Source organism: Lygodium microphyllum, chromosome 3 (genome assembly GCF_053477565.2).
Source record: "Lygodium microphyllum isolate KBCC chromosome 3, Lygodium_microphyllum_v1.1.10, whole genome shotgun sequence".
Classification (NCBI taxonomy): domain Eukaryota; kingdom Viridiplantae; phylum Streptophyta; class Polypodiopsida; order Schizaeales; family Lygodiaceae; genus Lygodium; species Lygodium microphyllum.
The window spans coordinates 77154724-77298902 of NC_141137.1; the positions used below are offsets into that span (position 1 = coordinate 77154724).

At 42.3% G+C, this 144179-nt stretch overlaps 1 protein-coding gene across 4 annotated transcripts; it reads left to right on the forward strand.

Moving 5' to 3' along the window:
* The first annotated feature begins 10713 nt into the window (after positions 1-10713).
* Positions 10714-110608, forward strand: LOC148038528 (protein EMSY-LIKE 1-like). Of its 4 annotated transcripts, none has more exons than XM_087675435.1 (10): positions 10714-10859; positions 28898-29094; positions 29455-29564; positions 29810-29996; positions 30098-30274; positions 61361-61429; positions 61520-61789; positions 86215-86277; positions 86449-86515; positions 109985-110608. In XM_087675435.1, the coding sequence occupies exons 1-10, from the start codon at positions 10784-10786 to the stop codon at positions 110152-110154; spliced, it is 1386 nt and encodes a 461-aa protein (XP_087531561.1). In that variant the 5' UTR covers positions 10714-10783; the 3' UTR covers positions 110155-110608. The 4 variants fall into 4 exon arrangements, with proteins under 4 accessions (XP_087531561.1, XP_087531563.1, XP_087531562.1 ...); XM_087675437.1 differs by having other exon boundaries at positions 86449-86552; positions 109985-110116; XM_087675436.1 differs by lacking the exon at positions 86215-86277.
* The last annotated feature ends 33571 nt before the right edge of the window (positions 110609-144179 follow it).

Here is a 144179-nt window from a genome sequence, read left to right on the forward strand (position 1 = left end):
TGCGCTCCATAATGGACTGTGGTATCATGGCAAGGTTCGAGCAAGAGAGCCGGCAACGAGCAACGGATCCAAACACGGTTGTAGATGAGATGGAGTATTTTGGGAACTTGCAAAGTATTATTACGGTGGATTACCATAGCTTGTCCATGATACTATTTGATGTGCAGTGGTTCAAAGTGGTACTTGGAGGAGCTGGAGCAACAGTTTGACGAGGTCCATCTGGATTTCTCAAAATAGATTCCCAAAAAAATGGATGGATTTGCGCGACACCTTTGTGTTGCCGGCCCATTGTGAACATGTGCATGGACTCATTTGTTTGTTAATTGTATTACGACATGGTACATGTCACAATGGTTTAAACTCTCTTGTACATATTTGTGAACATGTAATCTTCTATCCAAACCCCCAACAACCTCGATGCTGGTATGTTCTACCTTCAACTCCCCGAAGTGCGAGAGTATATGATCAAAGCGATGTTCCGAGCATAGATGAAGACAATATGCAAATAGAGGGGTCGATATTGCAAGGGGTGGAGGCCACCGAAAGCTTGGAGCCAGCATCAGTTAACAATGATGGAAATATAGGAGTCCAAGAATTCTTTGAGAACGAGGTGGACTCGTCCTTTTGTGGCGACACGTCTATCGACCTTCCAGTGTATACGGAGTTGTGTCAGGAGATTGACATGGGACCATAAGATACTTCATACTTGGAGCATCCACTTACTCAATTCGTTGACCAATCGCTCATAAGGGTACATAAGATATACATTTTAAGTGAGATCTGTTTTTAAGGATTTATATTACTGTGCTTTGTATTATTTAAATTGATTATTCTAACATCATTTTTTATCTATACAGGTGATATTTTCAGGATGAGTCGAGGGATGAGCGATGAGGAGTTACAAGATATCTTCACACGCATGTCTCCAGACCAGATCGCGAGATTCAGAGATATGGCAGACCAGGAGTTGTCTCGGTCTTCGTCAGGGCGCTCTGCTAGATCTACTTCAGTGCGATCGGATGCTTCAGCTTCGAGCAGACGAGCTTGAGACTCCAGACTTGGGCCAGAGGGAAGGAGTGCTTCAGGGTCAAGGGGATGCTGCAGAGATACGAAGGTTGTGAGCCCGCGGTCGACACGGGATACAGGTGCGACTCCTCGCTCTCGTGGCAGTTCCAGGGAGCGTGGCTCAGGCTCAGATGGATGCTGTGGAGGCACGGACGCGGTGTCTCCGTCTCGTCGTTCAGCTGGAGTTGCGTCACCTCCAGGATTTGTCACATCTGTGGGGACGTCTACTCCAGTTACTCCAGGTTTTGCTTAGCCGTCAGTAGGTGGCACCCCTATGGGTGCCATTCCAAGAGATATTACCCTAGTCGGTATACCGGATGCACAGGGGTCTCCTGGATATGCCCAGGAGCATGGACGCAGATGGGAGAGAACCAATCTTAGGCAGACCCTAGGGGGATATGCATATCTAGTCGATGATAGGTCAGGAGCCATCATCATGAATGATGAGGGGAGGAGGGTGATGGCTCGCATGAGAGAGTTGTGCCAACAAGTTTTTTGGCACAACATCTTAGATCATTGGAAGAACATACCGGAGGGGAGCAAGGACTACATAGTAGCATCCTTGCATAAGGAGTTCTCGGTTCCAGCCTCAGTAGATAGATTTTCTACGGGCTGGATGATGGATTGTATGCGTGCATATATGTCAAACAGACGATTCGACACACGTAAGGCAATCAAGAGTGGGGCTACAAAGCCCGAGTGGTTAGACACGAATGGCTGGCGCCGACTGAGGGAGGATGCTACAGATTCTCCAGGACGTTGGAGTCAGCAGCGCGAGGCAACGGGGGCACGACTCAAGGCCGGAGTGGTCCATCATCTTGGGAGTGGCGGCAACAGGACATATTTGGAGGACTTTGTAAGTTTTTCTTTTGTTTTGCTTATTTATTTTTTTGCAATATCCTTTGTACTGACAATCATGTTTCTAACAGTTAGCATTTTGTTTTCTTTGCAGCACTCCATTACAAATCGTGATCCGACCGGCCTTGAGACTCTATTTGCAGAGAGGCATGGTCTCACTTTGATTGTATAGACGCGGCGGCCCTGTAAGTCACTTATCTTTCTTGTCCGTAGTTACCATGTTAAATTAGAATGCATTATTGTATAGTGGACTGATGTGTTGTTGTTTCTTTTTTTGCAGAGTCCGTTCAATGCTCCTTTGCGGCGGGACAAGCTTTCGGAGGGCAAGGATATGTAGCTCGCCCTTAGATCCCTGGAGCTCACACACCTTTATTTTTTGGTCGCTTGATCTGTGTAGACAATTTCTATGTATTAGTGATATCTTGTCATGATTGTACCAATCGCTTATTATGCAATCATGTGTTTATTTCATGTATCAGTGTTATGATTTCAATATACTTTGTTTTTGTTTGCACGAGCATTGTACACAGTGCAGAAACTATTTTGTATGGCTCAAATAAAGCACATAGTGCTATATGTGCTGCCCTGCCACAAATTTTTTTTCCCTGTTACCGTCGTTATTAGCGTCGCAAATTTACTGCTCGCGTCGTTATTTTCATCGCAAACCGTCGGTATTGGCATCGGTATCAGCGTCGCATACCGACGCCAATACCGACATTGATAGCGACAGTGATACCGACTGTTCTATGGCGTCACCAATAATGACACTTTTTGCGACGACGGGGGTAAATTTTGTTATTTACATTTTCGTCGCTTTTAATGTCGGTATAAGGCCTATATCTTGTAGTGTAAATTAAACCATACCAAGCAAACCTCTCTCTCTCTCTCTCTCTTCCAAAACACATATATAAACTAAAACAAAAAAATAAACTAACCCTAAGCTACATCCATCTATAACACACAATCTAAAGTAACTAAGGAGCTTATCTAAGGTAAAGCCTACTAACTAACTAACCCATAACACATATATAAACTAAAACAAAAAACAAACTAACCCTAAACTAACACACAATCTAAAGTAACTAAGCAGCTAATCTAAGGTAAAACCTACTAACTAACTAACCCATAACACATATATAAACTAAAACAAAAAAACTAACTAACCCTAAACTATATCTAAAGTAACTAACACACAATCTAAAGTAACTACTAACTTAGTATTTAACTTATCTAATCAACTAACTAAATAAACTAACTAAACTAAATAACCACAAACAATCAAAACTAACTAAATAACTAACTAAACTAAATAAGCAACCAAAACTAACTAAACTAACTAACCACAAACAAACTAAACTAAACTCTCTCTCTCTCTCACTCAAGTAAACTAACCAATCAATCTAACTAAACTATTCGATAGATAATAAACAAAAATAATTTAAACTAATGTAAACTAACTTATCTAATCAACTAACTAAATAAACTAACTAAACTAAATAACCACAGACAACCAAAACTAACTAAATAACTAAATAAAATAACTAAATAACTAACTAAATAACTAACTAAATAAACTAACTAAACTAAATAAACAACCAAAACTAACTAAACTAACTAACCACAAACTAACTAAACTAATCTCTCTCTCTCTCTCTCTCTCTCTCTCTCTCTCTCTCTCTCTCTCTCTCTCTCTCTCTCTCTCTCTCTCTCTCTCTCTCTCTCTCTCTCTCTCATAAACTAACCAATCAATCTAACTAAACTATTCGATAGATAATAAACAAAAATAATTTAAACTAATTTAAACTAACTAATCTAATAAGCGAATGTATCTAACCAAACTAACTAACAATAAAAAATTTACTAGTAAACCAACAAAACTAACAACCTATTTAACTAACTAACTTACTATTTAAACCAATAAATACATCAAAACAAATTTACAACCTGAGAGAGAGAGAGAGAGAGAGAGAGAGAGAGAGAGAGAGAGAGAGAGAGATCACCGACTTGAATATTGGCTAGACAACCAATCCTCACAAACAAACTGCACCAAATAAACCAAAATACCAATAAATTAAACCATACCAAGCAAACCAACCTCTCTCTCTCTCTCTCTCTCTCTCTCTCTCTCTCTCTCTCTCTCTTCCATAACACATATATAAACTAAAACAAAAAAGCAATCTAACCCTAAGCTATATCCATATATAACACACAATCTAAAGTAACTAAGCAACTAATCTAAGGTAAAACCTACTAACTAACTAACCCATAACACATATATAAACTAAAACAAAAAAACAAACTAATCCTAAACTAGCACACAATCTAAAGTAACTACTAACTTACTATTTAACTTATCTAATCAACTAACTAAACTAAATAACCACAAACAACCAAAACTAGCTAAATAAACTAAATAACTAACTAAATAAACTAACTAAACTAACTAATCACAAACAACCAAAACTAAACACACACACACACACACACACACACACACTCTCTCTCTCTCTCTCTCTCTCTCTCTCTCTCTCTCTCTCTCTCTCTCTCTCTCTCTCAAGTAACTAACACATATATAAACTAAAACAAAAAAAAACTAAAACAAATAAACACACACAATCTAAAGTAACTAAGCAACTTACTATTTAACTTATCTAAACTAACTTACTATTTAACTTATCTAATCAACTAACTAAATAAACTAAATTAAACAACCAAAACTAACTAAATGAACTAAATAAAGTAACTAAACTAACTAAACTAAACTCTCTCTCTCTCTCTCTCTCTCTCTCTCTCTCTCTCTCTCTCTCAGTGCAGCAGAGTGAGAGAGAGAGCAGAGGTGGCAGTCACAGGTGGCACGTCAACAATCTCCAGCATGTCACAGGTAGCACAGGCGCCCGGAAGAAAGCAGGTAGCCAAGAGGAAGCAGGCATGTACTTTGCCTTGCAGAAGTCATATCTCGCCCGGATATCTCTCTCTCTCTCTGATGACATACATGAGAGAGAGAGAGAAGTCATATCGTGTGTGTGTGTGTGTGTGTGTGTGTGTGTGTGTGTGTGTGTGTGTGTGTGTGTGTGTGTGTGTATCTCTCTCTCTCTCTCTCTCTCACAGCAAATTTGTGACTCGATAGGCTACCTTAATATAAACAGCTCTTTGTGTCTATAGACTTGCAGAGCGACAGAAGTTACCATGAATCTGCAGGAGTAGGAGCTAGAGTGTGTGGAGCTACTCCGCTCTTGAGTGCAAGCAAGTGCTGATCCAGGATGGCTGGTAATAATCTCTCTCTCTCTCTCTCTCTCTCTCTCTCTCTCTCTGTGACGTCTGTCATCAGATATATATATATATATATATATATATATATATATATATATATATATATATATATATATATATATATATATATATACGATATGACAGGTAGAATGGAGAGGACTGACCTGCAGTATTCCAGCGCAGTGGAGAGGACTGACGTCTGCAGTGTTCCAACGCAGTAGAGAGAGAGAGAGAGAGAGAACACAAAAACGCCCAGAGAGAGAGAGAGAGAGAGAGAGAGAGGACTGACCTACTGCCTGCTACCTGCTGCATGCTTGCTTGTTGGCCTGCCTCCTTCTATCTCCTATCCGTGAGAGTGAGAGTGAGAGTGAGAGTGAGAGTGAGAGTGAGAGTGAGAGGAGAAGAGAAGGTGGTGGAAGGAGACCACGTTTCCTTCTTTCTGCCCCCAATCATGTGACATAAATGGTCACTTACCTTTCCTTCTATACCCAATCATGTGACATAAATGGTCACTTTGGTTTGGTTTGGGAGCTAGGTTCGAGAGCATTGTGGTGCTTCGACACTTTCTCGAACATGTAGCTCAAATAATAATATAGTATAGATATTTCATATATTCTCTACCCAAATCAATTAATGAGAAGAAACATATTTTTATCTTAATAGGATATTTAACCACATGATATGAGGTCAATGCATTATTAGACATAACAACTTATTCACTAGGAAACTTATAATCATTCAACATACTTGCACAGAACTCTCATCTCAAGGATAAGAAGTCAAATCAAAGTGATTAAAAATAATATACTAATGTTTGGAGTAAGCATATCTTTTTACCCTCTTATGATCCCCAAACGAACCGACTAAGAGACCTCTAAACAAAACACCTAAACAAATGATTTCAATGTGTGTCCACCTCTTACGACAAAATTGAGAGGGGATCCTTCCTTATGTGCTTTATTCATATAGATGCTCAATCAAAGTTATTCCATTTATGGGTCTATATGATCATGGTCCAGATTATCCCTTGAAAATTCCTCTAAAAAATATGCAACCACTTGGTATTTACGGTAGAAAAAGACATGACGCTTAATGAGAACCACAATCTAAATACACAAAGGATAGATTAAGCTAAACAAAAACAATTTTTATGACAATGATAGGGTACACTAAGAGTACAAAATCAAAGATAAAGTATTGATCTATTTTCTTCATAAAAACAGAAAATCAAACAAGTCATTACAACATGGGTGGACTATTTCATATATGATCACCAATAACTAGGAATTGACATGTATGCAATAAAAGGAAAGGAAAAAATTACTCATAACAACTATACATGTAAGTAGAAGAAAAGAGATCACATGCCAAATTCTTGAGAAAATTGATGAATAGCAAAGGAAATAACTTGGAAGTAGACATGAAACAAAGAGCTTTGAAATCCTATTGCCAAAAGCAATAATCAATCCTAAAGAAAAGCACAAATTGTATTGCCAAAGAGAGAGACAAATTTGGCAATGTATAAGTAGTTCATTCAAACAATCCTAGACTTTGACAATCCTAGGATTTGAAGATTTCAATAATCTTTGTAATTTATACCATTCCTAACAGGAGTAGGTGTGATGTTCCCACAAACACCCTCAAATGGCAACCTAATTGGTTAGGTATGTTGGGTGCATGCATGTCGTTCTACTATCCGATACTCAATGGGGCAGCTTGGGGGTAACTTTAGTTGATGTGTGAAGCTCATCCTTGTCGTTCTACTATCCAATACTCAATGGGGCAGCTTGGGGGGGTAACTTTAGTTGATGTGTGGAGCTCATCCTTGTAAAAAGGTGAAAAACAGCTTTGACCCATTGAATAAACTTTGCCATATGACAACTTAAAAAATGCATTACAAAAAAACATTGCTCACATGGGTCCACACAAAGTGGACCGATGCAGTATCATTGGTGGCCAATGGCCAAATTATAGCTTGCCAAGCAGGTGGGCCCCTCAAAGATTTTGCAAGGGGGCTACATGTGTCCCCCCAAGCAAAACCTTTCACATATAGAGAGTGAAGACCTTGTTTTATAAATGTTTCTACCAAGATGTTTTTTTCTCAATGCGAGACAATAATATTAAATCATCAAAGTAAATATCCATAAGCATATGCAATATGCATTAGGGAGTAGCTAGTTTATATGGAAGTTCAATAATGAAGTGTCCTTTGGAAAGAATGATGTAGTCTCTTTAATGGGCAAGTCAAGGGAGTTGAAGGACTCTATCAGTAATCTTACAACTAGATTTGGGAAAGCCCATTGGATTTTCAATGTGTTTATTTGTACAATGATGTTAAAGGTGGATTCACATACATATCATTGTCGGTGCCGCTGATGCAATGTTTGCAAACTAAAATGAAATGAAATGATATATTAATGTCTACAAAAGGCCAAAATGCCCTATGCTCGACCTATGAGACCATGAGTTACAATCATGTTTATGATGGTACAACTATTTGGGCAAAATATGTAGCATAAAGCAAAATAAGAAAGGAAATTAACTATGGCTATGTGTAAAACATAAACCTCTATCTAGTAAAAATGAGCTCTAGATTGTACAATCTCATGTGGGTATGGAGGGCTTGGCTCTAACCCGAGCAATAATCCCCTGTATCTGCCTATGAAGTTGTCATGTCGTTGGTGTTTGTGTTGAGACCTAGGACGTATAGATCAACTAAGCTGAATGGCTTGATCAATCAATGCTCCTTGTTTGTGTGTAGACTGTGGTGCTGAGAAAGTCTCTCATGTGGACTGGGGCTGTAATTGTACTAAAGTCTCCTACATCTCCTTTGCAAAGATGTTTGTGAGCTACCTTAGTAAAGGGCCTTGGTGTCTTGGAGTAGATGTACTCCTGAGGCACATGTCATCAAGCCATTGTATCTCAAGGAGAAAGAGGCCAAGGCATCGCTAATCAGTAAAATCCATGACTCTAGATAGTGGTCCAAATCTATATTTGTCTCTAAAGAGACAGTGGAAACAACCACAGATCTCATAAGATGCTAGGTAGGGGCAGATATAATGCTCCTTTGTCTATGGCTCTCAGTGACATATTTGGCATATGTACTCCTCTATTGGGATAGATCTATATCTGCAAATCTCAATCTCTAGTTGATGTGAGGAGGTGTGCAACTGGCCAATAGCATATTTGATTCCATAGGAAAGGTGGGTGTCCATGTATTTCATGCGAATAATAAATCCATCATCTATAGTATGAAGGAAATGCTCGTGGTAGAAAGTCATCTCTGTCCCTAGCTCCTGCCTTGGCATCAACCATGTCCACCTGATATCCAACCAGGTAAGATCCATCTTGATGATCTTGTGAATCTCTAACCTGCTCAAATCAAGAGATGGTGCATCAAGGGAGTACTAGAAAGGGGTGTAACTTGTCTATGCTAAAGCCATATAGCTCAAACTAGGCTAACATTTTTGCATACCGATATGAAGTATCACCCTCTCTTTCAAGCTGTTTAGAGGACTCAAGAACCAACCGTACATATATGTGTTTGGGTAAGTTCCATAGGCTATGTATATATGTGACCAATTGGGTGAGGGCCTCTACCACAATCTATGTAGCTGCTAGCTTAGCTCTGATGATCTCTAGGTGCCGAAAGGCCCCCAAGTGTTTGTACTTTGCCCATAGCCCTCTCATACAGTGCCAAAATACTCTAATTGGGCTCACAGAGAGAGAGAGAGTGGAAAAAAGAAGAGAGAGAGAACAAATGCATAGAGCAAGAGGGGTGAGCAAAAAAAGAAGAGAAAAAATGTGAGAGGGAAAATTTTTTGAGGGAGAGCAAATATGGAGAGAGAGAGAGAGAGAGAGAGAGAGAGAGAGAGAGAGAGAGAGAGAGAGAGAGAGAGAGAGAGAGAGAGAGAAAACCCTTTAGATAAGTTTTTGAACGTATATGAAGAGAGAGATGAACGCACACTCAAAATATTGACGTGAAGAGCCCAGGATCTTGCTTCTATATTATTTTTGTTGTAGGTTTGGAAAGCCCCAAACCTCCAGAGGGCTTCTCGAATCAACCCCTCTTTCCAAACCTCCTTTTTTCAATCAAAACCCCCTCCGCTCTCTTTCCCTCTTTAATCTCTTCTTTTCTTTTCCCCTCTCTTTTTTCATTAAAAGCCTCTCCCCCCTCCCAATTTTTAAATTAAAACCTCCTCCCCTCTCTATCACTTATAATCTCTCTCTTTCTTTTTTCCCTCCCCTTTTGAATTAAATTCCTCCACCCTCCCTCCCCTCTCTCTCATGTGTAGGGCCCAGATAAAAAGTTTCTCTCTCTCTCTCTCTAAGTTAGATTAAACTTTTTAAGTAAATATTTTTGTCTTATTATTATATTATTTTTGTTGTAAGTTCGGAAAGTCCCGAACGTGTAGAGGACTTCTCGAACCTAACCCCTTTTCCAAACCTCCCTTTTTTAATTAAACCCCCCTCCCCTCCCCTCTTTCTCTCGTGTAATCTCTATTTTTCTATTCTCCCTTTCTTTTTTCATTAAAAGCCCCTTTCCCCTCCCCGCTCCCCTTCTGTTTAAAATTAAAACCTCATTCCCTCTCTCTCACTTATAATCTCTCTCTTTCTTTTTCCTCTCTCCTTTTTAATTAAATTTCTCCCCCCTTCCCCCCTCTCTCTCATATGTAGGGTCTAGGATCAAAAGTTTCTTTCTCTCTCTCAGATCTCTCTCTTTTTAAGTTGGATAAAATTTTTTAATTAAAAATTTTTATTTTACTATTATATTATTTTTGTTGTAGGTTCGAAAAACCCTGAACCTCTAGAGAGATTCTCGAACCTATCCTCTTTTTCAAACCTCACTTTTTCAATTAAAACCCCCTCTCCTCCCTTCTTTCTCATGTGCAATCTCTCCTTTTTTCCGGTTCTCTTTTTTCATTAAAAGCCCCATTCTCCCTCTCCACCCCCCTTTTTTTAAATTAAAACCCCCTTCCCTCTCTCTCACTTATAATTTATCTATTTCTTTTCCCTCTCCCCTTTTTAATTAAATTCTTCCCCCCTCTGTCTCTCTCATGTGTAGGGCCTAGGTTTTCTCTCTATCTCTCTCTCTCTCTCCAGAAAAAAACTTTTGATTTAAAAAGAAGTTTGATTTCTCAGATTGAGAGAGAGAGAGAGAGAGAGAGAGAAGAAAAAGAAGAATAAAGAAGAAAAAGAGAGAGAAAAACAATTTAAAAAAGAATGAAGAGAGAGAGAAGAAGAAGAAAAAAGGAAAAAAGAAGAGAAGGAGAGAGAAGGAAAAGAGAAGAGAGGGGGAGAGCAAAAAGGAGAGAGAGAGTAAGATTAAAAACAAAGAGTGAAAAGAGGAGAGAGAAATGTATTGTTGAATATTGTATGACAACTTCGCTTTATTGCATGGCAACTTCTTTCGCGAAGCAACCTAGCATTCTGTGCACGCACGGAACGCTAGTAGTTTATAAAGGGGAAGGTGAGGGTTAAAAGCATCCTCATAGAAACACTTATAAGATAGTGTAGTATTATAAAGGGGGAAGGGGGTTACTGTAGCGTGGCGATATAAATAGTGGACGTAAGACAGCGACCTCAATCGATGCTTGTAAGTTGCAACAGCAGCAGCTGCCCGTCACCCTCCCTCATCATGGAATACCAGCGTTCGGACCACAGCGGTGTGTGTTCTCTCTCCGCTGCATCTGATTATTCAACATCCGTAGGTTGCAAAGATCCTCCCGCTAGTACCTGTTGTCTGTTCTTTCTCCATTTGTTGCTGCTGCTCATGGCACCGAGGCCTCGTGTCTGAGATAGGAAGCACCGTACATGTAGCCTCATTCAGTGTCCCTTCCGTCTGTTTGACGCCTTGTATCGTGTTGGTCGCCTTGTTGTATCATATTGGTCACCGCTGCTCATTTAAAAGCACGCCATGTCGCGCATCATTTAAAAGCAAGGATTGTGTTTCTGGCGGGGATCTAATGAAACATTGAGAGAAGAGATGAGCAGAAAGATGATCTTATGGTTTCTGTTTTGAAAACAGAAGTTCTGCCAAATAGCTTCAAACAATTTGAGGGACAGAGATGATCACATTGGCACACACATTAGTGTCAAACCAAACAAGGCTAACACTTTATCGAAAGAATAGCAGGGAATAGTGGTAGCCACTATGATTATCTGTTGCGCGTGCGCGCGCACACACATGAAATGGTCAATTTAATGAGCAAGAGAAGTATGCCTGCTGTAAAACTGATGCATGTGGCCATTTACCAGTACCCAATGTTACTTGGAAGTTTTGCTCAGCCCAGTTTTGTGCACAGCCCCTGCTCCCGCCCGCCTCCCCTGTGCCAAAAGAGTAAGACAAAAAATCAACCACCCTTTTTTCCTATCAGATGCGTAGGGTTGCTCTTGTTGGCTGTCAACAGAGCAGCAGTTTCATTATTGGCCAGCTCAGAGTATAGGTGCCTTTGTGTTGGACATTATGGCTAAGTTACCAAGAAAGAAAAACCATTTTCAAATGATCCTGAGATAGACTAGTGCGGTATATTGCACAGAAACCCGTTCCATATTGGTTTACAAAAAATTTCATACATGAACATTTCGTAGATACAAAACACATTTTATGGTATTTTAAGAAAGAAAAGAAACTTGACTTTCTACAAGCAAAAAGGTCAAGGGCCTGAGTGCTTAAAAATCATGAAAAGACATAGCTTTTGTTCAATCATGTAATATGGTAGAATTACCATAGTTTTATATGTTTACATTACATATAACACACATTTATTAACAATCTCTATAAAAGTCTTAGCACTACTGCCTTTAGCCTTATAAATTTGTTCTGATTGTGTGTCCTCTTGTGAGATCATATTTGTTTGTTGATTTGTGCGGCGTTGTTTATGCCTATTTTGAGAATAATGCAACATAGTTCACCAAGAGCAATTGAAGGCAATGTGTCCCACTTATTGCAAGACATAGAGGGCATATAGTGGTTGCTAAAGAGAATAGCAAAGATCTAGATTATAAGAGTCTCAAGCTAAAAAGACTTCTTAAAACTTACATTATCAAATGTCGCCTGATTATGCCTTCACAGATCTCTTTTCTTAGAACTTGGCAAGCTAGAATAAGAGAGACTTTTCTAGATTGTTTACAGTGGTTGACAAGGGTAGGACATGTTCAAAGAAATGAAACTTGAAAATCCACTCAATAGTTTTCAAATTTTCCACAATGATGACCAACAAAATTTAGCCTTTTTATTTTGAACATTAAGGTTTGCAGTTTTGAGGCTTTCCCATGTTGTTTGGATACCTTTGCATGTTGTTGGTTTGTGGTTTCGAAATTGAAAGATTTGTTAGATGGAATGGGGTTTAGGACAGCCAAGTCCTATTTATAGGACTCAAGGCCCTATTGTGCACATTCATTGTGTGATCACCATTGTTGGACTCTTGGTCCATTGGCCAATGTATCCGTATATTGTGATGGTGTGGGCTGGTGGTATGGGATGCCAACCCTTGGATGTGGTTGTGACCCAGAGTGCTACTAGCTTCCAATCTAGGGAGTGGTCCCGTTTGGCTCTATGGCTAGGAGGTGAGTCTAATGACTAGTTCCTTTCTTGGCGAGTTTAGCTTGTGTTGTGTCTCATGTGTAGGTTGGATCCTAAGGGGATGTTTCATTGGTATCTAAGGATACTTAATAACCATTGTGACCAATGCTAACAACGCCCATTCGAATCTCCAAGGATGTAATCCTAGACATTTAGATGGGTGTATATCCTTGGACATCCGGATGGGCTCTAGCAGCATTGGTCACGGTGGTTACGAAGTGACTTAGTGCGAATGCACTAAGGACACTTTGGGTTTAGGGTAGCGGAGTCCTATTTATAGAACTTAAGGCTCGATCGTGCACATTCATTGTGTGATCACTACTTTTGGACTCTTGGCCCATTGGTCAATGCATCTGTATATTGATATGGTATGGGCTAGTGGTATGGGATGCCAACCCTTGGGATACGGGTGCTTGGAGTATTGGTAGCTCATAGGGCCCAAGCTTTTGGAGAGCCTGTTTGTCTCTATGATTGGAAGGTGATTTTGATGTCGTGTCCCTTTCATGGTGAGTTTAGCTTATGTCATGTCGTGTGTGCTAGTTGGATCCTAGGGAGACATTTCATTAGTATCAAAGCGTCAACCTACAATTAGACACGAGATTTGATGACATGCACAAAATAACTTTTGCTCACGGAACCGTGATGATTTACGCTTGACAAATATGCCCTTATTTCATTAAGGGTGGTATGGGATACTGTTGGCAGAAGGGGCATACATAGGAGGCATGTGTTGCGAGTGATGGGTATGAATGTGCTCTATGTTTCTTGGTGGTATTTGTGCTCGTTTTTTGTGTTGGGGTGGCACTTGTGTGCAAGGATTTTTGGTGGTTATGATCGAAGTCTGAGGAGTTGCCACTCCAGGGCTATGGTAGACCGACGCCAGAAGTTGATACCTCGTGGCCCAGATAAGCATTAGAAATCTAATTGATAGTAATTTTAAATGTTAGTGTTATAATTAATTTTAATGGTTATGCAATATTAAATGTTAGTTTGACTTTAATATATAATGTTTATGTTAGTGTTATAATTAATTTTAATGCTAACATTGGGTTTATTATTAGGGTAAATTTTATTATTTATGTGTAGGGAAGTCATGGACAGAGAAAGAGGCTATGTTCAATGGAATAGTCGTGGAGAGAGAAGTGATTTTGGAGAGAGAGAGAGAGAGAGAGAGAGAGAGAGAGAGAGAGAGAGAGAGAGAGAGAGAGAGAGAGGGTGGGGGGGGCAACTCATCTCCAAGCCATTGTCTCTAGGTTGTCTTTGGCTGGATGGGGAGATGTAGTCATCTCTATACTAAATGGGACCCAACTTTATCAAGAGAATTTTGGTCTAAGCTTTGAAAGTGGATGATTACTTTTACCTTGTAGAGTTTAATGCACTGCCTATAGGACATGAGGAGATAGCTTATGGGAGATTTATTCAAGATCTGAATAGGTTTTTCTAGGTTCAGAATTGATCTTTAAAATAGTATGAATACCCATTTTTAAGTTCTAATAACTTAATGGGAATTTGGGTGGCACAAAGCACATTGAGGTTTAGTACCATTATGTTTGGGAGTGGATCACAGATTCCGAGTTATCTGTGGCTTATTGTCCCAGGGAGGACAACACAATGGATCTCTTCATGAAGCTTTTGCCGAAGGCTTCCATATTTCATCACATGAGGCTGTTGGCCCTCCAAAAACTCCTAGCCTCGAGGATCCGAGAGGGGATGTTAGCTTGCCTATTGGAGATAATGGTGAAACTTTCTTATAGTGTAAACCATTTCTAACATTCCTGTTGATGGTGGAATAATTCATTTCTACCTTGATGAGCTAGCCGACTAGCAAAGCTCATGGGAAAATCCATATTATGCTCATCAAACTAGCATAACACTGCACTAATAGCAATTTTAGAGGGGCTGATATGTACAATCAGATGTTATGGTCCAATCGAGGTGCCTTTCTTGTGTGTTTCCTAGGTTTTTAGTCATTCTGCTGCCCTTGTTACACTGCAACTGCCACTTCAACATTTGTATTGCCATGTCATCATTTTTGCAGTCTGCCTGTGCAGTTGGACTGCATTTACTGCAGTCGGCAGGATTTTGTTGGCAGGTCGGCCCATTTTTGCCCATTTTTGGGCCCCAGATCTTGGTTGGCCAATTTAGCATATTTTTGGGCCCCAGATCTTGGTTGTTGATTCGCACACTCCGTCTTCAGCATACTGCTCCATCTCTGGTGCTGCTGCCATCATCATTCTCAGCTTGATCTGGTGCCCTCATGGATGCCTTGGGCTGTGTGCAGGGACTAATCCGTCCACATTGTTGTATTCAGCATTCATCTTAAGTTAGTGCAGATTACATCCTTCTTCTGCTTGCTGCTCTCACTTCCTCTCTCTCTATGTTGGTGTCCTTTTGTTGCACACTCTCACAAAAGTCCCAAAGGATTGTGATTCAATGACTACTGGCAAGTGCTATAAATTATCTTCGAGGTATTATGGTCCTTTCTAGATTCCCAGGAAAATAAGTAGTTTATCTTATAAACTAGATTTACCTTTGGAAATCTGAGTTCACCGTGTGTCCCACGTGAGTTATTTGGAAGAACGGCTGGAGCAAGGTGAAATGGTTGTCCCAATTGAGGAAGTCTTGTAGCTTGAGGATATTGTGATTATGTTCCACTCGAATCCGAATCGATTATCGACCTTAGGACTAAACAATGCCAACGAACTGTTTATCCTAAGTATTTGGTCAAGTGAAAAAATTGCCTTGAGGCAGAGGCTACGTAGGAGTCGGGATGCTCATTGAAGAGTCATTTTTCTCACTTTGTTATTGCTAAGGAAAACAATCATTGATAAGGAGAGAAGTGTTATGTTCTTGGACATCTGGATGGGTGCTAGTAGCATTGGTCACAGTGGTTATGAAGTGATTTAGTGCGAATGCACTAAGGAATGCACTAAGGGCACTTTGGGGTTAGGGAAGTTGAGTCCTATTTATAGGATTCAAGGCCCTATTTTGCATATTCATTGTATAATCTCGAGTCTTGGACTCTTGGCTTGTTGATTGATGCATCTATACATGGGGATGATATGGGGCACCAATCCTTGGGATGCAATTGTGACCTGGAGTGTTGCTAGCTCCCAAGCTCGAGGGTGAGCCTGTTTGGCTCTATGGTTGGGAGGTGAGTCTGATGTCCAGTCCCTTTCATGGTGAATTTGGCTTGTGTTGTGTCTCGTGTGTAGGTTGGATCCTAGAGGGATGTTTCAATGGCTGTCCCCTTTGTGAAGAAATACCCTAATGCAGAAACATAAATGAAAGTGTATGACAAAGCATAAATACAACATAACATAGTTAGGGTTAGGGTTGCTTAGAGACGATGAACACAGTGGAATCTGAATGAATGATTGAATATACAATGCTCATGTAGTAAACAAACCGTGTAGGAATGAAAATTGTACCCCGCACTCTTATGTCTCATGGACTGAGGCAAAGGTGTTGAATGAGAGAGTGTGTTGTACTCTTGACAGATCCCAAAACGCAGCAAAGGCAACCTCTTGATGTTGGACAGCAGCAAATGCACTAGTGTGTGGTGTTGGATTAGTGTCAAACAGAAAGAGGAGAGAGAAAATTGCAAACACAGATTTTGCTTATAATGTGGCAGCAGTCAGCACAATAAATGTAGGTAGTAGATGACATGGCAGCAACAACAGATTGATGGCGACAGCTGGAAAGTGGTTGATGATGGCTGGGCGGCAACTGAGGCCTACAAATTCAACAATATGCGGATGTGGACAGGTTGTACGATAGCAATGCAGCAATCAGGAGTAGTCGCCTAGTTGGAAATAGTGTGAATCAGCAAGGAGGTTGGAAATAGGTGCTAGATTGATGTAGATAGCAATCGACAGCTTCGGTTGAGATATCCTCTACAAATAGTGTGTGGTCAGGGAAGCTAGAGAGCTTGAAACTTGCAAAAACAAGATTGAGCTAAATGGAGGGAAGCATTGTGAAGAAATGCTCTAAACACAAAAAGCACAAAATCAATCATACAACAAAGCATAAATTGATAACAAGGAACACAATTAGGGTTAGGGTAACTCAAAGACAGTGAACACAATGAATAATGAAGTGAATGACTATTGAATATACAATGCTCATGTAACAAACACACTATGCAATGAATATTGAACCTCGATTTCTCGTATCTCTGGGATCAAGGCAGAAGTCATGAGCTAGAGAGTGTGTCGTACTTCGAAATGGATTCCGAAACGTAGTAAGGCAGTCTCTGTATGTTGAACACTAGTAAATGTAGCAAAAAAAGACTAGATTTGATGCAGACAGGTAGTAGGAGAGAGAATATGCAGCAAACGAAAATTGTAGAGGACAGAGAAAACTTGGCAACTGTGTACAACATGCAAACACAAGCTGATTGATGTTGGGCGAAAGTGGAAATTGATGGCGATAGTGCATATATTGATGACAACTATTGGAGGAGAGAGAATGACTGCAAATGCAAGCACGATAATGATGGCAACAACTTCTATTGATGGCGACTAGATGCAGATGATGGTGACAATGTGTAAAAGGTCATGACAACAGCAAACGCAGGCTTTTAGATGATGGTGACAGCTCCAAGAGGTAGATGACAGGTGGAAGAGGCTAGAATTTAGGCGCCAGATGGATGTTGACTGCGATGGGAAGCTCTAATTGTGATGTTATTCTAAATGGGGTGTAAGCAGTAGAGATACAACTCTTAAAATGTACAAAAACGAGGGCTGCATACCTATTTATAGAAAGTTTGGGGCACCCAAAGTAGGGTTTGGCATGTGGAATATAGTAACTCTCTAGGATCATATTTCTTTTTAAAATAATAAGGTTTCTTCAATAATTAAGCATGTTTTGGGGCTTTTTAAGTCGGGCTAATGCATTTTTAGCTCAATAAGCATGTCTATGTGTAGAAAGTTTGGGAACCTTGTACCGCACATCATTTTAAAACTCTCTCGAATCACGCACCATTTTTTAGGATTTTCATTAATTAAACATTTTGGGGGTTGTTTAAGTGGCTAATTCAATATGTAATGCTTGTGTTAGCTCAACACCCCGTCCATGTCTGATGCTTGCAATACTAATCTACTAAGTGAAGAGCATACTCTTGCTATGACACAAAAATACTAACCCCAGATCAAACTACCTCCATCCCCCAAAAAAAGACAAAAATCCGAGGTTTGTTATCTCAAAAGGCCCAAAGTAAGCATGGAAAGGTGTCATACCAAGCATGGCCGATATAGGGGATTGATTAAGGATGTGGACAACAATAGTCACTACTTTGGCCTATAGACATTGAGGTGTCTGGTGATGCTCCATTACAGTCTATACCATATCGATCACATTGTGATTGTTTTTCTTCAATATGCCATTCTCCTAAGGTGTGTCCGTGTTGGCAAACTTTGGGTGAATGCCATGATCTGCACAATGGCTAGCTCGTTGGAGACAAACTCCCCTCATTTGTTGAAGCACAGAGTCTTGAGTTTTTTTGCCAGACTTGTTCTCCTCGAAGACCAACCAACCCTTAAAGTGTGAGAATGCTTTTGACTTCAGCTCTAACAAATATGCCTAGTCATCCTACTAAAATCATCAACAAAATTAGCATAAAGTTTAAACTCTCTTAAGGGACTCTATCTGTATTGGTCCACACAAGTCAGTCGAAACAAGCTCCAAAGGTTGCTTAGCCCTATGCAAAGTCTTGTTAGGAATCATATCTCTATGCAAGAGACATGGCGGATGGCTCACCCAATCTTTAGCAATCCATGCACAAGTTGACCACGAGCTGCCTTCCGAAGGTAGTTGTATTTTGTTGTTGAGAGTGCGCTGCAGCAGGAGAAGTATATAGGTGAGTGAGAGTGACAGAGAGAGAGAGAGAGAGTACAATATGATTTGGGTGTACCAATAATGTGTTGGTACACAAAGAATAAAATGTATTTATACTTGGGGCACGTAAAGGTGCATTCACATGTACAACATAATAATACATGTGTACGATACTCGGAGGTAAATAAAAGACCTTTACATCCCAACAACCTCCCACTTAAAGTTCCGAAGCAAACCTTTAACCAACTCCTACTAGTCGTATGCAATGCTCATGCTGAGCCTTGCTTAGACTTTTAGTGAGAATATCTGCAGGGTTGTCCTGTGTTTTGATCTCGGTCAATGTGATTAGACCATCTTCCAAAATCTGTTTGATAAAGTGATATCGCACATCTATATGCTTTGTGTGTGAATGATACATGGCATTCTTAGCCATATACACAGCACTCTAGCTATCACATTCCAACACTAGAGTACTCATAGACATATTGAGATCCTGTGCAAGTGTGCTCAATCATATAGCTTCCTTAGAAGCTTTAGTAGCTGATATGTATTCAGCTTTAGTAGTACTTAGTGCTACGATGTTCTGCAACCTGGAGCACCAAGAAACGGCCCCACTAGTACAACTGTAAAGACATACCCACTAGTGGACCTTCGAGAGTCCAAGTCACCTGCCATGTCTGCATCACAATAACCCTGTAGACTAAGTGCACCTTGCCCATAGTAAATACACTTTCTTTGTGTACCCTTTAGATATCGAAGAATACACTTGATAGCCTCCCAACGTGTTTTGCCAGGATTTGACATAAACTTGCTGATAACTCCCACTGCATGAGCAATGTCTGGACGAGTAGCGACCATAGCATACATAAGAGAGCCACAAGTTGATGCATAAGGAACTTCCTTTATAGCATTGGCTTCCATGTCATCTTGTGGGCTGCTAGCTTTACTAAGCTTAAGATATGGAGGTAAGGGCACCCCAAGAGGCTTAACTTCAGCCATGTTAAATCTGTCGAGTACCTTTTCAATGTACTTTTCTTGAGATAAGAACAACAATTTTTGTGTTCTATCCTTGCGAATCCTCATGCCCAATATATGCCCTGCATTTCCCAAATCTTTCATGGAGAAAGATGATTTCAGCTAATCTTTGAGAGCATCCAAGCTAGTCTTTCTTTTCCTAGCTAGCAACATATCATCCACATATAAAACAAGTATGATGGGTTTGCCATCTATATCTTTTTTCATGTACAAACAATGATCTGCATGGTTGCGTGCAAACCCATGAGAGAGCATAAAAGTGTTAAAATTTTTGTATTACTGCCGTAGTGCTTGCTTCAGCCCATACAAGCTGCGTTTTAGTTTACACACCAACTGCTCTTTTCCAGGAACTACAAAGCCCTCGGGCTGTTTCATGTAGATTTCCTCATCAATGTCACCATGTAGAAAATTTGTTTTCACATCCATTTGGTACAACTCTAAATCCAATACAGCAGTGAGAGAAAAATACACCCGTAGAGTGGTCATATTCACAATAGGTGAGAAGGCCTCTTAGAAGTTAATCCCTTCCTCTTGTGCATGCCCTTTGGCAAGTAGTCTTGCCTTGTACTTGGGTTTCCCATCAATTGTCTTTACTTTGTAAATCCATTTGTTTGGAAGAGGCTTTCTTCCTTTGGGCAACGACACAAGATCCCAAGTATCATTAGCATACAAAGATTTAATCTCTTCCTGCATAGCTAGCTCCCACTCACTGCTAAATTTGCATGACTTCGCCTCTTTATATATAAGAGGCTCACCCTCATCTATAAGCATCACATAGTGCAAAGAGGGGTCATACCTATGTGGCTGCCTTCTTAAGCGTGTAGACCTGCGTACCCAATGATCTACATTCTCAGGAATCGGTTCTACATCAAGAGGTATGTTATTTTCAGCATTTATTGGCTGCTGTAAGCTATTTTCAGCATGTTTTATGCTGTACAGCACCTTCATTTTCATTTCCAGCACTTGCATTTTCATAATCAGCAAGTCTATCATGCCCGTCCATGACCTCCTTGTACTTCTATTTGCTGTCTATCATCATGTGGCTCAAAAATAACCGGTTGATCATCAGTTTCAGCTTGTGGTACAACATCATGAGGCTCATTATTTGAAGAAATAGGTGGCTGCAAATTCTGAAATTTGACCTTATTCATGTCTTCATCAGAGGCTAAAGTATTTTTTAGCAACTTTGCCTCATTAAACACAACATTACGGTTGCGAACAATTTTCTTGGACTGTGGTAGCCACATTGTATAGCCAAATTCACCCTCATCACTATAGCCTATGAAAATGCCTTTGGTGGATTTCGGGTCAAGTTTACTTCTCAACTCATCTCTAACATGCACAAAAGCATTACAACCGAATATCCATAAATGGTCATATGAGGCCGATTTGCCAGACCAAACCTCCTTAGGGATGCCATTATTTAAGGACCCGTTTGGAGAGCGGTTGCAAATGTGAACCGCGGTTTTAAGTGCCTCTCCCCAAAATTCATGAGGGAGATTAGTAATGGACAGCGTGCACCGAACTCTTTCACATAAAGTCCTATTGTATCTTTCAACCACCCCATTTGAAAAAGGGCTGTAAGCTTCCTCTTGATTCCATGCAAGTCACAAAAAGACTTAAACTAAGTAGATGTGAACTCACCCCCATTATTAGTTCTCAAGCATTTCAGCTTTCTACCTGTTTGAGTGGTCACAAATGCATAAAAAGTTTTAAAAACAGCAAACACTTTACTTTTATTTTTCAACAGATAAACCCAAATCTTCCTAGAACAATCATCAATAAAAGAGATAAAATATGCAGCACCACCCAACGATTTCACGGGCATGCTACATACATCAAAATGCACCAAGTCCAAGACATTCGACTTACGGGAGACACCAGAGTAAAATGAAATTTTCATTTGCTTTCCAAATTGATAGTCATTATAAAAATCAAGTTTAGAGTCTTTTCCATCAACCCTCTTCAAAGAGTAAGGGCATCAAGTCCTTTCTAGCTCATATGGCCTAATCTCTTGTGTCACAACTCCAAATGACAGCCAATTTTAGCAACTGCAAGAAACTTGCCATTCAAAGCTTTATAGTGCACACAATACAAAGTGCCCTTTTTGGTTCCTTTTGCAATTAGCATGGAACCCTTTTTCAATTTCCACAAATCACCACCAAATAGTGTAGTGTAACCATGCAAGTCAAGTTGTCCAAGAGATAGTAAACTTTTCTTGATGCTAGGCGCATATTTGATATCTTTCAACACAAGCTCTTGGCCATTATCCAAAGAAAAGTGTATAGTGTCTATCCCATCAATGCTATAAGCATGGTTATTTCCAAGATATACTTTTCCATAACTGCCTGCATTGAACATAGCAAAACACTCCAAGCAAGGAGTTACCGTAACATGGAAAGAGGTACCAGAGTCTACAATCCAAGTTTGAGTGACACCATCATCAACTGACAAAAGTGTATCAATCACATCAGCCTTGGTAATATACATATCTTGCATGTGACATACAAAGGCATCATAATCTAGTGCACATAGTACATCAACCTTTGTATCTGAGAGATCATCTATGACTACACTAAAGGCCACATTGGCCTTTTCCTTGCCTTTGCCTGCCTCAGATACATTTGTCTTATCCTCTTTCTTCTTTTTGTCTCCTGCATTTTTCTCTCTCTTGTTGCTTCTTGTAGTACTAGCAATTGGGTTTCTTGTGGTTCTTCCGACCACACTGATAGCAAGTAACATCACTCTTTTCCTTTCTTTTGCTCTTGCTTTTGCTTCTCTCCAGCATTTGCATTTTTCTTTTCAGCCCTGCCTCTAACATTGTAAGCTGAGTTGCTGTCTTCTTCACTAGACTTACGTCTAATTTCTTCATTCAAGATTGAACCCCTCACACCATCATATGAGAGATTGGGGTTATTACTGAGAGAAATCACCAAGGTCTCCCAGGAATCAGATAGTGTCATGATCAGAAAAATCATTCTCAACTTATCATCAAAATCCAAATTAGCATCCTTGAGCTGATTTAAAATACCAGTAAATGCACTCAAGTGCTCAACTGTAGGCTTGGACTCATCCAGCCGCATATTCACCAACTTGCTCATTAAATACACGTGATTAACAGGTGTGGTGATCTCATAGGTAGTCTTCAACTTCTCCCATATTGCATGACCAGTATCTAAGCCCTCAATGTCTATCAAAATGTTATCAGTGACACCCATCTTTATATAAGCCACAGCCTTTTTGTTGACTCTGGCCCAAACTGCATTAGACATTTGTGCGGGTTTATCTTCCTGCAAAGCATCCTCATAATCCTTTAAGAACAATATGCCCTACATATGGTCTCTCCAAAGGTCAAAACTCTGACCATCAAACCGTTTGATTTCCATCAAACCGTTTGATTTCCATCAAACTCTTAATGTTAAAACTGGAAGAAGTTGTAGCCATTTTTATCACAAACACAAGTGTAAATGCACTGAACTGCAAGAGCACAAGCTGAACCAGCAAATACACTGTTCTTCTTGCCTAACCAGCAATAAATCTCTGCTTTGTACATAAACCAGCCACCACAGGGCCAAATACTGCAAAAATTTTCCAAAATCTGCACAAAATCCCAAATTTCCAAGTCTAGCAGTGCGTAAATGTTTGCCAATTTGACCCAACTGAGCAAAATTTCATCAATACATGAAGAGCCCCAATTTTTAAGGTCCAATTTCAAGAGATTTTACTTGAATGAGAAAAATTCCAACAAATTTGGCAAAATCCCTAATTTAACTGAGATCAATATGCACTGTGTCTGCAATTTCTGACACAAATGTCACTGCCAAGCATAAACAACTTCAAATTTGGGAAAAGCCCCAAATTTCCCGAAGTAGATTTGCGCAGATTTGAAAATTGTGCTTCCACGCACGAACCCTTGTCAGAGCAAGGGGATATGAGAGATTGAAAGAATTTCCAATTAAAGAAAAAATGGGGGAGGAGGGGGGGGGGCGTTGACCCGCTGTCACGTTTAACGGTTCGTCACCTGCGCGCACCGTCAGCCCGTGCAGTCTGCGTCAGCTCAGCTGCCCGTCCACCGTGCGTGCGCCTCCCCGCTAGGACTCTGTTACCCAGTCGCGATGGCCCGCCATGCGAGCCTGCACACTGGTCCCCGACGCCTGGTCCTCGCGAGTAGTCTTCTTCTTGGCTACCTGCGCTGGTCTTCTTCACGACCCATTCATTGGCTGCTTGCGTATCGCTTGTCAGTCTGCAGCCGTGTCGTTGGTCCCATCAGGTCACACTTGACTTGTCGAGTAGTCTGTGCTGTCAGCTGGTCTGATCTCAGGAAGCATGCACAACTTGTGCTTTGATATCAGTTGTTGTTGAGAGTGCGCTGCAGTAGAAGTGTGCAGGTGAGTGAGAGAGAGAGAAGAGTATAGCCAGTGAATGTTTCCACCGTAAAAGAGCACAACAGATGCAGAACGGTAACCACTAGAATCAGTTCATAAAGCCTCAGGAGAAACATGGAAACCCCAAGAGCATAAGAAATCCTAGGATTGACCAATCTTGCTCGTCTAGGCCTGAGCCCCCAGCTATGCTAAAGCCTAGGCAAACTCCGAGAACCTTGCATGAGATAGCAACCGAGCAAGCCCTCGTTGAACATAGAAATGTCGCAGAATGTTTAACCGAGTTGGATGCTAAGCTCAAAGTGTTCGCACGTATCTATGTCCTGGCAAACATGGGCGCATTCCCTAAAGAGTAGCTTGAAGAATACTTGCCATTTCCCTTATCTTGGGAAGAGCAAGAACATCTTAACAAGCACTATAACATGCTCCTGTATGAACGCATGCGACTCATCTCTGACAAGGAAGTCGACGAACTACGCTTAACTGTCACATTCAATGAGGTGCTCTGCCAACCAAATCTCTTAGAGATAGAGCAACTAAAGCGACTATCAGAGGGTCGGAGTCAATTTGAACAATGATGGTGTGAAAACCGCATTGTAATGGCCAAACTAGGAGCCTAGATCATGACGGTCTCAGAGGAGCGATTGGCCAAATGGCGATCTCAAAGAGACCCAACCTATGTGGCACCAACTTCCTTTCGAGTGCTGACTGCCATTCGGGGTAAGGACTTAGCTAAAACTAGCCAAGAGAACTCTCTGTCTGATAAGGTTCTCACGAAGAAGGAATTACATGTTGCCAGTAGACTCGAACAAGGTTCCATGCTACTCGATGTTGCAAAATAGCTATTGTTATTGAGTAAGCTGCCACGAGTACTAGATGCATATGCCACGCTCCAGTACAATCCGGAGTTCTACAATTGGTTTTTACCCACACGAAGTGACATGGTTTCATGAACATGTACATAAATAAACAACGTGTTTTGTGACTGTGTAAATAATACCAAAAGAAGCAAAGGCCAACACATCCCATGAGCCATGATGACCAAGTGCAGATGATACACATCAAGTCAAAACTAAGGGTTTCAGGTTGGCGATGTCTTGTTTAGCTGGACATTTTCATTATGGTTGAAGCATGTGACTTGCATGTGCTCTCACGCCTTTCCAAGTGAATGCAGAATGACACAGGTCAATGTCTGAAAGAGAAGAAGATGCTTCTGCTACTATCAACAACTTTGATAGATTGTTCTAAAAGAATTTTTATTGTATCTTTCATATGATTTTCCCATAGTGGATCTCTATGTTTCCCTTAGTGGATTTGCTTTGTAAAAACCCTTGCCAAAGATGTAAAGTTTCAAGCTTTAACTTGAGTAGGCTGCCTATGAGCTAGTCTTCTGGGCCATGTCACCATGTAGGGGAGGCAAAAGCCAGCAAGTGTAGGAACTCATCTTTTGAGAGGGGGCATTGAGAAATGACAAATGATGTATACTCTAGGAAGAGATGTCCTGAATCCCATAAGCACAGTGGTGCAAAGTGCTACCTACCCAGCTACTATAAAGCACTGTACTTGACTATCACTTTCATATGGAATGAATACAATATCATGATGCTTTGTACTTTCACTTAGTATCTTTGTCATTGTCAGTCCATTACACAAGATTATCTTTATGAGTCCAAGCTTCCATCTTGGAACATGATTCACTTGTGTAACAGTTGGTCTCTCTTTGTCTATATCAACATGAGTCTTGTCTTCATCTTCCATCCTCCATAGCTCTTTCCATGCTCTAGATTTGCACTTTTCACATGTCTACCTTGAAGCAACGAAGGCAGAATAGAATGTACTAAATCAGGATAGTAACTACAAAAGAAGAGTTATCCTTTGAGGTAGTCATCTTCCATGCATTTCAAATGCTGAAGCTTATTGACATGATCCCGCATGGAAGAAATCTTGGACAGGCTCAACATCCCCATCTGTGCCTCTATAAATATCTATTTCATAACGATCATCTGATTGTACAACTAGTCTAATTCTAGCCAAGAGCAACTATCAAATGCCCAATGTGATCTTTAATGGTTGGAGTTGCAAGAGAGAGAGGAAAGAGTGAATGTGGGTCTTTAGTTTATACAAATGTCCTTGTACCTTGACCAACTTAGCTTTCTCTTATCAGTAGAAATCTTGGAGGCATCACAAGTTGTAGGACAGTCTATAGCCTCAGTCACGGGCTCTGCTAAATCATTTGACTCCAGTATGGCAAGCATCATTAACCACCAAATCCGGTAATTCTTCGCATCAAGCTTGTGATAAGAAGGAAGAGCCGATAACATGGCAACCTTACAGTTCTAGCTTGAAACTCCATGTCGATGTTGGAAGACATTTTCACTTGAATAACTTGCACAAAAACAAGGGTAGCCTCCTGTGACTTTGCAAATGGTGCATGCTAGGGCTTCCTTTGCTTGTTCCAAACCTGTTTCAATTTCCGGAAGGGATGAAAACTTAAAATCTGCTCCAAAAGGCTGAAAACACAGCCTTTTGTAGTTCACAAACATCAAAAGTATACAAAAACAGTAACTTTTCTCCTTTCCTACATTGCACCTATTCACCTCAGCCTTTTAATGCTGAAAACACAAAATTTTGTTACGCCAAAATCTCCCGTTCAGGTCTGTGCCCATCATCAATTAGTCCTTTAATGTTGCTTTGATATCGTGTCAGAGTGCAACGATTGCGGACATAGCAGCCAGAAATGGCAGAAACGTTTAGTAATGAAACGCCAGAAATGTGTTTCGTAAGTTTCTTTCAAGAGGGAGTAAAATAAGAAACGCGGGTTTTTTTATATAGGGATTTTTAATAGTTTTGACTAGGGAAAGAGATTCTAAAACTCTATGGAACTCTCTCTTAAACAAAGAATGGCCAATTGAGCTTGAGTGATAATAGAGTCAATTGAGAATAATACGTTACATATCCATGATCCATTATTGACTCGTCACTTATGTCAACGTTGGTCTTTGGAAAGCTATACTATAGTTTAGAACTCAAACATTATGATTCATACATATCATGCAAAGAAAATTGAAATTAACATGTGAATAGCCTATCTACAATATGGACCGAGTCAAGTTGTAAAATCATGATTCTCATTTCAAAACAAACTAACAAACTAACAAAATGTCAAAATTGAGAATGAATCATAATATATTATAAATAACTCATAAATGAGACCAAAGTTATATGATATTCAACTCAAAAGACAATAATAGATACTAGATTGACAAAGTCCAATAACTAAACAAAGTCACAAAAAAATTAGTTTCTCATCCAAAATCTTGAGCCCTCATGAGCCATTACACATCATCATCATCATCATGTTTAACATTGCCTAATAATTTTTGTAAAAAAAACATGTTTTGGGTTCCAATTCACCCAAAAAAAAAGACCCACGTTTTTTACTCTCAGAAACATTTCATAAGTTTAAAATTCAAAGAAATGTGTTTCTTAGCTGCTATGATTGGAGAAGAGTATAACTGGGCTGAAAGAAAATGAACATGAGAGAAGAGGGGAAGAGAAAAGAGATAGTAGAACACAGAAATCTGCAGTAGATGAATACTAAAATGAAGAAGGCAGATGTATACACGAGTGTTGAATGTATCTCCATGAGGCGATCTCTCTCACCACTTGAAAAACCAAGTGAATGATGACCAGGGCAGGATGCCTATAAATAGGTAAGAAAAATAACAATAAAATAATCAGGTCAGCCAGTAAAAACTGGCCGACTGCTGCACCAAAGCAGTCCCTGAATAAAATAATGCTTAAAAAGCATGCTGCTCACTAAAGTGTGGCTGCCATGTGGCATCCTGCACAGCCTGTCTAGCTTTCCTGATTGCTTGGTAAAGCTGGAAATGACCTGCAGACTGCATTGAACTGTCTGACCTGAAAAATAGGAAATGCGTAAATGTGCCTGAGAGTACTAGCTGTACAACAGTAAACTGCCAATGCCTGTCCAGGGGATGAATAAATCTCTAACACTGGTTGCAATAGGTAGGTAACAACATGGGCTGACTGGGCGACAGCCTTTGAATGGTGAAAACCTGCAAAATTCAGATGGGCAGGCCTCTTATTAGGTGGCAGCTGGGTGGCAGGTCCAGCTGTGTGGGCAGCAGCTCTAGGCAGCTCCAAGATAGGCAGCAACAGTTTCAGTAGGACAAAATCCACTAGGTGTCTGAGGGACAAGACCTGATGGAAAGCGTGAACTGAGAGTGATTGGCAGATCAGGTTGCCCACAACATGTCCTTATAGGTAGTTTTGGGCACGTTTCCTTCTATGCATAGATAAATCCTTTTAACATAAGTAAAGCTTTTTGGGGCTGTTTTTAAGGAGCAAAATTAGGCATGGATGCATTGGGATTCAATGCTAATGCAAGCCTTGATTTTGGTGGCTTGCATATGGGCGCCCAAGCCCTAATTCACATGCGGCTTTTTCTGGAGTGTTGTCCCACCTTTTAAAGGAGGGTGCATGGCCCTGTTCATTGTCCTGTGTTTGCTGATTCTTGGTGTGTGGAGAGGGAGCTTGTGGCATTTGTGGGCTGGTGCTCAACTGTTGTACTGTTTGATATTCATAGATGATTTCTGTTCCCATTTACATTCTCTTTTGTTCTGCTGTCTTTTATTGCTCTTCTAACACCGTAAAGGATCTGGGCTCAGTCATAGTGGCATTTTAAATCATGTGTCAATTGTTACTGTTTCAACTGCTGAAACTTTTGAAATGTTTCAGTTGAAACTTCATGGGCAAAAAAGTGTTGAGATTTCTTCTAATTGAGATTTATTTGCCATCATCCTGTGTTTACATGAGAAAGAAGGGAATTATACTGTTGCAGGAAGAATGGATGACGATTTTCAACCTTATCAATCTGCTTCATCTTTCGGAGGGCCAAGGGGTATTGGGAATGGGAAGGAAAGTAGTGGAGCAGGCTTTGCTCGCTCCAATTCAGAACAAATGGTTTACAGGTTGGAGCAAGATGCATATGTAGCTGTTCTTCGAGCCTTCAAGGCACAAGCTAAAGATCTTACTTGGGTAAAGCTGGTTTTGAAACATCTGGTTTCTGGCTTTTAATTACTTGACTCTTGAATATTTGTTTGGTGTTGTAGTCTAGGTTTGCAAGTAAGGAATTGTTATGTCATGTAAGCCGAAAGATGGTTGTTCCTGATGTTGTGGAAATCTTTAAAGAGAATATTTTAAATGGATTGATGCCCATGGGATTATATTGATCCTCTTGCTCAGAGATCTGTTTTTAAGTAGTGATTAGTATCCAATGAGGATGAAGTAGACTTCTTTTGAATGGGGTACAATAACTGTGCTGTTTTGAATTTTTTCTTCTAATTTCTGGGAGCATCGCATTCAAAAATTATGGTTGTGATTCTTCATATTGTGCAGGCAAAGATACAGGTTATCTCTAGCTTACGGAAAGAATTAAATATTTCTCATGACCAGCATGCAGAGTTTGTGACGAGGATTAAGCCGTATGGTTTGTCTCAACAATACAGGTTTTGCATGCCTTTTATGCACTTTCTTGGCTGGCAAGCTCTCTGTTTGAATGCAAAGATGTCTTCTAATTTGCACATTTATGTTCTAGGCATAAAGCAGAGCATTATCTTTAATGGCGTATTTAATAAACAGTTGTCAATAAGAGTGTCTTTCATGCTTATTCTCTTTCCAGTAGTTCAAAGATAGTCTTATTTTGTTGTGGTTCCTGATATTCTTTGAAATGTTCATGTCATTTTTTTAAAAGGGATGAGGAGGTCGGTTCGATTTCTGCTCGAAGTTTCATACCAGTCCCAGATTCAGCTGTTGGTGATTCTTGCGAAAGGCAAAAAGATGCTTATGGTTTACAATCATTCCCTTTTGCATCCTTAGATCCAAGTCTTTCTGGACAGCGGCCACAGCCTGGTAGAGGGAAAGGCAAAAAAAGCGAAGGGGTATTCATCTATCTTGTTTGCAACCAGCTTTCTGCGCAAGTGGTAGTTCAGATGCCATTACTTTTGTGGTGATACTTTCTTCTTTGGAAAGGGATTAACAGGCAAGGCAGCTGGCGACATCAGCAGCTTCAACTGTAAATGTGTATTCAGTTGGTCCACCTGCTGTTGAAAACTCTGCACGAGGAGTAGATCTTACTATTGGAAGACGAGTGAAAATAAGATGGCCTGCAGATCATACATTCTATGAAGCTGTAATAACACAGTATGACTCTTCCCGTGTAAGTGTCCCAGCTTGATATTGCACATTTCAAGTGGTACTACCTTATGACAATTAACTGTAATACAAGTGTTTTGGGGAGAACTAGGCCCAAGTGAAGATTATTGACTCATAATTCCGTAGGTCTCTGGTTGTAGTTGCAGCAGGATTGTGAATCTTCATAGGGTTAACATTAGCATGTTTTATATTTTTTGAACCACACGAAATAAACATTGCATGGCCAGAAGCAAAAGAATCTAAAGCTTAGTTCTTTTTGTGGGATTGGATGTTGCATGCCAAACTACTTCTGGTAAGGCAGCTCCTGTTTTGGATCAAGTTGTAACTTTGGCTGTGGAAAAGTCTTGTAATGCTGAAGATCTGATTTATGCACTCAAAACAGTAGGTAAATTGAAGTCTATTATGTAGGATGGTCTCAAAGCTGAATTCTTTCAACATTTTGCATTTGGAAGATTTTTTGTTGCTCATCATTATAAAAGACCATGGTCAAGCGACCAGCATCTTACTTCAATGTGGCATATGCAACGAAACCAAAGTATATCGGTGTTTGATGTCATCTCATCAGGAAAGTAAAAAGTAACATCCCAGGCTAAGACTAGTATGTGCAAATCTAAGAAACGTGTGTACAAGTTGTCACCAAAATGAGACATGGGTTTAACGATTTAATTAAAGTGGACTCTAATTCTAGTACCCCTAGCTCTTGGCACGGTGACCATTGTACTAGTACTGAAGGATTTGACACTGGGATATGCAATAGACAAGTGTATAGATTATGTGCAACAAGGAAAGAGCAAAAGGAATAAGGTGCAATATGAATCTTTCATTAAATTGAAAGTTTGTATCTTAGAATTGAGTTACATTAAAAGTTTCACCCAGTAAGTAGTGTATTACATAAGTTATAAAGCAGACCTTGAGTTTAAGTTTGGTCCAATGATTGAGCAACTCGCTTATGACTAATGACCAAGTTATTAATTAGTCCTTAATAAAAAACGATATTGGATTGAGGAGTAGCTGGTTACTTATGTAGAAAGCTGATCTTGGCTTTTGGGATCTTGTTCTCTCTCACTTTTTCGAGACAACCAATTTTTTTTTTTTGCTATAGAAGTTGTAGTTTTCAGCCATGGAACATAAGTCAATAGTATGTATGGAGTCGGGAGAGTAGCCAATCTTGTTCTCTCTGCATGGGAAATCCATCGAGTGGCTTTGTAACTCCATTTATAGCAAAGTATTCTACTGTTTTTGACCTAATTCTTAGAAAAACAAGTTACTACAGTACTATGGGTTGAAATTCTCTCGCCCTTTGAGATCTCAAGCCTAGCTTACTTTTCGAACAACTTTGTTGCTAAGAATGGGATTTTCTTATAGTTTCATTTCGAGAAAACTTTCTGTTTGCGAGAGGAATAGTGTGTGATTGCATGGGGGTTATGCATGATAGTTGCCTAGACGAATGCTTTGTGAAATTGGGCTCAAATGTTGATTGTCATTTTTAGGGTTTGGTAGAATAAATTGTACATGTGTATTTTTGAAGACCCTACAATTGGTTGGAGGCCAACATTAAAGGTGATAAAGTTCGTTGTGAACTTGCGGATCGATTGTGTTGTGTGAAATCTCAGAAATACAATCATTCTATTGCAAGAAATGCATGGAAAATGAGAGAAATGCAAGGCTAGCTAATGGAATGCATATTGCACGGATTAGAGTCATTGCCCTTTGTTTTCGAGCATCAATTGAATGTTTGTTTGTTGTGGCACGAATGTGGATCTGAATTGTAGGTCTAAATTCACTTAGTTTGACAGTGAATTGAGTGTCCAAAGATTAGGGAAAAATACTAGGATTGATGCATGAACAAGGTTGAGGCTTTGTAAAGTAGATTGGATTCGTTTGGAACTTAGATTTGCATGTATTACACATTGTTTGTAGCGGTATAGCAATGTTGGACAAGATTTGCACCACCTCGAATGTCACTTTTGAGAGTCAATTGAACTTGGAAAAACATGCATTCAAATGCATTACGGTTGTTAGAGTGTGAATAGATAGATTTGTTATGCATTTGGTCAAGGTTGGTGAGAGCAAGTGAGGATACTATGCTAGAGACAAGTTTGGGTTGATTCAAGAGTGAAGCACATGGAAATCACTGGCATCAAGAGAATGCTAGTTTGTGACAACAAGTCACTTGTGATTCACATGAGCTTTGAATAATTATAAAGGTATACTGAAAGGGGTGCAAAACTTTGGGGCCTATTGTGCTAGAGTATTCTAGCTCTCTTGTTTAGTGAGTCCTTTTTTAATTTACTGAGTTATTTCATTCGTGTAAGTTAGTTTATGATCACTATTCTTTAGATTATTTCCGAAGGCTAGTTTTAGCAGTGGAGTCACCTTGTCTACTATCCGCATTTTTGTCCCCTTGTAGGAACTATCTATTTCATCAATGCTGTCTTCTCTATCATATCCATGTATATGACCTTTGCTTGTGTGCACTTTTGGAAGAATGGTGATGGGCTCTCCCAAATCTACGAAAGGGACAAACCTGCTTAATTGTGCTGATAAAAACATTTGTATCTAGGATAAATTTTTTTTCAAACTCTGGAGCAAGTTTCTCCCTATCCCATCTAGGGGGGAGACCACTTATCCTTATTTCTCTCTCATTACTTTCAATCCTCTCATTTTTCTTGATTATTAACATATCCTCTTCACAAAAATACGTTGAATCAAATGAATTTACTTTTTGTACGTGGTTGGTCAATTTTGCTTGCAATGACTCTATTATGGGCTCTTCCTTGGCTTTTTGTTCCTTCTTCATACTTTCTAGTTGTTCTTATAATTGTTTGATATGCTCTTTCTTGATCATTGTGGAGAACTAGATTCCCATAGTCTTGATTGGCCAATCCTTTAGCAACCTGAAAGGCCTTTCATTCCATAGGTCAATGTAATGTTAAAGGGTGTAGTTTTTACAGGTGGGTCAGCCTAGGCTAGTAGAATTGTATGGCTGAGAATGCCAACTCATGCCCCTGTGTCGACAATTTTTTTTCGAGTTGTGTTGCCCAATAGAAGGATAGGGAGAATTGTGTGTATCTTTGGTCCTTCCTAGAAGGTGCTGACTTGTAAAGTTTTTGACATGGGGTTTAGGGTTAGGTTGTGAACTTTTTTCATCTCCTGCACAATAGGTAAGACTTTCACGTGAAGGCTTTGCTGTTGTTAGGGGGACCAAAGGTGTCCGGAGGTTGAGTGTTGTAGCAAAGATTTTTTCTTTTTTTCTATTTGTACTGCTAAGGCATAGGGGGAAGTTATGTGAGTAGGTCCCCAAGGGGTTTTCCTTTCCCCACTTCGATCTGTATTGCACAACCCTACAAGGGTGTGGGATTGCAGGGTTGCAGGTAGGGGTGGGGTAGGATGGCTTGTAGGTAGGCTCGGGGCTGTGAAGTGATACTAGAGTTTGCACGTGAGAGAACACAAAATGTATGAACACAACTAGAATACTTAGATGAGCGTAAAAACATAAAAACACAAATAGAGAAGAAAGAGAATCATGAAGTGAATGAATAAATGCTGTAAATGAATGACAGTGTGCACACGATGCTGTAAATGAATACAACTAGAATACTTAGACGAGTGCAAAAACATAAAAACACAAATAGAGAAGAAAGAGAACTATGAAGTGAATGAATGAATGCTGTAAATGAATGATACTGTGCACAAGATGCTCGAAGCATAGTAGTGGAAGTAGTTGGAGATTGATGCCCAATGGAGATGGATCTTGAGGGTTGTGACCACTAGTTGGAGCTGAAATGATGCTGAAGTGGAAGGACCGTAGGCTTGAAACCAAAATGCAACAGTTTTTGGAGCTGGAATTGGTAAACGTAGCAATGTAATTGCCAGAAGATGATGCCAGCTGATCATTGGCAGCAAGATGGAGCTGAATGATAGTTGTAGGATGATGGTATGATGCAGGGTGGCCTGCAAGATTAGTAAATGTAGGCAACATGGGCAACAAACAAGGTGACGGATGATAACATTAGCAGTATGCAACAAAATGAAGCTTGGAAGAGGGTGCTAGGTGGCTGGTGGCAGCTGGCAGCTGGAATCAGGTCGCTTTGGTGGTGATGATGACGCAGCAGTGGTCGCGAGTGCTGGACAACCACTACATGGTGTGGGCGGATGATTGAAATTTGTAAAATAGGGATGAATTGAGTGGCTAGGCAGCCTCCGATCTATAGATATGGATCCTCCCAAAGTTTGGGTGTTTGCTTATGGGTCACAAACTTTGGTAAAATTTGAGTTTTGGGGAAGTTTTAATGAGCTAATGAAGATTTAATGTGCAAGGCATCTTTTTTAGCTTAATAGGGGTAGGATTATAGGCAAGGGTGGGGTGGGACACGACAGGGTGGGCCCGGTTGTTATGTAAGCAGAGGCAAGGTGAGGCAAGAAATTATGCAAGTATGGGTGGGGCGAGATAGCAAGCAGGTAGGGGTGGGGCGGGATGGTTTGTAGGTAGAGGTGGGGTAGGGCTAAAGATAGGGACATTATGTAGGTGGGGGCCGAGCGGGGCTATAGGCAAGGGCGGGCGGGGCAAGGTGTGCGCATGCGTGCACACACACACACACATACACACAGAGGTATCACAAAAGGCCAACTCGCTCTATGAGGCTATAATTGATACATTTGAAGTTCAAAAAATTGTCATGTAACCTAAAAGGAAACATCTAACTAGAAAAAAAAAAACCTAGAAATACTAAACAAAGCACTAGAGATCTAATTCAACGTGGAACTGATATAAGGATCGATATTTATTATTATCCCAAGATCTCTCTCATAGGTCAGTCGAACATGGATAGGCTGAAGTGTTGAGTTAGGGTTGCTTGATAATGTGCCAATATTGTCTAGATTCTTCGATAGCGCCTCAAGCAGGGATGTGGACTAGTGGGCATGGGTGGTGTGGTCTGCATCTGTCGGTGGCTTTGTCTAGGGTGACTCCCTATGGCGGAACCAAAGATCAGTTTGGGGTATGCTTTGAGTTATTAGGTGTAGCCACAACTTTGAAGAAGTCACCAAGAATTGTGCTATTGTGAATCCCAAGATATCTCTCTTGAGACTGTAAGAGGTTATCTCTATGTTGACACAACTCTAAAAGGACGAGTCTGAGGTTTTGCTGATTTAGGAAGTTCATTACCTTGGATAGTAGTTCAAATCCCTCTCGAAACAAACAGTGAAAGTACCCTTTGATCTCATAGTACATTGGGCACTTGCATATGTAGTGCTTCTCAGTCTATGGCTCAAGCTAACAAAGCTGGCCCTTTGTGGGAAGGGGATTTGCTTCCTTCATCTAGTAGTGATTGCTTTGTTGTAGCTCTTCTTCTATGGTAAGAGACTTGATCCCCAAATAGGACCTCCATATGAGTGCTAGGGTAACCAATGTATAGAAGCACCAAAGCCTTGTCCGGGGCTGTGGAATTGTATATGTGCACATTGGTTCTTCATGGCTCCTAATGCTACATAGCCTCGGGTCAATCTATCCTCAATTGCTCTCCTCATAGTGAATCTCGGTTGTGCGAAAGTAATTCCCAAATAGACATATATTTGGACTTGCTCCACTATCTACCCATCATATGTAAGCTGAGATATTGATCATGTCATCTACTAGGTGGAGATGTTAAACACCATGACCTTGGGCTTCCCAAGGTTCATTGTGAGGTCTCTCTCTTGGCAAAAGGCATGTAGTGTATCTAGGTGGTGCTGTAGCCTACAACCCCTTTGGGGTATCTAAGATAAGTATAATATCATTTGCATATAGTAAAAGAGGTATTAATACTCCTCAAAGGCAGGTTCCATCTTCTCCCAATCTATGATAGTTGGATATCTCATCAATATATAGGTTGAAGAGAGTGGATAAAGGGGGGAAACCTTGCTTCACTCCAAGTGCTGATGATATCCTTTGACACCCCTCATAGAACTTAGACATATCCAATGATTGACTCATATAATGCCAGGACACCCCATTGAATCTTAGTAAGGATCCCCAACTCATGTAGTCTTTGCACCCTCTCTTGAATCGTGCATATCTACACCTCCAATTTTGGTAGATCTTTGTCCATTTGCTCAACTCATGCTCTAGTATGGATCCATAAAGCTTGGCTAAAATGTGGCCAACCATGACTATTTTATAGTTCGTGGGAACAATAGGATCTCCAACTTTCAAGATTGGTATTATAGTGTTAGTTGACCAATTGGCAGGAAAGCCTTCTATTATGAGGATGCGAAATTTTGATACTTTGCTTAGCATTTGATTAAGTTATCAATCAAATGTGCTAATGTGAGGTTAACATGTGATGTGCAAGTTAGTTATTTAACAATGGCTGGCAAATGACCCTAGGATGTCAATGGGCGTCAAAGGAAAAAGTTGTAATAAGTTATCCAAGGCATGTACTATGTGGTACTTGGTGTTGGATTTTGATCTAGAAGATTTTATTAGCCATTAGTATTAGTGGATATTAGAAACTAGGCATTAGTTAATGTAAATTCAGGGGCTAATAAATGCTTGGGAATACTTGGATGACAAATTGGTCTAGCCAATTTAATTGTTGGTTGGTTAGATTATTTTTTTGGGTACAAAAATTATTATTAAATTTCAGAGTTTATATTCTCAAAATTAATTTAATGGGTTGGAATATGCTGAAAATTGAGTTTAGAAGGTCACCACTTGCCAAAACTTCCCCATGCAAGTTTGGCAAAGCCGAATGGGGATTGAAGGGAGAAGAAAATCTCATTTTTGCATTTTGGAGCGGTTGGGAAGAGGTGTTGGGCTTCTATGCGTGCCTTTGGAACCATTTCCTAGCCATTGGAGACCATTTTGGTAAAGAGAACTACATATTCTTGACCAGGGGAAGCTGATGATTGCAGCGGTTGATGCACTTCCTTTTGAAGATTACAAGCTTTGATGCTCCCTTTGTTATTGATGAATCCCTTTGGGGCTAAAAAACCAGGTCACCAGCTCATTTTCACTGAGTTCTTGTGACAAATCTTTGAATTTTCTCTCTCTACAGCATTCTCCCTCTTTCTCTAGCCATTTTTTAGCTTTGCTCCAAGTTTTACAGCAATCCAGCCATTAGAGGTGGAGACACTGATGAATCTTTGTCTAAATTATAGTAGAAATTAGGGTTTGACAACCACCTCTCGGGGAGGGTACCCAGATTTGATAGCTTTGGACTTCAATTTTCAGAGATGAAATTAGAGTATTTTAGGAGGATTTAAGAAACCAACCGGCTTGAATTTGGGGCTAATTTATTTTCCAAGGAGCATGGGTGAAGGCCAATCCCCTAGCAAATCAAGGGGAAAATTGAGTTGAAGGCTTACTAGAATTCATGACAACAAGAGACACTTGGGTTAGTGGAGGAGATTGAAGAATCTCAGTTGTACTCCATCCATTTGTAATACAAGTTAAAGGGATAGTACAAGGAGAGCTAGTTTTGGTGTCAACAGGTTGTCTATTCTTCAAGATTAAGTGGTAACATTTTTATTTTCAGTATATGTGAATTTTATGCTTGTTGTAATTGCTGATTAATCAAGTCATTATCACTCTTTGAGAAGAAAGGTTGGTTTTATGGTTCCATTGTCGGGTTACCCTTGACTTGGTAGGCCAGATTCACTTGATTTAAGGTTAAAAGCTTTGCTCTAGTGTTGAAATTATATTCAGCTCAGCATTACAGCAATAATGTCTTCGGATAGTGAGATGGCATCAAGCAGGGATGATGCCTCTCAAATTTCAATATGAAGATTCACAAAGTATTGGGGGAAATGCAATACTTGATCTTGGACAAGGAAGGCACATAGCATGGGAAGCAAGATGAAAATGTTGGTTTAGATCGAAATGTGGGTCATTCTAGGCCTCTAGAAGTTGATGATTTGTAAAAGGGAGCGGAATTTGATGACTAGTTTAAAGATCACTTGAGGATAGTAGCTGAAATACTTGTGCAATTGACAAAAGATCCTTAGTTTATGCACTTTTTGTACCCCTTAAAGAGGGTAGCAAAGTTGAGAAGAGGAAATCGTCTTCAAGGAGCTTTGGCCCTTGGGACAACAAGATGCACATAAGGAAGAGTCAACACAGTAGCATGATGTGCCAAATGTGGATAGTGAGCATAAGGAAATGATGCTAGTGGGGCAATTGATGTATATGCAAGCCTAACTTGAAAGGGCCAATCCAATGTTTTTTGGATAGCAAGGCATGCATGCTAATGTGGGTCACCTGCAGTACTTTGGTGGTGGTTCCGTTTTCCAAGCAATGGCTGATAATTCTTTAGCCATGGGGATGCAAGGACCGAATGTATTTGGTATGCAGCCACCTATACATGGTATTTAAGGCCTAATGTATCCAGCTATGGCAAGTGGAATGGAAAAACCCAATGTATAGCAATGTTGGCATAATGCCATGGTACAAAGTGGCAAGTTTTGCAATGCATATATGCAGCCCAGAGTGTTTGGGACTCATGGTATTAATGCTGGTCATGCAAATTCTCCATATAGTGTTGGTCATGAGGAAAAATGCAGCTACTAATGCATGCAATGTATGGGAAAATGTGTCTCGATATGACTGCTAGTATGCAAATTCCTGTGCATAGTCACATTGCAATAGTCCAAAGTATGCAAACAAGAATGTTTTTTAATGCATCTAGGATTCCTAGCATGTTAGCTACACATGAGGGGCTCATTAACTAGGTGCAATGTTGCATATTAGTTAAGTTGAAATTGTAGCAATGTGAAAGTATGAAGGATCACAATGCTCAAGAGGAAAAAAGGTCTAGAACCTAGTGAGTTTTTGGGGCATGAAGAGTTGAAGTATCCATGTCCTTCTTGGTGAAGTTTTAGTATTGGTTTACCTATTGATGGATGCTAAGTGGATGGAAGAGACTTGGCAAACCCCTCTTAGTTGTTATACCTTTACCTTGAGGCTTTTCGGTTATATCCGATGGCTCAGTTAGGCTTAGTAGAGTAGGGTTTAGAGCATTGCTACCTCAAGGGGAAGGTAGTACTTCCACTCCTCTTGTGATAGACAAATCTTGTGTATAGTGGATTTCGGATATATTTAGTATATATCCAGAATATTGTGCTGATAGTATGTCTGCCATGAGGTCACTATTCAATGTACTAGTCACTGTGGTTTGGTATGGTTTCCACTACAACTTTGAAAGTATACATTTGCATCGGTATGCATCAGTGAATAATCATCATAGATTGATTATCATTTGTTGCTTTTTACTGGATGATTAAGTTCTTTGTGGTATTCAGCTGGTTTGTGGATAGCAGTGTGTTTTATGAATGCCATTGATAGTTCAGCTATGTTTTATGATTAGTTTATGCCTTGCTATGGTTTTTTGGCCAGAACCATTGTGATATGCTATTGAGAGATGCATTCTATGGGTGGAAGTTTTGGATTATTTATGAGTCTTATGTTTTCTTTATACTGGCTGGAAATTTTCAGCAAGTGATTCGCTTTAGCATGGTTAAACAACAATGGCTAATGTTGCTTAGACTATGATGCATTTTGGGAAATTCTAGTATAGTATGCTTTGCTTTGGCACATTGTAGTGCAATCCAAGATGATTGCAAGGATTTCAAGGGGGTGGTGTATCACAAGGATGTGAAATTTTGATGCTTTGCTTAACATTTGATTAAGTTGTTAATCAAATGTGCAAATGTGAGTTGCACATGTGATGTACAAGTTAGTTATTTCACAATGACAGACCAAGGACCTTGAGATGCCAATATACGTCGAAGGCAAAAGTTGTAATAAGTTATCCTTGGCAAGTATAGGTGGTACTTGGTGTTAGATTTCAGTCTAGAAGATTTTAGTAGCCATTAATATCAATGGTTACAGTAGAAACTACACATTAATTAAATAATTAATACCAGTTTAGGGGCTAATAAATGTTCAAAATACTAGGATGACAAATTGGCCTAGAAATTTAGTTGTTGGTTGTTCGATTATTTTTTTGGGCACACAAATAACTATTAAATCAATTTTTAGAAATTATATTCTAAAAATCAATTCAATGGGTTGGATAATGTTGGAAATTGAGTTTAGAAGGTTGCCACTTGGTGGAACATGCCCATGCAAGTTTAGGAAAGTTGGATTGGGACTGAAGGGAGATTCCTTTTGATTTTTGCATTTTGGAGCTAATAAGAGGAGGTATTGGAGTGTTGCTGTTTGCTTTTGGGGCCATTTCCTAGCCATTGGAGATCATTTTGGTGAAGTTGACTACATTTTCTTGACCTGGGGAAGATTGCAATTGTGGTTGATGCACTTTCTCCTGAAGATTATAGCCTCTGATGCTTCCTCTGCTATTCGTAAATCCATTCGGGGTTGGAAAACCGGGACAACTCCTCAATTTCACCAAATTCTCGTGACAAATCTTTGAACTCTCTCTCCCTGTAATATTCTCTCTTTCTCTAGCCATTTTCTAGGCTTTACCCCAAGTTTTACAACAATTTAGCATTGGAGATGGAGATTTTGGTAAATATTTGTTGTAAATGTTAATTTACAGTAGAAATTAAGGTTTGATAGCCACCTTGGAAAGGTGGCCAGGCTTGAAGGCTTCGGACTTGAATTTTTAAAGCTGAAATTAGTGTATTTTGGGAGGATTCAAGAGGCCAACCAACTAGCATTGAATTTGGGGCTAATTTATTTTCCAAGGAGTACGAGTGAGGGCCAATTGTAAAAAATAATAGGTATGCTGTGATACCATGTCAAAATAAGCGACAGTGCAGAGAGACAGTAGGGTTTGTGGGGACTAACATAGAGTGTGTACGGAAAACACTAAGAGATAAGAGAAACTCAGAAACACAAGAATAACATGGTGATGATGCACTGAATCATGCTATGAGGAGAGAAGCTAATACAGCGGAGTCGAAAGCTCAAAAGATAATTGCACTGTCTTGTTTGAATTAGGTGGTAGCACCTATCGAAAATATGCACAGTGAAGGGAGCGAAATGTAGTCCTCCGGGCAGTGGGCTATTGAAGTTATCTCATTGAAAGGCGAAGGACAGCTATTGAGGGAGCAAACCGCAGTTTTCTAATACTATTGGAGATGTGGAAGATGATCACCAGCCATCGAGGGAGTGAACTGCAGTCCTTTGACATCGGGGAGTGACTTGGGCAGCAAAATGCAAATCCCAGAGTGTCAGAGCTGTCAAAAGCAGGGAGAGAAGCTCAGATGCTGACGCCAAATGATGGAGGATGAGCCGGGTTGCAAAAATGTAGGTCCCAACAGCCTCTGTGAGAGACGAGTGATGCCAGGTGATGGAGGAGGAGCTAGGTTGCAAAAATGTAGATCCTAGTAGTCCCTATGATAGACGAGTGATACTAGGTGATGGAGGAGCCAAGGTTCAAAAATGCAAGTCCAAGCAGCCCTTATGATAGACGAGTGACACCAAGTGATGGAGGAGAAGCCAGGCTACAAAAACACAGGTCCTAGTAGCCCTTGTGATAGACGAGTGATGAAATCATTGATGCTTGGTGATGTAGACTATCGCTAGAGGCTAGGATGCTGACACCAAGTTGGAGATGATGACGGCAAGCAAGGAGAAGACCTTTAGACTGAAAAACGTAGGTGAAGGTGGGGCCTGAAGGAGAAGGGTGTTGATGCCAAGCAGAGCATGGTGACGCTAAGTGGAAGATGCTCTAAATGTAAGGCCTAATGCTGGAACAGGGCGCTTGAAGCAGAAGAAGAAGAGTGAAGGCAACCACGAGCCATGAACCGCAATGTCCCCTTGAAGGGGTGTGAGGGTAGTGCAAGGGACTGGTGAGAGAATGGAAGTGGTGGTGGTGACCAAAGAAGGTGGTCAAGAGTGACTGAAGAGAGAGAGAGAAGAATAAATGAAGTGACTGCTTATTTATAGGCATAAGTTGTCTAGGGTGGCGCACCAGTGTGTGAGTGTCCACTAAAAAAGTAGTCAAAATGTGGACACTAGCCCTTTTTGGGGATGCCAGTTTGAAACACAATGAAATGTGTGAATTGAAGAAGTGGTTTATCAACACCTCCTCTCAGGCCCAAAAAGGGATAAAGAAAGACGAGCGAAGAGAGATATGATGAAGAAGAAGAGGATCTCGGAGATCCAAGATTTCCACCTGAGAGGCAACTTGTAGTAACGAATACTAGACGAGATGAACTGTAGAACCTGACTCCACCTCGGAAGAGAAGCCACTAGCTCCGTAACTCCATGCTAGAAGGAATTCAAAGGTCTCATCACCAAGTCGCGACTAAACCTCCAAGGCCTTGATCTAAGTAGTCATTGAAGATCCTTGGTATCAGGAGGAGAAATGAGTGCTGGAGGACAACCATCCCAAAAGTGTAAATGGAGGGTGATGAACTTTAGGATGAGAAGGTGCCCCCTCTGAAGCTGAAGAAGTAGAAGCCCCTTTTTAGGGCAAAGAGAGTACATCCCCCTCTTAAGCCCCATCTACGAGAGAGGAAATCTAAAAACTCATGGATCACGGACTCCGAATCATTTGATGATGAAGTGTAGCCAATCATACCGAAGAAGGTATTTGGGATGTCCCACTCTGAGAGATGGCCTCTCGAACTTGAGTAGTCAAGAGTGGGGAAAGGTGAGGCTCTTAGGCTGAGCCAAGTATAGGCAATAGTCATTGTCTCTTATTTAGTGGAGCGAACGCCAAAGCCGAAGTAATAGAAGGTGTTGAACAATTGGTGTCTCTCGAAGGAGCGGATTGTTGAGGGGATGGTATCCAACAATCATTGTCTCTTGAGGGAGTGAACTGCAAAACCGCGGGTTATTGAGGTGGCATTCCTAAAACCCTAGAAGAAGTAGAAACAACCTCCATAGCACATTACACTCATGAGAAGCCCGTGGTACCAGTTAATCCTCTTGTGAATCAAAAGGGCTTAGTGCACATTAGATGCATCTTATTGCCTTGAGCATAAAAATTTGAAAGTCAGTGCAGAATAAACTCTGTGGCCTAGAAGGGAGAGATGGCACGAGTGCCTAGGTTAGATGTAGGGAGCAAAGGTCCATAGCGTGGCAAGTATTGATGAGGGTTTCGGTGATACCAAAAGAGGAGCACCCAGTGGCCTGTCCATCTGCCTAGGAAGAAGTCATAGCATCGAAGTGTCGATCTGTAAAAGGGTGGGTGGATGGGAGAGAAAAAGAAATGTATCTTTGTCTCTTGGTGATGTAGCAGAAATGAAGGGGGAAATTAGTAGATGATGCCAAACCTGCAACTCGTCTTTGCTTTTCTCTAATGAACATGATCTTTAGCTCTTTGAGCTCTTGCGCTCTAATACCATTTCAAAAATAATAGGTATGCTCTAATACCATGTCAAAATAAGTGATAGTGCAAAGAGATAGTAGGGTTTGCAAGGAGCAACACAGAGTGTGTACGGCAAACATTGAGAGAGAATAGAAACTCAGAAACACAAGAACAAAGTGATGATACATTGAATCATGCTATGAGAAGAAAAGCTGATACAATAGAGCCGAAGCTCAGAAGATAACTTTATTGTTCTATCTGAATCAGACGGTAGTACCTGTGCAAAATCTGCATAGTGAAGGGAGTGAAACACAATCCTAGGGGCAGTGGGCTATTGAAGTAATCACTGAAAGGTGAAGGACAACCATTGAGGGAGCAAACCGCAGTTCTCTAATGTTGTCAAAGATGTGGAAGATTGTTGAGGGAGCAAACGGGCTGTAAAACGCAAATCTCAGAGTGTCGGAGCTGTCAAATGCAGGGAGAACAACCCAGATGTTGACACTAGGTGGATAATGATGGTGTTGGATGATGGAGGTTGAGCCGGGCTGCAAACACACAAGCCCAAGCAGGCCTCTATGAGAGATTAGTGACGCCAGGTGGTGGAGGAGCCAAATTGCAAAAACGCAAGTCCCAGCCCCTATGATAGATGAGGGATGCTGGGTGATGCAGGAGCCAGGTTGCTAAAACGCAAGTCTGAGCAGCCCTTGTGATAAACAAGTGATGTTGGGTGATGGAGGAGAACCCAGGCTGCAAAAACACAGGTCCTAACAGCCCTCATGATAGACGAGTGATGAAATCACTGGCGCTCGGTGATATAGATTGATTGTCGCCAGCGGCTAGGATGTTGATGCCAAGCTGGAGGTGATGATGCCAGGCAAGGAGAAGATCTCTAGATTGAAAAACGTAGGTGAAGGTGGAGCTTGAAGGAGAAGGGCGCTGAGGTTAGGTGGAAGATGCTCCAAATGCAAGGCTTGATGTTGGAACAAGGCGTCTGAAGGAGAAGAGGAAGGGTGAAGGCAACCATGAGCCACAAACCGCAATGTGCTCCTGAAGGGGTGTGAGGGCAGTGGAAGGGGTTGATGAGAGAAGGGAAGTGGTGGTGGTGACCAAAGAAGGTGGTCAAGAATGACTAAAGAGAGAGAGAAGAATGAATGAAGTGACTGCTTATTTATAGGCATAAGCTGTCTAGGGTGGTGCACCACCTTGTGGGCATCCACCTTAAAAGTGGCCTAAATGTGGACACCAACCCTTTTTGGGGATGTCAATGTGAAATCCTAAAGGAAGTGTGTGAGTTGAAGAAGTGGTTTGTCAACACCAATCCCTTTGCAAATGAAGGGTTAAATTGATTGGAGGGCTTGCTGGTCATTTGTGACAACAAGAGGCACTTGGATTAGTGGAAGGTGAAAAATCTCAGTTGTGTTGCATCCATTTGCAATACAAGTTAAAAAAATACTGTAGAGGGTGCTAGTTTTGGGCCAATAGGTTGTCAATGACAATTGTTGTTATTGTTGATTAATCAGGTCATTGCCACCCTCTCTAAGAATGAAGGCTGATTTCACCTTTAGAAAGGATGCTATTGAATTGGTTGGTTAGGAGTGGGGACAACATGTCTTTGGTATACAAGAGGTGCTCTACTGCCAGTCCATTGTGGTCCTATGCTTGACCATTTTGGAGTTTGTCAATGGTATCTCCAATCATAGTTATGTTGAAGAAGGTTGGGGAGGTGGGTCTACTCTTTGGCGGTTGAGGGAGAGAAGGCTATCTAGGCACCTAGTAGAGTGAGGTAGCATGTGTGTCATGTTCTTAGAGAGTTAGTGTCACCAGGTGGTGATACCTTTTTGCAGTTGCTTTCCTTATTTACTTATATAAATATTTTATTTTATTTTTCTTTAGTTGTTGTTGCTTTTTAACCCCAAAGTTCTCTTGGATTAAGCTGGGATCTTTACAAGGCCAGAAGAGGCAGCCATTGTTGGGACAAATTGAACTAATGGTTTGTCCCAGCCTTAGGACCGGTTCCATATTGAATGGGCATTGAAGAATAGAATGCCAGTGGTTTGGGACTGTGTGCTTAGCCACTAGAGATGGTGCAGGACAATGAGCCTGGCCAAGACAAAAGATGCACATGTGAGAATGCTCATGGAATAAAAGTCATCGTAACTGAGCCACATTACACTTTTTGATGTGGTTTCAATGATAAAAGTTGCTTAGAACAACTTGAGGAATGTAGGGGTCACCATCCCTAAAATTTAAGGAGTTACTATTTTTGGATTCTAGAATCTGTTCGTGTCATTATCTTCGTTTTTGCATGAGGATTAATTCTTTCATCTATGCCGATGTCAAATTTTGCACCGATCATGGAGAATTATAGACCGGAAGGTTTAAACGGGAAAATTATTACATGTATGCCATGTGGCACAAATTCCCAAAAGAGAGAGAGAGAGAACATTAAAAAAAACGTAATAGACTAGAGGGACAGATCTGAGAGTGAAGTTTTGAGGAGCTAAGGGCAGATTGCTGCAAGTCCATTAGCTTTGGAGAGTACTTTTTCGTCTCTGACTCATGTATGGAAGTAGAGCTTGCTCCCTTTGGTCAACTCTCTCTCTATTCTCAAAGGAAATACTCTGCATGATGGGCTGATTCCATCAAAGGTACATTTTTGTGTTTTCTTTGCATTTCTGCTGAGGCAAGAGCCTCACTATCCAGGTTCAGGAGCAGCTATTGGTTTCTCCAATGTAGGAACTAAAGAAAGTGATGACCATGCCACACAGGAACAAGGTTTTTCAGCTCTGATTTAGTGCTGTTTATGGGACTGTTTTACTGCTAGAATGATGCTAGGGTAAAAGGGATGTTGTTCTGGGAACACTGGACAGTAAAAACAGTAGATACAGAGTTCTCCAGACTGCAATTCTGCACATGAATCATCGAGTTATGGTCACAGAAAATGCTTTCCTAAAAGGGTTGTTGTTTTGGATATGCTGGACATTAAGAACAGTAAATATAGAGTACTGCAGACTGCAATTTTGCACAAGAATCATTGAGTTATGGTCATAGAAAATGCTTTCCTAAAAGGGATGTTGTTTTGGATATGCTAGACAGTAAAAATAGTGAATACAGAGTTGTGCAGACTGCAATTCCGCACATGAATCATTGAGTTATGGTCACAGAAAATGCTTTCCTAAAAGGGATGTTGTTTTGGTCATGCTGTACTGTCCTTATGCAGCTAGGATTTACTCAGAAAACATGAAAACCAACTGTTCACAGGTCATATATTTTGGAACATTTCATTTTTGTAACTTTCCATCTTTTAATTAATAAAGAAATACCGAGAGGGGCACCGGTCTTCGGGGCTAATCTGGTATTGAGCGAGGGAGTGAGGTCTCTGTTTGTGTGTGTGAAAAGACAAGGTGTTAATTGAAGGAACTACCGCTTTATGTGTGTCATAGACCAGTTTCAGTTAGATTGAATATAAAAGTGTGAGATCTAAGAACAAGTGGTAGGGCTCGAATATGTAGGCTAAGCTATGTGCCCAACCCATTGACACTTATATAATTCTAGATGTTGTAAAGGATGCTCACAACTAAACACACACTCTTACACAATAAGGTGTGTTCACACACAGGGATATGGAGATCACCTCTTGGCTCTAAGAGGTGCACATGGACTAGCTATTCTTAATGGCCTGGCTCAACGCCCAAGATTGGATGCTCTCACATGCTTTCCACATAAGCATGCATCTAGATGGCTGAGAGGAGACCCCTCTACAGGACCTACACAGAGGCTTGAAGTGAGCACAATAGACTCCTTATCTCTCATCCCACATATACAATCTCTTACCATCTCCCCATGTCCCATTGCAAGAGCTGTAGATCATGTCTAACTTCATTTCAACATCACATGCTATTGATATGATTTGACCCCACTATGGAGGCACTCTTAGCAGTTTTCCATGTATCACATTATGAAAGAGGTGAGAAGTGGCTACTCTGACCATCTGCATTTGGCTTTGTAAGACATGGATCCATACATATCCTTGGAGGAGTTCACAACATAGCTTGCTTCCACACTCCATATGTTGGCTACCATGTATTTTCCTCGTACGTGTGTAACCTCTCTAAGTAAGTATGTCCCATAGAATAGTATGATAAGGAATGGCCATAGCCACAAGGGGTGGGACAGACCCTTGGGATGTTGGGACACCGTCCTCGTAACGGTTCCATGACGAGATGCATCACTTATAGAAGTGACATCATGTTAATATTTGTCACAAAGTGACAGAACGGGGATGCAAAATGTGATGGGATGCTTGTTTGTGACGGATTCAGGATAGCATTTGTGACGCACACATCATCATCTTCCATGGATCCATGATGGGACACGTCACTTACAAAAGTGATGTCACTGTTGGGGGTAAAGGCGCCTCCACCTAGCCGCCCGTGTATTACTACATTGATAGTACTCGCCACTGCACACTGCAGCTAGCGGGCGCCTGTCAAAGTCACTTATTCTTTATTCTTTTAGTGACAGTTTGAACAAAGAAAGGCCTAGCCACACATTGTGGTTGGGAGTTCCCACTTTTGAGTCTCTCTTTCTCTTAGCTCTTGCTCTCCATCCGCCATAGCTCTCACTGCCAAGCTTCTTCCTCCTGGGTTCCACTTCCCTTTCAACTGGTATCAGAGCAAAGGCATTGGAGCTTGCCTGGCATTCTCTTTAGCCCGGATTTGAAGAGCTTCAACCCGAGCTTCAATGGCAGCCATGGCACCTTCATTTGCAGGTATGCTTTGATCTCCCGTCTCCTCCCTGAGCTTCCGGACCTTCATCGGCTTCTTCTCGAGTTGCATTGGAGCCCCCTCGACATTGCCAAGTGCCCTCGAGGACTGTTGAAGACCCCCCCAGTCCCCAGGAACAACCAGCACAATTTTTGGTGCATTTTTAGGGGGCTCGGTTGACCTGCTCCTGGCATTTCCCTGCTCTTCCTCGGCTTTCCAGCGCTCTTGGCAACCTTCCTGATCATTGTTGGACTCCCCGACATTAGTGCTTGGCTCTGGTGATCGATTCGAGTGCTTTTCTCTTCAGTTCTTGCTGTATACACAGTCCCAGGACTGTCAAAACAGGGCATCACTTGCCATTTATTGTTTGATGCTTCTTGGCATTGCCCGTTTGATGCCTATTGATGCTCGATGATGCCTGGATGTTATGGGATGCTATGTCTATACTTTGGGACTGATTTGGAGCAGATTTGAGCACCATTTGAGCTTCATTTAATAGTAAATTGCTTGTTGTAATACAATGGACTGAAGCTCATTTACTTGGTGTATGCATTGGTTTATGGATACGGGATGCTTACTGGAGGTTTGAATGACCATACCGATGTATTTGGAGGTTGTCAAATGCTTCTACTTGGTTCCGCAATGCTTTTGAGCTTGGATTAGGCTCCAACTTGGTCGTTCTTCACTGGCATTTGGCTTCAGTTGGCATGCTTTGGACCAGTCTATGCCTATTGTCATTGCTTGACATTTAGGCTTCTTGCATTTATGCTTTGGTCAGATATGGATGCCACTTGGTTTGCCCATGCTTGACAGTTACTTGGAGCTTCGTCTTTAGATGTATTTTAGCATTTTGGATCTATTGGGCATTACATTTGGTTGTCAGTTACAGTTACATCCTCTTTGAATGCTTTTAGGCTTATGCTTTATGGGTCTGAGATAGCTTGGGATTTATGCTCCGGATGTACCCTACTGGGATTTGACATGTCTAATGCTATATATTCGATGTATTAGAGTGTCGCTTGCTCTCTTTGCATTTGACTTCACTTCCACACAGAGTCTTATTTACACTTGAGCTTGAGCTTGTGGGACAGTTACATGCATTTGCTCTCTTGAGAGCTTTATGTCTGTAGTTAGTCTATAGTGGACTGATTTGATACGCCTATTAGGGCCGGCACCTATCCTGTCACAGGTTTGTCAGTTTTGTATGCATCTTGGATGGTTGTGCATTGAGCTTCTTGCTCTATTAGTTGTGCTTGTGCTTGGTCTCTTCTCTTACCCCGAGACCCATTACATGCATTACTTCTAGACCTATGAGATGTCTCTTTCCTGATAGGTTATTGGTTTGACAGTTCTTGGTACCTTCTTGCCCCTTGACACTCACTTTTGGATGTATCTTGCTACCTGACAGTTGCAGTGACATATGTATCAGTGATTGCTTCATTTTGGGACAGTTTTACATACTGCTGTCATTTGTTACAGCAACCTGAAATCTGCAGATTTTGAGCACTCCTATGAGGGTAATGCTTACTATTTGATGTTATCTTGGTCATATTTGGTGGACAGGTGCTTCTCTTGGTGATATCCACTCTTTCAGCCAGTTTTAGCAATGGTTTTAGTGTGTTTTCTGCTAATTACAGCAACCTACAATTTTGCTTTTTTGCATTGATTTGGGATAGTATGGCTGGTCATCTAAAAGACACATCTCTCTTTAACATTGCCAAGTTGGATGGTACCAACTATGGGTATTGGAAGTCCCAAATATGGCAGGTTTTGGTGTAGAAGTTGCAGATTAAACCCTTGTGTTTCAAGGGTGTCAAACCTGAGGATATGGATGATGATGTTTGGATGGAAGTTGATGAGCTATACAAGTCTACCATTATTTTGTGACTCTCAGAAGAGGTCCAACCATCATATGTTGTTGAAGATGAGAATCAGAGTGCATGGGATTTATTCAAGAGCTCTATGCGCAAATAGAGTCCTGCGTCACAGATGTATTGGCTGAAGCAATTAATGGACCTTCGCATGAAGGAGGAAACCTCCCTTTCATCTCATTTCAGTCAGTTTCATGCTATCATGAAGAGTCTGTTGTCACAAGGTATTGAGTTCAAAGACAACATGCATTCGTTGTTTTTGCTTGGCACCTTACCTGAATCTTGGGATGTCTTCCGTACTGCCATATGCACAAACAAGCTTGATGGGCTGAAAATCAAAGATGTTGAGAGTGCTTTATTGATTGAGGAAATCAACATGAGAAACAATGATGCTTCTCGCTCTTCACATGCATTGACTATTAGAGGTGGCAGACATGGCAGGCATGATAATGATCATGAGGGCAGGGACTCTTAGAAGTCTAGGTCCAAGTCACGTGGTCGCAGTAAGTCCCGTGGACGGAAGTCAGATCTTATCTGTCATTATTGTGGGAAAGCAGGACATATTAGGTCGAAGTGCCATAAAATATGCGATGATAAGCGCAAGGAAAAGGAAAAAGAAAAAGTGCAGGAAAAGTCTTCTGAGCGCAGTATTGTATCTGCAAAGTCCAGTGTGAAGATAGAAGAGGTTAATGTCATGTAGGTCACTGGTTCAGATGATGATTGCATACTTGCAGCTTCTTCATGTGATGCCTTACAGGCTTCTGAGATACATTCTATATATGCGCAGTGCTGGCTCTTGGATTCGGGTGTGTCCTTTCATGTGACATCCTGTTGAGATTGGTTTCATATCTATCATACCATGTCTAGTTCTGTGCGTCTTGGTGATGACAGGTTTCTTGACATTGTGGGCATTGGAGATGTTAGGCTGCAGTTTCCTTCTGGCAGTTCTTTTGTTTTGCATGATGTACGCCATGTACCTGCATTGACTCACAACCTTATGTCAGCTAGTCAGCTTGATGATGCAGGGTATTTTGTGTCTTTTGGAGACTCTGCATGGAAGATTACTCGTGGCAGGCTTGTGCTTGCAAGAGGTGCTAAGTCTGGCAGCCTCTATCCCTTACTTGTATCTGGAGCTACATTGGATCATATTTTGTCTGTGGGTTCTATTCCACATGTATCTCTTTGGCACGCTCGTTTAGGGCATATGTCTCTTAAAGGAATGAAAATGCTCCGTACTTTGTAGTATCTTTCGTCTTTTGAGTCTTCGCATTTTGATTCTTGTGATCATTGTTTATATGGCATGCAGACTAGAAATACACATAAAAAGTCTGGTAAGAAACACATGGGTGAGCCCTTGGCTCTTGTGCACTCAGATGTATGTGGGTCCATGCCCTGTCACTCACTTGGTGGGGCAAAGTACTTTGTTACTTTCATAGATGATTACTTACGTAAAGTTTGGGCTTATCCCATAAAGTAAAAATCCGATGTCTTAGACACATTTCAGCGTTGGCTTGCATTGGCAGAGAACCAATCTGGGAAAAGTCTAAAATGCCTAAGGTCAAATAATGGAGGTGAGTATGTATCACGTGCTTTTGAGTAGTTTTGTGACGAGCGGGGTATTAAGCGTCAGTTGATCGCCCAATATACCCCTCCCCAGAATGGTATGGCTGAACGCATGAATAGGACCATTCAAGAAAGGGTCCATAGCATGCTTAGCCAGGCTTGCTTACTGCAGCACTTTTGGGCTGAGGCAGTTACTATTGCAGTGCATCTCATTAACAGGTCGCCTAGTAGTAGCATTGACTTTTAGGTTGCAGAGGAGGTATGGGCAGGAAAGCCCCCCTCTTATGATCATTTGCGTATCTTTGGATGTGAGGCATTCTGCCATGTGCCCAAGGACAAACGCAATAAGCTGGATCCTAAAAGTGTCAAATGCATTTTCATTGGCTATGGAGATGCAAGAGAGATGGGTTACCGTCTATGGGATCCGCAGGCGCGGAAAGTGATCCGCAGCCATGATGTCATCTTTCATGAGGACAAAATGCATATGCAGCCTGAGAAAGTGGTAGAGGTACGCAGAGTTATCTTTCAGGAGGAGCCCCCTGCTCCCGTTCAGTCCGCTCCATGGCCAGCTAGACAGCGTGCAGCATCACTTGATGCTCATTGGCCCAGATGTTAGACATGCTGATGTTAGATAGGATGTCGGTCAGGCAGCAGAGCCTGGGTTGAGGCGCTCTACTAGAGATAGACGACCTCTTGACCATTTTGCACCCTCTATGGATTATGTACTGGTTACAGATGCAGGAGAGCCTCTCACTTATGATGAGGCTATGCACAGGGGTGATAGTCACTCTTGGGAGAGGGCTACGCAGTCTGAGCTTGACTCATTGCATAAGAATCAGACTTGGGATTTAGTTTCCTTGCCTCAGGGTAAGAAGGCTTTGCCATACAAGTGGGTGTACAAGCTGAAAAGTACCCCTGGATACCCCAAGCCGACATACAAGGCTCAATTGGTTGCTAAGGGTTTTAAGCAGGAGCATGGTGTTGACTTTGATGAAGTTTTTTCTCCTATAGTTAAGATGAACACCCTACGCTTAGTCTTGGCCTTGGTTGCATAGCTTGACTTGTACTTGTACCAGATGGATGTCAAGACGGCTTTTTTACATGGAGACTTGTATGATGAGATTTACATGAAGCAGCCTAAGGGCTTTGTAGACCCTGGCAATGAATACCTAGTGTGTAAGCTAAAGAAGAGTCTATATGGCTTGAAGCAGACACCTAGGGAATGATACCATAAGTTTGATGCATTCATGCAGTCATAGGGCTACAGCCGCAGTGCTATGGATCCGTGCTTGTACACGAAGAAAGCCCGTGACGGTTCTTTACTGATTTTGGTACTCTATGTGGATGACATGCTTTTAGCAGGGACAACTCATGAGGAGCTAGATGCTCTTAAGGCTTAGCTTAAGAAGAGCTTTGAGATGAAAGATTTGGGACAGGCCTCTCATATATTTGGTATGCGCATTACACGCAATCGATCTCAGGGAGCACTCTATCTATCACAGAGGGAGTACATTCATAAAGTCCTTGAGCGCTTCCGCATGCAGGATGTTAAGCCTATTGGCTGTCCATTACCTTCTCATGTGAAGGTTTCACAGGCTGATTGTCCGCAGACAAATGAGCAAAGGGCCGAGATGGCTAAGATTCCCTATGCATCTGCCGTGGGCAGTCTTATGTATGCCATGATAGCCACCCGTCCAGATATAGCTTTTGCAGTTGGGGTTGAGGCACGTTATATGGCTACACCTGGTAAGAAATATTGGGATGCCGTAAAGGGTATCATGAGGTACTTGAAGGGCACAACAGATATGTATCTTTGTTATGGCAGTGAGGATACAGGAGTCGTGGGATACATTGGCTCTGATTATGCAGGACATGCAAATAGTAGGAAGTCCACTTCTGGCTATGTGTTCACTTATGCTGGAGGGGCTATCTCTTGGATGTCTAGGGCGGAGAAGTGTACGGTCCTTTTTACTACAGAGGCCGAGTATATTGCAACCACAGAGGCTTGCAAGGAGGTTATTTGGTTAGGCCATTTGATTGCTGACCTTGGTATGACAGATGCTATGCCTACACTGCATTCGGATTCTGTGAGTGCCATTCAATTGGCCAAGAATCCGGTCTTTCATGTGAAGACGAACCATGTTGAGGTGAGGTATCACTTTATTCGCGAGGTTGTTGAGGACAGGTTTGTTGACCTTGTCAAGATTCCGACTGAGCAGAATCCTGCAGACTTGCTCACAAAGAGCCTCACTACCGAGTGCTTTGCCTTCCTCAAGAGATTGATGGGCATTGGATGAGATGATATCTTTTTCCTCATCCTGTTGTACATGTGTACATGTTCTACTGTCTTTTCTTTTTTCTCTCTCATTGGGGAAGATTCGCCTTTAAGTGGGAGGTTGTTGGGGGTAAAGGCGCCTCCGCCTAGCTGCTCGTGTATTACTACACTGACAGTACCCGCTACTGCACACTGCAGCTGGCGGGTGCCTGTCACAGTCATTTATTCTTTATTCTTTTAGTGACAGTTTGAATAAAGGAAGGCCCGGCCACACATTGTGGTTGTTGGGAGTTCCCACTTTTGAGTCTCTCTCTCTCTTGGCTCTTGCTCTCCATCCGCCATCGCTCTCACCGCTAAGCTTCTTCCTCCTGGGTTCCACTTCCCTTTCAGTCACTTTAACATCTGTCACAAAGTGATAGAACGGGGACACAAAATGTGACGGGATGCTTGTTTGTGATGGATCCGGGATGGCATTTGTGACGGACACCTCATCATTATCATCATCATCATCACCATCTTTCCCCTTCTCACTTTTGTCATCATCTTCATAATCCATATCCTCTTCCTTATCGTCTTGCTCTTCTTTAGTAGTCCCTTCCATGGTTCTTTTCAAGGCTGGCAAGGCCTTGTCTATTGAGACTGTTTTAGAACTGTTTGAGGGGAAAACTGCTCAGCCTAATCTCGTGATAGGGATGGGGACGGTGACGGTGATGGTCCCTTTTGAGGCTGGCAAGGTGTCATCTATTGAGATTATTTCAGAACTGTTCGAGTGTTGTGGCCTTGTCTATTGTGACTGTTTCAAGCCCCTCGAACAGCTAGGGCCTTGTCTATTGAGACTGTTTCAAGGCACTTTGAGAGTTGATGTTTTTTGGGTGGCTTTTGAGTATTGTAGCCTATTCCACTAATTCTTGGAAATAATACTTTGCATATTGCAAGAAGTTGATTCCAAGCTTGGCTGCAGTTGTTAAAGTTACACCTTTTGTATGCTACTTTGATGATTGAATATTCTGAATTTCAAAGTCAAGGCAAAAAAATTGTTAATCCTTTAAACATATTTTGAATTTTAAAATGCCGTTCCGGTCCCCTATTTTTGGCCATCCCTGTCCCGTCCCTATCCCCCTCACCATCTCCATCCCCCATCACTTGTGACTATGGGAATGCCCCAAAACTCCTACTCCCCTGTAGTAGGAAGAAGCACAAGGGACCTATACATATGGCCATGCATGTATGATCTTTCAGCACCTAATGTGAAGGGAGAAGAGGACATACCTGGCCAAGTTAGAGCATGAGTTTTATCAACTATTCTTGAGTTAGGACAGCAAGGTGGCATGAAAGGCATTTCAAGAGCCCGGAGCATAGAGTCTCGAGCCCCAGTAACTTCAGTTTGAGTATGTGCAAGAGTACTCTCTCTCTCTCTCCTCCATGCAGTTCCATACGCCATAGCTTGTTGGTGCATCTTTGCAAAGCTTTATACCTAATAGTGGTATTAGAGCAAATGATTTGATTTGTCCCTGTGCAGTGAAGAAGCAGCCTGCGTACACATCGCTTGACCTGCTGTTCATAATACAACAGTTGCAGCAAGTGAGGATGAAGCTGAAGCTTGGAGGAGGAGGAGGAGGCTACTCAGTCTTAAAGAAGACGAAGAAGAAAAAGTTTATGTGTCCACCTGTGCTAACTGTCCCGCCTGTTTGGGCTGCCGTCTGAGTGCCGCCAAGAAGTTTCACCTCTGGATGTGCTGCCTGGCGACCATCTCCCTGCTTGTGACTAATGCCTGCCATGTGGTGCTGCCTGCTGGTGACTGCATTGCTCCTTGACTGATGTGCTGATCCTTGATTTGACAGGACATCTGACTCCTTGCTCCACATGGCATACTTTCTTGTGTTTGTCCGCTTCTTGCTCATCGCACTCAACTGCCACAGTGTGCCAAGCCTTTCAGCTTGTTGTTTCATCATTGTCATCTTTGCTGGGCACCGACAGCTCCTGTTTGCCATGATATCCAACCCAGCCCGCCAAAAAGTGCCCACAGCCCAGCCATGTGCATTGATTTGTTAGATTATCTACTGGCCCATCATTGACCACATAAGCCCAAAATTAAAGTTTAATTAGCTAAAGTTAAAACGTTGGATTCGTAGGGGGTTGTTCACATGCAGATTGGGGGTGTTCGAATTTGAGCTCGAATTCTCCATTTTCTGCCAGCGAAATTTGGAGCTTTTCACATTGATGCCCACCGCCATCAAATCAAAGCCTCCATTGAAGCCAAAAAGACCGCTTGTGGTCATTGCCTTCAACATCAAGCGGAAAATGACTTGCCAAGTGTCCACTACTTGGCAATGCCGTTGTAAGTGATTGAGATTGATCATTATGTCCTCGACATTGACATGGAAGGGGGATTTTACTCCCATAAAAAAGTTTTAAAAGTAAAAAATTAATATTAAAAACATAAAAAATATTTAATAAATTAGGTTAAAAACTAAGTGATCGGAATTAGACATTGGCCATGTGCACTCATGCACTAAGATGTTTTTGTCACTTACTAAGAATAAATTGGGGTCCTTTGCTCAGATTTTAAATCCAAAATGAGTTGTATTTGTTTTCATTTCCTTTCCTTCCAATTCACAAAGGAGTTATATTTTGGGGGGTTTAACCACTTTAAGAAAGATCTTTGAGTTAATCTCGAAACCTATACCCACGTATTCGACCTCTGGTCATCTGCCTAGTGTCTCTAAGTCACGTTGGCTTTTGATCAGTCTTTGATTCATGCACACACACCTTTGAACCGCATCCTACTTTGGGTCCTAAGCTTTTTGGTAGACCATGCCATGACCATCTTTATGTTTTTGTGGGAGAAAGTAGCTAGCTATGGAGGAGAGAGAAACAAGAGAATAGACAATGGAATGGTAGAATGTGTGAACTAAACAAGAGTGTACTTGTTTGCTAAACTGAAAAGATAGATGAAAATACAACTTAGGTTTAGGTCTAAGGTTAACCTAACCACACTTCCACCAACTAACTAGAGTTAGGTTTATTTACCATAGAGTAGCAACATCAGACATCTCACTACCATCATGCATGGTCAGTTTCAGTCCTGGCTTCATCAAAGTGCCCATGCATGGTGGTTATAGTCTTGCATGTTGAACATATGGAAAAGCTTGTCCACACATTGTGATTGTGACATGATGATACCATGCTGATTTTGGGTGAATTAAATCCCCAAATAATAGTGTAAGCAACTATGGACTAGAGCCATCATGCATCTTGTAATCTTGCAATGTTGTACTTGTAACTTTTCGTAAGTTATACAATTACCTATTACACACACATACACACACACACACACACACACACACAGAGAGAGAGAGAGAGAGAGAGAGAGAGAGAGAGAGAGAGAGAGAGAGAGTTTATGAAAAAAAAGAGAGAGAGAGAGAGAGCTCTTTGTGACTTGCATTGAATGGCTGAAAGGTAGGGTCCGATCTCTTCAGGAAGAGGAATATGCAAAATACAAACAGTTAGCCAGAGCAGAAGCTTTACAGAATAACAACTCTCAAACTCATCAAATTTTTGCTCGTCTGCATCAAAAATATGCCCGGGAAAATATTGTGCACTAGGATGGGTAGGGTGATATGGTGACTGATCCTGCCTACATTATTCGGATGACTGTTGACTTTATAGGGCCTTGTTGGGTCCGCAAGAGATTCTTTCAGATGCTGTTCTCTCTGCTCGAATATACGTTTGTGACCTGGTTAGTAATCAAGTCAAACCAGAATGGGTGAATTTAATGGAGGCCGATATTTTTGAAGATGAAGTGGAAGAAGTGCTGTCTCACTTGCCTCGAAGGAAAAGTCCAAGCTGGGATGGGCTTCCTAATGAGCTGTTTTCAGCCCATGTGCAACTGCTTAAGGACCCATTAACTCGATTGTGTCAGCAAGGGTGGAACTTTGGTATGATGCCTTTAGATTGGAAGATTATTGTCATCAGGTTGTTGCCCAAGGTTCCCTCTCTGACCTCTTTGAAACAATGGAGACCCATTTCAGTTATAGGATCGTTATATAAAATCTTCTCCAAAATTATTGTCAATAGATTGCAGAAAGTATTTCCGCACCTCATTCATCCATGTCAATACGATTTCATGAAAGGTTGGAATATAATGTACAACATTTTGAATGTGCAGTTGGGAATTGATTACGCCAAAGCTTCTAGCCAGCAGGTTGTTATGCTTCAGCTAGATATTCAGAAGGCATTTGATCATGTTAGTTGGTCATTTTTGTGGCAATTAATGTCTACAATGGGTTTTGGGCCCTGTATGATTTCTTTGGTTGATACCATCAGCTAGGGTGCTGTGGCCCATATTGCTCTCAATGGAGGGATTACAGAGGAAATTGCCTTATCTCCGTCTCTTTGGCAAGGCTGTCCTCTCAGCCGTTGTTTGCTTTGGTAACTCACCCAATGCTCTCATTATTGGATAAGTTGGCAGCTCAAGGTGAGATAGTTGGCTTATCTCTTCTTCCTGGTGGTGATTAGCTGGTGGGCCAATCTTTGGTAGATGATTCTTTCATGTTCCTTAAGGCGGATCGTATTACTGTCAATTGGGCAATGGTGTCCTGGAATCTTTTTGCTTTGGCATTGGGTCTTCACATTAATACTCAGAAATCCACCCTTCTCTCTTGTACAAAGAATGATATGCAGGCCTTGGAATGGAATGGAATTGTGATCCCAAGGGGCAATATAACCAAACACTTGGGATATCCTATTGTTGTGGAGGTTGCTCCTTGTCCTTGCTAGATTGGATGGCATCCCGAATTCATGGCAGGTTCATGTATTGGAAATCTTAGAGTTGGTCTCTACATGTCAGGCTAAAAGTGGCTCAATGTATTATGATCAGTATGATTTTGTTCTTTGTGCCATTGTTGCCTTGGACTAAGAAGTCCCTTTTGGATTTGGTCCAGCCTATCAGATTTATGTTGTGGAAAAAGAAAGGCAATCGTTTGGGGCAGGTATGGATCTCCTGGCAGCATGTGACCTCTCCGAAAAGGATGGGGGGTGCAGCTTTGTTGGATGTTAATTTGCATATGGCCGCTTTGAGGCTATCCCTTTTGCAGAGTCTATGTATTCAGTGTCATCCTTGTTCAGATATTGCCAAATTCTTCATAGTAAAGACTGGCATCTCTCATGGTAGCATAGTTATTCATGCTTCCTGGTGGCATCTGCTTAATTCTACGAGGCCCATAAAGGTCTCCCAATCTTTTCTCCTTTCTCATTTGATTGCTTCTTGGCAGGGGATGCTTCATTTTGCAGTTTGGCATCCTCCGAATATTCGTAAGGAGGAAAATTCACTACAAGGAGAAATAATGGCTTCCTCAAGGTTGTTGGATTGGCCACAAAAAGATTTGTAGCGAGACAAGTTTAATCGGATGGCTAGGTTAGGGTTGAAGACAGTCCGTGATGGTGTTATTCCTGGGCAGCCCCGCCTTTATTCTTTTAGACGTATTCATTAGTACTTTAGGGTGCCTCATGGATACAGGGACATTTGGTCGTCCATACAGGATAGTCTTGAGAGGTTCTCTCCTTTGCATGTGTTACATCCATTGGATCCATGGAGTGACTGGATGTTTGTGCTTCCTGATGACTTTGAGAAAAGGTCAGCTAATTAGATATATCATCAGATGGTGGAAGCTAAGAGATGGATCACGGGGAAGGTTAATAAGTTTTGGCATCTCATGGATAGCAAAAAGAAGTGGCGGGAAAGATTTATCTAGCTTTGGAAGTCTAAGGTTCCGTATCAGGGTAAAGTGTTCATGTGGAGGCTGCTCATTGGGGGTCTTCCAACAGTAGAAGTGCTCTGTGCCCGAAAGATCTTTGCAGGTCGTCGTGTTTTCTGTACTACATGTGATGAGACATTGCTTCACCTCTTTGTCTCTTACCCTATTGCGCAACACATCTAGAATTTCATTTCCCGTGTGTGGTTCTCAGTGACTCAGCACCGCATACCAGTTCGTTCATGGATTATGGGAAATATGTCGTTCCTGCCTATTCTGTTTCCATAGATGGACAGCCCTGTGGCATATATGGCGTACTCGCAGTGCCTTTATTTTTGATTCAGCATCGGGCATCCATGGGCATGTGGCCTGTGTGCGTGGATTGGTGTTATGGAAAATCTCTTCTATGATGTCAGCTGACCTGGTTCTTCCAGATATTGCTGCTCCGTGGCTGGCGATTGTTTGCTCTACTCCAGCTGTTCCTTCTGCGTGATTTATTAGAATTGGTCATGTAATAGGTTGTTTTGGTTGTTTTGAGAGCTTGCAGGCCTCATGTAAATATTCTACAGAGAGAGTGTGAGAGAGATAGAATATGCTGACCTGATGGTCTGATGTAATAAAATGTAAGAGATATAGAGAGAATGTTGACCTGATGGTTTGATGTAAATATTTACTACTTAATTCAATTACCTTTACGAAAAAAAAAGAGAGAGAGTGCTCCCTGGCTGGCGATTGTTCGCTCTACTCCAGCTACTCCTTCTGTGTGATCTATTAGTATTGTTCATGTAATAGGTTGTTCTGGTTGTTTTGAGAGCCTGCAGGCCTCATGTAAATATTAGTTACAGAGAGAATGAGAGAGACAGAGTATGCTGACCTGATGGTCTGATAAATTAAGAGATACAAAGAGAATGTTGACCTGATGGTCTGATGTAAATATTCACTACCTAATTCAATTATCTTCATGAAAAAAAAAAGGGAGAGAGTAGAGGCCAAAATGGCCTATGAGACGAAAATGGTGAGTATGACTCATCCATGATGTCTCATCGTGGATGAACAAAGACAAAAGAAGACTAAAAAAAGACAAAGTTGAGGCGACTGCCTAGTTGGCACTATGGTGATGAAGCACATACGACACTCTTTGGGGTAATTTTCACCTTAGTACAAGGTGAACTATTGATTCCTGCATGTTAATGTCACTTTTTTCATTCTAAGGAATGCTATTTTTTATTTATTGATTGCTTGGTATTCTTTGGTAAGCAAATTCTTTCCATTGTACAATCCCCAGCAACAAAGTCTACGGCCTGCTCTCTTATGTAAAGTAGACTTTTGTATTTCCATGCACTTCCAAACCTTTGATTTGACCTAAGGTATGGTAGTGTTAAATGTTGTTGCTCCATGGTAGTTTTTCACTCCTTTTGCAGTCTCCCTTAGTGTATCACAATAGAAATCAAAGAAAATGTTTGCTCGTGTGTTTGCTCACACCTACGTCAATGATGTTGAAGTAGCTGAAATCTGCCAATTTAGCCCTTTCTGAAATTCAGAGTTCTTCATTTGTTCAAGAGGTTTGAAGCTGGACTGATACAGAATGTTGTCCATGCTGCAGGGTCTATATGCTGTTGTTTATGATTTCAACAGTGAAAATCTAACTCGGGAATGGGTCAATTTGGAGGAGGTAGTACTCAAATGGGTACCTTAAATGATGGAAAAGTTTTAAACCACTTCATTGTAAAGTCAGACTTCTGTATTGCATTATGTTTTGCAGCTGCCACCAGAAGATTTGTTAATTGTGGACGCTCCTCTTGTTTCTATTGCGGTTATAGAATCTACTCTATTAGGCAATTTTGCAAAGGGACAGGTGCAGCCTGCTGGAAGAGGCACTAAAACAGGAGTGGGTGGAAATGCCACTAGAGAACTCAAAAAGTTCATTGAGAAGCCTAACATAACACCACAAGTCTTTAAAGATTCCAGAGCTGAACGTTATCCTAATTTGAGGGCATTGGAATGGAATTCACTTGATGCACTCATCAAGGAGGTGAGTACATCTTCTGTAATCTGGTCCTTCGTCAATGTTTTGAGCTTATGCATACAAGACTATTTGTCATGGGTGCCCCCAGAAGACCTCAATATGCCACAAATGCATCTTTATTCACTTTTCTCCATATTGGAAAATTGGATGTGGCTTCCAGTAGTCAGTTTAATACTTTTTGCATAATCTATTTGGTCATCTGCTTCAGGGCATATTTCTGTAAGGAAATGTTACGAGCAAACAAAAGAAACACAAAATTTATGACACAAGATAAACAGACTTTTGATGAATGCTCAATGAAGATGGAGGTGTATAGAAGTGATGAATGATACAAGGGGCCTTGGACCTCCCTGTCTCAAGAATTGGGGCAAAGGTGAGCTGAGAGTGGTATTGGAGATGCCGAGAACAAGTATGAGAGTGTGACATGCTCGAGATGGATCCCAAAATGCAGCAATAGTCCACCACAAATGATGACGACAATGTGGGTAGAAGTAGAAGGAGCGAAACACAATTCTTTGGGTGATTAGATATCAGTGTAGACTTGAAGCAGGAAAAACTTTAATCTTGGACGATGGATAGTGTGTTGGCCCTAAAATTGGCACCCCTTGCGGTATTTCTTTAACTTTTATTGGAGTATATCTAGAAAGTCCTTGAGTGGTTTCATATGCAGGATGGTAAGCCTATTGGTTGTCCTCTATTTTCTCATATGAATGTTAGTCAGACCGATTGTCTACAGTTTGATGAGCACAAGGCTTAGATGGGCCAAGATCCCTTATGCATCCATAGTGGGCAGTTTAATATATGCCATGATAGCCACTTGTCCTGATATAGCATTTGCAATGGGAGTTGTGGCATGCTATATGGCTACACTTGGAAGTTAGCATTGGGATGCCATGGAAGTGCAACTGAGATCCTTTGACCTCCTCCACTAATCCAAGTGCCACTTATTATCAAATGTGGTGAGCAAGCCTCCAAACAAACTTGTCCCTTTGTTTGCTCGGGGATTGGCCTTCACCTTGCTCCTTGAACGACAAATTCAGGTCTAAATTTGATATTGGTTGGCTAGCCTCTTGAATCTCCCTAAAATTTCTTAATTTGAGTTGCTAGAATTTAGGTTTTAGACCCTCAATTTTGAGCATGCATCTTGAGGTGGCTTCAAACCCTAATTTCTGCTATAAATTAGGGTTTACAGCGGAGATTTTCCAATATCTTCACCTTTGGTGATTGCTGGAAAGTGTTGAGGGGGATTGAAAAATGGCTATAGGATGAGAGAGAATGTCAAAGAGAGAGGAATTTCAGACTTTCATCACAAGAAAATGGAAGAGATTAGTTGATCCCCTATCTAAATAGCCATGAAAGCTCTCCATTGATGGAACAAATTGAGTACAATATTATTTGACTGAAATAGTCCTCAAACTGCTGTCACCTATTGTTGTAGTCTTTTCAGGGCATGTCACTAGCTCTTGGAGGGTCTCTTATTGGAAGGACATCGCCTGTCAAGTGTTATAGCAGCTATGGCAACCTTCTCTGTGTCTTTCAGCTTGCAGTAGGCAAGCCCGACCCCCCCCCGCGCCTTCTCTCTCTCTCACTCTCATAGCCTCAAAAACATCTTTCCAAATTGCATGGGCAAGTTTTGTCAATTGGTAGCCTTTCAATCGCATTTTCTAGCATTATCCAACTTATTAGATTAATTTTCATAATAGTAATTTTGAAAATTAATGTAATAATTCCACTTTTTTATCTTTAATTGCATTTGAATTCGAATACAAGGGGATTTCTTCAATCACCTTCGCAATCCAAATGCCCCTTGCTATCAATAATGGCCAGCACATCTTCAAATTGATTTTCCCCTTGATTTGTTGTTTGGGCAATTGGCCTTCCATCTTTTTCTTCGGAAATGAACATTTCCCTAAACTCAAATATTGTTGGTTCCTCACTTGAATCTTGTTGAGAATGAATTCTCAGCCCTGAATATTCAAGTCTTGAGGTTTCCATCTCTTGGCATGCTTGCTGAGTTGCTGTCAACCCTAATTTTTGCTATAAATTAGGGTTTATAGCAAAGAAAAATACAAATTTTTAGCCTACAAGGATTAGAATGTTGAGATCTTTAGAGTAAGGCTCGGAAATGGCTGGAGATTGAGAGAGAATAATGAATAGAGAAAATTTGGACTTCCATCGCAAGAAAATGAAAGAAATCAGTTGCCTTGTCTAGACAGCCCATGAGAGGTGTCCCTATTGATGGAACACACCAAATATGATGTTTGTTAGGCTGAAACAACTCTTAAACTGTTATCACCTACTACTGTAGTCTCTTCAAGGCATGTCACAAGCTCATGGAGGGTCTCTTGTTGGTTGGAAATGGCTTGTCAACTATTGTAGCAACTATGACAACCCTCTCTCTATCTCTCTCAGCTTGCACAAGGGTGGAATAATCCTCTCTCTCTCTCTCTCCCAGCCTCAAAAACGTCTTTCCCACTTGCATGGGTAAGTTTTGCCAAGGAGCAGCCTTCTAATTTAATTTTCTACTATTATTCAACTTATTAAATTAATTTTTAGAATAATAATTATTCTAGTGCCTAGAAAAATAATTACACCAACCAATAATTAAATTGGCTAGACCAATTTATCTCCCAAGTGTCCTTGAGCAATTATTGACCCTTAGGCTATGCTTAGTCTCTAATGTCCTTGAGCAATTATTGACCCTTAGGCTATGCTTAGTCTCTAATGTTACCACTTACACCAGGTATCAACTAGTACTTGTTATACATAACTTATTACAAATTTTGCTTTTGGTATCAATTGATATTTCAGGATTGTGGGTTCTACACTGTGAAATAATTAACTTGCACCTCACATGTGCAAGCATGGTTGTTAGGCACAAAAAGTACGTTATTGTATAGTATGATAAAATATGGTGCTAAATGGTACCTTGAGATTCTTTAAGGTACAGTGCGGTAAAAGTACGTTACTCTATTCTAAAAGCAACTTAAAATCCAATTCTTTTTCACAAAATAAGATAGAGAATTACAATAATCATTTCCATTTAATAAACGCGAGTTTCGTGCCTGTCGCGTCATGAATGCTGCCCCCGCCCCCGCCTGTACCATCACGCCACGCCCCTGCCTGATCCTGGCTGCAGCCCGCCTGCACCCGACCTGCCGCCCTGCCTACTACCCCCCCCCCCCCCCCCCCCCCCCCCGGACTTGCGCCCGCCAGCCCCTGCCCCCACTTGCCCGGCCTGTTGTTCTTGTGTTTATCCCACTTACCCCCGCCCCGCCTGTCCCCTTACCAATCTCCCGCCTCTTATCCTTCCCCCCGGTCAGGCCAGGCTCTGCCATCCACCCTCGTCCTCACCCGCCCTACCCTCTCGCGCACTGCTCCACCTCCTCTGCCTTGAGGCATGGCCCTGTCAAGCAGACACACCACCTGCATTGAAAATAGCAATTCCCCCTCCCTCCCCCCCTCCCTTGTTGCTCCCTTCCTTTGCAGCAACTTCCCCCTCCGGTAGCACAACAGTGTGATAGGTAGGTTCTCAGCAGAGACGCACAATGGAAACCTCTGGTCAGACACCGGTGCATTCTGCGAGTGCCCCCCCCAGTCAAACACCTTGCGCGTTGTCCTCTCTGAGGAACAACTCTTAGATTTCTGGGTCACAGAGCTAGAGCTTAAAGAAACAATGATATTTGGTTAGGTAGTTGGACACTTCCCTTTCAGGACCTAGCTTCGGGATTGGCTTCACTTCACACTGCGCATCGGCACAACGCAGATCGTGGAGGCGGTCCTAATGGGTCAAGGGATCTTCATGGTACGACTCACCTCGAGAGATGCAACCGGTGAACTACTGGCCAATTCACCCTATGCTTCCACGAAGGAGGTCATCTACATGGTTTCCTGGTACAGTGGTTTCATAGTGGAGGCATTCGCGCTCCACAATAGGTTCCTTAGACACTCAGTCACCCTACTCTTCCCCGGACTGGCGATAGAGTATCGCCAGTTAGTGGAAGACTTTGGATGGCTCTTCGGCATTGTCCTTCCCGCCTCTTTTGCGGACGTAGTGATAGCCGCAGGAGTCCCAAAGATACGGGTGGCAGTGAAGGAGACAAAGAATATACCATAGTTTCTAGAGATTGAGGCAGGCGGTCACTCTTTTAGGCAGCATGTTAATGTGACTGGGCAGCCAGGGTAGTGCTTGCGTTGCCATGACTTTGGGCATCGGGTAGCAGAGTGCACGCGCTTCGGAGCGAAGACAGCATCGCCAAGAGGCCCGTAGGTGGATGCGGATGGCTTTACACAGGTCCAGAGACAATAGAGAGGGAGACGGTAGGGGTGGCCATAGTCGCAGCCCCTCAGACACAGCCACGGCAGTAGGGTGCAGGAGGGCGAGTGTCGCCCCTCCGGTAGAGCACCACGTGCCCCCCCTCCTCGCCCCACCCGACAAGACCACAGGCCCGCACATCCACCCCCCACGGAGGTGTCATAGGCCACCCCACCTATGGGCCCACACCCCCCATACCCTTCCCCCCTCCTCCCCACGGCCCCCTCTCCGACCCTAGCCCATAGTGTTTCCCCCCCCCCCCCCCCCCCATCCGCCTCGTGCATTCGACCACCCCCCCATCTCTCCATCCTTCCCCTCCCCATCATCCACCCCGCGACCACCCCCCTAATCCCCACCCAATACAGGTGTTTCAAGAGATCGAGGCAGGCACTTACTCTTTCAAGCAGGAGGTTATTGTGATTAGGCAGCCAGGGCATTGCCTGTGTTGCCATGACTTTGGGCATTAGGCAGCACAGTGCACGCGCTTCAGAGCTCAGGCGGCATTGTTGACAGGCCCATAGGTGGATGTGGATGGCTTTACACGGGTCCAGAGAAAACAGAGAGGGAGACGGCAAGGGGGGCCACAATCAGTCTCTCAGACACAACCACGGCAGTAGGGTGTAGGAGGGCGAGTATCGCCCCCCGGCAGAGCACCATGCGGCCCCTCTCTCCTCGCCCCATTTGGCAGGACCATAGGCCCACACATCCACCTCCCATGGAGGCATCACAGGCCACCCCACCTGTGGGTCCACACCCCCCACAGCCCCCCCCAACACCGCCCCCCCCCCCCCCCCCCCCCCCTGTGGCCCCTCCCCTCCTCCCCACGACCCCCTCCCCGACCCTAGCCCACAGTCCCCCCTTCCCCTCCCCCCCCCCCTCTAGAGCTACCGGTGCCCCCTTCCCCCCCTCCCCCCCCCCCCCCCCACCCGTCCCCCCCACCCGTCCCTCCCATTCGTGCCCCCCCCCCCCCCACCCATCCCCCCCCATTCGTCCCTCCCTCCCCTTCCCCCACAAGCCTGCAGAAGGGGAGGAGCCCCATACGTCGACATCCTCCACTCACCGGCAGTCAGCCCCCCCCCCCCCCCCCCCCAACACACACACACACACACACACACACACACACACATACACACAGAGCCACTAGCTCATCTGTCCATGCCGCTCGTCACAATTTCCCGAGACAGGCACAGTTGGTACCATAGGAGTTTTTTCGCTGTGGGTCGTGGTCTTACTTGAGAGAGTTGCGGAGCGCGGAGAGTTTCCACTACCTCTGGAGGTGGGAATCTTCATGGTTCGCAAGTCAAGGGGCAGCAAGGTCCATCTACTAGCACCACCAAATGGACCAAACTATACCTTCTTTCTTCAGACCTCTTACATCGGAGACTAGACGATGACACAAATAGAGGAGGAGGTGAAGAGCCAGGTGGCAGACCACATCTCCTAGTGGATGGGAGAAGGTGGACTGGTACTTTTCTCCTAGCAGTGGCTAGGATGTATGATGGACATTAACTGGTGGACTAGGGGCGAGGTTTCACATGTGAGCATTATCTTTCGAGCCCCTGTGCAGTAGAGAGCTCCAATGGATGTGATCGAGTGGCCCCTGGCATAGGCGGCCTGCTTCTACTAGTATACAGAGTCTTGTCTCTTAGTCTGGTTGATAGATGCCCTGGTGGTATCACTAGGCGTATCCATCACCCCCATGGTCTGTCGAGGGCTACCATGGGGGCTTGGAGTTCACCATCCAAGCCGGTAGCGAAGCATATCGGCATGCCTCATAGCTCCTCTTCTTCATTAGCAACTTCCACACTGAACAGAGACACATGTTTCCCTATGAGTTTACATCTTGCATCTTGGAATGTGAATAGCCTCCACTATAGTGGAGCACGTGGTTTCAGGAAGGTGATTGTTCAGCAGGAGCTACAGCCTGCCCTTGCTAGATGGATCGACATCTTACTTCTATAGGAGTGCAAGCTCACTCCCACCCAAGCCCAGCGGGTAGGGAAGGTACTTCTGGGCAGTTTACACACTTACTGGGATCACGCCATCGGTGCCCACAGTAGGAGTGGAGGCACATGCACCTCTATTGGCCCGAGTCTCACCGCCTGTGTATGAGACCATGGGACGATAATGGTAGGGAGGGTTCTATGGATCAGATTGGATATTGGGGACTCGTGCCTTGGAGTCCTCAATGTCGATGCCCCTACTGAGGTTAGGACACGCAGCAGGTTCTGGGTGGAGATCGCAGTAGGACTCCCAGAGGTGGACTCCTAGATTATTGGATGAAACTTCAACAACTTGGAGGCCTTAGGGGACCAGCAGGGCAGAGGCGGAAACTACCAAGGCATGGCTGGGGAGGAGCAAGAGGCATAGGTGGTCTTTCTATTGGCAGTAGGAGCACGCGATGCTTGGAGAGACCCAGCTTTCCACAGGAGGGAGAGGTCATTGGATTTCTCTTGGGGATACAGGCGGCTAGGTGGAGTCCTGTTGGAGTGGTTGGATAGGTTCTATGTGGGAGAGTGGGGATGCTCTTGCAGAGGCCAGGTAGGGCAGTTGGCAGGCACCACTTTGTCCGATCACTGCTTGGTTCTCTTGACACTGGATCCCCCACCATCTGCCCTGGACACACGATCCTCTCGGATTCCTGACTTGATCTATAGGAGGGAGAAGGGGAAGAGACAGATTGAGCAGATTTGGACTAGAGAGTGGGGCAGAGGGACCGGATTGCAGAGGAGGTGGTAGAGGTCATAACTGAGTCAAGTAGTATCTGCCAGGAGGCAGCTGTACAGGCCAAGCAGCAGAGCTGGGAGGAGGAGAGAGCACTCCGACGGGACCTAGCAGCCACGCAGAGATTACTACAGGAGGCACCGAGGGACCCCATCCTCCATGCACAGGAGGTGCGCGCCTGAGCAGCCATTACCAGCCTAGAGGACAGGCGCTCGGAGGTTCCATTCCACACCTCAACAGCCTTCTGGGTGCGGAAGGGAGACATGATGTGCAGGAGTTTTTCTAGGTTCACCAGCCCCGCACCTCAGGAGAGAAAATATGCAGTCTTCGAGATCAGTATGGAAGGACTCGTTCTAGCCTAGACGAGGTGATGGAAATTGCCACCGACTACTACAAACGCCTTTTCCAGTAGGAGACAACCTCACCTAGAGGATAGTGATCTAGATAGCAGGTCTGGGATCACATCCCGTCCCTCGTCACAGAGGAGATGAGACGCTCCCTCCTAGCCCCCTTCACAAAGAAGAAACTAGAGGAGGCTTTCCATGCACAAGACAGGCAGAAATGCCCGAGAGAGGATGGCCTCTCTAAGGCCTTCTTCACTACCTATTGGGAGGTGGTGAAGGATCCCTTACTGCTAGCCTTCCAAGAGATTTTCACTTCAGGATAGATGCCAGGGATTCTTTCGGTAGGTCTTATCAGTCTCCTCCCCACCAAAGGGAGAGACCACTTGGAGCTATCCCAGTGGAGACCGATCACCTTAATCTCAGTGGCCTATAAGGCACTAGCAAAGATGATTGGTGGGTGACTCCGCCCTGTGCTTCCAGTCATCTTTCATGACACACAGACAGGCTTTGTCCAGGATAGGAGCATCCTAGACAATGTCTTCACCTTCTTTGAGGCAATAGAGTGGGCCTAGCACAGTGGTCAGGGACTGGCTGTACTACTCTTGGACTTTGAGAAAGCCTATGATAGGGTGGATTAGGACTTCTTAGAGGGCACCATGGTGAGGTTGGGCTTTTGCCAGGCATGGATCCGTGGGGTCTCCGCACTTTACAGATCAAGGACCAGCAGGGTTCTCATAGGTGGTAGGCGAGGGGAGGAGTTTCGGCTGGAGAGATCGGTCTGGTAGGGCTACCCCCTGGCCTCCTATGTGTTTTTACTCTTTGCACAGGCGATGTCTCACTTCCTCAGGTCACGTGTGAGCGGGTTATGCGGCCTCCGACTACCAGTGAGAGAGGAGACGCAGAGCTGTTAGACTCGAGTATGCAGATGATACAACACTCTACATAGAGGACGATGAGTTGATGCTGGAGAGAGTGAGACTGGCTCTCGAGGTGTTCTGTACTGTAGTGGGAGTGAAATCAACTGGCGAAAGTCTGTTGGTTTCCTTACAGACCCGGACTCTAGCACGGAGTGGGGCGTCCACTTGGGATTTAGATGGGCGTGCAAAGGGCAGCAGACCGTCCGTTACCTAGTGTTCTAGGTGGGACTTGACATCACTCCTGTGCCCAGCAGTTTCTTCTAGTCCTTGACTCTATTCGGAGGAGGCTGACCTACTGGAGTACTACTTGCCTTGCCCTAGCAGGTCGAGCCCTGGTGGTTAACGAGGTCCTCCTAGCGACGGCTTGGTACATCGCCTTGTGTTGGTGCTTCTCCTTGTCTTGTGTAGTTCAGCTTCGCTGCCTAGTGCGGAACTTCCTTTGGGCCGGGTGAGACAGTTCTAGGGATTCCCGGGCCAAGGTGGCGTGGGTGACCATCATTAGGCATCGGTCAAAGGGAGGGCTTGGGATCATAGACCCAGAGTATCAGAGTATGGCCCTCTTGGGCAAGCTAGTAGTCCGTGGCCTCACACCAGGAGGGCAAACCTGGAAGGTCCTATTGCAAGAGGGTCTCCAGGATTGTGGACCGAGGCTTGGCGGTGATCGGAGGCTGTCCCTGAGATGGATCTTCACGACGGCCCAGATCACCCTTCCAATCCCCCTTCCTACGCAGCCCGCTTTGTGTGTGGCAGGGCCTTCATAAGGCCCTAATTCAAAGCCCCCCAGGCTGCTAGGAGGAGATAGAATGCTAGCTAGTGATCTGGAAACCCCAGGTCAGAGATCGGGATGGGGTACAAATTGGCGAGCGCCCCCACATCCAGTGGGTTGGTTGGGAGGCCGGCCAGGTCTAGACCATCAGGACATGGCGGGAGGTGTACAGGATGGTGGATGAGGAGGTGATAGTCTAGGCCGGCCAGGTTTAGACCATTAGGACATGGCGGGAGGTGTATAGGATGGTGGATGAGGAGGTGTTGCAGGAAGCATCAGGCTGCCAGAGAGGAGTTGAGTTGAGGAGAAGGGAGATAGATGCAGCAATACCTCAGGAGTGGCTTACCCTCGCGATACGAGAGCTGGTAGATCTTGGGGAGGTATGGGCCGCTAGGATTTCACTAGCAGGTATCCGTCTACAAGTGGTAGGTAGAGTGGGCGGCGCGCCACATGGGACGTTCTTCACCATGTAGGAGGGGGGGCGTCTGGCCCTTGACAGAGGGCAGCAGGATAAGGGGATAGCTGTTTTTTCATGGAGGAGGATTTTGGGTGGTTGGCTTTCAGGGGAAGACATGGTGGTTGGATTTCTATGTCTTCTGGGAGGAGCTCAGGGAGTGGTGCCTTTGGATTTGGGAGGACAGGCCACTTGATGAGCTGGAGTGGGATCCGGGAGAGTGGCTATGGCCGGCTACTGCGGTCGCCGAGAAGCCATCGAGGTTCTTAGAGTATATAGCTAGGATTGGCAGACACGTATTGATGCATAGGGAGTGGTGCCTTTGGATTTGGGAGGACAGGCCACTTGATGAGCTGGAGTGGGATCTGAGAGAGTGGCTATGGCCGGCCACTGCGGTCGCCGAGAAGCCATCAAGGTTCCTTGAGTACACAGCTAGGATTGGCAGACACGTGTACTGATGCAAGGGGACATGGATTGGGCGCCGTTGCATAGCAGGTATTGGGTGGAGCATAGCATCAGGGAGGCTTTCTGACGGACCTTTTGGCGCCGCCTATGGGATAACTGGAGGCCAAGGAGGGTATTGCATTTCTTATGGCTAGTGGCACATGGAGGCCTGGCGGTGGGAAGTTGGTTAGCCCAGATGCAGGAGGGTGGTTATGAATGCTGTACACAACAGCCTCTGGAAACCGCAAAGCACTGCCTTTGGTCGTGTGAGGCGGCACAACTCATGTGGAGAGGAGCATGCCGCATCCTCCACCATATAGCACCTAGACTTGGATGTATCTCATGGGGAGCTTTCTGCTGGCAGGCAGTCAGCCAAGGCTGTCACCTTCTGTATGAGTCTAGGATGCACGACACAATATTCATTATTGAGGCAGGGTCGTGCACAGTGGTCGGTTTGGACGCTCTATCCATCTGTGAGGTACTGGAGCCCATAGTAGATCGCTCTGAGGTCTGGGAGATCATAGGGAGTCTTACTGGATGGCATATCTGGAAGGTGCGGTGTCAAGAGGTTTTTAGCGGAGAGAGACTTTCAATACAAGTGACTTTAGCAGAGCTTTGGACCTCCATCATCCACTTCCTCCGTGGCCGATGGGACTAGGTGCAGGGCAAGTCTCGAGCTCGTTAGGAGCTCCGTTTTCATTTCATGCACACTTGGGGTGGCCAGGACCTGTTTTTCGTAATGCAGGCAGGCAGCCCTAGATGGCGATACACCCCCCCTCCATGGCTTCTTCCCCCCATCCCCCCTAGACCACCCTGAGAGGCTTGTACACTTGATATATCTGTGACTCTGCATCAGCTCCAGCTAGTCTATTGAGCATGAGCACTTCCTTGTATTTAGGTTTTTTCTGAAGTAATATAATTAGCCACACTTCATTTGGAAAAAAATAAGATAGAGAATTTGTTTGAATCTCAAATAACCTAATCCCATGGGAGAATCCTAGTAGTATAAGAAGCATTTAGTTCATCCCAAAGTGCAGTTCAGATAGGAAAAGAAGTGTCCATTAAGGTGATACCTTATGGTACCAGTCACATTAGCACATTTGATTAACTTTTAATGAAATGCTAAGCAAGGCAATAAAATTTCATGTCCTCGTGATACTTGTTAACTCCACGAATGTGAGGAGTTGCTATGCCCCCCTTAAAGAAAAATTCAATGAATGGTAAAAACCAAGATAAAACTCTAGAAGAGAGTTCAGGGTGACGTTGATCATCTCCTCATTGGTCATCACCTCATCAATATTCAATAGTTGCTTTCTCAAATCTTGAATGTAAGTAAGGTGATGTGTCATAGCATGACCCTCAACCAATCGTGCATTTTCCCATTCTCTTTTTAAGTAAGAGATTCTAGCTTCATTGCATGCTGCAAATATCTACTTAAGGATATCCCAAGCTGCCTTTGAGGTCTTACATGATGGGATATAAGGTATAATTTCCCTCTTTATTGAAAGAGCAATGAAGGATAAGGCATGTGCATCCTTAGGGTCCCATTTAATTTGTTCTTCTATAGGAGGAATGTGGGTAATAGTAGGGGCAGCGTACCATCCTCTAGCCCCTCTTTTGAGGTATTTGAGATGCAAACCCTCTTGGTCTAGCTGAACCACTAGTCACAAAATCCCAAGGACCCTTGGCAACAAGCAAATTGTGGACCATGAAACTCCACAAGCAGTAGTTGGTGTCATCCAATTTATCCTCCTGAGTGAGGATGCCTAGAATGTTGCTATGGTCACTGACCTTGCTGAGCCATTGCTGCAATAGAGTGCACAAACTGCAACCAAACACTTCCAAGCTGAAGTGCAAAATGAGTATGAGTAGCGAGATCCCAACATGGGATAGATTATGCAATCACAAAATTTTCCAAAACTATCTCAAAGCAAAATCTTCCTGTGAATGCCTTGAAAATTGTGCCAAAACTGTTCAGAACAGTAGTGTGCTGCTGTACTTCGGAATGCATGCCCAAAAAGTCAATTTCAGTAATTTAATACTGTAAATCCCCAAATTTACAATTTTTTTTCTGCCAAATTGGATCTAAATAGCAATTGAATGTTGGTGTTGCACCAAAAAAGCCCCAAAATTCTTGCACTAATGTCAAAGAAATTTCATAATGTTGGCAATTTTGATGAAGATTCATGCATGGGAGCTCAAATTGCTCAGCAACCCCAAATTTTCTCGAAGAAATTTTAGAAATTGAGAAAGTTGGTCGAAAACCCCCTAATTTCTTGGCTCAGAGTGCCAAAAAGTGAAAATTTCTTTGAAATCGGGGATAAGACCAGCAAGATGGATGAGAAATTGCAAAAGATGTTTGAAAATCCCTAAATTTAGAAAATTAGGATTTTTGTGTTTTTTCTAGATCTGCAAAAAACTCTGGGTAGGGCTAAGAAAATGGCAGGCAAGGTTGCGAATATCATGAGCAAGGCTGAGAGAGACTGTGCGTGCAAGGCTACATGTAAGACTGCATACTCAGGTGCATGCAGGTTGAAAACAATAACTTCTCTTTCAAAACAAGAATTCATCCCTCCGAGAGAGCAACTATTCTTCCTTTGTTGGTTGATTGGACTTCGTGTGGGTGGCATCAATTGAGTGGTGGAGGGATGGAACCCACTGGTTTAGCGCTAATACCAACTGTTGGAGAGAGAGAGAGAGAGAGAGAGAGAGAGAGAGAGAGAGAGAGAGAGAGAGAAAATTAACATCTACATAAGGCCAATGTGGCCTATGAGACAAAATCCAGAGTATATCCATGTCTAATGTCATCTCATCAGTAAGGTAAAGATAACATTACAAATAAGTGGGTGGCCTATGAAACAATACTGAAAATAACTATACGATGGGACTATACTAGGGTTGAACCATGTGTAGTATTGTTCTATTGATAGAAAAGAAAAGGAAAGGAAAGGAGAACTAGATTTGATAGAACCATGTACAAAAGTGTGGTAGAGACTATGGGCTGTAGCTGATCTTAAGATTTGCACATGATCTCAGCTATGATGCGGTCCCGAGTTGCTTCATTGATATGCTTGGTGGTGAGTCTTCGGTGTCTCGTGATAATGGCTCTAATTCGACTATGGTGTGGCATCCTCGGATGTGGTCCTGGTAGACAGGTTCGTTGTGCTCGGCGAAGGGAAACAGCTCTATCCAATGTGACTCCACGGTGTGGCCTGTAAGGTGTCTGGCAGGGTGGCTTTGTCTCTGCTAGGTTGGTAGTGTCAGTAGAGTCGGCTCTGTAGAAGAAGTCTGTCTCATTGCTCTGTGTGTGTGTCCCTCTGGGTGAGCTAGCCTTTTGTCTCGCAGTAGTGCAGTTCGGTGCCTCTTGAGCTCTAGGAGGAAAAGACCTAGGCATCTTTGGTCCGCCTACTCCATGACGCGACGAAGGGGTCCAAATCCATCACGGAAGAGGCAGTGGTACCGTCCTTGTATGTCATAGTATAATGTGCATTTGCATATGTAGTGCTCTTCTATCTTAGGCTCTCGACCACAAAGCTGGCAAGTCCTATCCTCTGCTAGGGTATTTGTCCATCTGCGTGTCTCCATCTGAAGCCTATGTGAGGAGGTGTGAATCTGTTCGATAGCAACCCGTATACTATGGGAGAGATGGGTGTCCATATATGCTGGCCGAATAGTGAAACCGTCATCAGAGAGACAAGAAATGACTCTTGTAGAACTTCATCCTCGATCCTAGAGGGAGTGGTGGATGGATCCATGTCCTTGCTATTTCAATCGTCAAGATATCAGCTCTGATCACCTGGTTCAACTCTGATCGGCTAAGAGAAAGTGTAGGGCGGTCAGGGCTATAATCCAAAGGTGGAAGACGGTCAATATCCAAACCATGTAGGCTCATCCAAATAGCCATATGTGAAAACCAACAGTTCTTTTCGCCTCCTGCTGCTAGTTGTCTAGATGAGGTTAGTGCCAATCTAGAGTATCTATGGCGTGGAAGTTCCCATAGTCTGTGCCAAAAGGTCAGTGCCCTGAAGAGTGCCTTCGTAACTATAGATGTTGCCCCTAGCTCTACTCTGACAATGGGATGTGTGGTGGAGGGCTTACTCCTAATCATGTGTGCTATCATCATGATCAATGGCCTTTCCATGCTATCTCAACCATCGTAATAATCCCTCTCTACTCCAATCTAATCAGTGAGTCGGCTAAGACGCCTGTGGTACAAGCTGCAACCCCATATCTCTACTCCATATAGTAATGTAGGTGTGACTAGGGTGTCAAACAACCTGAGTTTGGTACGGGGCTCTTGGAACTGTATGTGAGCACATTGACTCTCGAGTGCCCCTAGTGCTACATATCCACGTGCTAGACGTGCCTTTGATGCCCCTCTCAACGAAAAACGTGGGTCTATGAGAGAGAGAGAGAGAGAGAGAGAGAGAGAGAGAGAGAGAGAGTATATTAACGTCTCTAAAAGGCCAATGTGGCCTATGAGACCAAAGTAGTACCTACAATGATGGTGTGTTTCTCATCTGGAACGAGAAAAAAGATGAAAAACATGCCTGTAAGACTGAAAAGGAAATGAAATAGTCTCTGACTTGAAGCCAGCCTGGCCTTTTGACCTTAGGTCAGAGAGAGAGAGAGAGCGATGGCGACTTGACCCTTTCCGTTGACCTCTCGACGCCTGAACGCGTGCGGTATCGTGCTCTGTGTCAACGCGCAGAGCTGAGGCAGCTGTGTAGAGAGAGAGAGAGAGAGAGAGAGAGAGAGAGAGAGAGAGAGAGAGAGAGAGAGAGAGAGAGAGAGAGAGAGAGAGAGAGAGAGAGAGAGAGAGAGAGAGAGAGAGAGAGAGAGAGTATATTAACGTCTCTAAAAGGCCAATGTGGCCTATGAGACCAAAGCAGTACGTACAATGATGGTGTGTTTCTCATTTGGAATGAGAAAAAGATGAAAAACATGTCTATAAGACTGAAAAAGAATGAAATAGTGTCCTATAAAAGGGAAACATGTCAGTGATCTGAAAGTGAGAGTAGAGAAAGGAAAACTCTCCATCAATGATATGTCTGTTCTCTAGGGAGGTGTATCTCTGCATGGCTGAGGCGTCTCGGCATCTGTCTCCTGTGGCGCTCAATGATGGCTTTAATTTGTCTGTGGTGTGGATGTCTAGGCCTTCGCCTGGGTGGACGTGGGCGCCTAGACCGGCTAAGTGCCACTGCTCTATCCAAAGGGACACCTACAGAAGATGAGGTCCAATGATGATGTACTCCTGTAGGGTGTGTGGCAGTAGTAGTGGTATCTGCCATACTCTGTTGTGTATCAGTGAAAAAGTCAGTGACTGCTCTCTGTCTATGTGAGCCGAGCTGTGGGGGCCTTCTACTCCGTAGAATTGTTGCTCTGCGCCTCTAAAGCTCCAAGAGGAAAAATCCCAAGCATCTCTGATCCTCAAACTGCATGATCCGTCTCAGGGGTCCAAAACCCTCTCGAAACAGACAGTGGTATCTACCTCGTATGTCATAATATACAGTGCATCGGCAGATGTGTTCCTCTGTCTCTGGCTCTCTGTCGCATAGTGGGCATATGCGTTCTTCTGTTTTTATACCCTCCCATCTGCCTGTCTCAATCCTCAGGTGGTGGGATGAGGTGCGGATCTGACCAATAACTGTGCGTAGTCCATGAGGCAGCTGTGTGTCCATGTAATTGGGTCGGGTGATGAAACCATTCTCAGATACCTGAAGGAAGTGGGTCTGGTAGTGTGCCATCCTCGTGCCATGGGGGGAGGGGGATCGGATCCAGGTCTTCTCCGTATCTAACTTCAGTATGTCTACTTTGATCACATGGTTTAGCTCTGATCGGCTTAGGTCAAGTGTAGGGCAATCCAGGCTATAGTCAAAGGGGGGTAGTCTGTCAATCTGCAGCCCATGTAGACTCATCCATGTACTCATCTGAGCATACCAACAGTGTCTGTCACCGTCTGCTGCTAGTTGTCTAGAAGAGGCTAGGGCTAGCCGTGGGTATCTATCTTGGGGGAGCTCCCATGGTCTATGTATGAAAGTCACTGCTTGGACCAAGGCCTTAGCCACCATGGGTGATGCTCCCAACTCAGCTCTGATAATCTCATGTGGGGTCGAGCTCTTCGCTCGTATCATACGTGAGATCATCATGACCAGTGGTCTTTCCATATGCTCCCATCCGTCATAGTATTCCTTCTCTGGTCCATCCTGGTCTCCCAAAGGCTGTCTCCTCGTGTGAAAGAGACTCGGATCCCAAATAGCTGCCCCATATAGGAGTGTGGGTGTAACCAGGGTGTCAAAAAGCCACAGTTTGGTGCGCGGCTCATGAAATTGTATGTGAGCACATTGCCTCTCCAATGCACCTAAGGCTGCATATGCTTTTGCCAAACAAGCCTCTGATGTCTCTCTCCAAGAGAATTGTGGTCCCTTCAATGTGACCCCCAAATAGACATACTGCCTAACCATCTCCACTGGCTCTCCATCAAAAGTAAACTGGTGCTCAGCTCTTGTCACCCAAGCAGCTGAAGTGTTAAATACCATAACTTTAGTTTTCCCAAGGTTCACCTTAAGATCTCTATCTCTGCAAAAAGCTGATAATGCATCCAAGTGTCTATTTAGTCCCTCAGGTGAGTCAGATATAAGTACCATATCATCGGCATAAAGCAGTAATGGTATCAGCACTCCAGGTAGGCTGGCTCCGGCCCCACCAGTCCTATCCACATATTCTGAAATTTCATCTATATACAGCCCGAATAGTGTCGGTGAAAGTGGACAGCCTTGTTTCACCCCAATGGTGTTATTGACCGTATCTGAGATGCCCTCAGGTGTTCGTACTCTGCCTGTCACTGTCTCATACAAGGCATAGATACTCCATTGTATCTCTACGGGCACATCAATGTTTTGCATTCTTCTCAAGAGTCTAGCACGTAGCACTGTGTCAAAGGCCTTGCGAAAGTCCACAAAACAGCAATAGATCTTTTTCTTGAATGCCTTGCCTTCTTCAATGATTGCCCTCAATGTAAAGATATGGTCTAGAGTTGTATATCCCCTCTTGAAGCCAGCCTGGCCTTTTGATCTCAGGCCATGCATCTCGGCCCATTCACTCAATGCTTGTTCCACGATAGAGCCATATATCTTGGCCAGCATGTGTCCAATCATGATAGTTTGGTAGTTACTAGGTAGCGCGGGGTCTTCACTCTTAAAGAGCGGCACAATAATATGGTCTGACCAATAGGTTGGAAATCCCTCACAAACTGACCGAGAGAGAGAGAGAGAGAGGGGGGGGGGGAGAGAGTTCTGCCCTCGCCCCACGATCAGATAGAAGGACCACGACTACTGTGGGCGGGTGCTGTTATTCTGTTGGACAGTCATAGGCGCTGCCAGTCTGGCCATGATCTCATCTACCACAGGCGAGCGAGTGAATCAGCTAGCGGGAGCAGTTTAAACAAGAGGCGGGTGCACTACAGACTTGACCGTCAGTCCCCTGTCTGTTCTGGTCTTCAAATCCCCTGTAGTAAGATGGAACGGCACACAGACATGCAGGTTTCTGACACAGTAGAAAGAATTCTGTGATACAGCAAAGGGGCGGCCTCAGGAGTGTGAGAAACAAGCACACAGAGGTGTAGATTTCTAACACAGCAGACAGAGATCTTTGATACAGTAGACAGAGAGAGAGAGAGAGAGAGAGAGAGAGAGAGAGAGGCCTGTGCTGTTTCTGTCTTCCGTGAGCTCCTGGCTCAGCATCTGACCTGCACAAGTGGTGATACAATATGGCTGGTCTGGATATGGCCTTTATCGACCAAACGGTGGCAGCCCTTGGTCCGGATTCTGATACAGAGGAACCAGAGGATATGGTTCCTTGTACAGAGGAGATGCCCCCTGGTCCTGACTTCCAGTCTGCGGGCAAACGTACCAAGCATACTTCGGAAGAGACAATGGATCATCAGGAATGTTCTTATGCTCAGGTTGCTTTTGATTCTGTGGATTCTCGGGATGTTGACTGGGAGCATTTGTTGGAGTTTGCCAATGCTCTGCTTAGCGATTATGTTCAACATAATCATGAAGCGTTTGTTGACTCTGGAATTGAAGATGTTCTGGAAGCCACTGTGGACTCGAAAAATGTCTTGCGCTCATTCTCAGTGTTTTATGAACATGCTGTTATACCCTTCTTCACTGGTAGGATCCCAGTGCTTTTTCATATTCGCCAATGGCTGCAAGGTCTACTACAAGGGGAGTGTGTTGAAGAGGTTTTTGTTGGGCCCCGAGGCTTTTATGAGGTGCTGTTGAAATCTGAGAAGCATCGTGCTGATCTGATGTCTAAACTGCCATTGTTCTTTGATTGCCGTTTGGTTCATGTTGTGCCATGGCGCCCAATGGCTGATTTTCAGCGCCTGCTTCAACGTGAATGCCCAGTGTGGGTTGAAGTGGAAAACTGTCCGGCTGTCTATTGGCCACTGTTAAAGGATGCCATGGCCGTTGTGGGCACTGTTTTAGTCCCCTCGAGCCTAAGGGCCATGAATCGTAACCGTTTGTGTATGTTATGGGACACTACTCGGAAATGGCCTGCTTGGTTACGTCTTAATTGCTCTGGCATGCATCCATTGCACTTTTGTTTGAAATGGGGTAACTTTGCAGGGCATTGTTTTTCGTGTGGAAAATTGGGGCATTTTATGGCCGAATGCCCAGTGAAGCAACCGACTTCAGATGCTGAGCATGTTTTGCCGCCCATGGAAGATATGGTGCTTGATGCTCCATCGCAGGATGCAACCCAGCCACCCAAAGTTTTGGATAAAGGTAAACAACATGTTTCGGGTTTGGATTCCCGTGGCAATGATTGGGTAGATGTACGTGCCAAAAAAGGTAAAAGGTTTGATGCTAGAATGGCGGATACTGTGCCTAATGCTTCACAAGATTCCTTGCATACTTATATGCGCAGGAAAGAAATGTTGTCTTCAGAGCACACTGCTCATGCTATGGTTTCTTCTGCTCCTCGGAATCAGCCTACTAGGAAAGTATATACGGACGGTCCAAAGGGCCCACCTGCTAAGTTGGCTTTTGATGCTAGAGGTAACGTGATTATCCCATGGGATCGTCGTTATCTCCATTCCATCCCCAAGACAGTGGATATATCATCTACCTCTAAATCTGGCCGTCAGAACTCTTTTGCCGTGTTAGCTGATTTTTTGGATGAGGGAGTCCTTGATATTCTAGCAGAAAAGGTTAAATCGAGGCAAGCTTTGCCTTGTTCCTGATTTTCTTTTTTGAATACACATGAAGATAGCCACGTGGAATGTGCGAGGCATTTGTTCTCGCAATAAGCAACATGCCATGTGGACTATATTGCATGAGAATCAGTGGGATGTCTTCTGTGCTGTTGAGCACAAGAGTCACGGTGAAGTAGGAAAAGTTGTGGATTGCCATGGGTTTCACTTGTTTTATGCAGGGACACATGCCATGCACTATTCTGGTGTGGTTATGATTGTACATGAGAAATACAGCCTGTTCTTATAAAAAATGATGTATATGGTCATTTTGTGGTGATTGAAGTTTTATTTGAAGGAGAGATCTTATGGTTACTTGGCCTCTATGCTCCAAATGACCCATTATCCCGCTGGGATTTTTGGAATACTTTGCAGACCGCTTTGTCACTTGGCAGATGGGGTTTTTTGATGGGGGATTTTAATATGTGTGTTGATTCTTCACAGTCCACATTAGAGCATTCGGCGATGGACGCTTTGGAAAGCTGTGTGTGGAATGCGTTTGCTCTTGCCGTACTTAAGCAAGATCTCTGGTCATGGCTACACCCTTCTTCTATAGGGTTTACTTTCCATTCTGCGCAGTATACAACTACATGGTCGCGGTTGGACCGCATGTACATCATGCAGGATGATGATTTTCTTTCTGAGATGTTGGAAATGAAAGTGTTGCAGCAATATGCCTTGTCGGACCATTTTCCTCTACAGCTTGAGATGCGTGCACAACCCATTGCACCTTTTAAGCAATTTCTAGATAGACTCCCTTTGCGTTTCAATTCGTCTTATTTGAAGCATTCAATCTTTCGGGGCTACATGCAGCAATTGATTGATAGATTTTTATTGGACTTCTCCTCTGAGGGCAATGCTTCTTTTGAACGATTGCTCTCTAATGTGCAGTGGGTTATTCGGCAGTATGGGATCCATTATGCCTCTCTTTGTCGGCGGCACCGACAAGCAACGGAGGATTTACTGGCTTTGGTTCGTTCTCTACTGGTGGAGACTCCGGATGATTCATTTCTGCTGCCACTAGCTATGCGTTTGGCTGATCTTATTAAAGAGTTTCAGTTGAAATCTTATCAGCAGGCCAAATTGCAAAATTTGACGGAGAATTTGCAAGATAGTACTTGTCAGACTCATAAGTTCTTTCGAGCTCTACATGCATCTCCTGCTCGAGAAAATACGAGATATTGGTGAGGCGGAGGTTATGGATGTTTTGTTATACTTGCCCAAGGATAAAAGTCCCGGTTGGGATGGTCTCACCAATGAATTCTTTGAGGTCTTTGCTACCCAACTGGTGAAACCAATTGACGGCTATGTTTCAGCAGGTTTGGGAAACGGGGTTCATGCCTTCCTCATGGAAAGGTCTTATCAAACTGCTTCCAAAAGTTCCTTCGCCGTCAATGTTGAAACATTGGCGACCAATTTCTTTGATGGGTTCGATGTATAAAATCTTTTCCAAAGTGATGGCGAATCGGCTCCATAAGCATCTTCCTGCCATTGTGGATCCTCTTCAATATGGTTTCATTAAGGGTCGAAACATTCTGCATAATATCTTAAATGTGCAAATGGCTATTGACTATGCACGGCACTCTAATTAGGAGGTGGTATTGATTCAATTGGACCTGGAAAAGGCTTTTGATTTTTTAGACTGGTCCTTCATTGCAGAACTTATGTCTACTATGGGCTTTGGTACTTGGATGTCTCGTTTGATCTACACCATTAGTGCTGCGGCTTCTTTGCGAGTTATGCTAAATGGTGGTGTTACCGAGCCATTTGTCCTTGCACGCTCTGTGAGACAGGGTTGCCCTTTGAGTCCTCTCTTCTTTGCCCTTGCGACTCATCCGGTTCTTTCGATGTTATCTCATATGGCAGCTTCTACTCAGTTGGCTTGATTGTCTCTTCCTTTTGGACAACACTTCATTAGTCAATCCTTGGCTGATGACAGCTTTATGATTTTGCGTGCGGACAAGGATAATCTTCGCAAAGCATTAGATGTTTGGACTCTCTTTGGTCATGCTTCTGGTCTTCATATCAATGCTTTGAAATCATCCATTCTCAGTTGCACGGAGTCAGATTTACAGTCATTGGACTGGCAGGGAATGGTTGTTCCCCATGGTTCCATTGTCAGGTATCTTGGGTACCCTTTGGGTGTTGATGTTCGGCCAAAGCAACTACTAGAGTGGATTTCACAGAAACTGACAGCTAAGTTTCTGTATTGGAAGTCGCAGGCTTGGCCCTTCCATGTTCTCCTTAAAGTGGCTTAGACAATTATGTTGCCAATGCTCACATATTTCTTGCCATTGCTGCCTTGGACTACTACTACATTGAATGCTCTTACTCAGTACATTCGTTTCATGTTATGGAAGAAGGACTCCTTGCATGCAGGCATTTCATGGATTTCTTGGTCGCATGCATGTACCCCCAAACGCATGGGTGGTGGGGCTATTTTGAATGCTGAAACTCATATGCTGGCACTTCGTTGGTCTCTTTTTCATGCCATGTGCTTGGATCATCACCCGTGGGTCTTTATAGTCCGTTACTTTCTTGAGGATCACGGGCTTGTGCATGGTAATACTCAAATTCGGAGCTTCTAGTGGCATGTTCTTAATGCAAACTCTCGGTTTTCTAGTTCTTCTTCATCCCTGCTTGCTCATTTGGTATGCTCTTGGAAATTGGTTCTCCAGAAGGCTTAGATACTAACTCTTTTCAATTGGAATTGTTGGCAGTCTCGCGATTACTTTCTTGGGAAGGCAAACATGAGCTCAGACCAAAATTTAACCGCATGGCATGTTCGGGCTTGACTTTAGTTGTAGATGCCACCCTTGCCAGTCGCAATGTGTTGATATCGTTTCGTACAGCTAGGAGGCTTTTCAGGATCCCTCGTGGATACCGTGATTTATGGGAACAGTTTTTGCTGGTGCTCCAGAGCAGACAACCCTTTCCTGCCCTAGCTTTGGATCGTCCCTGACAAGACTGGGACCTTGCAGGTCGGCTGAATTTGGAAAAGGCCTCAACTAACCAGGTGTATCATCTTCTAATCAAAGATCATCAATGGCTGGTTACTAAAGCTAATACTGTATGGGGATTGCGCAAATCTCAGTCATGGTGGAAGGCAATTGTGATGGAGGGCTGGTTGAACAAGACACCATTCAAATGCAAGGTCTTTCTTTGGAGGGTGATGATTGGTGGTCTTCCTCTTGCTTTAGCCCTTTCCAAACCTCGAATCTCTAACAGAAATTGTTTCTTTTGCACCACCAGTGTGGAATCGGCCCGTCATCGATTTATTTCTTGCCCTCTCGCTAAGAAAATTTGGTCACTCTTATCGGTGGTTTGGCGCGCAGTGGTTGGTTTCTCGCTAAGCCCTTTTGATTGGGTTTTTGTACGGCCCAAATACCCCACATCGGCACAATCGCATATGAAGATCTTGTTCCACTTTCTTAGATACTGGGGCTGCTGGCACAATTGGACCATTTGGAATGCTTTTCTTTTTGACTTAGCCTCTAATGTTCAGGGACATATTGCGAGGCTTAAAGGTCTCTTGCATTGGCAGATAGATCTCATTCGGCACTCTGACTTACTCCCTCAGGAGGACTTACTTCCCTGGCATATGGCAATTTCCTCGGCGTCTTTGCCATGACTTTTGTAACTCTTTTGTTGTATAGTACTTTATAAATATAACATCCATTATGAAAAAAAAAAGAGAGAGAGAGAGAGTTATATTAACATCTACAAAAGGCCAAGTTGGCCTATGAGACCAAAAGGTTACATACAAAATGTCTGGGAAGTTTTCCAAGTCCCAATTAAGCTACTATCTAGTGTTATGGTGAACTAGGTGAGTAGGTACAAAATGGTATACAGACTCGATACAATCTAGATGCACTTCAAGTGCAGTGTGGAAGTGCTCATGGAACGTGGTCATCTTAAGATGTCCTGCATGGGCCTGCCAAGCATGGAGAGGCTTGGGTGTTGACGGGCTTCAAGGGAAGGCTTGGATGCTGGACCCCTATGTATCATGGGCTGAGTTCTTGGAGTGGTGCCTTTGGATTGGGAGACTTGTGCTCTCATGAGCTTGTGTGGGACCCATGAGAGTGGCTTTGGCTGGCCACAATATTTACTAAGAAGTTGCGAAGCTTCTTGGCCTACATGGTTGTCAAGTGTGAAAGTACGATATAGTATGGTACAATAAAATATAATACTAAATGGTATTTTAAGATATTTTAAGGTATGTTGCGGTAAAGATATGTTATTCTCTCCTAAAAGCTACTTTAAATCCCTTTCTTTTTTCTGTGAAAAAAGGTAAAGAAGTTGTTTGAATCTTGAACGACATAATCCCATGAGAATCATATAGGCATAAGAAGCATTTAACTCATCCCAAAGTGTGGGATATATCCATTAAGTTGATATCTTATCGTACTAATACATACGTTATGGTACCTACAGTATGGTATAGTATGAGTCCTTTTGTATGTGGTACTAGTGCAATTATGTTGGCCTACACTGCTAAGATCGGCAGAAACATTGGGAGCCTCAAAGGGTGGCACATTCGGAAGGCACATTGATAGATGATTTTGGTGGCGAGTGCCTCTCAATATACACGACCATGGCAAAGCTTTGGACTTCCATCATCCATTCCCTACGTTGTTGTTGGGACCAGTCCTCGAGCTTGCTAGGAGCTCCTCCATCATTTTTTGCTTACCTAGGGTGGTCATGACCTTGTTCTTCACAATGCAAGTGGGCAGCCCTAGGTGGCAGTATACTCCTCCTCCGTGGCTTCTTGCCCCTATACCCCCGAGACTGCCTTGAGAGGCTTGTAGATATGATTGCTTTGTGACTTTGTTTCAGCTCCAGTTAGTCTGTTGAGCACATGTACATCATTGTAAACATCTTCTAAGTAATATAATTAGCCACATTATTGAAAACAAAGTGTAAGGGGATGATTGATTATAGGTGCTGTTGTCTTGCTAACATAAATTGGAATATTCAAAATCTCAAGTCATGAGCACTGAATAAAAGACTATGTAGACTATAGTATTACTTGTCTATGCCCTACAAAAATGATTATGGTTCATATTACAGGAGAAATTGTGTTTACTGTTAGGTAGAAACTGAGGGTTAGACAAGTGCTATGCTAGATGTTTGCTCTAAGTTATCATTGGTTCACACTTCTTTATATCACTGTTCATAAGTGTATAATAGTGAACTATCTGTCACCAGGTTGACAAAATTGTGGAGGAAGATGATTTGTCTAAGATTCAAAGCATCAAAAGTAGAGCACAGGTTATCCTTGCTAGATATTTTAAAAGCATTGAAGTCCTCTGAATGAAGAAGATAATCCTAAGAGCTGGCATGATCATTCCTATCAGGCTTTGGTTACTTTCTGTTTTGATCTCTTTAAAGGACCTTAACTTCTAAAGCCAACATGAACCTTATTTTCTGGTTTCGTGACAGCAACATGAAGAGCTACTGAGAAAAGCATTAAGTGAAGTTGGCGAATCTTCAGATGAAGGGGAAAGTGGTTGGTTACATATCAACTTAAAGGGTGTTTATCATAGGTTGCTGTGCAGTTCCTTCTCAAATGGAAATTCTTTCTGTATTGTCTTGAATGTTGCTGTTGTTGTGCCCTTTCCTTAATGCCTGCTTCCTGCATGCCTTCAAGTTATGACTATGTTTTTAATAGGTTTATGCATGCATAAAGAAAACCCTGAAATTGAAAAGCATTTCAACTCAAGAAATCATAGACAGCAAATGTTTCTTGAACATGATTTGACTGGCTGAGAGGAAAAACGTGCCAAGATAGGCCCTGATTAGTATGAATGTTTACTTACGAGAACACAGTGAATGATTCACAATGTTTATGTTGCTTGATAGAAGGCCTATAAACAGGCAAAATATGTGTAGGTTATTTTCATGATCAACTTTCTTATCATCGTTATCAGCATCACGATTCATTACCAATAGTGCCTTGGGGTCACCATTATCAAAATTCTTGACCCTTGTTTTTCTGCACACTGATGGCTCTTTTTGGAAAAGGGAGCCTGGACCTTTTCAGGTGTTCTTTTTTTTTTTTTGGTTTTTGGGGGGGGGGGGGGGGGAGAGGGTCACTATTAGGCAAATTTCTTGCCCTATTTTTCTACAGACTTCTGGCTGCTTGTTAAGGAAAGGGAGCCCAATGATCATCAGCTAGGACCTTTTCACAATCAGGTGGGAGTACCTGAACAAGTATGAACTGCAAGAGATTGAAACATTTCAAAACACGTTTCAAGAGATCCCATTGCTAGAGCAAGTATTTAGGATTATAGTCGCCTTTTGAGGCTGGAAGTTTGATTTGCAACAAGCATGGGTTTGTGATTGTACTTGATTGAATGCAAATTCGCCATTTCACTAATGATATCCAAATTGGGGGAAATTTTTACAAACATCTCAAAGCGGCATTTTGAGAAGTGCCACAGTCAAAGTGTGAATATGGGACAAATGTAAGTGTTATAGTTTGTGTGTCCATAGGGAGGAATGTTGAGCTACCTAAATTTGGATTCCAAGATATCATGTTTTGCTGGCATTTTCCTGGCTCATTGTACAACCCCAAAAATGCATTTTTGTTTTTTTGCGTGATAAAATGAGGCTTTTTCTGGTTCCATGTTCTATAAAAGGGGCTTTCTATGCACACCACTTTCATCCCTCTTCATGTGCCATCACCTTGATCATCATCACTCCATCATTATTACCCTCATCACCGATTTCTGTTCCCACCGTTATAGGCTGCCGCCCTCACTTGGTGCTATCATCCATTCTCTTTGAGGTGCTGCCCTATCCGCCGACCTGCTGCCCACTACTGCCTGGCTGCCACTAGCCTGTTTGGAGGCTTCTTCCACTATTGCCGGCTGCTGGACACTCCAGATCTGCTTTATTTGCATCTGCATGCTGGTGTCATCATCAGCTGTCATGTTGTCTCTGCACAGCTGCATTTTTAGCCTCTGGTGCTGTCATGAATTGCAGGACATCCTCTAGACAACTTCTCCTCGAGGTGTTGCCTCTGCTGCCAGCCTACCACCCACTGCTGCCAGCCTGTTTGGAGGCTTCTCCCACTATCACCAGCTGCTGGACACTCCAGATCTGCTGCATTTAATCTGCACCCTGCTGTTGTCCATCATCAGTGTCACTTGGTTGCTGCACAGCCACATTTTCAGCCTCTGGTGCTGCCCTCGATTGTGGGACATCCTTCAGACAGCCACATTTTTGCTGCCTGATGCATCCATGACATCAGATTCAGCATCCCGGTCCTCAGCTGCTGCATTTTCATTGGTCTTAGCTCTAGTCTACCACATCTACTTCATTCTTGGTGGTATTGTTGCACTCGAATTCTGTACTCAGAGGATGACACTCTGCGACACTCCCCTTCGGCCCATTCCCATGAGAGTTAATTGTGGTTGGACAGCTCCGCTCCTCCAGCACTCACACAATTGTACCTTCTTCATTCATTCATTTCAGCATTCATTCATTCATTAGATACATCTTCTCCTTTTTGCATTTTGCTTTCTTGTTTGAGTTCATTGTGTTTAGGTTGTGTTGCAAACTCTGGCATATCTTTCTAGGGAAACCCGGCTATCATTCTTGGTGGTATTGTTGCACTCCAAATCCGTACACAAAGGATGGCACTCTTTGATACCCTCCCTCAGCCTGCTCCCATGAGAGTTAGTGATTGTTGTGGATGGCTTTGGTCCTTGAGCCCCCCTCACATCATTTGCTTTTGCTCATTACCCACATTTGAAACATCATGCTGCTGCATTGGCTCTTCCTTCGGTGTATCTTGCTAGCCCGAAGCTCTAGAGGACAATTTCCTCTCCTTGCATTTTGCTCTCTTCTTTAAGGAGTTCAAAAAGCACATAAATTGAGGACCATTTGCCAATTGCACAAAACATTTCAGCTGCTATCCTTAGCGGATCATTAAATTGGTCATGGAATTCCTCTTTCTCTTGCTATTCATTAGCTTCAAGAGGCATAGAAGAACCCACCTCTTGTTCAATCCCCACATTCTTAGCTTGCTATCCATGTTGTGTGTCTTGTCCAAGATTAGGCATTTCATTTTCCCCAACTCTTTGTGAATTTTCAGACTCAAATGCATCATCACTACTTGATCCCATCTCACTATAAGAACACATTGTTGTTGTAATGCTCGACTGAACACAATATTAGTAGTAAAGAAAAACATTTGACCTTCAATTAGGTGCCTTAAGCCCACCAAACCACAGGATTTGATGCTATCCCAGCAACAATGGAACCACGAAACTAGCCTTCCATCTCGGATATAAATGACTAAAATAATCAGCAATAACCAACGTGCTTGGCATGTGGCATAGTGGCCTGCTTGATAAGGTACCCATACACTTCTGAATTCCCTTGTCTAGGTTATGGTTGATCCACCTTTTGAGGGTAGATTCCATCCTTGAGACATACATCTTGAACCTTATTAAGCACTGATAAAAAAAAGCAATAAAGTTCACATGAACTAAAAATGCAAATGTTACCACTTAATCTTGGACAATGGATACCTTGTTGGCCCCAAAACTGGTGTTTCTAGCGGCATTTCTTTAACTTGTATTCCTAAAGACTGAAGTATACTGAGATACAACTTGATCTCCTTTAATCTTTAATACACCTTGCTGTCCACAACAATCAGCAAGCCTTTAAACCAACTTTTCCCTTTCTTTGTTTGGGGATTTGCCTTCAATTTGCTCCTTGGATGTCAAGTTCTACCCCAAACCTTGTTTGGATGGCTAGTCTCTTGAAATTCTTTGAAATCCCCAAATTTCAGTTGCTCAATTTCAAGTGTAGTCCCTGAATTCTAAGCACTCTTCCTAGGGTGGTTGGTAAACCCCAATTTTTGCTATAAATTAGGGTTTAGTAGAAGAAATTCTTCGATTGCACCCTCTTGGACCGAATTTGGCTGAGAGAATAGAGAGGAAGCTGGAGAGAGAGAGAAATTTCAAAGTTTCATTGCCAAAATTGGCTTAATTTAATGTGGGCAGTTGTGAATGGCTGATGGACTGCAGCCCACCATCAACAAGAACCCCGCCAGCTGCTTGTCCTAGTGGACCCCAAAATTGTTGTCGCTTGTAGACAGCCTACAATGGTTGCTACTTGCCTCCAATGGCCTCTAGATCATCTGGGGGTAGCTCTTTGACAGCCTTCAATGGTTGGGCTAATCACCAATGGCTAGAAAAATTGGAACAACACCTCTCCTCTCTTCCTCTCCCAATCTCTACCACATTGGAATGATGATCCAATAGCCTCTAATAGCCTTTCCCTCACTTGCATGGTAAGTTTTGCGAAGTGACAGCCTTCTAAATGCATTTTTCAACAATTTTTAGCCAAGCAAATGAAAATTAATTTAACGATTAATTCTTTCTCAAAAAATTAACTATATCCACCAACAATTGAATTGATTATTGGCTAGGCCAATTTGTCGTCCAAGCATTCCTAAGAATTTATTAGTCCTTGAAATGGAATTATTAGTCCTTGAAATGAAATTTATTAGTCCTTGAAATGGAATTATTTAACAAATTAGTTCCTAATGTCACCATTCATGTTGATGACTAATAAAATCTTCTAGGCCAAAATTAAACACTTAAGTACCACCAAGTATCTAACTAATATAACTTATTACAACCTTTTCCTTTGACACTTATTGACATCTTGAGGTCCTTGGCCCGTTATTGTGAAATAACTAACTTGCACATTACATGTGCAAACTTATAAATTACATGTGCAACTTATATTTGCACAGTTGATGAACAACTTAAGTAAATGCTAAGCAAAGCATTAAAATTTCACATCCTCATCATAGGTCTCATTCTTGAAATCCTAGCAATCACCCTTAATTGCATGGCAATGTGCCAAAAAGCATCCCTTGCCACTACTAGAATACATATCAACATCATAGTCAAACAACATATGCACCTATTGCTTAACTATGCTCATATCCTTTGCATGTCTAAAATTCCAGTCACTTCATTAGTACGATCCACACACATGAATCATAATCATTGTCAAAACCATAAGTGTTAACCTCACCACAAGAAGAAAGCAGAAAAAGCGGAAAAGCGCAAGTTGGGTCAGTAAAAGAGGTGACTAAAAGAGGTGGAGCAAGAAGGGAAATGGCCGAAAGTGCGAGGGTGGCCTCAAAAGCTAAGTCAAAGGCAAAAGTACATTTTTAAAATGCAAAGGCGTTACCAAAATTTTGTAAAAGAGCACCAGGCTCCCTCCTGTGCAAATTGTAAAGGGTAGAAGGACATGGATAAAGAGAAAGAGCAACTAGACGGGAATGGGAAAATAGAATCTTGTCATGATGGCCGGTCATGTAAATAAGGGGATGGGTGTCCAAAGGGATGAGGGCTTTGAATATAAACTCAAAAAGAGAATGAGAAGCTCATTCTTTGGTGTGTGGCAAAGTGGACTCTTCTTCTTCTCTCCTTCTCTTATCTTGCTTGCTTGCTTGTGAGTGCTTGAGGGAGGGAGTGTGAGTGAGTGAGTGAGGGAGTGAGTGAGTGAGGGTGAGGGATCTTGGAGGTGAAGCCCTCCACCATCTCCTCTCTTCTTCTTCTCTTCTCTCGTCTCGCATGTGGCTATCGAGGATGGAGCTTGGAGGAAGAGGCTTGAGGGATGCTTGAGCTTGTATCACGAATCGTAGAGCTATCGGAGTGCTTGAGAGAGAAAGCAACTCAATCGGGCATCAAGGTAAGCTCACTACACTCATAGAGAGGGATAGCGCGTTGGCTATGTGAGAGGTAGCCATTAGTGCTTGCTTGAAACGCTTGAAGGAGTAAGTGGTCCGTGGGTCTTGGCGGTTGAGTGAGAGCTCCCTTTACATTTTGGTTCCGTTGCCGAAACCAACCGATTCAAGCTTGAGCGCTTGCGTGCTTCAAATTGAGCATCGAAATAAGGGTTTTATCCCCAAACTGGAGCTTGAGTTAGGTAGGAGATGGTCTCACCAATGAGTTCTTTGAAGCTTTTGCTACCCAACTGGCGAAACCTTTGCAGGCTCTGTTTCAGCAGGTGTGGGAAACGGGGATCATGCCTTCCTCATGGAAAGAAGGCCTTATTAAACTGCTTCCAAAAGCTCCTTCGCCATCTAAGTTGACACAGTGGCGCCCAATTTCTTTGATGGGTTCAATGTACAAAATCTTTTCCAAAGTAATGGCAAATCGGATCCATAAGCATCTCCCGGCCATTGTGCACCCTCTACAGTATGGTTTCATTAAGGGCCAAAATATTCTGCACAATGTATTGAATGCTCAACTGGCAATTGATTATGCCAGGCATTCCAATCAGGAGGTAGTACTGATTCAACTGGACCTGGAAAAGGCTTTTGACTATCTGGACTGGTCTTTCGTTGCTGAACTTATGTCTGCTATGGGCTTTGGTCCTCGGATGTCTCGTCTAATATACACCATTAGCGCTGCAGCGTCTTCGCGGGTCATGCTGAACGGAGGTGTTACTGAGCCATTTGTCCTTGCCCGCTCTGTCAGACAAGGGTGCCCTTTAAGCCCTCTATTTTTTTCCCTTGCGGCACATCCAGTTCTTTCGATGTTATCTCATATGGCAGCCTCTTCTCAGTTGGCCGGACTGTCGCTTCCTACAGGACAACACTTCATTAGCCAATCCCTGGCGGATGATACTTTTATGATTTTGCGTGCGGACAAGGATAACCTTCAAAGAGCATTGGATGTTTGGGGCCTCTTTGGTCAGGCGTCCGGCCTTCGTATCAATGCGCTCAAATCAGCCATTCTCAGCTGCACGGAGTCGGATTTGCAGTCCTTGGACTGGCAGGGTCTGGTTGTTCCTCGTGGCTCCATTGTCAGGCACCTTGGGTACCCTTTGGGTGTTGATGTTCCCCCAAAGCAGCTTCTGCAGTGGATTTCTCAGAAAATGGTGGCTAAGTTTATGTATTGGAAATCTCAAGCCTGGCCTTTTCATGTTCGCCTCAAAGTGGCCCAGACAATTATGTTGCCAATGCTTATATATTTCTTGCCATTGTTGCCCTGGACTACTACGACTCTGAATGCTCTTACTCAGTCTATTCGTTTCATGCTATGGAAGAAGGACTCATTGCATGCAGGTATTTCCTGGATCTCTTGGTCGCATGCGTGCACCCCCAAACGCATGGGTGGCGGAGCTATTTTAGATGCCCAAACTCACATGCAGACACTCCGTTGGTCGCTTTTCCGCGCCATGTGCTCGGATCATCATCCATGGGTCGATATAGCCCGTTATTTCCTTGAGGGCCATGGGCTTCTGCATGGCAATACCCAAATCCGGAGTTCTTGGTGGCATGTTCTTAATGCTGATTCGCGGTTCTCCAGTTCTTCTTCGTCGCTGCTTACTCATTTGGTGTGTTCCTGGAAACAGGTCCTCCAGAAGGCTCAGTGGCATCCAGCGGAGGATCGCTTAGCTACTAACTCTTTTCAATTGGAGTTGCTGGCAGTCTCGCGTTTACTTGCATGGGAAGGTAAACATGAACTTAGACCACAATTCAACCGGATGGCCCGTTTGGGCTTGTCTTCAGTTGCGGATGCCACCCTTGCTAGTCGCAATGTGCTCATATCTTTTCATACAGCTAGGAGGCTTTTCAGGATCCCTCGTGGATATAGGCCTTTATGGGAACAGCTTTTGAGGGTGCTCCAAAGCAGACAACCCTTTCCTGCCCTTGCTTCGGATCATCCCTGGCAGGATTGGGACCTACAAGGCCGGCTGACTTTAAGCAAAGCTTCTGCTAACCGAGTGTATCATATTCTGATTAAAGATCATCAATGGCTCGTTACCAAAGCGAATGCTTTATGGGGATTACGTAAATCCCGGTCATGGTGGAGGGAAACTCTGATGGCGGGCTGGTTGAACAAGACACCCTTCAAATGTAAAGTCTTTCTTTGGAGAGTGATGATTGGTGGTCTTCCGCTTGCTTCGGCTCTTTCCAAGCGACGAATCTCCAATGGCCACTGTTTCTTTTGCACCACTCCTGTGGAATCCGCCCGCCACCGATTTATTTCTTGCCCCATCGCAAAGAAAGTCTGGTTATTTTTGTCGGCTGTTTGGCAAGGAGTGGTTGGTTTCACCCTGCGCCCCTTTGATTGGGTTTTCGGGCAGCCCAAATACCCCACTCCTGCACAGCCACATATGAAGCTCGTGTATCATTTTCTTCGATATTGGGGCTGTTGGCATAACTGGACCATTCGGAATGCTTTTCTTTTTGACTCCGCCTATAATGTTCAGCGGCATATTGCAAGGCTTAAGGGCCTCTTGTATTGGCAGTTGGATCTTCTCCGGCATTCTGATTTGCTCTCTAGGGAGGACTTACGTCCCTGGCATATGGCAATTTCCTCTGCATCTTTGCCATGACGTTGTAACTTGTAGTACTTAGAACCTCTTCACATGATGACTTAGATTGTCGTCATGTATCTTGTAATCAAGTAATCTTGTACTTTTTCGTAATTAATACAATTACCTTTTACGAAAAAAAAAAGAGAGAGCTTGGAGGCCCCTACTTGCCAACGGATCGATCGAGCTTGACCGGAGGTTTTCATGACATCCAGGTATATGAGACCCTTCCTCCACTTCCCTAGTTGTGTTCTTGAAAATCTAGAGGTCTAGCATTGTTCGTACCAATGGTGTTTGATCGAATCGTGCTCGAGTTGTCGTTTCGGCAGCTGGAATCGAACGTCCGTATTAGTGTCCAATTCCGAGAACCGGATGCTCGAACCAAAGACCTCGTCCGATTCGGAAAATCGGACCACTAGAATCGGACCCTGCCACATCACCACTCGGATAACCCACCCTTGTCCGATTTTGGGAATCAGACAAGTGGAAATCAGACACACCACCTCGTCTGATCGGAGGCTAGACCGTCCGATCACAATAATTAAACCATAGAATTGGACCCAACGACCTGTCCGATCAGACACCAACCAGAACCGGACCAAGCACCCCTATCCGATTCCTAGAATCGGACATACCAAAATTGGACCACTCCACGCTGTCCGATTGGACACACCTTGTCCGATTGTGACAATCGGACCTGACCTTGTCTGATTCCTAGAATTTGACACAACCTAAATCGGACATTGGTAAATCGGACGTCCGATTTTCAGAATCGGACTCTGGTAAATCAGACACAGCTTGAGAGACAAAATCTAGAAATTTAACAAATCCCAACCAATGAAGAGGGTGACCCGCATTGGGAGAACTCACTGAACACCTTACAAACAATTATAGACTAGAAATCGTAGCTAAACGGCCAGGAATCATGCAGCAGTACATTTCCACAAGCTTGACGTGCTTAGTGCTGTAGATTGATTGTAAGACCCCAAATTGACCCTGAATAAGCTGAACGACACGGCGTAGATCCTAACAAGTGGCAAGGAAGGCCAAGAACCGAGCTTAGCACCCCATCAGGCCATGAGTATAAGCAGGAGTGTAGAAGCTAAATAGTCATCTTGTCTTCACACTCGTACTGTTTTCAGTACTTGAAGTTCACTTGGTAAGAGCCGAAAGCCTGACTGTGCATAGTGCACAAAAGAGCACACCCACACATGCTGAGTGACTGTAAGTTGAGAAGTGCTTGTAAATAACAAGGAACTCACCTAGACATAATCCAAGAACGAACCCACTAGTAGGAGGAGATATGGAGACATAGTCGGGTGATCGAAACCCCAAGCGTAGGACCAAGCAAAAGACGCAGCAGGGTATCCAAGAGAAATAGTCACCATTGGAGGAGTGGATCTACCCGATCTAATCAACCTCATTGACAATTTGGTGGAGAGAGAGACCGCAGACATGGCTAAAATAAGCACTAACCACAGATGGGAGGAGAAGCTTGATCTAGGAGGTCTCTCGACCGAAATCCAGCGGTCGGTCACCAATTACGATCTATAGGCCCGGATAGACCACCATGGCAGGACATTCAAGGATGTTAAGGCGGACCTAGGAGAGGAGAGGAGACTAGCGCTCAAAGCTTTGCGAAGTCTAGTGACCTACAATCAGGAACAACAAGCCTGGAGTTTGCGGCAGAACATGGAAGTGCGTAAAATTTAGTGGGTGCTAGCGCTAGCAAGTAGAAATAGGATGGGCCTGGATGCCGAGAAGGAAAGAGTGCTAGAGGGAGATCTTATGTTGAGTGAGCTTCTCACGAAGCAATTGTTGGACAACGCTTCCACCGAGCGAAGTACCATTGCAATGGCAATCTTGTTGCTTGCAAGATTAGGAGTTACTTAGGGCTCCAAGAGCCAGTATAAAATCCCGATAATGGCAATGTAGCTAGACAAGTGCCAACCTAACGATGAACCATATAGCTCCGTAGAGCTGTTTGAGCAATTCTGCAAGGCCAATGGCCTCACTGATCTTACTTTGTGCTGGTAAGCTTTTGGTCTGTGCTTAGGAGACAAGGGTAGAACTTGGTACATGAGTCTAGATGCTGCCAAGTGAACTGACTTTAACAACCTCAAGAGTCTCTTCATTAAGAGATTCTCTGAGCATGGGTACTTTGATAACCTGCTAGTACGGGTGATGAATGTCAAGCAGAGGGATAAGGAGGATATCCGTGATTACGTGACCCATGTGAGGAGTCTCTTCAAGAGAATTCCTACTGACTAGTGACCAACCGAGAGAGTAGTGTTCACAGTATTCATTAATGGAATATGAAGCGAAGAGCTCTACGAGGCCTTAGTCGGCAACTCGAGCTTACAGCAAGACGTGCTAACGAGGGTCTTTGAAGAGGCCATTAGAGTGGACGACCAACTCAAGGAGAGAAATTTCAGGAGCTCGAATCGAGAAGAGACTACCTCTAGGAATCTCGAGAGAGCTTCAACAACAAGCGAAATATCAGGCCCAAGTACTCAGGATAAAGGCAAGGACACTGACTCAAGCCAGGAGCTAGTGGAGATGAGGATGGAGCTAGCTAGATTACAAGAAATAACGAGACGATCAACACACCCTCACGTCTAATGGGTGTATTGTGGCGCAAACCACTTGCCAGCTGAGTGTCAGGATTCTTGGTCCTGACGTTGTGCCAATTGTGGTAGGTTTAACCAAGATGCCATGCATTGCAGACTGCCGAGGAGACTCCCGTACTCGTGACCATATAATCAACCATACCTAGTGAATAGGCCGCTAAACTTCTTCGGAAGGGGAGCACCATTGGCTCTTGCAGCACCAAATGACGCCAAGCCAGCTGTCACGAGGATGTGAAAATTTGATGCCTTGCTTATGTTTAATTGACATTTGATTAAAGGATTAATCAAATGTGCAATTGAAAGATGCACATGTGTTGCACATGTGAGGTGCAAGCTACTTTTTTTACATTTAAAGGCCCAAGGACCCTGTGAAAAAGGTGGGTGTTAAAGGCAAAAGTTGTAACAAGTTACACTTGTTAGATTCTAGGTGAATATTGGTGTTAGTTTGTCCCTAGGACCATTAATTGGCCATTATGTGTCAGTGGTGACATTAGGGACTAGGCATTAATTAATGGATTAATGCTTGTCCAAGGGTCAATTAATGTATGGAACCACTTTGGGTTGCAAATGGCCTAGCCAATTAATTTTTGGATGGGCAAGGTCAATTTTTTGGGCATGGATTAAGGGCTGAATTAATTTTCAAAATTCATTAATTATGAAAACTAATTAAATGGATGAAAATTGCTGAAAATGGATTAAGAAAGTTGCCACTTGGTAAAACTTTCTCATGCAAGTGGGGAAAAGGCTAAATAGGGCTGAAGGGAGAGGGAAATCTCGTTTTTTCATTTTGGAGTTGTTGGAAAGAGGTGTTGGACTGTTGCTGCCAGCTCTTGGGGCCAATTCCCAGCCATTGAAGACCATTTTGGTGATGGAGATTGCATATTCTTGACCTTGGGAAGCTGGCAATTGTTGCTGATGCACTTTCTCCTGAAGATCACAGTCTCTAATGCTCCTATTGTTGTTGGTGCATCCGTTTGGGGCTGGTACAACAGGGCAGCAGCTGATTTTGATCAGTTCTTAGCGACAAATCTCAAAATTTTCTCTCTCTACAGCATTCTCTCATCTCCTCCAGCCTATGCTCAGCCATTCTCAGCAATTCTTAGCCATTTGGAGGAGATTTCAGCCATTTTTGGTGGGCTGATCTGTAATTTCTGCATTAAACCCTAATTTATAGCAGAAATTAGGGTTTAGCAGCCACCTTGGGATCCGTGCCAGAGATTGAAGGCTCAAGGGGCTGAAATCAGCAGCTGATAATTGAAGATTATCAAGGGATTTCAGGAGCCAGCCCATCCCGAATTGATTTGGGGCAGCATTTGGCCAGCCAGGGGTCAAATTGGAGAAGAAGTCCTGAGTGAATCAAGGGGCAAATGACCCAAAAGGCTTGCTGGTCATTTATGACAGCAAGAGCAATTGGTTAGCAGGAGGAGATTGAAGAATCTCAAGTTGTACTCCTTCCAATTGAATGAAAGCTAAAGAAATACCGCATGGGGCGCCAGTTTTGGGGCCAACAGGGAGTCTATTGCTCAAGAATGTTATGGTAAAGTGTGTATTTCGTTTTATGTGTATTTATTTATTGCTGTAATTAACTCTTAAATCAGGTTATCACCACCCATTCCAAGAAGGAAGGCTGGTTTCATGGTTCCATTGCCGGGATATATCAAATCTCTTGATTTGGTGGGCCCGAGGCACCTGATTGCAAGCCAAAACTTTGTGCTAGTGTTGATCCTTGTGCTCAGCTGAGAAATTACAGCAAGATGTCTTCATACAGTGGGATGCAATCAAGCAGTAATGATGCCTGTCATGATCCACATTCACATGGGGAAGAAGGAAATGCAATGCCTGATCTTGGACAAGGCACGAATCATGGACAACATGCTGAAAATGTGGCTTAAGGCCAAGATGTTGGACCCTCAATGCAGAAAGATGATGATGATCAGCAAGGGGAAATGGAATTTGATGATGTATTAAAGAATCGAATGAGGGCAATAGCCAATATCTTTGCTGAATTGGCAAAAGATCCTCAGTTTACTGGGTTTTTGAACACTCCTACGAAGGACAACAAGGGCAAGAAGAGAAAATCCTCTTCTAGAACTTCGGGACGGCAAGATGCACCGAAGAACAAGCCAAAGCCTTCTCAAGAGGCTCCTAAAGATGCTCATGGTCAAAAGCAGTTGGTGCCAGTTGGGCAAGAAATGCATATGCAAGTTCATGATGTAAATGATAATCCTATGGTTTTTGGACAACAAGGTTTGCATGAGAATTTAGGGCAGCCAGCTTACTTTGGTGATAGCACAAATTTTCATGCTATGGTGGGTGAGTGACCGAATGTGGGAATGTATGGCACACCTTCCCATAACTTTCAGCAACCAATGCATGGCTTGCATAACCCAATGTACTCTGGTATGGCTCATGGAATGCATAATCCGATGTATGGCGGCATCGGTATGATGCTTGGTGTGCAAAATCACGCATGTGGGCAAGCATCGGTACCCCGTCGTGCTTTTGGGGCTCAAGAAATAAGTACTGGTCATGCAAATGCTCCGTTTAATGCTGGCTATCATGGAAATTGCCTCTACACTAGTGGATACACTATGCCTTTCATGTGAGCTTGTTGAGGCATTTTTATGGTGATGTGCCTAAGGATGTATCTACTGAAATTCAGTCCAATGTAGAGGAGCTGAGTAAGATATTGGTATCTGAGCAGATTTTGCACATAAAAAGAAGAGGTCAAAGGTAAAGCTTCCATAAGCTATTGGGTGAAGTTTCACAACTGTTCACCAATGGATGCTAAATGGATGGAAGAGGATGACTTGGCAGACCATCCTTAGTTGTTGCAGCTTTACCTTGATGCCTTTCAGTTAGAGCCGACCTTGGATCGGGCTCTTTCAGGTTCAGCAGGGCAAGGGCCCAGAGTACCACCTGATACTCAAGGGGGAGGTAGCACTTCCACTCCTCCAGGAATGGACTGCTCTCGTGTATAGTGGATCTCGGATGTATTCAGCATGCATCCAAGGTGTCTGTGCTGACAGTATATCTGCCATGAGGTCACTATTCAGTGTACTAGTCACTATGGTATGTATGCAGATGGGTATGGTTTTCACTGCAGCTCTGAAATTGTACATTTGCATCAGGTTATGATCATGAGAGATTGATTACCGAGTGCTGGTTTTCAGTGTATGATCATTAGTTTCAGTGGTATTCAACTGGTTCTATGGACAGCAGCATGTGTATTGAATGCCATTGACAATTCAGCCATGGTTTTGGCTTGGTTTATGCTTTACTATGGTTGTGTAGTCAGCACTGTTGAGAAACAAGAGTTTGGGATGCATCCGATGAGTTTCTGGCGATAGTTTTGGATTATTGTTGAGCTTTATGCTATGTTTATGCTGGCTGGAAATTTTCAGCAAATGGTGGGCATATGAGATAGTTAGCCAGCAGTGGCCAATGTTGTGTTGACTACGATGCCTTGTGGAAATTCTAGTGCAGTATTGTTTCTTTTGACACATTACAGTGCAATTGAGGACGATTGCAAGGATTTCAAGGGGGTGGTCTGTCACGAGGATGTGAAAATTTGATGCTTTGCTTATGTTTAATTGACATTTGATTAAAGGATTAATCAAATGTGCAATTAAAAGATGCACATGTGTTGCACATGTGAGGTGCAAGCTACTTTTTTTTACAGTTGAAGGCCCAAGGACCCTGTGAAAAAGATGGGTGTTAAAGGCAAAAGTGTAACAAGTTACACTTGTTAGATTCTAGGTGAATTTTGGTGTCAATTTGCCCCTAGGACCATTAATTGGCTATTAAGTGTCAGTGGTGACACTAGGGACTAGGCATTAATTAATGGATTAATGCTTGTCCAAGGGTCAATTAATGTATGGAACCACTTTGGGTTGCAAATGGCCCAGCCAATTAATTTTTGGATGGGCAAGGTCAATTTTTTGGGCATGGATTAAGGGCTGAATCAATTTTCAGAATTAATTAATTCTGAAAATTAATTAAATGGATGAAAATGGATTAAGAAAGTTGTCACTTGGTAAAACTTTCCCATGCAAGTGGGGAAGAGGCTAAATAGGGCTGAAGGGAGAGGGAAATCTCATTTTTTCATTTTGGAGCTGTTGGAAAGAGGTGTTGGACTGTTGCTGCCAGCTCTTGGGGCCAATTCCCAGCCATTGAAGACCATTTTGGTGATGGAGATTGCATATTCTTGACCTTGGGAAGCTGGCAATTGCTGTTGATGCACTTTCTCCTGAAGATCACAGTCTCTAATGCTCCTATTGTTGTTGGTGCATCTGTTTGGGGCTGGTACAGCAGGGCAGCAGCTGATTTTGATCAGTTCTTAGCGACAAATCTCAGAATTTTCTCTCTCTACAGCATTCTCTCATCTCCTCTAGCCTATGCTCAGCCATTCTTAGCAATTCTTAGCCATTTGGAGGAGATTTCAGCCATTTTTGGTGGGCTGATCTGTAATTTCTGTATTAAACCCTAATTTACAGCAGAAATCGGGGTTTAGCAGCCACCTTGGGATCTGTGCCAGAGATTGAAGGCTCAAGGGACTGAAATCAGCAGCTGATAATTGAAGATTATCAAGGGATTTCAGGAGCCAGCCCATCCCGAATTGATTTGGGGCAGCATTTGGCCAGCCAGGGGTCAAATTGGAGAAGAAGTCCTGGGTGAATCAAGGGGCAAATGATCCAAAAGGCTTGCTGGTCATTTATGACAGCAAGAGCAATTGGTTAGCAGGAGGAGATTGAAGAATCTCAAGTTGTACTCCTTCCAATTGAATGAAAGCTAAAGAAATACCACATGGGGCGCCAGTTTTGGGGCCAACAGGGAGTCTACTATTCAAGAATGTTATGGTAAAGTGTGTATTTCGTTTTATGTGCATTTATTTATTGCTGTAATTAACTCTTAAATCAAGTTATCACCACCCATTCCAAGAAGGAAGGCTGTTTTCACGAGCCATTCCCAGGATGGAGATAAACGCTACGGGTATACCTAGACCACCTGGACTCTACATGACCCATCCACCAAGTGACGCTCCAATCCACTATGTGGAAGAGCCTTACGTACACCCTTATGTCTTGTACGACGAAGAGGGCAATGCAGTTGTTATGGATTACCGACTAGTATTAGTGATGGCGTTAGGTAGAGGGAGAGGTAGAGGCTTAGGAGGGTAGACCCAAGAACCAATCTTGCGGTCACCCAGGACATATCTCTTTGCACTGCCCTGAACGGGAGCAAGCAAATCGAGATAAGGCCGATCAGAGATGCGGTGAATGCAGAATCACACACCTCTTTGTTGATTGCTCGAGACGAAAGCTCTCCTCTAACTCGACAAATGAGCCCTCAGTCCCATTAGGGTTGTTCGGTGGCGAGACACTTAATGGGGAGGCCACGCCTATCTCATTGCATGTCACGATCCGCACACAAACAAAGCAGGATATCATTGCCAGGGCCTAGCAACTTAGATACAGCCTCTACTGGAAAGAGGAGCCGTAGGAGGAGGAAGAAACTGGGCGCAAAGGTCAGCTGAAAATAAAGAGTGCCACAACGTTGCCTGCGGGAAAGAAAGTGGTTGACGCAGAAGTAGAAACGTCAGCCCCAAGGATGGCCGCGAAAGGAAGTGCAAGGGTCGGGGAGTACCCCAACCCAAAGCGCCAACTCGAAGTCATCGAAAAGGCAATGGAGTGGATGAAAGAAGCCCATGAACATCTAAGAGACGCCGAGCCTATATTGGAGGACGAGATCAATGATCTCTCGAGCATAAGCACGCCGGTGTCATCGCCACAACCAAAATCGAGGGATGCGGTGGCACCACAAATAGTGCCGCATAAACAAAGCCTAAACACTATACAGGCCAGCGAACCGGCCAAGGTCATTGGCCAGGAAGTGCAAAGATAGGAGCGTGGCAAGCAGCAAGCAATCTCCTCACCTTACTCGTGACCACCACTGTGACGCTAAGCCTAGGAGATCTGCTTAGTAGCATCGGCCGCTGTGGCAGGAGCTGAAACAGTGGATTGAAGGACCAATGGGGTGAGGTGCTGCTGACTTGAACAAACATGACACTGAAACGCAACTACTGAGTTTGACGTTGCACTTAGTGCCAAAATCCTTACACATCAATGCTTTTTGGGAGGGCACTGAAACACATGTGGTCTTACCCGGTCTTAGCTCTAGGCAACACCACAAGGAAAGGAATCATACACACGGGAGTAGGAGTCAGTGTGCTGAGCCATGCAGTGCTCCAGACCTGGGGTAACCCACCAGTCGAGATGGCCAGGTTTAACTTCAATTTGGCTAATGGAACGAAAGTTAAGCCATTCGGTGTGTTAAAGAATTGCCCAATAAAAATCGCAGGAGTCCAATTCTCGGTTGCTTTATAGTCATGAAGGGAGTGGACTATGATATCCCGCTAGGCCGACCTTGGATGCACAATGCGAGAGTCATAGAAGATTGAGGCAATGGTTTTATCTTCCTAGGCAATTGAACCGAAGCCCTAAGAGTAGAGATGGACACCTGGAAGACTACAACGGTCGACCTAGACGCCATCTCCTCTATGCTAAAGGGTGACGGCCAGAATATGAAATTTTACAGGCCACTAATTAAGTATATTCCTTCCCCTAAGGACGAGCGAGACTGGATGCATGTCCTCTCTACAATCGACTTGAGGAATACGAGCAAGCTGTTAAAGTAGTTGGCAAGACTCGAGAAGAGCCTTCAGTGGCAATCCGCATGATGGCTAGGAGCGCGCAGAGAGAAACCGACCCGTCTCATTCCAAGTATTGAACAACATATGAGAGCTCCATGAGATCCTGGAACACCTGACCAACAAGTTAGCTGGTAACCCGTCAATAAATCTTAAACCACTCGAAGATCTCTTAAACGGACCTAAGTGGTGATGGACCAAAGTGCACAACTTAAACTTGATGTACAATTGGGCCTTAGTCATTGACAAGAAGGGCGAAACATATCAAGACTTGGGAAATGATGAGCAATCCGATGAAGATAGCTCTAACGTGACGAATATGAGGACTATTGTTCCTTTAGTGATGAGAGTGAAGGAGAGATTGACACGATAGAGTATGACACTCAGGGACAGGTGATAGAGCAAATACGAGCAGATTCCAAACCATGCAAGGGAAATGCCTTTAGAATCAAAAGAGGAGTCATGCGCATGGGTTGCGATTGCACCTGGTTGGAGCATGTAGGTGCAATAGACTTTGAGCAAGCAGGCCTAGCCTAACCAAGTGCCATGCCATTGCTTAAGACGGATTCACCATTAGAGCTATGACTACCGGGAGAGACTCCCTCTTCAAGCGAAGACAGAGAGTTCAATTTCGAGTCGGAAGTAAGCTTAGATAGTGATCCCGAGATACCTCGACCTTCCAAGACTAGACGCACCAAGGGGGACTTACCCGTCCACCTCAGGTACGGTAGATTAAAGGAGGGAAGAAGGGAGTAGCCTAGGGACGCGCAGGTAGAGGAGCAAAGAATACCGCAAGACCTGCCAAAGAGATTCACCAAGTTTAAGAAAGGTGATAGGGTAGTGATCTTGCTGGGGGCTAAATGCCAAGGGCAAGCAAGCGAACCCATAGAAGGACCCTACAACTTCCCTCAAGCCATCTCAAATGATGATCAATTCTTGCACTTTGGAACTCCGTTTTGTTGTCATGTGTAAAGTGTGGTGATGTATGACTCTACAAGAAGAGAGAAATGCAATGGATTCTTTAGACATGTACTCCCCGCTCTATCTGAAGGAGAGTAGCCAACTTGCAACTAACACTATTTTGCGCTATGGCAAGAAAAGGCTGAAATCATTGATAGTCTTAAAACTTTTCCTTGAGGCCAATAACCCACGTGCGAGCATAGTCATAAATGAAAGTGACAAAGTAGCTAAAAATTTTGTTGGATGTGGTTATGATATCATTAAAATTTGTATGTGGTTACGACAGCATGTTATGGGCTGAATCGTTCACGCCCACATAGACATTCAATATTTGTATGCAAGGGTCAAAATTGTGTGCTTTCTCACATTTTAATAATTGGGGGTCTTGCTTGTACATGTGTACCATCTCAACAGCAATGTAACCTTCAAGACTAAGGCAATCAAATGTGTATGCATTGGGTACAACTTAGAAGGTTGTATCAGCCTGTCACATACAAGGTTATTTGTTAGTAGAGATTAATGCAAAAAAAATCCTATTATTGGGCCTATAGATGTATTTGACACATTAATGGATTGTTCCAATCAGCTTTTGAGATATTTGAACATGTTCATGCTCAGTCCTGTGTTGAAAATAGTGAATTCAGAAGCCTATCGTTGCTGATTTATAGCTTGACTTGTCGCCACTTGATCAGGCTAAACGTTATGATATAGAGACTAAAGAGAGGGTTGCCATCTGGGAAGCAAAAATACTGCCTAGGTTGTTAGATACTTTGTGGGACAGCAGAAGACTCATCAGACTTTGCATTGTTAGAGATTGCATGTAATGAAGAGCCCTTTTGCATTGAAGATGCATTGGAGGATGAAAGTTGGTTGGCTGCTATGAAGTTAGAGTTAGAGAGCATTCATGATAATGCTACTTTGATTAGTTGCAAAGGAGAATGCCTAGAAGCAAGGGATCGACTATGAAAACCTTTGCACCTACTTCAAGTATGATGACCATGTGCATGGTCTTTGCTCCGACTTCACAATATGGGTGGCATGCGCATTAGTTGGACATTGAAAGATCCTCTTTGAATGGGGATTTGTAGAAGACGTCACTTAGCCACCAGGTTTTGTTCAAAAAGTATAGGATTAAAAAATGTGCCATTTGCATAAGGCTTTCTATGGCCTAAAGCAAATTGTAGGGGCTTGGTATGAAAAGATACATTTCCTACATGATTGGCCTTGGTTTTCAAAATATCCCCTTGGGCCTCTACAAACATGATGGCTAGGCTCTCGTTCTCATATTGTACATTGATGATATGCTGTTTACATGATGGGTAGCCTTTGCTGTAATAGAGCTTGGTCACTTGCATTACTATACTGGGAATCCCTTTGTTGCTTCAATCTACCAATGGATAGTTAGATGTTTGATTTATTTATGCAATACAAGGTTGGATATCCAATATGCAATTTTGTAGAGTGCAAATTTATGGATAGGGTATAGCCCAAATTCGCAATATTAGCGAAGGGTCAAATGTGTCTTTCTTCACTTGAAATGCAATCAAACATTAGGGTTGCTTTATCCATGCCATAGTTTTCAGATACAAAAGGTACAATATGGTACGGTATGATAAAATACGGTTCTAAATGGTACTTAAAGATTTTATAAGGTACGGTACGATATAAAAGAATAACTTGATTATTTTGGACTAAAGATAATAGAATAGATTTTTCAAGTCTAAATAGCAATGCTATTAGAGTATATAAGCTGAATACTTGAGGGTAACATGCCAAAACTTGATGTTGCATGCACAACATGCGCTATTGCTACTTACAACTTACAACTACATAGATGGGAGTGGATACTCATACATGAATGATCATACAAATAAGAGAAGTGTGGGATTGAGAGAGAGATGGTTGAGAGAGAGGGAGAGGCTAGAGAGAGAGAGAGAGAGAGAGAGAGAGAGAGAGAGAGAGAGAGAATGAGAGAATTTACGAAAAAAAGAGAGAGAGAGAGAGAAAGATATATTAACGTCTACATAAGGCCAATGTGGCCTATGAGACAAAATCCAGAGTACATCCATGTCTAGTGTCATCTCATCAGTGATGTAAAGATAACATTACAAATAAGTGGGTGGCCTATGAAACAATACTAAAAATAACTATATGATGGGACTATACTAGGGTTGAACCATGTGTAGTGTTATTCCATCAATAGAAAAGAAAAGCAAAGGAAAGGAGAACCAAATTTGATAGAACCATGTACAAAAGTGTGGTGGGGACTATGGGCTGTAGGTAATCTCAAGATCTGCACATGATCTCAGCTATGATGCGGTCCCTGGCTGCTTCACTGATATGTCTGGTGGTGAGTCTACGGTGTCTCGTGATAATGGCTCTAATCCGACTGTGGTGTAGCCTCCTTGGACGTGGTCCTAGTAGACGGGGTCGTCGTGCTCGACGAAGGGAAGTGGCTCTATCCAATGTGACACCACGGTGTGGCCTGTAAGGTGTCTGGCGGGGTGGCTCTATCTTTGCTAGGTTGGTAGTGTCAATAGGGTCGGATCTGTAGAAGAAGTCTGTCACTGCTCTCTGTGTGTGTCCCTCTGGGTGAGCTGGCCTCCTGTCTCGCAGTAGTGCACTTCGGCGCCTCTGGAGAGAGAGAGAGAGAAAGAAGAAAAACAAAGAAAGGAGAAAAAAAAAGTTGTAGGCTTGAAGGAGTGGCCAAAAAGTGCCTATTTTTTTGTACTAAATCGTACAAATACGTACCGTACCATACCATACGGATCAGTCCATATTATGTACGGAGACAACCCTGATCCATACAGTTGCCAATTGTTTCCTACTTTGTGATGCATGTGTATTGTGGCTCATCAAGAAACAACCAAGAATGGCCATCTTGAGCTATGAAGCTGAATACATGACAGCATTCATAGCCGTAGTTGAATGTATTTAGCTGAAATGACTTTATGTAGGTACAATCCTCATAGCTTTATCTTGGTTGGTCATTTGGTTTTGCAAGATATCGCTACTCCCTTCTCCTTTTCTTCCATCCTTGATCTCACCTCCTAAGAGGGTTCACCTTGACCACTTGGCCCTAGAGTACTTGATCTACACAACTCGAATGTGAGGTTCCTCATCCACAATTGACCTATTGGGCTTCAGCTACATCAATTCAACCATAAGCTTTGGAGAATGGTTTTTGGCCTTAAGATATTAGCCTTCAAACCATCGGCTTGACTAAGAAAGCTTAGCATAAGCTTTTTGGCCTTGTAGCATTTTCATCCAGCCTAAGGTAAGCCTTCAGAAATTGGAGTAAGCTTAGCCACACTCCAGCACAAAGGCTTGTGGGGATGAATCGGCCTTGAGATTGGCTGTGAGGCCTTCTAGTCAGAGCTGATCTGCATCTTGTAACGGATTGCTACATGCATTTTCATTGGCACATTGGTAGTTGTAAGAAATCCAGTATTCCATGTATATACAAAACATATAGAGGTGCATTATCATTATGTTAGGGAAAGACTCTGTGTGGGAGAGATTAGCATGGTCTATGTGTCTACATAGGAAAACATAGTAGGTATATTCACAAAAGCTCCATGTAGAAAAGTTTGAAGCTTTTTCTAAGGCTTTGGGCTTATTTCCAATTGGAGATTGATTTGCTGCATCCCTGCTGATGTTCACATCATTTATTCCAAGGGGGTTTGTCACGTGCTTTTTATTCCTAGGAGTCATTCTAGTGTGAACACACATTATCACCAGGGACTTTTTACCCTATCTCTTCTTCTTATTGTTCCCTCTTGCTCTACATTGAATAAAACGCATATGTGTGTTACCTAGTTAGATAAGTTGGGTCATTTCAATAAATGCTAAAAGCTAGCTGGCTGACCGCATACTGAGCCCTAAAAATGTTTTGAAAATCAGGGAAATTACACACGGGTGCATTCACATTTGATTGGTAAAGTAACAAGTAGGATTCTGCAGGTAATTTGAAGGAACTTGGTTCATGTGAAAATAGGGTAGGTAATAGAGATCATTGTCACGTGATTGGATGGAGATAGTCTTACCTGGCCTGGGCCAGGAGTCTTGACACCAAAACTAAAGAGTCAGACCTAGGCACACATGTTAACTTTGAGCCACATTGTTAAGGTACTCAGAATTAGCTCAAATGTAAACTCACGCTATTGGCTAAATTCCTTTGGTCTTGTACAGCCCAAAAAGAATCCCAAATTAAGCCAAACTAAACAGATTTCTAGAACTTTGGTAAGAAAAATGTCTTAGAAACTTGTGGAATCATGGGCATTGCCACTCTCATCCCTGTTATGTCACATGCAGTGCCATCATCAATCTGCTGCTCCCCTGCCCCGTCTCTGTTATTGTTTGGGTCCAGGTGCTGCAGCCCAGCTGGTTTTGGCCCTTCCTCTCCATTGCCAACCACTGCTGTCTTCATCGTTGGCAGTTGTGTGGCTGTGCTGGACTGGCCTCTGTCAGAGGGTCTACTGTATCTTGCTGCTGCCTGGCATATTGTCTTTCTTCTGTGTTCTTGTTTGAGTTCATTTATTAGGTTCGTTTGTGTACTCTCTGTGTTTTCTCTGCAAAGACTAATGTATCCTCACTCCAACTGAGTTGGTTTTTTCTCTCAAAATATTGAATTTACAACTCACTCGAGTGTTGAAGAAGAAGATAGCACAAGCCTCCTTGTCAAGTAGTCTTGCTCTTGTTGTTTTTTATTCAAACGTCATGAACAGGACATCAAAACCCATGAATGATAATTGAGAGTTCTGTTCAAGACTCCTTGTCAAGCAGTCTTGTTCTTGTTTTTTGTTAGAAGAGGTCATGAACAGAACAACAATGCCCATGAATGACAATTGAAAGCTCTGTTAGGTTTCCTGAAGTTTGATTGTGGTACCCTGTTGTGGTGCTTATGTCAGTAGCACAATCTCGTCTGTCAACTCCTTTATGCAAAGGTATCAGAACTGTTGTTTTCTTTTCTGATTTCTTGTGATGTTGTTTTATCATCTTTGACTTGAACAATACAATATAAGTAGGACAATCTTGACGGTCAACTTCTTCATGCACAAGACATCACAATTGTTCCCCCTCTTAGAAGCTGAAATGTTTCCTGTCAATCAAAACGATGTCATGTAAGAAAACCTCAACACCACTGTTTTAATGACATTCCATGTCGATATTTTATTCAGTATGAAGTTCATGGTTGTTGCTGACCTGTAGTTTTGTCCAGTTCCATGTAGCTACGAAATAAATTTTTAGGCTTGAGTTCATATAAATTGACATTTATGTAATTGACCTTTAATATTTTCCTTGATGGCAAATGTAGGTGAGGAAAGAGGTCATCCTTTTTTGCGCATTCACTTGACGGATCATGAAAGAGATAGAAGAAGCCGATTTCATGGTAAGGGACAGCATGTTGATCGTGATGAGGATGAGTCCGCAGGAAATATGGGGGAAGAAACTGCCGGGGAGCGTTCTGTATCTGATTCTGAATGACCATTGCAAGTGTTGTAAGGTTCAGTTGTTGGCAGGTTAATGTGGTGTAGCTGCTGCTGCAAGATTATTGAAAGTCTATCGATTGGGGTTCAGATCATGTGGTATATAAGAGAAGAGATTGGTTTGTTCTCAAGCTGCTGTAGCAGTCGACGTCGTGTATTCACATGGCAAAGTCGGGCTTGGATGGTTCTGAGCACATAGAATATTCACAATGAAATCTAACCTGCATTTTGATGTTGTTCTGTTTGTATAGTCTTTCTGACATCTTTCCTTAAGAAAGTACATGCATGGATATTGTGCATTCAACAAAAAGGTAATATTGTGGATCTGGATTTGGCCTGTAGGCTGTGCCCCTGCAGAGGAATTATTTTTTGAACAGCAGTTGGTGGCCTTTTTCCCCTTATGTAAACCTTTGTTACTCAAAAGTCATCAAAACTTCAAGAAAATACCCAAAACCAAGATAAAAAAAGAACAAAAGTGGTGTCCATGCAAGTTTCTACTTGCACATGGACTCATTAATGATAACAATTGAAAGTCCTCCATGCAAGTTGATTGACTTGTGGATGCACTATTAGCTAGTAGTCCCAATCTGACTGCAGCCTTAATCTCCTTAGGTTGGGTTTAGACTACTCTAGACAATTGGCCCTTCAAGGTTGTGCTTTCATATAGTGGACAAGTGGTAAAGGATGAAACGCTTGTTAATGTGAGCTAATTGATGTGGGAAAGTTGAATCAAGAATGGACGGCCAATAGTTTTGAGACTTAGGCCAAAGACGTCACTTGATTTTCAAGGGATTCATGCCACTCGAGACTATCCCCCGTGCATGGTTTTTTCATCCTCTTGCTCAAGACATCAATTGTCTACCCCTTGATTGTTCACATTTGGATAAATTTGAAACCAATCTTATGGAGTGATTGTGAGCCCAAACTTGGCTAATTACCAAAAGTAGAACCCCCCCCAACCATATTCAAAGAAATACATAACACATTCACCACGTCAATAACCCTCGAACATGACCAATATGGCCATGGATAGGAATACTAGCTTGATTAAATATGTATAAGCATTTTGTATCTTAAGGCTAGTACAATGTAAAAACTAAAAAGGGGCCACTTGCTAAAAGAATAATTCCTAAACATGACCAATATCACTATTGATACTAGTGCTGTGTCCTCAAGATATATCAAAGGCTTGCCTAATGCAAAAACCAAGAGATGAAAATGCTCTTGCAAATACTCATGCTTTGCAAGGTGGCATGAGATGGCATTTTCTCCAAGACCCTAAAAGAGATGGTTGTGTTGATTTGTCACTAAAGACCAAAAACATGAGAAAACCCTCCTATTGCCTAGCCATTGGACAAGATACAAAAAGGTGACAGGGAGTCTTATCACATATGGCCTTGTAGGAAGATTGCCTTGCAGAACCCTTCAGACAAAATTTACCTTAGTAATATCTAATTCAAAATGAATGTGTAGCACCAATACCGATGTATCCTCTAATCCTAGCAAAGGAGATGAATCCTCTAACTTGGAATGGAAAAGCTTGCCAATTTTGTTACTCTAAGCAAATAGAGCATTATTATGGAGCTTTGATAGTGCATGTCAAAATTTAGAATATGCCACTAAGAGGTCTAAATTTGAAAAGTACCATGGGAAAGCCCAACCTCAATAAAAGACATGTTGAAAAGCACCATGGGAAAGCTTGACCTCAATAAAAGACATGTTGCAAGGAGACCCAAACACAACTTTGATGGCGTATTGTTTCTTTCATAACATGAATCGATTAAAGACATGTTGCCAAGAGCCCCATATCTAGGTTGTATGGTTCCCTATTTCTTTCATAGCATGACTCGAATAAGTTGCACCAACTTGTATGCACACTTCTCTAAGGGACCAAGGTGAAAAGTAGGAAATCATAGTGATCACCACCATCTATCCTCCTTTGAGAAAAAAATGCATAGGTCAGTCTTGTTATTTTAAATACATACACTCAATTCAGGCATGTCTGCATCCAACGTAAACATTCTGCCCTTTTTTTTTCCTTTTGCTATCAAGCGATCTTTATTTTTCATATCCTCAACAAAGCATCCATGAGAGTTAAATCTGACCTGCAAGCCTTGCTCAACCATTTGACCAACAGAAACTAGGTTCTTGGTGATATACGGGACATGAAATACATCCGATAGGTATTTCTTTTTCCCATCCTACATAGACAAAGGAAATTTTTCAATCTGCACAATAGGATGTGCAGTATTATCACCAGTCTCCACAAATCCTGGTTTTTCCATTTTCCTTGCATCTTGCATTCATTCTACATGACCTGTCATGTGGTTTGATGTACCTGAGTCAACATACCACACATTATTTCTTTCTTTTGCACTTGTCACAGAATTTGTATTTGCTACATTATTCATATAGGATGACGTTAAGCTAAATAAAGGGAAGTACAGTACGAGTGTAAGGCTTGGTGCAGTTTTTTAATAAGTGGTAAAGTCTCTTCGACTCTTTTCTTAATCAAAAGCCTAACAAAAAAGTGTCATTTTTTAATGTTTTGGCCCTAATGTCATAATGTGAGAGACAAATAAAATAGATGCAAGCATAAATATCAGAGCTAGCTAAGGTAAACCCTCTCCATTAAACACCATCACTTGGCCATAAAGTCATTGCAGCAATTACGCGTTAGTGTATGGAAACATGAAAAGAATGGATTTGCACAATGCACTAGGCTATTTTTCAATTGTTTGAGCACTTAATCATATAAAAGTTTGCATCAAGCATCGTTAAATGGTATCAATTACAAGTTCCTAGATGCATAGCACTTGGTTTCTCTAAGATTTGACCCACGTAGAGAGAGTGAGCAGCCCGAATGTAGGCCTAGACGGTGGGTCAAAGGGGGCAGATAAGTGAGGATAAGTGCATTCTTGGAACATTAAATATATTGGTACTAAGAGGAGAGTTTGTTTCGAATATGTCTATGTATGGAAGCATTGCATCAAGGGGCCAATCCCCAAGATGTGGAAGAGCTGTAGTAGGGCCGCGGCAATCAACCGGTTGAGTGCCCTTGTGTCTGTGATAGGTGGCATTTAATGCCGATATATGTATAATTTTCCTCTGAGGAGACGGAGAAAAGGGAACATCCGTTGGATTACAAATTATAAATGCACAGTAATTAGTGTTTAGGATAGTGTATTCCTCGATAGACACTCATGGCCCGCGAGGCCATGAGGTGGGGTTGTTTGTTGAGGGCATAAGGTCCGGCTAGTGCCTTAGCCAGTGCCGGCCCATTTTAGGTCCCATAATCTTCAAACCCAAAGATTTGAAGAACTCTATAGTCCGTTTTGTAAACAAATTATCCTCTTGCCCCAACCCTACTTTCATGACCACATGTAATTATCTTAGACTACTTAGGGTACTACTTAGGCAAGATCCCACTCCACAAGAACACGACCTTCCAACCCTTTATTTTGATCCCAATGCCATAGATAGCTGCGCCATGGCTCGATTGATGATGTGAGTTGCTCTTCTCCCTTCATTTTTCTCTTCCCTCCTTGAAGATACGAATGATAACTGCTTTACACGTTGCAATCATCCATTTCTATCCACGACCACTATGCAAGTCCGCCTGAACCTTAAAGGATACTTACAGAGTAGGAAATTCTTGAATAAATCTCTTAGGTTCCCCATCTCCACCCACTCAATGACGAAGACTAGCTCTCGTCATGAGCATGTAGTTTTTAAAAAAAAGATGAACAAAGAGAAAAAAGAAGCACCTCATGGGCAAAGCAATTAGACCACTTTACTTCACATAGGCCATGAGCACTGCATCTAGGGGCCCTAAAATTAGACGCGTCCGATGGCTTTAGTCGACCCGCTCTATCCCTAACTCCCTAGCCCTTTCTCCCCATTGCATACTTAGGGCACATCAAGGGCAAGGCACACCAAGGGGAGCTCATGCTCACCTTTGGTTAGACATGACTCCCTAAGTTATATCCACAGCACCTCCGCCTGCACAAACTGGGTTCTCAAGTGTGGGACAACACCCAGGCGACCCAACTCCCAGTTCCACTATATGAGCACAATGCACCACACGGTAAGGTAGACACACCCCTAGGTAGTGCACCTTCTTTTCTTTTTAGGCATAAACAAAAGTTGCAACCCATCAACTTCGAAGGCCCCATCATCCATGCAATACATTCTTGGCCCCCACCATCTCAACTGGTTAATCAACCTCCCCTCAAAACCAATCCCCACGAGACCCCATCATCATTGACTCACACAACCGCCCTTTTTAATTACCGAATCTTCATCAACTCAAATCTACGAGTGTCATGGAACTTGCACTTGTTTAGGAGGGGGTAATGTTTGTGCAACATGTCACCATGCAAATGAAACAAACTAGAGGAGGACCAAACTTAAGTCAAAAAGTAAATGAAAAAGCTCATTTTGCCCAGGCAAGAAAAGTGAAAGAGAAGGTAAGCTCAGAAGAAACGATAGAGAGCAACGGATATTCTAGCAAGGTGCTGTCAAGGATCAAGGAAAGCATCGGATATTCAGCAAGGCTCTCTCAAGGATGAGGGAGAACCTCCAAAGGCTCTCGCAAGGAAAGCGTGAGGCGCAATGTAATTCATTTGATGAGGAATACAGGTTTCCTCTTGTGTGCATGGTGAACTCTAAACAAACATAGGTAAAGGGATAAGGCAACTTGAAGGGAATATGAAAAAGCCATGGTAAGATTGCGGTGTAGCAATCGCAGAAAGCAAGAGGCGAGATTCATCCAACATGATAGAAAATTTCAAGACAGACCCACTCAAGGTCAGCATAGGGAGGGACCCACCCCAACTATATCTTCAATTTTAAGGGCCAATCCATCCAACACCATCCCCCGCAAGGGCTTGTATGAAAACTCAACAAAAGCTATCTAGCTGCACCCATCCCACCTTCCAACTACTACCCCATCAGTGCCATGGGACTGGCACTAAGCTAGGAGGGGGGTAATGTTAACCTCAACACAAAAAGAAAGCGAAAAAAGTGGAAAAGCGCAAGTCATGGCCTAAAAGAGGTGGCCCAGCAGACACAACAGAAGAAGCAAGAATGGAAATGACCGAAAGTGCAAGGGTGGCCCCAAAAGCTAAGTTAAAGACAGAAGCACATTCTTAAATGCAAGGCGCCCCTAAAAGTTTTTGTAAAAGAGCGCCAAGCTTTCTCCTATGCAAATTGTAAAGATAGATGGGCGGTAGAAAGGAAGCCAGAAAGATAGAAGGACAATGGGAGAGAGGGCCTGTCGGCTATGTAAAAAAAAGGGATAAGGGGATGACACCCAAAAGGGATTTAGGGCTACATATAAACGCCAAAAAGTGAATAGAGAGGCTCATTCTTTGGTGTGTGGAAAAGTAGACTCATCTTCTTCTCTCCTTCTCTTCTCTTTGCTTGCTTGAGGGAAGAAGTGTGTATGTGAGGGTGAGGGATTTTGGAGGTGAAACTCTCCATCATCTCCTCTCTTATTCTTCTCTTCTCTTTTCTTCTCTCGTCTTGTGCATGGCTATGGAGGATAGAGCTTGAGGTGGAGGCTTGGGGATGCTTGATCTTGCATCATGAATCATGGAGCTACCGGAGTGCTTGAGGGAGGAGGCAACTCGTTTGGGCATCAAGGTAAGCTCACTACACCCCTATAGGATCGAAAGCGCATCGGCTAGGTGAGAAATAGCCATAGATGCTCACTTGAAACACTTGAACAATAAGTGGTCCGTGGGTCTTGGTAGTTGAGCGTGAGCTCCCTCTACACGGCCTCAGTGACTTGACATTTGGAATGGTTGGGAATCTGTCTCTTTTCAATTCGACTGTCAAAAAATTTACCAAAAAATTGCAACCACCGCAATGGCAAAAGTTTTGCATTTTCGTTTTCCTTGATCTCTAAAATTGTCAGATCTTCAGGTTCCACTTTCGTCGGCTTTAAATTCTTAGCTAAAATTTGCATTAATCCACTTCTAATCTGCACTTTACGGTCTTTAAAATATTCTCTCATTGGCAACCACGGGATTAGGGTGACTCAGCTCGTCGAGTTCCACGAACTGATCTACACAAACAACAACCAAAGAAAGCATCAAGCTGCCACAAAAAATATACTCAACAAAGCACAAGAACCGCTCTCACCCTACCCCTTAATAGAATCAAGGCATGAGAATCCACAAGGGATAGGCCCAGCATAATCTAACAAATATCCAGAGTGAGGCTCTAACCAATTTCTCTGACGTGGACTTGGCTAAAAAGCCTATCAACAAAGAGGTCATCCTAGTGGTGGTCTAAACTATCTACCTAACTTAGGACAATTGGATAAGGACCTCCTACTAGGTAAGGACTCCTATAGCCTGGTCATCATATTTTCTTTATATAGCACATTTTCTTCCCAAAGTTTCCATACTTGGGCATGTAAGAAGGAGGGAGCTAAGCATAGAGTGACCCAAGAACAACAAGGCATCGATCCCAAGTCCTGACTCGACACCCAAGAACCTACCAAGATCTCGCGAGACAAAAATTAATCCTTTTCTATTTCACTCATTTTTATTTTTGCTCCAACCTTCCTTATATTTTTTCGGCTAGTTGCTACCCCTAGGAAGACAAGGCATCGGTGGCCTGACTTGTCCCCAGGATCCTATTAGGCCTCCGCAAGTCGATAATCAACTACTTGTAGGAATTTCCTTCCCTTTTTTTTTAAATTTTCTTATTGAGGGACTAGAACCTCCTTTTATGCACATCTATAAATTTTATTTATAGATATATTCAAAAATTTATCTTCTTTGCTATTTTGGCAAGCTTCTCTAACTGCCTCACACTAGCAAGGACTCCTATGATAGATGCCTAGCAAGCAGGAAGGACAAGGTCACAAGGACTATCCTCTATCACAGGTCTTTAATACTTGACAATGTTCTAATAGGAGGTAGAAGACTACTCAAATCTCCCCCCCCCCTAAATATACCTAACCAAATCCTAAGACTTCATGTCTTGATTGCCAGTCCCCACAAATGAAAAGAAAATAACCCCCACATACACATATAACACTAGTAGCTTGAGAGAAAAAGTTAAAAAGGTGACAATACCACCTGGAATGGCCACAAGAAGCTCCTACGCAATAAAGGCTCCCTCCATGCACTTCATCCAGCCTGTGTGATACAATCACTAAAATAGGAAACCATTAAATGTCCCTACACCAAACATACGTATGGCCCTCTTGGCCTTATGAAATAAAAAATTAGAACTCGACAAGAACTGCCCTCTTGGCCTTACAAGATAAAACATTTAACTACCATTTAGCAGAGTGCATTGTTGAAGTAATCCCTTGGTCCTAACGTTACTCTACTAAAGCACGAAACCAACCAAGGAGAAGGCCTCTTAGGCCCTACACTAAGTGCATCAAGTTATTAGCTAACCCCTTGCATAAATAGCAAGGGGTGTTTGACAAATATGACGATACACAATCCTATGCATCCATGACAGAGTAGGAAGGTGCTCACTTGCTACGTGACTCATAACCCAAACTAACCAATCAGTGGTTGAAATATGATGTGTCAACAAGAAGACCCCAAAGTAGTCTAGGGATAATGTTAGGAGGTAATTGTAAGGGCTCCCTTGGACCACAATTGAAAAAGACATCTTCCAAAAAAGTATAGTTAGCTAGGGAATCCACAAAGTGATTCCATTGTCAAGGAACTAATTAACAAGTCCCCATCTCAAAGATATGCAACACATCCAAGGCTGCACGATGGTACATCCTTAAGATGGGATCCCCCACAATATAGGTCCCATTTAACTTATTGATTACTAACTCTAAATCACCTTTGACCAATAATTAGCGGATACCACCACATCGGGCTACATTTAGCCCCATGATTAAGGCCTTGTATTCTGCCATAATATTAGTGAAAGAGGGTCCTAAATAGACTCCCATCTTCATAACAACCCTATGTTAAGGATCTTTAATGACCACACCAATGCTCGCGTGTTTAGCAGGCCCTTTGGAAGCTCCGTCAAAATATATAGTATAAACGTAGGCTTCATTGATAGGCCATGCCATAATAATCAACTCAGTCATACTTATGATAATCAAAATCAAGCCGAGAGAGAAGATGTATAACATGCACAATCCCTCCTTCCTCGTTGAACTTGATAGGAATGCTAGTCAAAAGTCGTTGACAATGGTGGTAGTAGACCTTAATTTCCCATGTCAACGGCACGTTAACTGAATCTTGAAGGACCTGCACAGACACCAAGCCCAACATCATCCCTTATACATAGTAAGACTTTAGCTTATTAAAGTTAACTTTAGTCTTCAACTCTATCCCCTGCAAATCTACTAGAAGGGCCGTAGAGCCATTCTTTCCTAAACGTACAATCTTGTTCAGTCCATCCCATTTGGGTTCTAATTTTCCTGGAAAGAGCTCCCTTTCGCAAACTAGCCTTTCGCAAATTTGTACTTCTTATCTCGAAGATCATGAAGGGTTTACATTCTCCTCTTTCCTATTTCTTGATGTAATAAAGCTTGGAATCGAATCTCATCAAAGTGTGCTAGAGAAATATATCGTTCTTGTAATGCTTCTTCCTCTCCCAACGAATGATTGAGGGAAAAACGCACAATGGAAAGCTCTATTTCTAATGGAAAAAAGGGCTCCTCCCCGTACACCAGCTTGAATGGGGTGTGGCCTATGGCTCTCTTGAATGGTGTGTTGCAAGCCCACATTTCCACATATAATTTCTTATCCCAAGCATACTTGCTTTCCGATACTATCTTGGACAAGATTCCTACCAGTTTTTTATTTGTACTCTCAACCCTGACCGTTCGCTTGAGGGTTATACGGGGTAGTCTTGTTGTGCTTAATCTTCAAAGCTTTAGTTAGGGCCACTATAAGCTTGTTCAAGAAGTGTGTCCCTCAATTAGACACAATCTCCTTCGATGGACCAAAGTAGCAAACAATTTGCTCCGTAATGAAATTGGCCATCTCCTTAGCATTGTCCTTCACCGTTGCTCGAGCTTCAAACCACTTTGTAAAGTAGTCCATTGTTACAATAATATACCGCTTCCACATAGTTGATGAAGGGTATATTGGTCCCACAAATCGATACCCCATTTTTCAAAGGGTAACATAACCATAATGGGGTTTAGAGGTTGCCTACAATTTTCCCTCGCATCATGCCTTTGATAGACATCACAATGCTTAACCTAACTAAAAGCATCTTGGAAAATTGATGGCCACCAATATCTAGCACGGAGAGCTTTTTGGGTGGTAAGCCAGCCAACAAAATGTCCCCCATATGTTGAATCATCCATGGGGGGGCTGATGGAGAGATGGAGAGAGATAGATAGATAGAATACTTTGTAAGATTCCATGGGGGATGACGGACATGGATGAACCATCCTTATCATATCAGCAAATGTAGATGCACCAAGATTCCATGGGGGCAATAGATATAGATACACCATCCTCACCCTTGTCAAAGTGGATGCATCATCCTCATCCTCATCAACCTCTCACTCATTGTGTTGATGCACAGCAGATGGTAGCAACAAAGGTTCTGCATAGGATTCCATGGGGGTTGAGACAAATGTACGTAGGCACAAGAAAGCCTCTGTGTAAGCTATCATGCAGGTGAGAGAGATGGAGACCTACAAACTTAGGTGTAGAGAAGCCTCTATAGGCTACCATGGGAGGGGAGACAAACATGGATGCATCATCCTTGTCATAATAAAATGTGGATGCATCATCAACCTCTCACTTGCCACTTTTATGTGCATAGAAGATGGCAGCAAAAAAGGTTCTACAAGGGATTCCATGGGGGGTGAGACAAATGCATGTATGCACATGAAAGCCTCTATGTAGGCTACCATGAGGAGGTGAGAGAGATGGAGACCTACAGACTTAAGTGAGGTGATTAAGCATTGGCTTCAAGCCTCTTCTCATGAAATTTCATTGTCAATCATCTCATCTGCAATAGTGGAGATCTTTGTAAAAATGAACCCATATTCTTCCCAAGAATAGGGCAAGGAATGTACCTTACTTGTTATGGGTTTGTTGAGTAGGCATAGGTCCAAATGTTCATAACTTCTAGCAAAAAACGTGAAGGTTGAATCCAGTTCATCGAATGCATGTTACCAAGTCATCCTCTTTGTCCATGGCCATGTATGTTGGAAGCCACTTCAAGAATGGATCATCATGGTTGGGATGGCTTAAGGTCTACTGGTGGTTTGGTTTTAGTTGAGGTTTTAGTTCAACAGGTCAACAAGTTGATGCAAGGTACTTCCATGTGAGGATTCTTAGTGGCCTTGGCAAGCTTGGTCTGAGAGGTTTGAAGGTCAATTGATATCGTGTCATCATGTTTTGTGGTGGTGATCACCTTAGAGTCATTAGGTTGGTGCAGCTTACTTATGAGCGGTTTCTCATGGCCTTTTATTTGAGCTTTGGGTTGATATACCATTTGAGCACTCAAGGATTGAGCACCCTTCCTTTTGGCTTTTCTTGTTCCTTGTTTTTATTGACATTTCTAAACCCTGTTTTTTGGGGCATGAGATTGAGGATCATATATAGCACTTGAGAGTTTAGGCAACCATAGTGGGATGTTACCCCCATAGTATCCTTGGGCTCGTAGAGAGCAAGGTCTTTGGAACCCAATGTTGGTCAATCAGGTGTGAACTATAGGAGTGCCAACTCTGCCATTTAGGCCTAGGGTTTGTAGAACAGACAGTATGCATTCTCAATGATTGACTAATGGGAGACTATGGTCTATGCTTAGGAACCCCCTTGAGTGTTTGAGTTGTATCTTTGGATGTAGTTTCTAGATGCAGCTGTGATGTTTGCAAGACTATGGTCTATGCTTAGGAAAGCCCTTGAGTGTTTGGGCCATAGCTTTGGGTAGTTTCTAGATGCAACTCTGAAGTTACTATGGGAGTACATTGTGATATACTACCCCCTCCTTAGGGTTGACACTAGGTTTGGCTATTGTCGTGAGTGGCTTTATAGGCTTTGGCTCAACCATGGTGCCCTTGCTGAAAGCCATTACTAATCTAACATTTTTAATGGAAATGTGGATGCATTACAATGCATAGTCAACATTATGGCCTACCAACGACACTATAGGCTTTGGGACAACCATGGTGCCCTTGCTAAAAGTTGTTACTATTCTAACATTTTTGATGGCAAGGTGGATGCAATGGAATGCGTAGTCAATATTACAATGAGCTTGTTATTTATATATGCATCCCAGCAATAATTCCTTACCAACACTCTGCTTGTTAGGCATCACATAAAATACAATGGGTAGGATCTCAATCTCAATACAAACCCTTAGTTTGCATTTTTCCAAAAGTGGATAGGTCTGCTCCCCAAATGGGCTAAGTTTTGCATTGGTTGGTTGTAATTGGGTTTGGTCTAGTGTTCATATGTTAAGATATTTGAGTTGGCTCCCTCATCAATTATGCATCAAGTGTGCATGCCTTTTGGGTGGTTACAGTTATTCATAGGTAGGTTGGTGCTGCTACTTCCTCATAAACCTCCTCGGGTTCAATGATGGTTTCACATTTTCCATTCTATTGACAGTGTGAATTGATGTGAGAATTCTCATTTTGTGGGTTATATTCCTTATCATCAAACACTAATCTTTCTAATCACTTTACCTCCAGTGTAAGAGATGCCATTTTAAGAGAACTCACTGTGGGCTATTGTGTGGCGACACGAACTAAATGGTAGGTCAACAAGATAAAGCCGATAGCTCCCCTTCTCAAAGGAGGATACAAAAGATATGGATTAGCCATGGAGATTCGAGCATTCAACCAATTAAAATACCATCGAATCCAAATCTAGGAGTGGTGACATGCAAGGAGGCAATGGCACAAATGATAGAATGATGTAATCTTACCAAATACTTGGAGAAGGTGGGGCAAGACATAGAAAATGTACTGAATTTGTGAGAGCTTTTGATGTCCAAAGGAACAATGGTATGGCAACCATCATGTAAGGAGAGACCTCTAGAAGGGTGGAACTTGCCCTTCGTCCAGAAATTGTGGAAAAGACCCTATGTTTAGTAGATAAGCTGGAGAAGAGACCAAAGAGGGATGTATACAGGATGCTAGGGATGGGCAAAAAGAAGGTCTAGACAAATGATGGGATTAGCCTGGTTGACATATCTAACCCCACCATCCTACTACAGCAAGTAGGATGGTGGGGATGGGCAAAAAGAAGGTCTAGACAAATGATGGGATTAGCCTGGTTGACATACCTAACCCCACCATCCTACTGTAGCAAGTAAAAATGATACATGCCATGTTCTCAAGCCAGAGATATAATCCTCTCATGAATAGATTAGGCTTCACCCATAGGCTTTAGAGGAGTACTAATGGTCATCATTCTCTAGTAAAATCTAGGGGAGGTGGAAAGAGAAGTAGTAAAGGAGACCCTAGAGCCATTGCCTATCTAAGAGGAGCATCGCTCCCCCAACCTAGCAAGTTCGACTATCTCACTTTCAGTAGGAGAATCAGGGGAGAATGTATTTCACAAGGAATAGTAGGACAATACAAAAAGAGCTACTAATGAAAAGGAGACTGACTGACCCTCTCAACAACAGTAAGGAACCTCGAGTAAGAGGACAATTTCAATGAACAATAAGACTCAGAGTTATCAAGCCAAGGGGGAGAAAAAAGTGCACTTTTAAAATCCCCATAAGAAGAACCCGGTCCCCACCTCTAAAGAAAATAGTGAGGTGCAAAGGGTGAAGGAGGAATTGAAAAGGCTTGAAGAAGAGTGCATGAAAAAGTAGGAAGAGGAGGGAGAGCAATCGAGGCAATAGGAGGAGGAGATAGCTTGGCCATTCAGAGATTGGTGGAGCAGCCCTCCCAATCTCAGGAATTGACAATGATGAGTCGAGCACGAGATGACATACAAACCACAAGCACAGCACAATGGAAGAGGCAAGACCAAGACCGGTGGTAAAAAGCAAAGGTAAGCCCTCCTACATGCAATCCCACTAGTTGTGGCAACATTAAAAATCACCCCAATGTAAGGAACTATTGAAGGGGTAGTCAATGAAGGCAACATCATGGCTTGGGTGCAGTAATTAGTAAGTAGAGTGCAAGAAATTGTGCTTGCACCTAGCAAGGAGTCCCCCCTTGCACGAACAAAGAGTTCAGCTAGTAGCAAGTCAATGCAAAATCACGCCAAGGGCCAAAGGTACCTCGTTTAGAAGTATCAACTACTTCAATGCCTCAGTCATGCACAACACTGAGGATCATGACAAATTGGTAAACGAGCTTCAAAGCCAACTTGACAAGATGATAGAGGAGAAAAGTGTTGCACTTGTAGAGCTAGAAAAAGAGAAGATTGCCTTTGCATCCTACATGGTAGAAAGAACAAGGATAATGACCATCTTAAACACGAAAATGATTGCACTAAAAGAGTCCTTAAAGGCAAGGGAAGGAGAAGAGAGCTTAAAGGATTTGTACGATGAAGAAAGAGAGAAGGCATTGCCCTAGAAAACATGTGCACCTTCAACTCTAGAGAAAACAGGTCCCTAGAGCTGGAAATAAAGGAGTTGAAGAGGCAAAGAGAAGAGGCAAGGATAGAGTTGCATGCAACAAGGACCCAAAGAGATGAGAATACCACAAAGAAGTTAGCAAATATGCACAACTAACTACAAGCAACTCTCCATGAGCAAGCCATACTAAGGGAACAAGTAGAACACAAAAATCAAGAGCAACAACAAATGCATGCATTGTGTCGGAACAGTAGCAAGTGATCACCACCTTAGCCCAGTACCAAAATCAAGGGCTGGAACATATGAAAGAGAAACCAAAGCAATGGGCGACCAAGAACGAAGATAGAGTCAAAGACTTCACTTTACAAGCTAGCCCATTCTGAGAGTGAATGCCTCTTGGTGGAGAGAAAAGTTGTAGCTATTGAGATAGGAATGCTGGAGTAATAATGCACCTTTTTTAGCATAGTGTTGAATGTCACGCAGTCAGGTGGAAAAGAAATACTGGAAGAAGTAAAAATAAAACTAGAATCAACAAGGAGGGTGCTACAACATGGATTCCATGCCAAAAAGACACCCAAGCCTAGCACCAGCTTGGGAGTAGAGGAGCAATGAGCCCATCTAATCTCAGGAGGATTAACCTCATAGGAACTCACCTTGCTAGGTCTTGGGGAGACAAAGTATCAAGTGCAACCGCCTCAACAAGAGTCAACGAAGTGGTCCAAGAAGAAGGGACTAATTTTAAATAAGACCAACAAGAGGAGAACAATTGTAGGAACAGAGTCCCCCCCTCTACAGCCACGAGCATAGCCAAAAGAGCAAGGGGAGGAAACTATGCCACTTGAATGGATGGTGGAGATGAGGCACAAATGTAGAGAGTGGGTGAAACTCACCTGCAAAAAGCTCTAAGTTGAGACATTACAAGTTCCACATGTGGCCACCATCCCTCAAAGAAAGGAGCACAACCCTGTGGATCGGGGCCAAGAACTTGCAATGTGGGAGCAATGGAAAATTCACTGTAACTCTTTCGATTTCTCCTTCACCTTCCCTCATACATTGGATAGAGTACTATCTCCAAGGGTGGTGGAGGATGTCGTTAAGCTTTCAGTAAGGCTAGGAAGGAGATGGATAGAGGAAAAAATGAGACACCCTATAAGATCGTAGCAAGAACCTATAGATTATTGGGAAGATAAGGTGGCAAAGGTACCTCAAAGGGTGGATATGAGGCTCAACCTAGGTGGCATAGAAACATCTGGGACTCTAACTTAGAGCCTTGGATGGCTTTCTGTAGCATCCTACTACATGAACAAGATGATCCTACCTACATGCCCTACCCAAGGAGGATTAGAGTTGACTTCAACTGGGAGATGCATGGTGCATATGACTTCCCTATGATCTATAATGTAAATGCCTCAACCCCTGAAGAAAGCTTGAAAGGAACCTCTAGCCATCCATAGCATATTTTCTCAAAGACTTCTCCTTGTGCCCTGATTCCACCTTCATCACCATGTGTAACTATCTCATCTGTTTGTGAATATTATTAAAATAAAAACCTACTGTAGAGGAAGGGTAGTTGCTACTCCTCTTTTTTTATATCAATGCTAGAATAGATAGCTATGCAATGGTGCATCTCATGATGAGAGCCATTCTCTTGCTAGCATTTTGTATAAACCTCTTAGAATACATGAGTGACAGTAGATTCACTAGGTATAATCACTTGTTTGTTTCATCTACTCCACTCAATGTAAGGGCCAACTTAAAGGGGTATTTACAGAGCAGGGGCTTCCTAAGCAAAGCCCTTAAGCAGCCATGTAGCCTGCCCTGCTTATGAATAGGATGCTTCTTAATGAGCTTGCTTTATAAATTTTTTTAAAAAAAGAGAAAAATAAAAAAAGAAAAGACAAGAGAAAATAAGGAAGAAGAAAAGATAAGAGAAAGAAGAAGGACAAGAAGAAAAGAAGCGGAAAGAAAAGGAACACAACAATGAAATCAACCCATCTATACTCTACGAGCCTCACAAGCACTGCACCATACCTAGGGACTACCCTAGGGATAATATTACATCCTCAAAAGATCAAGATGGAAAAGTCAAAAATTAGAAAAATAAAAAAATCCAAAATGAAGAATAGTCCCAAGGCGAGAGAAAATGGAGGAGAAAGGCATCAAAATAAATCTAAAGATATGAAGTGTAGGAAAAAGTCTCGAATGTAAAAGGAAGCATACAATAATAAGTGCACTATGATATGCTAGCAAGAAAAGCACTGGGTGCATTGCAATTCATTTTTGTAAATGAGTGACAACAAATTATAAGGAATGAGAGGTGTAATTTGAGGTCTACACTAATAGGAAGGATAAGAAAAGAGAGTAGAGGAAGGACGAAAAAGAGGATGGCCATCTAAGGAGGGGATAAGGGCATGTATAAAAGTCAAGAAATGAAAAAAGAAGCTCATTCTTGTTTGTGGCCAAACTTGTTCTCTTGCTTCTTGCTCTTGCTTCCTTCTTGTGCATGAGAGAGGCAGAGAGAGTGTGAGAGAGGGAGAGAGTGTGTGTGAGGGAGTGAGGAAACATGTGGAAGCTCTTGTCCTCCTATCATCATCATCATCTTCTTCTTTTCCTCCCCCCTTCTTGCACACGGGGCTATGGATGTCAAAGCTCGAAGTTTGGAGATGGAGCTTGCTTGAGGGCGCATCTTAAATCATGGAGCCATCAATAGATTTGTAGGAGAAGGTACTTGATCAAATTCAAAGGTAAGCTCACTACATTGGTGTGTGAAAGAGTGCACACAACTATGTGAGAGGTAGCCACAGCTCTCAGCTTGAAACACTTGAAGTAATAAGCGGTCTATTGGTCTTAGTGGTTTGCTCGTGAGGGCGATGTCAACCTATTATTACTTTTGATGTATGCATACAAAATAAAAAACTTTACCTTAATTAATTGAATTGAGTACATATCACATGAGACAACATATATATGTAACTATATATTCCATTGTTCTAGAGTATACAAAATGTTGTGTCTTTCCAGGCTATTATGTTGTAGAACTCATAGTAAGACCTCGTATCATTAGTATCATAAGCCTATGGAGAATTTTCCCTAACCTATCAAGGCCTAATAATAAAGTTCATATCTTTGTCAATGATTGTAACATGCTTTGTATGGATGGCAGCCATATGTGTATTATCGTTGTAGTACTCCACTTGTGTGGCAATGGGCAATCAACCACTTGTGCCCAATACCTTCCTAGCTCAGTCAATTGCAAGTCCTACCTAATTTTTTGAACCACCTTTTGGAAGAATGTTTTTGGGATAAGGAGCTAGTAGCCTTGTTGGATACGCCTTATCTCCCACAAGGCAATAATGCATGGTCTCCATCTCCTCTACTTCTATGGTAGTCTTTGTGCTCTAGAGGAAGCACATGTTGTTGCACCAAAGGAGGCTCCACCTTGTGCTTTACGCATGACTTTGACACATGGTCTTCACTAAGAAATGGCAAGCATCTTGCTTGGTGCATGCCCTACAAGCTCAAGGAGGGCAAGATAGAGGAGAGACAGAGGTTGGGGATGCAAAAATGGAGGAAAAATGAAATTAATATGTAAAAATGAGAAGAAGAATGAGCTTTTAACCCATCTAAACCCCCAAATTGAGTTAATGCACCTTCATATGCATAGTCCATCAAATAATCGTAAATCCACATTTTATTGGAATGCAATGAAACTTCACACACATACCCATTAGGTAGCCAAGAGCCCACCTTTTTCTTAGCAAAAAAAGGCTACTAGACCTCTAATCCAAAGTTTGGCACTTGGAGCCACTTTTTTTTACAGCGTCTCTGTATTGAGAATACCGATTTTTGGAAAGCCATGAGGATTGGAAAATAGTTCTTCTTTGATCTTTTATTTAGTCTTTTCTCTAAGGTAGTAGTCCAATGTATATAGCAACAACACTTTGAACCAAGCTTGTTACCAACAAGCTCACCAAAGAAGTAATTCAAAGAAAAGAGTGATTGGTTCTATCTAAGATGCAATCATAGCCTTGATTTGGGGATGGAAAAAAGTCCACCATTATCTTAATCCACCAATAAAACCATGTGTCATGGCATTAATAATATCCAATCCATTGGTTATTGGGTTATCCAAAAGCTTTTGCTCCACATAGGCATATGAAATCACATAAATAAGCATTTTTAATTTTGTCCAAGAGACTTACCATTGATAGACCAAATTGGACCTTTGTCCACTTTTGTGTTGGGACACCCATTTTTAAAGGTTTTATCTTAGAATTGTATTAGAGAGGCATACTTGGTAACATTGAGATGAGCATTTAAGAAATGCTCATCATCCTTATGATCTATTCTATGAGGGTTAATAGGTATAAAACTATCATCAATGACATTGTCATTGTCCTTATCTAAAGAAGCAATACTATAATAAAGCATATCTTTTGCATTTTGATATATAACATACCAAGCTAGAATTTGTGGATTTAGAAGATTGATCCAAGGACACACCCATGAGTTGCAAGTTGTATTTGCTATTGATATACCTTTGAACATCATATTTGTTTTCATCTTTTGGGGAAATCCATCCTCTCTTTCTATTGCCATTTTGAACACAAGCTTATCAATTTCATCAAATGCTTGAGTGTAGTCTTCATTTGTCCAATTGACAAAAATCATGGGAATTTCCATATATCTATATGTTTATTGACTTGTTGGTTTAGCATTCCTATTGCTAAGAGGAACTACTTGGGCTTTCCCTATACAATTTGGATCTATCTGCATAACTTAAAGACCTACTTTAGATTCATGGTTAGCTAGCCTTATTTGCATTAAAATATGCTCATCATCAAAGGATTCCATTTTGGAACATAAATATGTTGAATGTCTTGAAGAATGGTCTTCATTTCATGTTGTTCTATCTCTTTACCTTGAAAGAATTTCAGATGAAAGTATGAACATTTAATGATCCTTGAGTGGGAGTGCTAAAGAGAGATTCCCATCCTTAGTTTAGCCTTTTCTCTAAGAAAATAATCTAGTCTACATCAATAGCACTTTGGACCTAAGGATTTTTTCGCTTTAGATGCAACACAAGCTTGTCAATTTTATCAAATGCTATTATGCATCATCTATTGCATTTGAGACAAGAAACTGATCCTTCTTCGCAAGTAATTCATTTTGGTTGAGATGGAGAATTTTGAATTCTCAAATTCTAGTCTTTCTCTCTCCTCCTTCTCTACACACATAATTCTAGTTTCTATGAGATAAGGGTGATAGGGGTTAGAGTGGGAGACGTGAAAGTTACATGTAAAAGGAGCATTGTGACATGATATTGAAGTAGGTGGAGTGTATTCAGGTGTGCTAGAGGCTAGAAAGAGTATCAACAACCTTGGATCTCTCATGGCATGACACACACATTGCAATGGTAAAGTTGAGTTTTCAAGCAAGTATGAGAAATTTGATATCAAATGGTAACAAAATGAAAAACTATTTTAGAGAGTGATAAATGGAAACAAGGTCACACTATTGTGTGCTAGAGCATTGCCCTTTTATTTCTCTTTTTTTTTGGGACTTGAAAAAGAGCTTGAGATAAGTTGATTTTGCTTGCCTGGTTTGCTTATTTATAGAAGCTTGTTCTTTATATCAAGTATTTTTTGGTTCATATCTTGTTTGCAGAAGCTTGTTCATTATGGCAAGCACTTTTAGGTTCATATTCAATGAACAATACATTGTGATCTGATCAATACATCAGAATTATTGATGGTGTTGTTATTTGTGTACTATCAACATTGTCCATATATGACCAAGTAAAGAATTGTATTGTGTTGCTAATTGGTTTTTGTTTAGTATTTTGAATTTTGATTGATGGATGATGTGCTAAATAACAATTGCTTCAAAAATCCACCATTTGTTCTTACAATACTACACTTATTTTACGCTCAAAGAAGAACCTCACAACATAATAATTTTGTATTTAATAATGCAATTGAAACAATATTCTTGTTTATTGCTCTGGACATAGGATCAAATACTTACCCTCAATCGATTATGCTATCTGAAAATCCAAATGACATTGCAAGACTACACCAAAAAATCAAACTAAAGCCAAAAATGATTGTTGAACTTTTTGTAGGTAACTATGACACTAGCGATAGGCTTGTAAATGGAGCATATGGCATGTTCAAGACAATGACTACCTACAACAATCACACCGTAATATAGGTTCCTTTTTTTAACAAACAAAAAGGAACCACAACATAATAAAAACTTAAACATTTACAAGAAACTCAATTTAACAAATCATGGATCCCAATACTACCTATAACAAACAAATACCAAAAGAAAAACATATACTACACAAAATTACAAAAATCTAATTCCCTATAAAACTAGCTTTTGCACAAACAATACATCGATTATAAGGACTAACAATGGATGAAGTTGCTTTTTTTTCTCAATGAGTTAGCAAGTATAGACTAACATATACAACACTATCAAGAGTTTGTACCATACAAATCTTATATTTACTATCTCCTTTACATAAAAATGTATATATACTTGGATCATAATGTCCAGAAAGAAATGCAAAGATTACAAACCGTAGCAAGATGGCAACTAGCTACTTCAAAAATGCCACAAAGATAATAAAATATAGTTACAATAATGACATTCAACACAATAATATTGGTACACACACACACACACACACACACACACACACACACACACACACACACACACACACACACACACACACACACACACACACACACACACACACACACACACACACACACACACACACACACACACACACACACACACACACACACACACACACACACACACACACACACACACACACACACACACACACACACCCCTTCAATGTATCAAATCTAGAATAGATATGCTTCATAATCATTACTGAAACATGTGTTAATGGCATTGAACCATAGCTACTACAAACAAACTTTGCATCTATACAAAAAATAAATAAAACACAACACTATGTGTAATCAAATCAACTACGTTTTATACAAACAAATAACAATTATGCAAGATTATGAAACAATCACAAGCGAACATATCCAAGCAAATAACAAAACAATGCATATAATATCTACATATCGAAGACCTAATACACACCCAATTGACTTCCTTTTTCATATAAAATAAAAAAAGAACATATATGCCAAATAAACAAACATTCATTCTTGCAAACTTCAACATCAACATGCTACAACCAAGTAACAAAATTGCATAAACCTTATTGTATATTGTTCAGTATATTGATTTAGTTTTTGGATCTTTTTATCTCATTGTCTATTGAAGTTGGTAACAAGTTACATGTTTTGTTCCAAAACTTGGAACTATGGGACAAATTTCAAAGAATACCTATTCATCATGAATATGTGGTATTTGGTATAAGTCTCCAAAAAATAGAACATGAACACCTTTGAATGATAAGTGATGTGCATGTTGTATTGCTTGCATTCTTTTATTGATAATGGATAATATGCAATCACTAAAGCTTTGACTTCCATGTATGCTTTTGTTAGTGTACTAATCTTGTCATTGGATAGGTCAGTGTATTGTTGTTGATTTGTTGGTATTGCAAAAGGTGAGGGTCATGCTAAACCATCTATGTTATAAGCTTCTTTTCTTGTGTATGCAAGTTTTGAAGACTTTAGGTTTCAATGGATCATAATTGTATGTTAAAAGTTTTGATGAGAGCAATTCAACTGAATTTTAAGCAATGTTGTTTTTCCTATCCCTTCTTCTCCAATAACAAATAGATGAATATGTGTATCTATATAGTGGAGTGGATTCTATGCTATGTCATCGAATAAAGTTGTTTCTTCTATGTTTGAAGAACAAATTGTGGTGCAATATTGGTTATTTATCATTTGAATAATGCTTGATGGTATCATGTCAAAGATGTTTGTAGTTGTTATATTGTTTTTTATATATGGTCTATGTGTTTTATCTTCTATCCTATAATCGTATACTTTTCCATTCTTGTTATATTTATGATTTGTTTTGATATATATTTAATATTTTCTTCTTGTTGTTTGCTTGCTAAGTTTAAAGCAATATCTTCAAATTTTGACTAATTTGTTTGTTCTTGTTGTGTTTTAGTGTAAATGTGTTTAACTTTTGCTCAATGACATTGATTTTAGCATTGTATGCATCTTGCCAACTTTTGTGGATTCCTCATAATTTATTTTGGGTGCCATAAAAGGTACATAGAGTACAAGTTATTCTCTATAGTAATAACTTAAGTCTTTATGTTTGTTGTAGTTTATATAATGTATTATGCATTCTTTTTTCCATTTCTTAAATGTATTGTTGTAGTTGTAAGATATGGTTGAATTTACTAACGAGACTTTATCTAGTTTTGGAGATCACTTAGTATAGTGGTGTATAAGTGATGGTTTAGTTGTTGCACTTTATGTATCATCAATTTTTAAATTTTTTTTCTATTGTTTAAGTACACACATGCATTCATTAGAACTGTTTGTATCAATAAAGTGGTACAGCCTACTTCAATGAGTGAAAGGAAGTCCATGAATCATATGTACAACTTGTTGGATTGACATTTGTTGCATGGTTAAAATTGTATTTCCTAGCTTTCTTATTCTTGTTGCTTCATCATTTTGTTCTCTTTTACAATTTTCTAGTATCATTATTAATGCTCTTGTTAGAATTGAATCAATTTTTGATATATACAATGTACAATAGGCAGAAACAATGTATGGATCTAAAATGTATTGCATATCTATATTTGCTTCCCATAGATTTATGAAGTTCTTTGGAAAAGGGTTCGTATTTGTGTTGGATAATGTTCTTCTAATAAGATTGTGGGTCATGTTAATGATGATTATATCACTACTTTGTATTCACCTTTTGAAATTTGAAACTCATCAAGCATTATCTCAAGTGTTTTTTTTGTATTTTCTTGTATTTGTTACAAGTATTTTGTATAATTTTTTTTTTTTTGAGTCATGATCTAGTTCTTTGATTGGATCAAGTATTATTATGTTATCATATGGAAAATGAGCAAAGTTAACTTGTTTTTTGCAAGTACTTGGATGTAAATGTATAATTTGTATTGATTGTAGTTTTTTTTAGTAATGATTCTTTATCATATGATATGTACTTGTCAATAAAGTTACACAATTTTAACTCAACTAGTTTTTACTTATCGTGGTGTATGTTTAATCCATATAAGACCATGGTAAGGTGTACTATCCTTAGGTTAGAATTATGTTATGAAGAAGGAATCTTGCATATGCTTTATCAAATTTGTATCCTTTTTGAGCTATGTTCGTGTTGCAATTGTTTGCGATGTGTGCAATATATAGCACATTACTAGATCAAAGTAAACTAAATCTAGTATTTCAGAGGCTGATAATGGACTAGTAATTGGTTTCTTGCTCAATGTAATTAATATTGTTTTTTGTAAAGGTTTCCAATTTTGTTCAACACCAATAAATGTAATGAAAAAGATTGGTAGTCCTAGTTGTTGAATCATGGCATACAAGCTTTTTCATAAGTGTTCATGATAATCTAGTGATGTGCATAAATGTTTCAAGTCACGATAGCCTTTATTAGAGTGTGTTTTTTTTTTTCTAAGTCTACTTGTTCTTTGGCATCACGTGCATATAATGTTTGATATTTAAGTTTGGCTTTTCTAATTCTTATTGTTGTTGCTTGTAAAACTTTTAGAACCATAAGTCTCATTACTTTGAAAAATATATTAGTAGTATGATTTGCAAACTAACGGTCTATATTTATCAATTCCCATTTTGCTTTTGTGACATATGAAATATTTTTTATGTTACCAATATATCATGGTGGACCCATGAATGATGTTAGACAATTTAATTCTTCACAAAATTTATATTGGAAAAATTCTAGTAGAGTTTGTCTTTCTAAAGGTACAACTACTATGATTTTCTTTATAAGATCATAGCATTCTTGAGTACTACAAAATCCATGTAACATTGCATCAACTTTGTCCTCTAATTTTTGTACACTATTGATTTGATTGTGATCTTCATGTCCTTAACTTCACCAAGGACATTAGAGGTACTCGACTCGTAGTTGGATTGTCAGTTTGTCGTCCCATGGGCCTAACCACTTGATTAGGGATTGGCTGTTGGACAACATTAGGATTCATTGTTTAGCCCCCACTATTTAGTGAGGCCGCCTGACTAGACATGGGCATAGTCATGCTAGGAGGATCTGGTAACATAGGAAAATTCGGCATGATATGACATGATACCTCCTCTCCCATTCATGCTTGACATGGGATCCCCTTGACTCCCATTGGTCAAGGCCAAGTTATTACCATTCCAATTTATCCTTGCTATATAAGCTGCTTGCAAGCGCAACTCTACTCCTTCTGCTTGGGTAATAGCAGTGTCAATGTTGGCCAAAGCAACACTACTCAGCTGCATCTAGATATTGAAATCCAATCCATGTAGAAAATATTGTAATTGGGTAGCCGCCGCTAGAATGGGGATATAAGTATTTAGTGTACGAAGAACTTGCTTTAATTTCTTGGCATAGGCCTGGACATTCTCATTTGGCTCTTAGCATGTTACATTCAAGACACACAACCAATATTGTCCACCCTTCTCAGGGGAAAACTCTCTATGGAAAGCCATAAAGAATTGGGCACTGCTAGTTATGGTTTCGGCTTCGAGACTGTGGTACCATACTGCCGCTCTTCCTTTTAACGTCATGTTGAAGAACATCATTAGGTGTCCTTCATCTTGGATTTGATAATTGAACATGAGTGTTTGAAACTCCTTAATGAGGGAGTTCTCCATCTTCTTCCGCTAACCCATGGAAAATGGGCAACGATGCTCCTAATGCTGGCAAATCCGGTGTCCCTGCTGGAATTGCGATAGGTTGTGCCATGGCTACAACCAGATTGACAACAGGAGTTTGTGTAGGTAAAACTACACCCCCACTTGTTGTGGATTGATTAATTGGAAGTAGGGAAGTACTAGGACTTCCACTTGCACTCGAAGAGCTACTCGTAACACTTAGGTTACTAGAGCCACTGCCACTTATGCACAACGGGCTGCTCCTTTGAGGAGAATAATGACTTACGATCTCCAACCATCGTCTAGCCCTCTTAGCACATTCTGCTTTTTGTATTTTGGCTTGATGGTCCTTGTCAGAGGGACATAAACCAACTATTTGGTCCCTAGAAACCCCAGATTCGAGAACCACCACTTGTTGGCGGCTCCCGGGAGATGCACCACTGATGGGACCTAAAATGGGCCGGCACTGGCTAAGGCACTACCTTGACCTCATGCCCTCAACAGACAACCCCACCTCACGGCCTCGCGGGCCAGGAGCATCTATTGAGGGATACACTATCCTAAACACTAATTACTACACGTTTATAGTCTGTAATCCAATGAATGTTCCCTTTTCCCCGTCTCCTTAGAGGGAGATTATACATATATCGGCATTAAATGCCACCTATCACAGACACAAGGGCACCCCACCGGCTGATTGCCATGGCCCTATTGCAGCTCTCCTACATCTTGGGATTGGCCCCTCGATGCCCTACTTCCATACATAGACATATTTGAAACAAAATCCCCTCTTAGTGCCAATATATTTAACGTTCTAGGAATGCACTTATCCTCACTTATTCGTCCCCTTTGACCCACCGTCTAGGCCTACAGTCGAGTTGCTCACTCTCTCTACGTGGGTCAAATCCTAGAGAAACCAAGTGCAATGCATCCAGGAGCTTGTAATTGATACCATTTAACGATGCTTGATGCAAATGTGTATATGATTAAGTGCTCAAACAATTGAAAAATAGCCTCGTGCATTGTGCAAATCCATTCCTTTCATGTTTCCATTCACTAACGCGTAATTGCTGCGATGAAAGAAGACATCGAGCCTTACACTCGTGCTGTACATCCCTTTATTTAACTTAACGTCATCCTATATGAATAATGCAGCAAATACATCATATTTTATATTATATTTCAGCACTCAAACTTCCCTCCTCCTTGGCTATTTAAGGTTTTGCTTGCGGTGATAGGTAAAAGGGTAATTTCATGTGTATTTCGCACGAAATAAGCAGTAAATACTCACAAAAATATATAAATGGGGATAACCTGAGGCAAACCCTCATGCTTTATCCTCATTATACACTCACAAACACATCCATAATTTTCCTCGTTCGTCCCCTATTTTTTTCCCTTTTAAAAAGTACTTTTCACCAATTTTCCTTATTTTTTCTTATTTATTATCAATAAAAATGGAAAAAAATTAACATTATTTCAGAGTTGTGACTCTTGAGTCTCTAAACAACAACCATGTAGATTTTATTGGTGTTTTGTTTCATGCTTTTCCCATTTTAAGCCCAAAAATCCCATTTTTACTCTAAAAGCCATGCTTTTCGGGTTTTTTCCATTTATTTTCCACACTTTAAGTGTATATTTTCTGAGTTTTTTATTATGAAAGACTAAAACCAGTAGCAAACACCATGTCCATCAATTTTCAGCCCATATGAACATTGCTAACCTCACCAAATGCAAAAAAAGAGCCATTTTCTTTGTAAAAATGCCATTACCGTGTATTTTTTATTATTTCGGGTTTTGAAACTTGTTGTGGGTCTGCAAACCAGGGCCATTTGATGCTCAGCCCACCTCCACACTGCCATCTTCAGCCCACCTTCGGTTTGGAAGCAATCTGGTACCACGCTGGACGAGCATTCATCAACCGGGCTTCATTATTCTTCACATGCAGGAATAGCCCCTTGTAGGAGAGAGAGGGAGGAGAGAGAAAGATTGATATCTGATCTCCACAACTAGGAAGCCATTTGAGGAGTGGACTGGAGCGATGGAGAATGAAGATCAAGAGTAGAGCAGGCATGTAATCGGTTGGGGGGTTGCTTACAGCCCCCACATCCCATCTCAATGATTGGAGAAGATGGCACTTTCCCTGCACACTCGTGCAAAAAACGGCAACCCCCCCCCCCCTTGTCAAAATCATTTTTTTTAAAGGGGCCCCCTAAAGGGAGCCCCCAAGGGTCATGCCTTTTGGGACTTATCAAGTCCCATTCACACTTGACTTTAGTCTTGGCCTCTCGGGCACTCCCTCTTCTGTGTTCGGTACTCGATTTGAAGTCCGAAAAATCTTGGGTGTCCGTCTTGAAGTCCTCCACTGTTCGGGCATCTCCTAGGGTCTCATGTGACAGGCCAAATAATTATGAAAATTCATCAACTGTTGTTAAGTGGGTCTTTTAAGCCTTTTTCGGGCATTGCCGCTTAAAATCGTACTAATTGCCACCGCCACCTTCGATGAAGTCTATTTTTCCCCTGAAATTCAAAAATTTTGGCTATTTTTAAGCACTTCTCGGTATCAAAAATCATCTGTTAGAAGACGAGGGACTCTTCAGGCTTAGTACAATTAGTGTTGTAGATTATAGAGAAGTTGTATCGATCGTGGACATTGGGGTCAAAATCCACTCCTACTCTTTGAGGCTATGGCATGAATGTTGGGTTGTTCCACTCAAAGGGAAGGGTGTTACCAAATGCCAGTCAAGTGTCCATATTAACATCGCAGATGTGCCTTCTCCATGTAGGTTAGTACTCTTAGCCATGCACAAATCTAGGCACTTCAAAAAAATTTATATTGCTAGAACTTGGTGTCTTCTGTGCCCCATAGGGTAGGGTTCTACTCTCAGCCAACCACTTCTTCTCGAGTCTCCGTTTGATGTTAATCACTTCTTCCACCACTTTGATTGGCAGAATCCTGTGCAAGTTGGCGGGAAATTGGAAATTAAGATCGAAGGGTTTTTTGGCAGTCTCTTGTTGTTCCTAGATTATCAAGTCAGTGTGGAAGCTTGCTAGGAAATCGTCTTGACTTGGTGGATGGATGCAGATGGCCCCATAGTTGGTTTAGCACCCAGTCTCCTTTGTGCTTCCTCCACCATTTGCTTCCTCTTTTCTTTGATTGCATCTTTTCTTTCTGTGGAGGCATCTGGTTATTCTTCGGCCATGGAGGGGAAGGAGGCTGTGGGACTAATTCTTCATCTTGAGGTCCCAACTCAAAGCTCTGTCCACCAAGCCCTTCTCCTTGTTGGTTTCCTTGGCTACTTCCTCTACAAACCCTATTGCACTTATTTATTGTGGTGTTAAGCCTGCTTGTAATAGATGTCTTCGTTGCTCTTCACGGGTTAGACTGACTTCCACCACACAGGTCGCAGTGGTATTCACAGGCCTGCTCGTAGGGCTCTACGCGCAATCCCTAACTTCTTTTAAATGGCATCACAACCTCTCCTTCCTCTATCTGAGCGACGTCTAGCAAGGAGTTGAGGAAGGTGCTTTGTTGGGTTTCAAAGGCCACTTGGGTGGTGGCGTCTGCTCTACTCTCAGGTAGTACTTTATCACACTCTACCTGAGCTAGATGGCATGCCAAGGTTTTGACTCTCTTCTCATTGAAATTTTCCCAGCCTTCAACTCTCTTCTTTAATTCTTCACAGTCTTCCCCTTGCCTCCAAGCCAATACCATGAGTCTTTGTTCTTGATCCTCAATTTCTCTTTTGATTCTCTATTGTTCCTCTTGTTCCAAGGCTGCTTCTTGTTTCAATGTTTCTATTTCTTTGTGCAATATAAGGGTTTGCTCTTGTCTATATGCTTCCAATGTTGCAGTAACATCCTTGAGATTTTCCATTTTTGCATGTAGTTCTTTGCATAGCTCTCCTAGATCCACAAAGTTTTGCTACATACTCATGAAGCTTTGCTTTTCTTCAGCCAGTCTTGCCTTCCACCATCCATCGTCTCCTTCCTTTGTTCTAAGTGCTTCTCTCAGCTCATATATTTCTTTTTGGCACATGGCCACTTGTCCGGTCTTTTCCAGCTACAAGGTAGCCACCGACTCCTTCTCAACTTCCAACTCATCCCACTGTTATTCTCTTCTCCTCATTATCTTTTTCTAACTACGAGAGTAGCTCTTTGACATATTCATCGTAGTAAATAGTTGGCGTCATCATTGTAGAGATGGGAGTCATGGAGGTTTCCAATCTTTGTCATTTTGGGTCATGTCTTAATTTGGCGTCTGCTATCGCCGGTATCTTTTGCCCAATGGTTGTGGTTTCCACAGTCCTCCCCTGTGTGAGTTCCTTAGTATTGCACCCAGGCCATGAGATTGTTGGCATCTACTATGGCTGGGGTGCCTTGAGTGGGCATTGCTGCTCTAGTGGTGGGTATCAAGAGGGGTGGGATAGGGTCGATAGGGGCTTTGCCCCTACATTCAATCACTTCCAGTGGCATCATGTTGCACATGCGCACTTGAGCTTGGGCCTTCATCTCTTTGTAGGCTCAAGGCACTCACCTCATCTTGCTTGCCTTGCTGTTCGATGGACAAGCTAGTGCAATTTCCTCCTCTTCCTTTTCAATTCCTCCTCCTTTTCAGCAGCCTTTCTTTTTCTCTCCTCTTTGGCTTTCCTTGATTCTTCTTACAGTCTCTTAGACTCTTCTCTCTCTTTCCTCTTCCTTTGCTATTGCTCTTTCTTCGACTCCTTCTTCGCCTTTTGCAAGTCTGCTGTCTCTTGTGTCATCATTTTCTTGGGTTGTTTTGGTTTCCTTCTACTAGACCGTAGGCTTCTGCCTCTCCCTCCTCTTCACTAACTATTCTTTCACTTGACTACTCTTGTTCATGATGGGGGGTGACCTTCCGGGTGTTTCATCGACTCCTTCCTCTCCATTCTATGCCTCCTTCACTGCTTCTTGGATGAGAGTGGTCAAGATTACCCCATACCTGATGAATGAGGCTTTGGATGAAGGTTTCTTCAGTTCTAGTACCTTAGCGGATTGATCAATGGTTTTCCGCACGTAGCTGTTCTAGCCTATTTTGTCTAGCACATGAGCTACCAAGCTCTCTAACATGGGCACATTGATTTTGTGCATGAGGGAGTTGTACCATTGGTTGGAAAAGAGGGAATGGATGACTTTCGCTTGCAAGTTTATTTCTAGGTCGGGGATGTCTTGAATGCTTATGTCATCATTTGTTAGGAGTTGTGCTTTCTCATGTTCAGCATGGCATACACATCCCACTTCTGTCTCCTTTCCACCTTAGATTCCAGACCCAACGCCTTCTCCATCAAGGCCTTACTGAGCTAAATCTGAACTTGCTTCGCTCCTTCTCCCCTCCCCACAGTCACCATTCCACATTCCCTATCAAGGTTGTAGGTCCTTAAGAATTCCATTCATTTGGCATGGTCAGGTTCCTGTTCAAACTTCTCGAGGTACTTGGCTAGGTTGCATTGCTCCACGATCATCTTTGTAGCCTCCTCCTTAGCCACCACCTCTGCAATGTTATGGATGCCTCGAAACTTCAGCTGGTTGTAGGCGCAATTTTCGAGGTGGAGGCCATACTTTGCTCTTTTCTCGTCCATGAATGGAAGGTAGTGGGCATGATCCTATTGTGTTGCCATCTTCAGCTCCTGTCATAAACCCATGGTTCACTATTAGTGTTTTTAAGACACTTTCTTACTGAAAGATAAACAAGAGTTGATCATGCTTTTATGGGAAGAAGAGCATGCTTAAGCATTAAAAAATAGAATTTTCCTTTGATTAATTTTATCCATTTCCAAATTTCGCGACCCTTTTCCTTAATCATGAGTTAATTTTCATATATTTTGGACGTTGATTGAGACTTTTGCATGTTTCATTTCCCCTTACATGTTTGACTTCACCTCTTCATTCCACTTGTTGGTTTCACCTTACTTCTACTTCACCTTTCCCCCTCCCCCTTGGGAACGAGAAGAATCCTTCCTAGGATTTAGAGGTCGAGAGGTCAAGGGACTTCAGTGCATGTGTTTGGGGCTTTAATTTTGCATGAGCCAAGTATAGAAATTCGGATTGTATTCTAAATGAGCATAGTGGTCCATGTCGAAAGGACAGATGCCAACTTGAATGATGTAGGTAAGAACATCCGTGAGGCACTCATTGGAGTTTACCCAATTGGCAATGTGTAACTCCTCCTCAATCAATGCGGGTGGGTCATGAGGTGCTCTTCTAAGGGTCGGTTATGAAGTGTGGTCAACACCCTATAGAAGGTTGGAGCTGCATAAGTGGGGTCATACTCTAAGGTTTGTATGGCACATCATTGCTCAACATTAGTCATGATTTAGTAGCCTTCTAGCTCCCATTGAAGTTGGAGAGCATACCATTTCCTCAAGAAAGAGGAGTTGCTGCTAGCAAGCTGTTTTAACTCCTCCATTTCTCTATCTGTTGGCAATGACAATGCTCTTGTGATAGCACATGGTGAGGCATCGGTTTCGTGCATGGTATTTGGACATCTCAGTGGCAATCAACTCCTCCGCTGCTTCGGAAGCCTTAATGATTACAAAATCTGATTCTTCCCAAGAATACACTATCTAGTCTTGGGGAAGGACTATAAATAGGGGAGAAAATGCTATTGTAGGGGTCTTTTTTATCAATTTTGATGAATAAAACTTGGTGAATTAGTTTCATTTTTTTGGTTCTTGTCCATTTTCTTAACCTAATGATGCAATTTAGACTATGGCTTCAAGCCATTTTCTTACAGTTATCTTAACTCATTTTCAATGCTTTGGCTAGATTTAGGGTAGGCTAGGCTCCCTTCATTTCATTGGTATTAGAGCCATAGGTAGATCCAACCAATAGTTCATTTTCAAGATCTAGATATAGTATCCATAGTTAGAATAGGTAACTATGGTTACAAATCTTGGTTGATGTGTCAAGTTTGACTAGGATAGACTTCTACAATTAACCATGACTATAATTGAATAGATTTGAAGAGGATCTTGGAAAAAATAGCAATCTTCTTACCATTTTGGGAGGTTGTCATCAAATTTGGGCTTATTTTGAAGGATATTTGACATAAAGAGTGCTAAACTGGTGGGAGGAGACGAAAACACTCCCTACTTTTTCAAGATAGGGTTTTTCTTTTCTTCTCAAGCTCCTCTTTGAGCTTCCATGGTGGATCAACCTCATATCTTCTCTCCTATGCATTAGGGGCTTGAATGGCTAGCATAGGAGCCTTCTCCACTTCATTACCTTCAACCTTCAACCATTTTTAATACATTTGGAGTAACACTGTGTTAGGGTCGATCAATGAATTCTATGCTCTATTCTTGACTATCAGTAGCAAATTTCAATAGGATTATTGCACCATGAATGCAACAAACATCTAGTACTCATTATTTTTCTCAAGAAAGGATTTTGGATGGCTCCAATCATCTTATAGGGAAAGTGGCTCCATTCTTGAAGCTAAAAGGCCAGATCTATTCATAGAAGTGGAAAATCATTGGGAGCAGTTACGTATGGGAGTCTTGGAGCATTATTTGATCACTCTTCTTCATAACAATTGAAATTATAACAAGCATTACACATCATTTCATCTTCTTGACCCTAGTGTACAACAAAGAGCAATCGTGAATGCTCCAATAATGGAGTGCAAACCAATGTGGAGATAGCAAGGATAAATGCAATTACAATAGTCTCACTAGGTGTAGAAGCAAAAGATTGAATCCAATGCAATTGTTGCAAATTGACCTATTGTGCTCCAAAAGTAGGCTTCCAACCACACACGCTTGTGTTGAGTGCTTGAAGAGAGGGTACTTGTTCTTTTTTCTTGTTTTAGAGGTTATTGGAGCCATTAACACTCCTATTGTTGAGGAAAACCTATCTACATTGAGTATTTTTTCAATTTTTTTGATGGAAATAGTGGTTTCTTGACCAAAGAATCTCTTGTTGAGCTTCTAAAACCTCTTATTGTTCCAATGAATACATTTTCTGGTATATGCTTCAACAATAAGAGCTTTTGAGAGGATGTTGCTAGAGTTGCTAGGAGGATTAGTTTATCAATGAATATCTCATGAGTTATGCTCAACATGATGACTTTTATACCCTAGAATTGGCATACAAAGTGGCTGCATGCTACATAGTATTTAGAGAAAGATCATTATCATGGTCTCTCATTATGCAGTTTTCATGAGCATCTTCACTTGCATTTTCTACTAGCATAGTGGATCAATATGCTCTATGTTGTTTGTGCATATGATTTGGCACAACACATTAGCAACCAAAATGTTCACCCTTGCATTGATTTGAAATACTTATTCTTCATGGCAACATCATTAGAGTCAATCAATGCTATTAGAGGTGGAAACCTTCTCGGCCTTTCAAAAAAAAATCTTGCTAGTTGTGATGGCACCAACTATGGATGTGATGGTGGAGATATGGACTTGGCAATGGAATATTTTGTGAACCATGGAGTAGACAATGAGGTAGATTACTTCTATATCAATAGTAGCCATGGTGTGACAAGCTCTTGTGAGGATAGCATGGTGAATAACAAGGCTTTGGAAATAGAAGGATATGCAAATGTAAACTTGTATGATGAAGATGCTCGTTTATGTGTTGTTGCTCAGCAGTCTGTCATTGTAGCAGAGGGTGTTTTGATGGGCAATGCTCTAGAGAACCAAACAATTTTGTGTCATTTGGAGGGACATCCCTAAAGATAAAGTGCAGCATTGCCTTGAAAATTGGAGATTCCATAACTTGATCTTGGATGACATTGTAGTCTATGTCTAGTATGGGACCAAATAGTTGGGCAACCATTGGACAATGCAAGATTTCACCTCTTCCATGAATTTTGAAGCTATCTAATGGCATATTACTCAATGTAATCAAGTATTCATTATTGAGAAACACATATCCTTGAGCAAGGTTTAGCTATGGAGGATTGAAGTCAATGATAAGAAGCATGATGATTGAGACTAGACACACTGACTGGTACTCAAGTGAGTTAGGTTCCAAGATTAATTTCCTTGAACTCGTAAACACAATCTTGAGTAGGCATGGACAAGACTGAAAGTACAAAGTACAATAGTATTGCATTCAGATGATAGTCAAGTATATTGCTTTCTAGTTCCATGATGGTAGCAAACCGCACTGTGCCTATGGGATACATGCAACTTCTATGCTATTGCATGTCCCTTGCCCTATTTCTCCATACAAAGAGGCTATCTTAAGAGTGTGATTGCATAAATCTCAACACCCCTCCTCAATCACAACCATACAAACATTGATTACTAGGTGTGGACATACTACAAACAAGGTGAAACATTTAGAGAGGTTGTTGTAAAGAAACAAAACATCCTACTAAATGTGGGTTCATCAAAGTCATGGTAAGCATCCAAGGATTGTTACAAGGCCTTATTAAGTGTGTAGAGGATATAGTGTGTAGGTTGCATGAGGGTTATAAGGCTTATGATTGGAGGATTAAAGGAAGTGCATACAAGGCTTTAAAAAGTCAGTTTGAATACTGAATAGAAGAACAGATGAGGCTTATCCTTCTACTCTTGAGTGTCTTCTTCTTCTTCTTCTTCATGGTATTCTTCTTCTTTGGTAGTTGCTAGGAAGACCTTTTGTGATATTTTCTTGGCATGACAAAATGTTTCAATGTGTCCCGTTCTTTTGCAGTAGCCAC

Bases quoted from the DNA above. Each gene is read 5' to 3' on its own strand.
- LOC148038528 (XM_087675435.1), top strand. From the start codon at position 10,784: ATGCTTGTAAGTTGCAACAGCAGCAGCTGCCCGTCACCCTCCCTCATC. The intron at 61,790-86,214 runs GTGAGTACATCT...ATCTGTCACCAG, and splicing joins TTGATGCACTCATCAAGGAG to GTTGACAAAATTGTGGAGGA. The intron at 86,516-109,984 runs GTTGGTTACATA...TGGCAAATGTAG, and splicing joins TTCAGATGAAGGGGAAAGTG to GTGAGGAAAGAGGTCATCCT.